This window comes from Blennius ocellaris, assembly GCF_963422515.1.
Source record: "Blennius ocellaris genome assembly, chromosome: 6".
NCBI lineage: Eukaryota > Metazoa > Chordata > Actinopteri > Blenniiformes > Blenniidae > Blennius > Blennius ocellaris.
In genome coordinates, this window is record NC_137655.1 from 6,460,767 (window position 1) to 6,604,945 (window position 144,179).

The 144,179-nt window shown below is 40.8% G+C and overlaps 1 protein-coding gene across 3 annotated transcripts; it reads right to left on the reverse strand.

Moving 5' to 3' along the window:
• Positions 1 to 6,314: 6,314 nt before the first annotated feature.
• Positions 6,315 to 99,033, reverse strand: gulp1a (GULP PTB domain containing engulfment adaptor 1a). Of its 3 annotated transcripts, none has more exons than XM_080497551.1 (12): positions 98,910 to 99,033; positions 57,721 to 57,806; positions 36,265 to 36,345; positions 24,452 to 24,513; positions 19,198 to 19,269; positions 15,607 to 15,705; positions 15,304 to 15,441; positions 15,029 to 15,145; positions 13,349 to 13,435; positions 11,024 to 11,162; positions 9,424 to 9,518; positions 6,315 to 6,974 (listed from the first exon to the last, which is right to left on the reverse strand). In XM_080497551.1, the coding sequence occupies exons 3-12, from the start codon at positions 36,290 to 36,292 to the stop codon at positions 6,903 to 6,905; spliced, it is 909 nt and encodes a 302-aa protein (XP_080353677.1). In that variant the 5' UTR covers positions 36,293 to 36,345; positions 57,721 to 57,806; positions 98,910 to 99,033; the 3' UTR covers positions 6,315 to 6,902. The 3 variants fall into 3 exon arrangements, with proteins under 3 accessions (XP_080353677.1, XP_080353679.1, XP_080353678.1); XM_080497553.1 differs by lacking the exons at positions 57,721 to 57,806; positions 98,910 to 99,033 and adding exons at positions 11,312 to 11,542; positions 43,726 to 43,749; XM_080497552.1 differs by lacking the exons at positions 57,721 to 57,806; positions 98,910 to 99,033 and adding an exon at positions 43,726 to 43,813.
• Between the last annotated feature and the right edge of the window lie 45,146 nt (positions 99,034 to 144,179).

The window sequence follows — 144,179 nt, forward strand, 5'->3', positions numbered from 1 at the left end:
TGTCCCTCGACATCTATTTTTACCGGCACGTGGCCGTGGGAGGTTGGGGGGGCATCACCCGCCCTCAACTCTGCTCCGCCGTCTACAGTGTTGGCGGTAAAGCTCTAACGCAGCAGTGCGTTTTGCAGCCCTGGACAAATTCATCATACTTTGGTTGCACTTAGTGACTGGTTGAATGGGCGTAGTGGTATGCAGAATTCACAGTTTGATATGAACATCGAGTTTGGAGTCACGTGATGATACGAATACTTTGAGGCCCTGTTTACACAACACTTTTTGTGTGGATTCACTGGATCCGTAAAGTTTTTATAACAGCTCCCAAGGTGAAAAGATTCTTTCAGGGTCGCTATTCCCTCACGCAGAGCATGCTGTAGCCTATGGAGCGGTGTTACCGCGCATGCGCATCTCTCTCCCCCTCTCTGCCCTTCCTTCTCCTCATGCATTTGTAAAGAAACATGGCGGACCATAGTGGTTGGACTTAAGGTCCGCATTTTAGTTTTATCATACATATCAGTAGTTTTATAGTTGAGACTCACCCCGCATGGCATCCGATGCGTCATCAGTCCGTATGGATGTCGGGTGCGCTCCGTTTTCTTCTCGTTTATAGCGTATTCTTCTCTGCACAGTGCACACCTGTGTGGTTTAATTACAAGTTCAAGCAACAGTGCCCCCCTGTGGCCCGGCATACTAACTACATCGCCGTCTCTTTCCGCTTCTGCAGACAGACTGACGCACCGATGCGCTCTTTTGGTTGTTGTTTATTGGGTTGTTTTTTTAACGGATTAGGTGTTGTCACGTGAAACGCTGTCGTGTAAACTGAGCCTGAAATAGTATACAAGCAGACAGGATGCAAACTTATTGTGACTCTCTTTCTGTTAACACTGAGGATGAAGCTCTCTCAGTGAGAATTCCATGTTCTGGCAGCTTTCTGATTGCTTGGCAGACATAACTCGTATACTCTAGGTATAGGGCGTAGAAACACGAATCCAAACTTTAACTGCACGGACCATGGGACGTCTTGTTACGTCTCGAGGGGCTATCCTTTCATTAAACTGCAACTGGACCAACAGAAGCAAGGGAGTGACCCCGAACCAGATGCTGTATATCGATGATCAGCTCGAAAACAAACAGTTCCGCCTCTGTGTTTCTGTCCCTGAATTAAGAACGAGGGGTGAAAAAAATCGTTTCAGAAGATCTCTGCAAAAGCTATTTTATTCATCATTCAATTTCTCTTAATTCTGTCGTTTATGGTACAAATATGATTTGTTGTCAAAAAATAAAGACATGAATAATTATTACATGTGTAACTTTTCCACTTTTTTTTTAATGAAACGCACACCTGCACAGAGAGAACAATACGATATCAAAAAGCAACACTGGTGAATACACAGACATGCATGGAGAGACGGTGGAGTTGCAATGATATTTCTTATAAAACTATGAAGTCCCAAGAGAATATGCAATGAGCATCATGGCACCCATGGAGGTTTCCATTGTGCACGTGTGCAGGTGCAGCGGGAAAAGTTGTGTTTCCCCCCCATTTCCATGGAGACAGAGTGTTTTCAAAAGGTTGTGTTTTCAGTGGTCCAAGCACCATTTTCATGTAAACGGAGCCTAAATTTGTTATCAATGTTATAATGAGTGACCCTCTGAAAAAAAAAAAAAAACCCAGCAGGTATTCTGATAAAAATTCGAGAGCGAACAAATCCTTCTTGATCACAAATGGGAATATAATCCAAAGAAAGTTTTAAAAATCAACCTAAAAAACACCTTGGATCAAAGCTTTGACCCTACATGGCTACAGTGTCACTAGTGTTTAGTGTGTGTGAAAGTAATTCACATTTGTTATTTATGGAGAGCAGACAGAAACATCAAGAGCCAGATTGAGTGAAGAAAAAAAAAAAATCTGGGCCAGTCATGTTGAGTTGCATTTTATAAAAACATCCTGTAAGATGTATTTTTAGTTAAAAGTCTTTGAGTCAGGGGATGCAAGGCTCGCAGTCCAGGAGGTCGCTCACTGCCCAGATGGTGACAGCACACGACGGTTTTGCCTTTGAGGCGCCAAGATGGAAACATTTGGAATAGGAGTGACTCACATACTGTGCATACACACACACACACACACACACACCGGTCACAGGACGGACAGTCGCTCTCGATTCCGGAAAAACACTTGTGCACGTATACAACTTGTGCACATGAACCGGACACATACTGTATTTGGATTACACGTCGCTCGGTCTTTTCCATAGACTGGGGAACTGTAGAGGCTGCAAACATGCAACATGCAAACGTCTGCCATATGTTTTTATCGTGCTTGCTTGTAGTTTTTTAAGAGTGAAAAACTAGGCAGTTACAGAACCATCCCCGCATTTCTTCTGATATTCTAAGTGTGTATATGTGAACAAATACATTTGAGTAAACTGTATACATTTGCTTTCTTCTGTTAAGGTTTACACTCCATCTGGCGGAGTGTAAGCCGACTTCTCTCTGCGTCCAGTCGGCGGCAGGAGGCCTGACACTCGTTCTCACTCCAAATGGCGACATGTTTCCATGTGTGACAGCGGGCAACAGACTTTAGCATGAAACTCGACACCTGTTGCTCCGGTCTGATTACTACGCTCTGCCAACAAGGCCTAATATTGATTCTCTAATCTCTTCCTCATTGTGAGCTTTTTTATCTTCCTTTTTTTTCTCAGAATACAAATAATATAAAGTGCTTGCGGACTGAAACAGAAGAAAATCACCTTTGTACAATTTCCCAGACTTTCTTAATCTTGGTGCCGGTGCCAGAGATCACACGGGGGTCCGAAGCTTTTGTCTTGCTCTGAGGTTGTGAAAATTCGATTTGCAGAATTAGATTATATTTCGAAGAGTCCTTTTGTATGTTTGCATTAGCATTTGGCATGACTGAAATGGTTTGGCAAACCTGAGCCTTTGTTCGTGGCAAACCGTGGGGAACTCCCGGGTAAAGAAAGTTTGGAACGCCTGTCAACCAAAACGTTTTTTTAAGAAATTTAGCAGAGAAAGTTTAGGGAACCGTCGTCATTTCTTTTTTGGCCTCAGTCATTCGCAGGAGGAGTTTTCTTGTGCTTTTTTTGTCTCACCTATCAAGAAAAGTGAGGCCTTTTTTTTTTTTTTATGGAACAAGTTCATTTTCCCAGAACTTTTGATCCAAAAAGATGAAATTTAAGGGAATCTTTTTCCCTATTTAATGCTATGACATATACAGTATAGCATGATACTTATAATGCAACTTAAAAGGAATGCTTGGATGTTGGATTTCGTATCATTGTTCTCCACCTTGTAAAATTCAAATTTCTTCGAGATGCAAGATCTGCAGGACAGGATTTGGCCTGTGTCTCTCTTTAATGCAGTTGTATAGTATCTCGCATTTGCATTCCAATCCAAGGAGGTAACAGTAACAAGAGAACTCTTGTCAAGTTCCTTCAGAAACTCTGAGGCAGGATGCAAAGACAAGACAAAACCCAAGGAGTGAGTCTTCTTGCTTAAACTTTTGTGCAACCCTTTGCCATGCCCCAAGGTTTGTGTGCACTTATGTTTGGGTGACTCAAACTTCTTGCTCACAGCTCCAGTTTGGGCAAGTAACGTCATTGTTTGCTCGGCATAATGATACCCATCCGACAAGGACGGAGTCAGGTGAGGCTGAGCTTCTGGCCGACGAACAACCAAACCAAAGGCGGGCCAATGGATAAGCGGGCGGCAAATGGCGATCGGCAAGGGGTCCGCAATTAGATCCTCCAACCTGCTGTTTGCTTTGGCAAGGCGGGTTGGAGAAAATTAGTCCATAATTGCACAGCAGTTGTTTATATAGAAAGCCAAGATTATAAGTCTTGATATTTGACAAAAAAAAAGTGACAAAAACTGAGCCACACAGTGAAGACACACACAGAGGCAAACAAATCAGAAGTGTTAACCCCCCCTCCCCACTTATATAGACCATCTAATCCCCCCCCCTCCCCATCTTGTCGACTGGACCCCCTGCCGAGAAACAAATTAGCATTTTCCAGAGTCACAACGCTATTCCATGGTATAAGGGAGATGAAAAGATTGTAATCCTCCTCTCAGGAAGCATTATGCAAGGCTTCCAGTGGCGTTGGTACATTTTCCCCATGAACTGAGGCTTGAACTTGATGTTGTAATAGGAGTCCATTAGGTGAGCACTGAGGTAATCTGTTTGAGCATTTGATGCAGGCATGACTGTGAAGGACTCATTTAGATCTGTGCGAGTTCGTTCCATCTATAATAATCAACCCACTTGCAAATCTTCCACAGTAAACAGAGTCGGTGATCCACACACAAACTCCACTCCATCAAGATGTGTACTTCTCTGAAACACTGTCTATAAACAGTAAGAGAAGCTCATCCATAATCTGAAAGTGTTTTCCCAGGGAAAAAGGATATTCTATTATATATGCTTTTTTTTTTTTTTTAATCTCTTTGTGTCATACCAGAGGTGAGACAAGAAACATGTTGAGCCTGCAAACGTGAAGTGTTTCTGAAAAGGGGAACACTGACATCATGTGGGAAGTTGAACAATTACAGTTTGCTGCAAAAACTACTGCGCACTCCCATCCACTCATCCAAGACCGTTTTTAGTATATTCTTTATTTTAAACAATGATCTCGGTCCCTCAGTCCTTTGATATTTAGAATTTCTAACCAACAACCACAGTAAATATACACTTCTTCTCCTAGACACTTGGAAAACCCACGATTCTATTCCATGCATTGGTTTAGTGACTGCAGACTTCTTCTGTAACCTCGTGACATCATTGAAATAACAGGAGTTTTCAAGTAAGTTTTTACAGCGTCACATTTCTATAGCCTGCTTTTTAAACGTCTGCATTTTTTTTTGTTTTTAACAAGAATTTTATTAAGCTTGCTAAGGGCCCAGAAAATTACAGCCCGTAAAGTTTTATTGAAACAATTTCAAACTTTTATGGTACAGAATGGTGATGTCATCACGAGAGCGACCGACCAGTGATCCCAGCAGGTGAAGGTAGACGGGCCTTATGTTTGGTTTTCTTTACCAGAAAAGGACTTTATGCAACTTTACTGTGGGTCGTGTGCATGTGCATGTGTTGATAATATCGCCAAGTCTTTTAAATCCAGACGATGTCAAGTCCTCCTGCACCGGCGTTACAGCGAGGTTACGGTTCAACACAAGACTGGACTAACTAAAACAGACATGACATACTAAAACAAATACTTTGCCCTCTTCTTAACCTCAACAACAGAATAAAACAATGCATACAACCAAAGTGCAACACTGTCCAAATGATCTAATCCTGGTATCTATGTGGTATTTCGTTGTGTACTCTTATAAGAAACTCTTCTTCGTTGCAAAACATGAGAAATTTAATTTGTATATAGTGAACAATTTACATGCATTTAAAGGTTGTATAACTTTTTTTTTGTTGCAACCTGAAATGTTTGTAGGTGTTAGTTTCTAACTTGTACCATACCATCTTTATTTACAACATGCTTTTACATGACCATAGTTGAAACAAGGTGCTGTACATGAGGAGTACAATTTAAAACCCCTGCACATCAAGTCGAGGCAGATTGATCCCACATGATGGATCCATGCAGAGCTGCAGAACATATTCCGATACACTGGGTGGCGCTATATGTAAAAGTCTGCTCCTTTCTCACAGTAAAACTCCAGACTTGTTCTTTTTCCACCTGACAGGTGTACAGTTTTAATTTCCTTATTTATGCACTTGAGGTCATCATACATACCTTAAAAGAGCTACTTTGATGTGGTCGGTGTCTTGAAGCAATGGCAAACGGTAACATAATGTGGCGTCTGTCACCAGTTTATCGCGATTTGCTTGATTTTATATGTAAATATATTTGAAGGCACTTGTAAACATTTTAGTTCAGAGGCCATCTACAATCCAATTTTATATTCAGAGGGCTGGAGCAGTAAAAAAGTGCTATGTTAATATCTAAAGTTAAAATTTAAACTTCCAAGTTCACAATTCCTATTGAAAATGACTAAATACAAAATACAGTGAAGTGTTGTTGTGTGGGGTCCACTACTCTTAAGAAATATGTTAAAAATGTAACGTTTTCTCTGAATTGATTAATGACAGAAGTCACAGAGGTTTGAAGTATTTTCTTTAATATTTTGCAACAGCAACATCATTGCAAACAAAAGTAAAATAAAAGGAAAAGTACTGAATGAACAGAAGAAGACAAGAAATGGGAAAGAAAATTAAACGATTCTAAACACAGACCCCTACACCCCCCCCCCCCCCCCCCCCAAAAAAAAAAGAAAATCACTGACTGCAAATATGACAAGTTTAAAAAAAACCAAACAAACAACAGGTAAATACTGAAATGGTGAATCAAAACATTTTTGAAATCAAAAAGTGTAAAAGGTCAGTAAAAAAGTCTCCGGCTGGATTAATGAATTAAAGTGAGTAACAGAGAGGATGCTACGGGCTGAACGGTGGCGGTAACGATATAGATCCCATTAGCTTTTCTAGCCATTGTTGATGTCGGGCGTACAAACAGGAATGTGTCACCGATACAGAGCGCACACACACACGCACACACGCACACACACGCACAGTGTGTACCATTGGACAGCTTCCATTATTTACAACTCTCACTGCCTGTGCAAGCAAACGTACTCAAAACTAATCCTTTCTTTTTTTCTTCTTTGTTTTCTTACAAAAATAACTCTTTTCTATAATGGATTGAGAATGAGTTTTTTTTTTTTTATACTTGAAATATTGGAAAAAAAAAAAAAAACACAAAACAAACCCAATTTAAATGCAAATGCGATATAAACCTCCGGATGAAAAGTGTGACATCTTGACTCGAGCGTGGAGTGGAATTTTGGCACTTCTTCATACAAACGGGTTCTCATCAGCAGCGGCTGTCCAGCGGGTCCAGAGAGAAGACGGTGCCCTCTACGGTTAGTCCCATTTTGAACCCCTCCTGGAAGACAAGCCACATGAGGTTCAGAGAGCGCCGCCGCCGCCGCCGCCATCGCCGCCGATGCGTCGCAACGCTCTGGCTGAGAGGAGGACCGAGCGAGGTTTTTAGACGTGTGTGAAGCTCGGCGGGTTAGGAGGGAATGAAATGCAGGAACAGCAGGGCTGTTCCCTCACGCTGGGCGGCGAGCTGCATTCACAAACAACAGAGCATGCAACGTGACGGGAGGGAATCGTCCAGAAGAGATGAGACGATGAGAAAGAACAGATGCACAGGCGGTAATTCGCAGATGCATGCCAGTATTGAAACGGTGCTTTGCAAATGAGTTTTTTCCCCCCAGCATTCATTGTTCACATTTGAGCACAAATCATGTCAAAAAGGGAGTAATTGGAGTTTTAAAAGTGATGTTTTTTTCAATTCAAACACACTTTAAAATACAAGAAGTCGCATGTGCAGTCAAAAATGAATAGATAAATGAAAGCCCCGTTTACACAACAAAGTTTTCAAAACAATTTGTTGCATGTTGGGCGTTTGTTGAACGCTAACCCTAAACATAATGCTTGGAGCTGTTGAAAGTTTTTTTTTTTTTTAATGGCTCACAAGGTGGAAGTTTTTGAAAACGTTTTGACTCTGTCTCTGTGGAAACGGGGGGAAAAAATGCTTGGGCTCCGACTTTGTATAGACGGCGGAAATACTGCTACTGCTCATGCTCACCGCGGCCATGGATATTTTTACAGTTGGCAGTCACCCGTGATAACAATCCAACTTTGTCGTCTGTGTATACGAATGCCCGTGTACTTGCCGTTAAAATGTATATAGTATTTTTCTCTGCACATGTATGTGGGTTTTTTTGTCACATTTTGTTGACGCTTCGAGCCCTGCAGCTTAAACAATGACTCAGCAAAATTATGGATTTTTACAGGTGAACGAGCTTCATGCCGCCAATATATAGGTGATGCTTCAGGTGCAGTAAAAAAAACACCTGGTTCACGAAAGTATTTCTGATGCCATTTGACAAAATTCTGCCTATTATAACATCTGCAATTTATTACTGATCCCAGTCAGTAATTGTGGCTCAATAACTTCAGATACATAAACATTTAGCACTGCATTATGTCCAAAATATACAATAAAAAAAAAAATGCAAAAAACATTTAGAGACGAGCAGAAGAAGCATGTGAGGAGTGTGCAGCAGCAGCATTTGGAGGATTCGTGCAGGATGAGGTGACAACGACATTCACGACACAGGAAGAGAGAGAGCAAAGAGTACCAACCATCTCTGACGCTACCAGTGGAAAAGCACAGGAGAACACACACACACACATTCAGCCGGTAATTAGAGCGCAATGGAGAAAAAAGCAGTTTAAAAGAGCAACAGCACCTCCTGCTGGTGACACCCTGCGACAGCACAAACAGGATTCCAAATGGAGCAGTGTGTGTGTGTGTGTGTGTGTGTGTGTGTGTGTGTGTGTGTGTGTGTGTGTGTGTGTGTGTGTGTGTGTGTGTGTGTGTGTGTGTGTGTGTGTGTGTGTGTGTGTGTGTGTCATGTGAATGTCTTTGCCTTGTCTGGTAGTTTCCTGCCCTCAAACTGTCCAACAGGTGATACAATATGGTTGAAGTTATGAAGATAAACTAAAAGGCTACACGGAGGCTGCGTAACAAAAGAGACCGAAAGAAAAATGTGCAAAAATAAATGTAAAAGCCTTCAAAAGTCAGCTGCAAGTTTCATCCATTTTTCAAGTTTTAGTTGCTTTTGTGCAGATGTCAAGTCTGATGACCTCAAACACTCGAGGCGGAATGGATTGAGTGAGTGCAGCTTTGCTGAGTGGGGCTCAACACTCAAGAGAGTTTAAAAGATCTACTCCAGCTGTGGCTGAGCTACAATGAGGAATTTAATTCACAATAATAGGAGTTTTCTACTACGAAAACGAGTATTGCCATGGAAGCGCAAAACCTTTTCTGACACGAAAACGCAGAAATGATGTATTTTCCACTTGAAACATTAGTCAAATGGCTCTGAAATTCAAGGAGTGATGGATGTATAATAAAGTCTCAGTAAGTTTTATCTGATCACTTATCGCGCCATTCTTTGTATCATGACACTCCGGGGGAATTGCTCCACAGCTCCATAAGTATCTGCTTTCTCTGTGATACATGGAAGCCAAATGCTTCTATTTTACATCTCTGATTATCATCTAATCCCCAATGTATGTTTGTTTTATTGCTCCATGACAAACCTAATTCATGTGGTGGAGGAATTGAGCCAGATCTCACTGAGACTGGTCAACGAGGACATTTTTCAAGCAGGGAACAGAGAGGATTTTATTCTGACTGTTGAGTAAAGTTCTAGTTAAAGACCCACAACGGAGTCGTCTGAAACAGGGGGGGAAGCTTTAACCTCCAGAAGCAGACATAATGGGTTCCGGTCTCTCCACACTTCCCCGCAACTCACCTGCATCTCGTCCAGTTTGGACTGGATGTCCGGGGGGAAGTCGGCCGAGCCGCAGGTGAACGGGTCGAACGGCTCGGCGCCGAACAGATCTTTCCCTGCAAACAACAGGCAGTGGATCAACGTCACACAGAGCCAGAAAAACTGTCTCTGTAAAAAAAAACATGCACAACGCAACAGCTATAGGAGAAGGTTTGTGGACATTTCACTGTATTTCAGAAGGTTTTGTTAAAAATTGGCTTCATGTTGAAATTGTAGCCATTTTCTGTAGGAGTTGTTTGGTTTATATTCTGTGTCACAAGAGAGAAAAACTGTAAAGTTTACATTTAAAGGTTATTACGGCACTATTTACCCAGTTCGCTTCACTCAAGATGAAACTGTGCTGTATCTGGCCCCTGAATTAATATGTGCTTGACATCCCTGCTATAAACTGCTCCCAGAATTGATATTCTCTGTGCAACTTTTCATATTAAAAGCATTCAACTTTTTAATATTTTTTTTTTAATTCTTTGAAATTTCTCAGTGCCCTCTTGATTTTTCCAGTTTTGTCATCTATTAGTTCATAACCTAGAACCGGAAGAATTAACATTTCATGTCAGACAGTGAGCTTCCAAAGTGAGTTGTTTCATTGCTTGATTAATAAACACATCACAAAGCTCGACACTTTCATTCATTTCATTTTCATCATTTAGAGTTTTATAACTTTTGGGGGGAAAACAAGTTTAATGTTCATGACAAGTCAAAATTTGAGAATATGAATTCTAGTAATCAAACGATGGCCAAGAACTCAGATAAAGTCGTTCACGGGTTCGAATCTCACTAGTGAAAAGTTACTATTGTGGGTCTACGACTCCCATGGATTTAATTTGATTAACGGTGTAAAGCACTTTGTGGGCTGTTCAATGGGGAAAAGTGCTATACTGCATAAGTGAAATCCTTTTACCATTAACCTGATGGATGCTCTAAAAATAGTAAATCAATACTATTGATATTACGAGCATTATTATTTCCGTGTGTTGACTTACATTAGCAATAGTGTTACTCAGAGTTTATCTGTGGAATGTCATCATGACTTCAGTTATGTTTATGCGCATTCTCAATTCTCTTGCTGCTTGGATAAAAAGTGAAATGTCTTTCAAGTCCAGCTGATCTGATTCCATTAATACAATATAAAAAAAAATATTTTGAGGTATAGTTTTGGTCATAGTTAGGAATACATTCTAAACACTTTGTTATACTTTCTATATGCCAGTGGTAGAATCCAGGGTATACGCTGGTATATAGCGTAGATTCACTTATTTTTCAGTCAGCATTGCATACACACACACACGCACACACACACTTCCAAATTCCCCTTGATCTATCCCCTCTGAGCAGTATTTTTTCCCCAAAGATGATGAAACCATGACCCGGCCTGCTCCTTCTAATTGGCTAGTATTCACTGCATTCACTGGTTAGTAGGTCATCTTGCAGGCCAGTTTCTTAAAAATAAAAAAAGGTGTTACTGGGCTGCTTTAGAAAAAAGTAAAGTAATCAAGACTACAACTACTGCACCACATCGCGAATGTATTCCATCTCACAATGGAAACAGCTCTCCACTCACTTATATCCGGGGGCAATGTGGTTGGAGGAGGCGGTGGGCAGCCATTGCTGGCCCGTGCCGGTACCAGCGGCGTCACCGGGGAGAAGGGAACCATGTCGAAGACGTCCGTCGACTGCGGCTTCGTGGAGATGCTTCCAACCTGCGTGCGGAGAGTTGGAAACGGATGAAATCGACGCGTACGCGGACGACACAGCTCTGTGGCGGCGCCGGAGGAGGAGGAGGAGCAGAATACAGAGAGCAAGAGGAGATAACATAGAAAAAGAAAAAAAGGAAGCAGAAGGTAGTTACGCGAGGCCGCGGGATGCTGCAGCCCTCGGCAGGTTTAGCAGGAAGGAGAGCGGGTTTGGCAGGCGGAGGAGTTAGTAGGCCGCTGGACAGGTTGGACTCCGGCGAGCTCATGGGGGTGAGCGTGACCGAGGAGATTTCCAGACAGGAGAGAGACGTGATGCCGTGACACCAGAAGAGAGAGGAGGGCCTCTGCAGCATGTACGCTTCATTATCGGCGTTTATGTGCAGCGGCTGAGGGAAAGACGGCAGAAAGAGAAAGAGAAAGAGAGAGAGAGAGAGAGAGAGCGGTACTGAGACGGGGCGGCGGCGCAGGTTAACTGCGTTTATAGGAGGCTGTGACAAAGCGCTGACATTTGGCCCATTCAGATGACGGAATGTTTCGCATCCCTCATCAGACCGATCAGGTGTGTAATTGTTTTACCGAGACCCTCGCATAGGAGGAATATCTGCACGCAGAGCTGTCACTAAAACACTCTTTAGAAGCTCGCCTGCTTCAACTCCGTGGAAGAAATGTATTCATTACAGGCATTTCTGTGGCATTATTAGACCATAAATATACGTTTGTAGTTGAAACACATCACAAGACTGTTGAGTTGCGTGTGCACAGCTGTTACAGCTCGACTCCGCACTGTTAGAAGGGAAGCCTTTGGTCTGGCTCCGAGGATCTAAAACCTATAATCATTAATGAGCTCATTGACTTTAAAGCTGTTTTCTGCTTGTAGTACTTATAGTCCATGTAGTAGCAGACAGGGCTGGAACAACTAACAATGGCTAATGATGTAATACCTGCCCCCCAAAACTCTCTACATTTTTAAATGCAATAAAGACCATGATAGATAGATCAGATGAAATATAATACCATTGTATTTGTCCCACAATAGGGACATTTGCATGGTTGCTGTAACAAGAGGACACTAATAATATATTGCAAAAAATACGACAAGCTATAACAACAGTAACAATAATAGAAAAACATCATAATAACTGTGATAATGCTTTACATTCTGGCATGATAATGTTGATATTGACAGGAAATATACCAGAGCTTAAAATATTACACAGAATAGATACATTAATCATGTATATTTCATACATGTACATTTTAATGTCTAGTGATTGACGTTGAAAAGCGCAGTGTGTCAAATTGTCCAGGTCGAATAACCTGAACATTAGTTTCAGATTAAAATTGTATCCATTATCATGATAACGCTTTGCCAGTAATGTAATAAGTTGTTATATGATTAATGTTTGCAGGTTTTGTGCAGTTTGCGGATCAAAAATAGCCTTATTGAATGGGAGAGTTCAACATATTCATTCATTGAGTCACATTTGTGAAAAATATTTTACTATTTTACTAGATTTTTGGCTTTATTACATTAAGAATGGCCAATATTTATATGTAATTGGTTGTTACTTGGTCTGCAGAAAATCAGGTGAATTTGCAAAAAACAAAAATATCACTGAGTATTGCAATGACGCAATGATTTACAGTAAAACACCTTTTGTAGATGATGTTAAAGCTTTTCAGATTGGTTCTATTTATTTTGGCAAATAAATACATTTGTCTCAAACCATATTTTATACCAGTTGTGACTGGGCTCAGTTTTTATTTGTTTGTTTGGTTTTTTTTAGACTCCCTCGAATTGTCAAATATGTTTCCATGCAGAGAGTAAATGCACATTGCATCGAACAACATTTGTATTCTTTTGTGATATGCATGAGTTGATATAGCAGTACTGTTGCATAATTGTAAGATTAGAATTGGGTGGGGTTATAAAAGCTGTTAAACGATTCAGAGATGAAATAAAAAATTGAGAATGCAATCAAATGAATCACTGTTTAAATGAGTGAGTGATTCAGGGTTTTTTTTTTTTTTAGCTCCAGCAATACCAACACACACCACAAGATGGTGTAGTGAGTCCATGTAGTGACAAGATGAAGCTCTACACAACTACTGTGTTTATACTTTACTTCAATATGATGTAATGCACTAGGATTTAAAAAAAAAAAATGTGTATAGATGCAGTTTGTACATACCGGGGATACATGAGAGATCGTCAGCTGTTCCTCCAGCTCTTGAAGCTGCTTCTTTAACTCAGAGTTTTCTGTTTCCAGCTCTTGAATCTGAAAAATTAAAAAAACACAGTACAAGACAAAATAAAATAAAATGTGAGCTTGGAGCAAATGAGAGATTGTATATTACGGTGACAAATTTCTACAAAATGTGCCATTGCTGTGGTTTTCCCAATAAAATGGCTTCGTGTCGCACAGTTCTATTGCTCAAAAAGCAGCTCCTCGACAACAGCCGACAGGTATTGGAACTGGATAACTCTGAAAATACGCAATATGTTCACACATCTCCTCTATAAAAGTCCCATAAAACTTAAGAACGATTCCACTGATGGCAACTAAATCCATAAAATTATTTCTAACTTTCTAACTCAGGGTGCGGGTCTCAGCCTGGAGTCCATTAGTTCAAACATGAGAAATACATCAAGGGGGGGAAATAAAACAAAAAGTTGACAAACTTGTAATTTACAGAGAAAAAGTCATTTTCTGACCCAGCTGGGCGAGTTTTGAACAAAGGTTACTCAGACTGGGGGGAGCAGCCACACATTCATGCCCCGTTGATGGTCTGGTGAGCATTAATAGCAGCAGGATGTTGAATGTGACCGTCGAAAATGAACTACTAGAGATTAATGTTTGCCTATTTTTCTTACCCTCAATTCATCAATGCTGAAACAACTTAAAGATTTGAGGTTTGTCACGTAAATCTTATTGCACTGCTGCATTTCAGAGTGGACTGTTTTAGATCATCATGACCTTTTTTTTTTTAATTCCCTTTCAGTACGTGTAAATGGAGCCTTACAAACCTCAAAACAAGTCAGAAACACGGCATCAATAGCCTTAATTTTTGGCTATTTAATCAAGATCCAAATGCCAGTGTTATCTGCACATCCACCTTCTATCCTGCTTCATCAAGTAAGGACAGTTTGAGTTGACTATGTGTGAAGGTGGGTTAGACGATGGACAGATCTGTCATCTATCTCCCTGGTTTGTTTTTTAAAAGTGTGTTGCTCCAACCAGCCAATCAGAAATCAAACCCTATCTCGTGTCATCGGGGGTTTCGCCAATCCTAATCAAGGTACGCCCTCCCTTTGACCCTCATAATTAGGCAGCTCTGCTCCGGCACCACAAGATGTCCTCTTCCCAAGATGGGCATGTGTGGGCGGAGCCAGTTCAGCCCACACAGACACAGCAGATTGTGAATGCAGCTCCTCTGATCCAATATTCAAATGGAGGAAAACCAAAGAAAAGCTGGATTTGGAGCAATAAACTTTAAATCCATTTTTTTGAGCCAACAAGACCCATGTGAAAGTGTTGAGAAGCTGCATAATATGACCCCTTTAAAGTCTTGACAATCTTGTTCAAAACGACTTTAAATAAATTTAAAGATGGGTGGTCATAAATTCGTATGAATGTCTTAATTAAGCAAAAATGGAGCCCTGGAGTGCACAATGATTCACTCCCAAAGTGGCTCTGCAAATTGACCATAAAAACAGAGGAAGATTTCTGGTATTTATGTTCATTACTGACATTGGATTTATGCTCCACAACTTAATTGTCCTCGGTCGATCATTTGAAACAACCAATAAAAACAATTTGCAGTTATAGAAGCCTAAATGAAAGGCGGAGTGAAGTGACGCTGTGACGTACTCTCTTCTGTAGGCTTCCGATCTGTTTCCTGGTTTCCACATCTTTGCCCCCAGACTCCAGGAACTTCTTGTAGGCCAAGTCGAAGGCCTGGCCAATGGTTAGAGTGATCTCCTCTGCCTGAAGCACCAAAGAAACAAAGACTTTCTTAAAGAGTTTTTTTTTTTTTTTTTTTTTTCATCTGAAGATCAATGCAGCTTTTGTTTATCATTGAAGCGAAACCACAAGACGTCAAAATGTCAACAACCGGCAGGATCAGCGCGATCAAACACACTTACACATTTCTCACTGTCGAACACGTAGCAGAGGTGTTTGTTGGACTCGGAGTCTTTGCAGATGAAAGTAAATATCCTTTTGTCGGTCTTGTCATCGGCACAGAAGGATATCCTGTGTAACTGGCAGTTATGCTGCACATCCTGGAAATCAAACAACAAACACACTGCATTCATTATTTATTCTCTTTAAGGCTGTTGAGTACAAATCAATCCCTTAATATATATATACAGTGTTTACTTCCAGTATACCGTCAGGTCTTATGATTATGTTTGCCAAATAAATAAAAGTCTAAATGTTGGGCTCACTTTCGTCTTGGGATCTAATATCTTCACGCCATAAATGGAGATTTGTAGTTCCACTTTGGGGATCTTCTGGCCCTCCGACTTCTTGATGTGCCTCTGGAACTGCCCATCAGAGAAAATAAAGGGTCATAAAAGGATGTGTTATTCATGCCAATATGCAAATGTTACAGAAAATGTACCCCAGTGAGACATGAGGACAGATAAAGAAAGTTTGACACGGAGGCTATTTAAACGACAATATTTTCAAGTGAAAGCGCGTTTTGGGTGTCTGTTTCCATGACAACGGTGCGTCACTGAAAACTCAACCTTTTGAGAATGCCTCTCAAGGTGGTACTTTTTGAAAATGCTTCAACTTCATCTCCACGGAAACGGTGGGAAAACTCAACTATCTAAAGCACTCGGACTCCGACTCCGTGGAGACGGTGGAAAGGCTGTGACTGCACATGTGCGAGTACATGGACAATAACAACAACGGTAACGTACATGCTGACTCCATCGTTTTTATAGTTTGCGCGTAAACGAATATCTTTCTCAAAACGGTGCCGTCAAAGCGCTAAACATTTCTGAAAGGAAAATGGCAAAACGATGCATTTACACCTAAATATTTAAAAACTAAACTGCACATGTATAGTTCAACATACCTTTTGTGGTGCTTTTCCATTTGAAACTCATTTACTTCATTGTTCAGTCAGAAACGAGTATTATTATAGCTCAGAAAACCGATTTGTGCAGTTTTAAACCCGGACAAAACTGATGGCAACAACATCTGAGGAGAGTGTTTAAAAAAAAAAAGCTCCCTCCTGTGTTGAAACGGAACTGGGAGTCTGTGCAGGGAGAAGAAACAGAGATGTAATCATTGAGGCGATGTGTTTTACAAGAGAAATTAAATGCGTGATCCATCGTGGGCCCCTTTTGAGCCCTGCCAAAAACTATTTAATTCTCCCACAAGTTTTGTTGCCAAGTGGTATAAATGCTGAAGGAAGTTGGCAATGAGTTTACGTAGGTCAATAACTACTGAAATTAAAAGAGGAGTGTATTTATTGAAGTAAAAGGACACTTGGAGGAGTGATATTCCCCTGGGATTACTTTTAATATACAGTAATAAGAAAAAGATATGGACACTTTAGGATTTTAGATCCCTACATCGGGGAGTTATGTGCGGTGAACTTAAATCATCCTGCCACGCGACAACGAGCCCAAGCGGAGCAGTAAGGGACATTCTGCAGCCTCGAGCAGAACCAGAAGTCCTCGAGCAGACGGTGTGACCCCGCAGAGCGCCGATCCAATCATCACAAGTGTTTACACCCGGGCACAGAGGACAGCGAGACAGACCCAGTCCAGAAATTAACTGCTGACAATCATCCTTTTTTGCGAATCCCAGCTTTTATTTTAGGGCCTCAAAGCTTCTATTGAGGAGTTTTATAACTTCAAACTGTGCAACATAAGTTCCATAAACATGGATGCAATGTTGAGGTTCACCGTGTAGTTAATCGGTCAGTTTGGCGTTTGTGACACTGTCAGATAGATATTGACGGCTGTTTGTGGTCGCACGACCTTGACCTCCACTATCTTGCATACCTGTGTCACTGTACCACACACCACCACACATCTTAAGCTGAGACGGGTGAACTTACAGTGTTCAGTTTTGGTGACTCAAATATTTGCATGCAAAGCAAATCTCAAAACAAATGCTGAAAAACTCTTTCTTCCCCGTTGCCATCAGACTTTTGAACAGCTTCTGACATGTTTACATTGCCCATCTCACTTTCTCACTAATATTTTTGCACTGCTCTGTTATTTAATTTAATTTGTATTCTTTGTGTATATACTATTTATGTAGGTTGGCTTCAGGGTAGATGGCAAAATGAGAATTTCATTCAATGTGAAACCTGGCTTTTACTGGTGATATGACAATAAAAACACCTTGAACCTTTTAAGAATTTCTATGAAGCAATGAAACACAGCCTAAAAGACTGAGGCAATAAATGAATGTTTTCTGTCAAGCGTTTGGAAGGCCTTGAGAAAACCTTGCATCATTTTACACGAACACTTCAGGGCCTGCAGACATGATCAAGTGTGAGTTACAAGGTTTATCTGACCTGAGAAAAATCCCATTTTTACACACTACCTGACAGAAAGATGCACAAAACCATGGATTTATCTTTTTAACTTTCACATGATCTCAAGGAGAATAGCTGAGTCTGCTCTTATTGCCAGTGTATCTGGGAGAGTAACTATGGAGCTTTGGTTCAAAAAGATCAAATGTAATGTAACAATGGAGTTTTTTGGGGGGGAACCGAGCCTCCCCCTTCGAGCGGCCTCCCAGTTTCAGCCAGCTCTTGGCAGGAGGAGACGGCGCAGAGGCCAGCGGAGGCAGCGAGTCGCAGCCCCCGTTACCAAGAAGCCGATTTGTGGCTGTTCCCATGCCTGAAAGCTCTGATCAAATGTCACTTGTGTGAAGGTGCATGTGTCCAGAAAGACACCCGGGTTAAGTGCTATTCATTGGTGAAGATTAAAACAGTATCCGAGCACCTTAAATAGTAGAAAGTAGCTGATTGTACGGCCTTTTCAGTTTGAAACAGTGAACATAAAACCCTGTATTGGATAAATATAGGAACCTATAACCCCAAAGCTCTAACGCTCACTTATGAAGATTATAAGTCAGATGAATATGTCACAATACCTATGCAAATCAACATTTCACTTTAAAGTACTTTTTGGAGATCGAACTGGATAAATGATAATGCTAAACCCAACAACAAAATTGCCCGCCTCAGCATTTTCTCCCAGTTCTATCAGCTTTCAGAGAGTTGCTTTGGGTGTGATTAGCATTACTGCCCTCGAAAAAAAAAAAGCTCGGAAATTACCCATTCAGTGAATGGTTTAGAGACTGAGCAGAGCACTTACACATTTACATTCAAGACTGTACTTCTGGCTACCTGACAGACTCAATCCAATATTCACTCTGTGTTGGTGCCCAAAAATTCCCCGAGGGAAATCTGTGACTCTTAAATGCTTCCCTACCCTTGCTAGCTAGCAGCTAGACGCTGGAGTTGGTAAATTGAAGTGGGTTCATCTGAAATTCACTGCAGGAAACTGCTTGATGAGAAGGAGATTTTGCACTTAAACCCGGAAGAAGGATAAAACCGAGAGGAAGCCGTTACTGATGTCGTTATGTTTGGGTCAAATTGTGTAAATGAGTGTTTGCATGGATTCCTCCATTCTGCCAAAGCACCTGCAGTTTACTGACTGATGGCGTCGAACGGGCTGTCACAATTTCATGTTCAAATTATATGGTTTCACAATTCCAGCGTAGGACCTGGAACAGAAGGCTCCGTGGCAGATAAATACTCCTTTACATTCAGTTTTCCATCCACCTGTCCCGGGTTGAGATGCGAAACTGCTGTGCTTATCCAGCAGTTCCAGACGTCTGTGCCCGGGAGGGAAAGAAAGAAAAAAAAAACACTCCAAGGGCACCTTGCTGGTAACGAATGAGGGAGGGGGGAGCGTTTGTCACTCAGTCCCAGCTCTCCTGGTGCCACAGCGCCTATCACATCCAAGAAATACTGTGTGATCCGTAAGACGGGATCTTACCTTCAGCTTTCGGACTGCATCCTTCACAACTTCAGTGCCTTTTGGGGCTTCAACCTCCGTGTTTCCAAGGAACTGGAGAGAAAAGATGAAGAAGAAAAAAATCTATGTTGTGGTGCAAACACAGCAAGAGAAGTCATTTAAAGGAAAGTTAATGGAAATGTAGTTCGAGACTCAGTTATTTTCTTGGAAAACGATGGCTAAATCAGCAGCTCTCAGTCTCAAACCCCTTTTCAAGACATGCAAGAAATCATGGATATATAGCCTATTTTTGAAGGTGCCTGTGTTTGTATGCAGATGACATTGTCATGTGCTGTAGTGTTTTTGGTTTCCCTGTATTGTTATTGCAAAACGGAGATCAAACCGGGGAAATCAAGCCTAATTTTCCTAAATCCAACCTGGGAGGGAATCATTGATTGGAGCAATTGTTCCACAAGCTGCATAATAATGTTTTGGGCCATGAACTAAAAGAAAGACATTTTGAATATTACAAATCTGGTCACAGAAAACCAGAACGTTTCCAAAAACCTGTAGTTGTTACATAAACCTGTTTGTCTTGAAAATTGCATGGTTTGTTTTCACACACTGGAGCAGCACTTCTGCTGTTCTCCAACAGATGGAGCCATTCACCTTTCTGCCTGGACAAGGAGCTGCAGGTCTGGATGAAGGAACAGTAATTGACACACACACACACACACACACACACACACACACACACACACACACACACACACACACACACACACACACACACACACACACACACACACACACACACACACACACACACACACACACACACACCTGCATTGCCTCCCCACCTCAACGTGTGAAGCCTGTTCCAATATCAGACTTCATAAACACTCGTGTCAGCCTCTCAAAGGTTGGGTAGGGGGGGAAAAAAATACCCCAAAAACAAAATAACAATGTGTCTTGCCGGAAACGTCTCAGACTGATGAGAATTGTCTCAAAAACACAATCAAATCTGTGTGAAGTCGAGCGTGACCGAGGTGTGCGGAACCCTTTTCTCAGTTTAGGGTGCCCCGTGCAGACTGTCGTTTCTATCATAGTGTGTCGGAGATTGTTTTGACTCACAAGGGGCGTTTTGCTCCATAAAATAAACACCCATGAGTTCAGAGTATTTAATTATCTCGACAATTACTCGTTATTACTGTAGCGCTTGTTTTGTATAAGCGGCACAAAAACAGGTTCTAGTGTCTGACAGTAGGCATAAAAAGTAATAAATCTGCATTATTTGTGTAACATGGAGCCTTCAATTTTTTTTTTTTTTAAATGACATAGGAGAAAAGAACCAATAGCCAATATGTGCTTATTAATGGAGCCAGAGAACAGAAAGGGAGGGGGGGGGGGGGGGGGGGGGGGGGGTTGTTATCCCAAATTGTCAGCGTTCCATACTGGTGTGACAAATGTACTCTACAATCTGGCGGTCATGTCTGGAAGAGCTGCTGACAGATGCCCAGAATAGAAATGGAGAAGTGCTTGTTCCTGACCAGCGCATCGACTCGGGGCTGCAACTGGAGAGGGAGGTTTCACAAGACAAAGCCAGCCCGGAGACTCATCCATCAACCGGTGCATGCAGCTGAAACCCCCCCCCCCCATCCACGCCTCTCCTCTCTACTACTCTTACTTTCGGGCAACTCGCACATTGGATTTCAACCCCGCGGCCGGTCTGATAAGTTCATCGGGATGACAAGTTGACGAGCCGAGACCCACCCTGCCGACTCGACAGTGCTCACTCTCCTTGAGGTTCCCCCGTTTTCAGCTGCAGAGGGCTTTAAAAGACTCATGCGAGAAACTGACTGCTGCCTCCGCTGTCACATAACGCTAATTAATCACCAAACATGAAAACATCAGCAGACCCGACGAGACCCAGCTGCTGTTCTGACTGTTCTGCGGCTAGAAATCTGCTTGTTTTCGTTTCCGAGCTCGGTGGTATCGGCAGGTTTTAGAACATGTGTGTTCACTCCACTGAAGGATTACCTTCATTGATCAGCCCCTGAATTAATTGTTTTGTCTATGAAGTGCCAGAAAACATTGATCGATCGCCTGATCGAGAGCCTCATCTCAAGGAAGCGGCTCTCATAGAATGATGCCTCACGGCATGGTACTGTCTTTCAAGTCACCAATTAACTTGAAATGTTTGGACAGTTTTTACACTGTGGGATGAAATGAGAGTAACACACAATCCCTGTTCCTTTCGGGGTGAGATGGAAAATGTCCAATGTTTCTTCATTTAACTTGGTTGATTCTGCTGCTACGATGGTTCTAAGATGATTCTCCTCGATGTAAGAGTCGGTTTTTGATTTGATTTTGTGGAGTTAGCGTTAGAATTAGAGGGGATATCTGCAATGTTCATATGTTTTGAAGTATTCATGGTAATGGAAATAGAGTACTTAAGCAGTCTTGTATGCTTCACATGATTAGTCACCTTCAGCTGCTCAAACTGGGCTCAATTTGAGGTTCTGTCTCTTCCAAGGACACTTTGACATGTTAAAATAGTGAAATGGGGGAAATACATTTGTAAATGTTTAAAATGACCCTATTTAACTTTAACTTTATTATTATTTAACCCTATTTAGCCTAAAGACTGGTTAGTTAGTTGGTTGGTTGGTCTTTACATTGGCCTTTGTCATTTTACATATTCATGTATAATCCTCGTATGACTTGATAACACTGGCACGGTGGTTTAACTGTACCCTGGTTCGAATTCTAGTTGTGCATCTAAAAGTCAAAAATCACTGTAGCGGCCAGAAAGACACCCGTTAGAACAGAAGTTCTCCACAAAAGACTATCAATAACTAATAAAACATAATGTGTCTGACCTTATCAAACACATTTCAAGAAAATTACTGACATTCATATGAGGGAAAGGGAATAAACCGAGTTGATGTGCAAAGTTCAAGCTACCTACAGGAAGGTGGATATATAGAAATGTTGAAGTCACTCAACATCGCCAGAACTCAGTTAAATACGTTATTAAGAGGTGGAAGGACCACAGCACAGATGACTTCATACTTAATTGAGTAGCTGTGCAAGAGAGTCATTACCTGACATTACTCTGCCGAAATCACTCTTCACTTTAACATTCAGGAGTTTGTAAAGAGCAAAAGTCACGGGGGAAATCATTCTGTCAATGTTTTAATTCAAAAAAGCAATAAACATAAGTAATCACCCTTTGATGGGTACAGCACAAGTTAAATTAGATTTTTATCACGTTTATTGAAAACAGCTTTTTAAGACATTTTCTGACAAATAGTTTTTGTTGTTGACTGGAACTAAAGTTCATTTGAATAATGAAAACTAATTTAAAACGAATTTAAATTAACTTTCCCCAAATAGTCATTAAGCATTGCAGCTTAAGGAGCTTTTTTTTTTTCTTCAGAGAAAATAAATCAGGAAAAAAACATTTTGAAATTGACTAATTATTTAAAAACATTTTAGTAGAGATCCTGATGTGATAAAGTCCGTATGTTGTATCACGGACTGATTATTTTGTGTTTTACTTCCAAATAGTATCACAAAGTATTGAATGAGGATGTCACCTTTAAATTATTATAATGAAACATTCTCATCTTTTTTGCAACACAACTCATCAATTAAATGAGAAAATTATGAACAGATTAGTCAGTAATGACTATAACAATGTTGTATAGACATTACGTTTGACACTTAATACAAGAATCAAAATGGTCTTTATGTGAATAAAAATGCAAGTGAAACGAAACAACAGCAGATGTCATTTGTTTATATGTATTGTGGCTAAGTTGGACACCTGTTTTCCATCTCAGTTGGCCATTTTTAAAAAAAAGTAAATGACAAACCCCTATTTTGTCTCCGCAATTCATGCAGTCCTTGACTCGGAGTCGCCGGCATAATCAAGGGAGAGCATGAACTAATCCAGCCACTTCAATCGTATTCCAAGGCATAAGACTAAGTCCAGTTGGCTTAATCTCTATCCATCCTTGTATTTCTTTCTTAACCATAATTTGAACCCATAAAATCAATCTGTAGTGTAACAATGAACTCAGGTTTGCACTCTAGCCTCACCCTATATCAGATGTAGGTAAACCATCCCGTCTTTCTTTGCCCCCCCCCCCCCCCCCCCCCCGTTTCCAAAACGTTTGTAAGTGAAACAGCAAAAAAAAGTGATTCATTTTCACAGCGTGTTAGTGACGAGCGGCTTCCTCAGATCCCAGCAAATGTAACTGGACAGGAAACCCTCATCCGTGAGAGAGCTCGATATCTGAAGATCCACGTTCTCCGTCAGTTCTCCAAGTTTTTTTGGGGCCAGAGTTAAGTGGTGTTGGAGTTCCACCTCCGCTCCAGCGCGGCTTTGCTGGAGCGGAGGATGCGGGATGACAGATGCGGCGCCTCACAGGAGAGAGATTCTTTGTCAAAATGAAGCAGAAAACCCAGACTGACAGAGACGTTCCCTCCTTCAAGAAGCGTCTGCTGGTATTTGAAAAGCAGACCTATTTTTGAGGGGGGAAAAAAAAAAAAATGAAAGGTAAAAAGAAGTGTTTTGTAGTGGACCATGAGTCCAGTCAAGACTGAGGGTGAGATTTCACTTCAAGTTACTCTCACATCAGGACCAGGAGTGCTTGCTCGCTTTGACAAAGTCACTTTACATAAACACATGCAGGCTCATTAAAAAATAAACAAATCAAGAAAGCGAAAACACACAGAGACTCAAATGAAAATTTGAAAAGGAAGGATCCACCCCCCCCCCCCCCCCCCCTCCAACCACAGCACCATGGGAGAACAGCTGCCGTGGAAGATAAATAAGGGAACATCCAATTTTTGACAGTTCACTTGAGTTTGAAAGAAAATGAAATCCAGCCCTCCTTGAAAGTTCAATTATCAACGTCAGTTACACAAGTTTGGAAAGGGAAATTAAATGAACGTTGGGGCTGATTTGATGTTTCCAAGACCGTTTTTGACACTTCGATCTGAGACGACGGGCCCAAGAGAGAGAGCGGGGGCTCTTTTGCTGGGCATTACCAAAAGAGCATGGGCTGTTGGCCTCCGTGAAAAGGCCCGGCTGTATCAGGAGACATGCATCAGAGAGCACATTGACCGAGAGGTTTGAGGAGAGGGAACACACACACACACACGCACACACACACAGATTCAGTATTTCACTCTTTAAGCCTCTGACCTCCCCCCCCCCATTTCGCAATCACACCGCTCTTTCCACACCCTCATTCCCATGCAGCTACAGGATGGGAACACCTACCTTGGCATTGTAGGGTATGTAATGCTTGGCCAGAGCCTCCGGGGTGTGCATCCAGGATTTATCTGAAACCACACAAACAGCTCACTCAGTACAGCAGCTCTAATCCGTGCACTCCTTCAATACGGTTAAAGCCGAAGGGGTGAAATCTCATATAGGCGAGCACGTGGGAGGCGAATATTGAACGACAGACGGGGTTCTAAAAAAAATTCTCAGGTCTGAAGCCAGGAATGAGTTGCCCGAATGCAACACGTTCATCTCCATAGGAAATAACCCGTCCAATTTACAGCAAAATGGCATAGCAGTGGGAGGTTAAAGGTTCTGATCCAGGGCAAAACATGTCAGCAATTAGTAGCCGGTTGTGATTTCCCAGCCCAATTTGTCCTGCAAGAGAGGTGAATGAATTTGAACCCGATAGTCACAAGCATGCACGGTGACTCGCTGCATTCAATGGGAAGGCAGAAATGTGGGTGGACGCAGATGTTAAAGTGCTCTGAGCGGGGCCAATTAAGGGGGAAATGTATCCTTGCAAGAGGAGAACGTCTCCACATTGAAAACTACGGTTACCTGTAACTGAGACTTCGTAGCGCCGCTTCAGAACGTATAAAGGTGACATTAGAAAGGCGAGCAGATGGGTAAATGCCAGGTTCAACAGACTGCAGATACAGTTGTGGAAAGCTCGCTACAGCTAAAGTGTGTACAGCTCAGAAGTTTTCAACCTTCACCATGAAAAGACCCGAGACTCGTCTTTAGTTGGATTAACTTAACTTAACAGTTAGATTAATTGCCCAAAAGCAGTGCGTTCATGTGAAACCTGTAATCCTGCAAATCGACCTGAAACACAAAGTTGACGGTTTGTAAAACTTTTCAGGAGATGAAAGAAACCTCTCCTGGCGTTTTAAACGTCTGTGTTGTTGTAATTACAAGATCTCGGATTGTGTGCGTGAAGCGTTTTAAAGACAACGCTGCAATACAGTGTTACGCCTCTGAAGTGCCTCTGTGTTGAGCTTTGCCATTTTCAACGGTATGTGGTAGATATTCTTTTTCACTTCAAGCCAAACTGGATTAAACCAAATTCTGAGCTTAATGCCACTTCTCCCAGAACAAACAACTCCTCTGAAGCGACTTCACAGACAACCAGAAGGGGGCAATCTTCCCTTTAATCGTCTGTGTTTCAGCAGCACAATGACTATTTTAAAGATTATCCCAGGTTGCATGCGGCTGATGACTTCTTGTGGCGTCGCCCTGGAGGAGGTCTTTCAAGATTACACAAAGGAGGCCAGAGATCATCACAGGCCACCGACGGCAATGCAAAGCCACCCATTATTCTTTTTTCTTCTTTCCTCCTTGCATTTCTTAATCATCTTCTGATTAGAGATTTCCTTCCTTCTTCATTTCCCATTCATAAATGGACTTGTTCCCCGGCTAATGAATCCTGTGACAAAAGATGCATGACTGTGACCTTGGGGGCACTCGACTCCTGGAGGTTGATTGCGTTAATCAAGACTTTGCAAGGTGCGACCGACGTGCATCAACTTTAGCGCAGCCTCGGCATAACTCCGTTAATGACTTTGTTTACATTGACGTTTCTGGCTAAGTGGCTTGATGAATGTAAAGTCTGTTCTAATTAATGTTAATTTGGTGGCCCACGTTTGCTTAATTGTGATTGCTTTGGTTACGCTGCTATACCATTCCCTCACAACGGAAGTCGTGCCTTTTTGGAGATGACAGGAAAACATCCAAACTCACTAATCCTTTTCAATTTTTCTCCTTTATCCGACATTGACCCAACACCGTACCAACTGGGCCACAGCCGCCTCCAAACAAAAGGGTTTATTTAAGTTTTTCCAACAAACTTGAATCCAACTTTTCGAATACGTGCTTCTAAGTTTGCCCAACCGCTGTACGCTGAGGTGAAACCTCGATTTTGGCTTTCTTTCAAAACAAGCCAGCAGGCATCGAAGAGAATCCATCCATAGCCGACTAGAGACAGAGTAGGGCAGGTCATGGCTTAGTCATACTAGGAAAAAAAAATAGACTACCTGGCTCGTAGATACTTCTGAGTGGTGCATCAGGGGTTTTGGAAGTGGGTGTAAACAACGCTGACTAAAAAAAACAAGTGGCTATACATCGTATACCCACGTATACCCGGGACTACTACACTACTGACCTGCAATCGTCTCCTGCTATCAATTATCTGTCTTGAATCAAAGTTGATCGAGGAACTATGCATCTTAATTTGTCTTCTCAAGCTTAAGTGGGCGAAGGAAGTGCAATTTTCCAAACAAGGTAAAGAGAAAATTATTATTTTTTTAAAAACCCCCAGAAGAGGAGCAGTGAGGTGCTGACACAGCAGGATGGCAGGTCGGCTGCCATTTGATTAAGGTGTCAGCACACAGTGTTCTGATTAAAGAAGGGGAGGTAGGAATGATGTGTGTGTGTGTGTGTTTCCTTCTTGCTCTTTGTCACATAAGCTACATGAACCCTGGGAGATTGGCAAAAGCAATGTCGTGGGTACCCAATGGGAGGATTGACTGTCGGAGCATGAGCAATGGAGGTAGAAACTGAAGGTCACTCAGTGTAGATGACCTGTCGAGCTCTTGATAAAGATGAAGGAATATTCAGCCTATGACGGCCTGAAAAAGTGCCTGTGAATCTCTGTCATGCTGTAACGTATTTCCTCCTGAGGCATGCTGTGTTTCGTGCAGAATCAGTATCGACATGTGGAAGCATAAAGGTCACAGGCATGTTGAAGCACTCCAGCTCCTTCCATTGATGAACTTAATCCTATTGTTTAATGTGATTTCTGAAATTGGCTATTTGGTGTGTAATGTTTGAAGAATACAACCCCATAAGGCAGAGATGTCAAACTCATTTCAGTTCAGGGGCCACATAGTGTCCAATTTCATCTTGAGTGGGCTGGACCGGTAAAATAGTCCTGTAATAACCTTTAAATTCAAACTTTAAGATTTTTCTGCGTTTGGGCACAGAAAATATGTGATAAAATCTCTATATATTTTCACAAAACATCCAAAAATACCTCCTCCTATAGCTGTTGCATTATGCATGTTTATACAAACTCTTTCATGGCAACATCACCAATATCTCAGTTTGGGTTGCGTTGTGTCCACTACTCTCAAGAAATTTGGTTAAAAAAAAAAAAAAATCACTGTTTTGGTTGAAATACATACAACTTGCGGTTGGTTTTAGTCCACGAGCCTGATGTTTGACTCCCCTGGTCTATTATGTGGCTGCATAACAATAAAAACAACAATGAGATACTGGGGTATGAAACAATAAAGGATTATTTGTGAAGAATGTTTTATCCTGATAATTCTGTAAATTTCACCCAAGTCAATCTGTCGTGCACAAACAAGAGTTTGGCCAATCCAAACGGAGTGGTTGTTCTTTTTAAACATACGCTTTCGTATTTACTCGGCTTCACCTTCCCTACATGGTACCGGGCGAGATCAGAGATTGATGACGGTTGTGTAAATATCAAGATGTGCGGTGGAACGACAGATCAAAAGGAGGACTTTGTAGAACGACTGCCAGGTGTTGGCACGCCAGTAAAGGACATTCTTGAATGAGAACGCTTCCAGTGAGTGTTGGCCTTTGAATGTTTTATGCACCGCTTTTTAAAATCCATCTCGCTGGCTGTGCAACGTCTGATGGTGACTCTTGCATTTCTATGTAGTTTGCCTTTTATTTGCAGTTTTTCCTGGATATTATAATTTACCTGGCAAAAAAAAGTAATTCCAAATGCAAATTTCTTTGCTCGTGTTCCATTTAGCACTCACATGTCTTGAATATAAAATCGACCTGTAAGCATCTGTGCAGCACTGTCAGTCTTAAGGTGATGATTGTACAGCATGAAAGCTGCTGCCTAACAACCAGGAAGTGCGTGATTAACACAAACTGGCGTTAACACGTTTACAGATGTATCAACAATGACGTTTGTATGAATATAGTATAATATTAGAGCGTAAATACATACATAATTTTAGTATAAATTAGACTCAATGCTGAAGAGGCACAAGATAATAAAAGTTGTCTTGAAAAAAGATTTGCAGAAGCACTCAATCATTGCAGAGTTTCTGACAATTCTACAGCAATAAAATCCAAACAAAGCTATTCAATCGCTTGAGGATGAATAAAAACACCCCTAAACCATGTGCTGCACTTCTCTACTAGAATATGAAAAAGCTGTAAGATTGATTGTAAAAAATGAAAAGTCACATTACTCTGGACAGTCCATAATGTTTCGAGTTTCGAGCACAATAAATCACTTCGCTTACAACCAAAAGTCACTCCTTAATGTCAAGAAAACTCTGAAAGCTGTTGCCTCATTTACACGACAACATTTCAAGTGAAAAAACATCGTCCTTGGGTTTTTGTTTCAGAAAAGTTTCCCATTTCCAGAGCGATGTTTTGAAAATTATGTCTGTTTAACATGCTAAGGACCGAAGTGCTAAAAATGAAGCAGTTGGCATGTTGGGCCACTAGTGGGAGTTCTTCATAATGAACCCCCACACAGACGCACGCACACAGAGAACAATGCGAAAATGCCGCCCCATTTCCAGTTTTGAGAAATTTGCGTTTTCAGTGGCTCCAAACATCGTAAATCGGACTTAATAGATTGCGTTTTGTTGAAAAGCCCCATCTGTTAAATTGGCAAGTCAGAGAAGTGTCGACAATACAGCACATAATTACCTCCTCTAATTAAACAAAGCAGACAGACATAAATGGTTAATTGTTTGGCTTTAGGAAAGGGAAAAAAAAAGAAAAAGGAAAATCCAAACTAAGGAGTGTAAAAAAAAGTGGCTTTGTAGAAGTGACAATTCCTAATCTACCCAACTATAAATCACACAAACAAGAGGATTCAATACAAAAGTCTAAATTCACTGAGCCTTGGTGCGAGTCCGGCTCTGGTGATGCTGCGTTTGGGACTTATTTCAGGAACCTGCCCGGAAGCCATGACAAATAATTCAAATTGGGATCCTTTTCCCTCGAGGCCACAACATCCTGATAATCTGTGGATTTATTGATGGTTTGCTCTATTACAAGGTTATCGCAACCGTGTCTCCTTATCTGCCGGCCAACAGCCGTATTTAGCTTAATCTCAGAAGTCGTTATCTCAGGTTCTGCTGTGGATCCGGGGCAATAATGAGTCTGTATGTCAATACCAACATACTATATATAAACAAGAGGCTTGAGGGGGGAAAAAAACGTGACTCTGAGTACGCCAACTACCAACAGCATTTTATATCTAAATATATATATTTTGTTTTTAATGTTTTGTGTACTACTACTGTATTATCAGACCCTTACCTTAGTCAAAGATTAGAGCAGGTAAACTGGGTTTATGGCGCACTGTGGTCACCTATAAGCTTCTGGATATTCTCTCAACCAGTCCTTGCCTTTCTCAGCCAGAGTGCTGTACTGTAAGTGCACAATTTTTCTACAGGAGCACGAGAAGTGGGCAGGCAATAGACTAATTCACTGCAGTGCTCAATCAATGACACACAATGAATTTGCTGGGTATGCACAGTTCTCCATCACGCAAGAAGACAACTTCAAATGGGCTTCAAGCGGAGCGGACCAACACCACCGCACTTCTGCAGAGAACTCAGAGGAAGGTGTCTCTTGGAGATAAAGAACTTGAAGGTTTAAACTGTGCAAGCCATGTGGGAATGGAAAATAATAATACAAAATAAATTCAGCTATATCAATGCTGCCAGTTTGAAAATGTAAAAAAAAAAAAAAAATGTGCTATGATGTGAACTGTTGCAATCATGCCGAAATATGGACAAGGAAGTCCTTCTAGAGGGAAATCACTAGAGGTTTTGAGGGAATGAACTGGTGAAAATGTCACAAGATCCCTGCAATTTAATGCAACCCAATACAACACCACCACAATCAGCTGCCTCACAAATTGAAACTCGCTGAAAGTTTGACAGGGGGGGGGGGGGGGTACATTACAAGGTTGACAAGGTTCATTATTGTCGAGTTGCTTGTACTTGAGTGAATTATTTTGCGGAAGCGTTCATAATTCAGAGTTCACGTTTCGGAGTATTTGTGCAATATTGGTTGTCCATTGAGGTTGAAAGATATTAAAAGGGTGCAGTCCATTGGAAGCAAAGAAAACAGAAGTAATTTAATGTGATTTATATCAAACAAAATGTGTGAGAGTTATTCACATGGCCATTAAAAAAAAAAAAAAGAAGAAAGAAATAAGAGTTACAGATGTGTTTCCAATGAACATCACTTTCCTCTATAGGTACTTTCTTCTGTCATCGATGTGGATGCAAGATGTGGCCTTGAAATAAATCTCTTTTAAAAAGAAGCAGAAGAATTGCTTGCTCATGTAATCTTGGGCCGGCCACTGTACATTGTCAGATCTGACTCCACTCATGTCTTCATTTGAAATGTGAGGAAGGGCAAGAGGGTGTGAGAGCAAGGTCAAGGAGGGTTCAAGCTGTGAGGGGGGAGGAGTCTATTAACTCTTACCCAATGCCTACTCCAACACGTGACAATGTTTTCAAGGGAAGATGTATAACTTTCGTCACGTTCCGGGTGTCTGTTTACACGACGACTGTGCTTGAAATTGAAAACCCAGCTTTTTGAATATAGTTCCCAATGTGGGACTTTTTTTTAAACAAATGCTCTGAAAGTAAATATAAATGGGGGAAGACGCAACTTTTCAGAAACGCTGCTACTGCACACGTGCGCCAGACGTTATCGAGAGATTGTTCCATTCGTCTGCATTAGTTGGAGTGCGGGACACCTAATCAGGTAGTGAATGGGATTGAATAATTGACTGTGGTCACATTCCCAGTTTTGAAACCAGTTTTTGAAAGTCCAGCGGAGGCTTACAACGATGGCCGCCAAGAACACTAAGCGAGTTCGTCCAAGCTCTCTATCACTGTCCACGCGCCCCAAACTCTTCAGTTCAAATCACGTCTCAGAGCACGGGGCAATAAACAGAGGAGATAAAAATGATCAAGATCCCTGCTGGCATTACCTGCGAGACGTGATCAAGCCCACAACACAGAGCCAGACAGAGATAAAGGGGAGGGTAAATCAGTCTGGAGGACCTGCTGTCAGTGCCAGCAGCCACTCGTCTCTCCCAGCCAAAGCAAATAAGAGGCAGGTTGCAGAGGACTGTACGGTGCATCCATGCACATGTTCTGGATTGAACGCGGTCAATTCATTTCAACTGGCATCAATTCACAACCGACATGAAAACAAGTTGTTCTATTCCAAAACGCCTTTTTTGCTCAAACTCTTCCGGCATGTAAATAAAGAAACACAACAGTGTACCAGAAAATAACCCAAAAAGATGATGAGGAAGTGAGCTACATTTTCAATGACACAAAGCAATTATCCTCTTTTAGTCATATTAACAGCGCTGCGGAGACCGAACAACTCATCCTGGGGTGAAACACCAGTCCGATAAAGCTTTTGTTTGACTTAAGCGTGGGAGGCCGCCAGCAGCAAATGAAATGTTGGATGATAATTTTGATGGATGCGAATCTCACATTTCCACAATGGCACTCAAATCGCTTGCAGGCTGCGGAGATGTCGTCTTTCACGAACTGTAAATTTCACTGGGAGGCATTCAAGCTAATCCAAGCATCTTTTTAAAGTGCATGCGAATGCCCTCATTCACGAGTTTGTGTTCGAGATGAGGATAAACGGTGACGCGGTTTGTCAACATTCAGTCTGTTTTGGCAACAGGAAACTCAAAAAAACTTCAAGGTCCATTGAGTTTAAATGCAGGCTGCAAAATATATACCGAGCACAGACACAACTGGCTCCCGAATATTTTATCTTTGGTATATTATGGTTTATAGTCACCCCCCCCCCCAAAAGTGTTTTATCTTCCTGGAGAGGAGAGAGCTTTTATTACGCTATCTGTCACGGACCTTTTGGCACCATTTGCTACAGTCTGACTGTAACAAGTGTGGCAGAAATTAAATCTGGAGAGGGAGCCTGAGGGGTCGGGCGTCTGTTGGTGTTCTGATATGGTGGAGCGTCGTTGGAGGTCAGGAAAGTGCCGCCTTTCTCTTAGTGAAAAGGCCGTTATAGGTCGTGTTCAAATGGATGTACTACCAACGGCTAAACTGAAATGCTAGATATCCGTTTGCCTGTCTGCGAGTACTTCGAGAGAGAGAGAGAGAGAGAGAGAGAGAGAGAGGGGGGGGGGGGGGGGGGGGGCTGCAGGAACTCTCATTAGCTACCACTGTCTCCATTTCCCTTCACTATGTCAACACAAGCGTGTTTAATAGTACATAATACTCTGATACTCCCCTGCAGGTTGTGATGAGTTATTGTTCCAGTATCGTATGTGTCCAGTTCGTGAGGTACAAGCAGTTGCCAAAACCTGCCGACATACAGCACGGAGTGCTTGTAATTTATCACCAGCTTCATTGTGTTGCTGCCTTGAGTTCAACTCTTGGCTGGATATAATCAGCATGGAGTGCTTGTTATTTGACACCAGCTTCGTGGATTTGCTTTGTCTGAAACACGCAACCCTTCACCTTCCAACATGCCAAACCAGGTGCTTGTAATTTGACACCAGCCTCATTGTCTTGCTCACATCTGATCTTCTGTCTGTCTGAAACAGGCGGCCCTCACCCTGCTAACAACGCCTAATCAGTGACTTGTAATTATACACCAGCCTCTTTTTGCAGACGGCTACAAAGAAGTGGCTGGTGTCCAGACGCCCGTCTGTGAGTGTTTCTTGAGAGAACTGCCTGCAGCACTTAAGTTTGCCGCTGCCTTCACTTCCCTTCACAGTAAACACAACCGCATGTGCAGGTGGGAATGTTCAGCATCTGCTGCTGCTCAGAAATCGAATTCATGGGGCTGCATCGGCATCTCGGTCAACATATTTCCCTGCAAAGTGAGGTGAGGGAGGATTACCTGCCCTCCTGCATTACTGTCTCACGCCCCTAAAAGAGGACGACTTAATGGGAGGGGAAAGTGAATTAAAAACTCCAAATACCATTAAGCCACAGTGCACCACCTGCTGCCTCAACTCCTCCAGCTCTGTCGCTTTGCACTAAAGGAAGTAGGATAGATGATGGTAAACACAGCAAGCCGATATCTTCCCCGTCCTCTACATTTGGGCAGGGTCACCTCCCCAACCGCACCCCACTGTCCAGGGCACAGCGTGTTGCTACGACCTGTCCGTTTGCTATTGTCCTCTGTGAATAATTTCATGATTGGGTCGTTTCAAGTGGGATCAGTTCTCTGAAGCTGCAACAGCTCGGCCAATTTTACCAAAAAAAAAAAAAAAAGAAGAATTTACTTTTTTGGGGAGCTTTCAAGAGCCTGGGATTTATAGGACTGCCAAATGAATAATTATTTCAGTACTGCAGCTGAAACAAAAAACAACAACAACAAAAACAAAAATCAATGTTTGGACATGACTCACTGAGTGAGTCTCTACATCGTGAAACAGAAATATAACAATGAGAGACTCATTCAGACAAAACTCTTCAACCTCTTATCTCTCGCCACGGCATGTCGAGAATGTCTCTTCATCTTTCTCAGACAAACAGCCGGAACTTGTGAGGAAGAAAATGTTTACTGTACTACACTTCAAGGTTAGAAAGAATCTGGTTTCCCCATGCCAAGTCGATCTGCTCGTACCCATAAACACCATCACAAAAGCTGTCCTAAAGCAGAGCTATTAGTATTCCAAAACAGTCTTTTTGTGAATCGATTACTTTTCTAGTATTTCAGATGTCTTTTCAGTTCACTTTCTGAATCTGGCCTGAATCTGCCAATATTCAACACCGATTGATTGTAATTCAACCCCGGCCTTACTGTCTTGAGACCTCTGGTACATCTTTGGCCTGAGATCTCTCACAAAAAGTCTCAAAATGAGCTTTTTTCAGCTCAAATCCTCAGCTTTAGTAGCATCCAGAGTTCATTATAATCCCCCTTCTGTCCCTACTGCCACTGTCCAGTCTCTTAACTGAGAACAAGCTGATGTCCTTGAAATAAAAATTCCAAGGCAACATTTTGGCAGAGCTGTATGTACGAGTCATTGACGGCATCAAAAAAAAAAGACCTCTTCAATCACAATTCTTAAAGCACTGAGAATCCGGAGGACAAATGGAACACATAATAAACCAGCCTCTTTCCAGAGGAGCCACCACTTATAACAGGACTGATGTGTCACCTCTGGAAAGACTTGTGATTGAGTCTGGATACAAAACATTGTCGTTCTTGTTATATTGAGGCAGTAACAACATTTAGATGTGCACTGGCATGAGTCGTGTAATAATTCCACAACCGCATGCTGCCAGTTTGTTTTATTTAACTGATCTGGTGACGTAGCTGAAGTGTGGCCTTGTTGTAGCCCGATTCTCTCTTTCTCAACAACTCATAACCGCTCTCTAATCAGAGCGCTTCTGTGGTAAATAGCCAACACTGTGGCCAATACCGGCCTGCACGGGGCTCCAGCCTGGTCCAACAGACAACCAAACAAATTATAAAAATGTCAGAGAAAACATTGATGTTTTTCATGCATAATGCAACATTTGTAGGATAATTTTCTTTTGGACATGTCACTACATTTTGTACTAGACAGTATCACCACATCTGTCTTTATGTAGGGATCATCAGACTTTTTGGGATTAATTATTTGGTTTTTGAAAATATGAACATGTACAAAATATATATTCAGTGCCAGGAAAAGGTTCAATTCAAAGGCTATAATGCACTATTTTACTATTTAATGCTCAATCTAAAGGTTGGCTCAGTGAGCTGGACAGAGAGAGTAATTGTGACTCAAACTCTTCATTTATGATATAAATAACCATGATTAACCTCACAGGGACTTAAATATTTCCTTATGACATTTTTTCATTCAAGTGAAGTGTAATGTGCTTTTACATCATTCATAAAGTACTTGTGACATGTCATTCACTTGAGAAGATGACTCAGCCACCAGGGTGAGATTACACTATTAAGGTTCCCAAGGTGAAACTATTGTTTATGTTTATGGTGTATTATTATTGGTACGCACGTGTGTGTCTGTGTGTGTGTGTGTGTGGTTTCATTACAAAAGCAAACAATAGCACCCACTAGTGGCCCCAAGAAGCTGACTATAACATTTTCAGAGTTTCTGACATTGATTTCTAAATGAAACTTTTCTGAAATGAAAACAACACTGATGCGTTTTTACTTAAAACCTTGTCTCCAATTCCATTTATCTCCAACAAGCCATGTTGTGGACATTAATGATGCATTAGTAATGTCAAGTGAGTCTAAGAGAGTCAATATCAATTGACAGCTGAACTGAACTGAAAAGCAATGAGTCCTGGTGCTGGTATAGAGTTTTTTAAAAGGACTATAAAATACGTCTAAAGTGGCTCTTTGAAGTGCACAGTAGCCATCAGTCCGAAAGAGCAACACAATCGTCTTCTCAAACTTCAGAGAGAAGACGCCAGTGACACCGCCATTGCTCCAAAAGCTCAAACGCAGTTTTGTAAGTTAAATGAGAACCAGTTATGTCACCTTTTATCTTCTTTTATGAAACAGACTTTTATATGTGGGCTTTTCTTCAGAGCTTGTGGTCTGAACGGTACTTTGATGTTTGCGCATCACAAACTTGAGAGCTACTTCACTTCGGTACTCTCTCTTAAACACATATTGATTCTGATGCTACCTTTTATCTTTGGGGCTTTTATTTGTTGTGATGTTTCTCGATGCTGTTATTTTATTTTTCTGAAGGTCTACCGTTCCGGATAAAACACTTTCTAGACGAAGTGCATCATTGCTTCATTTTGCCCACTCACCTTTTTTCCTGTTGAAGGCGCGGTTCATAGTGGAAAATGTGCGTCTCCAAGGTCCCTCCTGAGTATCTGCCAATATTCCACCTGGAAAAAGCAGCGGGGGGGGGGACTGGTTAAAAATGGTGTCAACCTCAAGCTTCCACAACAAGTGCAAGATCTCTAAACAAACTTTTCTTGGTCCCTCTTAAAATAAGCATATTGCCACCCTCTGTGACTGTTGCATGGTTCGGCTGTCAGACTGAGTTAAAGTCTGAGTGTTTCCGCATTAAACAGCCGACTGCTGAGCCCCATCATGCTCATCATCCGTGGTGAATGTCACTCCAACCTCGTCGAAGAATGATGATTTCTATCAAAGGGCAAGACAACAACAACAAAAGCAACAACGTAGTTGTAGTTGTAACACATAACTCGGTTTGCTATGATCCTCTTATTGTCGGACGCAATTATGTTCTAATCTTCCCAGCAGAACTGGGGCAAATGTTTTCTGTACAAATACTTGGAAGTGCACACACAAGTGTTCACAAAGCACACAGCCCATGAATGGATGTGTAAATCCGAACAACTGAGATAATAGATGTCACAACACAAATGTTACGATCCATTAGACTGTGTTATAATCAGATAATGTTATCAAGAAGATATGTGATGTTTTTTTATAATGGGAAGTGTTGTAATAAATGGAGAAAAGACCACCAGTGACATGCTTCTTGGTAATCTTCCTAATTTCATCTGATCGATCTCTTGTGAGACCTGTGGGCCAAAACCGGCCACAAGAGGCTCCAGTCCAGCCGGCCAAACCGCCGAGAAAATTGTCATACTTTCAAATAAAACATTGTTTTGTTTCTTCAGACATGAGTGGACACAACACAAAACTGAGATCTGAGCTGACAATCAGTGATGCCGCCATGAAAAATAGCTACGTCAGCGCTATCAAATAAGCGTGAAAGCCATTCTGTCAGGGTGAGTTTTTTTTTAAAAATGCGTAAAACAAGAGTTATTTCTTGTACATTTCACCAAATTTTGCACCAGAACATATTAAAATTGGCTTCATGTTGAGATTGTAGCAAATGTTTAGATTTATGGAAATACAGTCCGTTTCAACACGTACGCTCCGTGCGACAACGCAGAAAAACTTTAAAGTTAAAATTTTAAGTTTATTTTAAAATAGCTTATATCACAAAAGAAAAACACTGTGGACAGTCCTAATGGTCTAAATCACACCTACAAAATTAGCCCAGAATACCTCTCTTTTAAATGAGTAACACAGGTGCTACAATCACGGCTGATTGATGCTGAATCGTCATTGAACACCATCTAAATTCATCAAAATTAAATGCACCCTCTGAAAAGGCTTCTGAATGCCGCTCTAAAAATGACAGATTTCTAAACTGTTCCAAAAAGCTTCCTCAAAATTGCTAGATGACAGACTGATGATGATGATTTATGGATTTTAACAGGTTAATGAGCTCCATGCTGACACATGGGTGTTGCATTCAGGTGCATCATGTAACTCCCGACTTTTCTTTATTTTATTTAAATTTGATGGGTGCGTTCAATGGGTAAATAACAATAATACAGTAAGTCTTACAACAAACATACTACTATTTCCAAATTATTCATTGGGAATAACATTAAGGCCCAGTTTAAACGTTTTCACGTGAAAACGGAAACTTTCTTCCCGCATATGTGCCACCGTCAAAAATAAAGTAACAAACCACTGGTTGCTTTTCCAGGGAATCTCCTTGTGTGAATAAAGCATCTTATAAATACATATTGATTGTGGTTCTGCTTCTCTCCACAGTTGCAACAATGCAGGTTGAACACGCCAACTATGACAGTGAACTCAAAACTCTGAAACTTTTTCTTTGCAAATGCCAGTCCTCCTCTGCAGTGTCACTTAATACGCCAATGCTTTGACTGCTTTTAGGCCTTCACATCAATTCCCCAATGACTGCTCAGCAATCCAGAGAGACCACAAGGACAAACTGTCCAGGACTAGGTAGCTGTCAGCGGCGCTCCACAATCAATATTCTTCACTCCTTAGCTGTTGGAAAATATGCAAAGCCTGCTGCAGCATAGGAGCCATTTCAGGCCTTTTGCCTTTGAAAACACACCTACGTGTGGTCAGGTAATTTAAGAATCCCACCCCCCCCACCCGTCTCTGGCTTTTTCTATGCAATGTGAAGACTGTTATATATTCAGTGAATGGGAACAAACAAGTCAGGCTTAAACACAAGTGTGTGTTCCCGCTATGTTTTTTTTTTTTTTTTACATACAGTACTACGGTCTCCTACAATGCTGCTTTGGCTGATGTTAACTGTAGAATTCAGACAGATTGATGGACGGATGGACATATGGATTGATTAGAGGTCTTAAGAGGCAAAAATACTGGCGCCAACCCTAATATTTCATAGTTATAAATCCAATAAAAAAAACCCAGAAGCACATTCTGAAAGGGAGCCAAAGTCCCACTTGATTCTGGCACATAGAGATGATTGGACCAGACAAAATTTTTTAAAGTCACTTCTCCAAACAGAATTAACATAAAGCAGAGAGAGAAAAACTAATAATTGAAGTCTCCTGTTACGGCAAGCAGTCTACGTCACTTCCCTAAACACTGCCGTCGAATCCTGCCGCGAGCATGACAATAATATACAAGTCGATGCACAGACGGGGACTTTGCAAAACTTTTAATCCTTCCTGACGACACGTGATCCATATGACTTTGGAGCCAGCTCAGGCAGAACTCCATTCCAATATATTGTGTTTATACTGGAGCTTTTTCTCGTCATATTTGGTAAACAAATCAGGAAAGTTGATCATTACTGATATTTAGTATTGAAGTAAACTTGAATTTAAGTCCTGGACAAAAATACTAAAACGTTTGTTTTCTGGGTATATATCCGAGAATATCTTTTAAAATGTGAATAAAGGTAGTATGCTCAGAACTTCCAACACAATGTCCTACGTTATTAAAGCCTTAAGATAAAAATCTATTAAAATGACTGCCGAATAGAAAAATACATACAAACATATTATGATGATCAAATCAGGTTTTTAAAGGACATTACAAATGGTGCTTTAAGTTGATGATTAAGTTGCTTTAAATGAAACCTTATGATGACACAGCCATTTTGATGAGGATGATGTAATATGCAGAGTCAGATAATTGCTTTTGAGGTGAACCTCGTGGCTCTTCGTTTTGAAAGTTTTGAAGTCTGTCCTCCAGATCCAGCAGCATAATGGAAAAGATTAACTGTTTCAGAGACAAACAAACAATCTCAAACTCAATGCATGTGCACCTCGGGCTGACCTGATCATCTACAACTGCAAACAGAATTCAAAGGACTAAAAGCACTTGAAAGCTTCAGGCCCCATTTACAGTTTTCAAGTGAAAACAGAAAACAATTGCTGCGATTTGTGTGTTCGTCTACCTGACAACACTCGGAAATGCACGTTTGAGAATCGCTCCCAAGATGGAACTTTTTGAAAATGCTCTGAATGAAACAATATGTACATGAATATTGAAATGTATTAAATGTCACATGCCTGAAATGAAGTAAAAAAAAAAAAACACAAAACAAAACAAAAAACAACAACACCTATATACAAACTATGGCATTAAAGTGTTTCTACCCATTTCTTTTGCCGAAGCAGAATTTTTGCAACTCATACCAATCAAACTATAGCGACCTTCAAATTGTCAATGCTATGTGTCATTAATTGAAATGAAAAATAAATGCTCTTTGGATTGCCTGTACTGGTACAAGAAGTTAATCTGGCAGAGAGGTTTGAGGGCGTTGGGAATGTTCTTTGGCATCTCCACAATGGTAAGCATTAAGAAACAAACATGGACACTCAAGCTAAACCTGAGGGCATTCAGTATTAGAAGTTTAAAACAAACACACACACACACACATATATATATATATCATAAAAGTGCACCCACGGTTCCCTGTTCTATGGAGTGTAGTTATTTTGTTTTAAGGTTTTACTGAGTGTGTATTATAATTTATATGTTTATATTGTTTGGTTGTATTAGGGAGATTCAAAAGAAGTTCAAAAGAAATGATTAAATGTGATTTAGTTGCGTAAACATTTGTAAGTCTATGTAATGAGTTGTCTACTAAAACCAGACTATGTGGAAAAATGACTTCTTGTTTTGAGTTCTGAGAAATGTGATTCATTGTGATCGATTCATTATAAAGCCTCTCCACAATTAGATACATTTTTATTCTCATCCAATCACATTGCGAAGGACCGGCAATCCATCCAAGACGTCAGCTGGGATTGGCTCCAACCGACAAATCCATCCAGAAGATGGAAGAATGGATCAATATGATCATACAGAATTCTATCATTTGCACAAATTAGTAAAGGATAAACAACACATGTGGCATCAGTTTGCTGGACAAGTGTCATACGTTGGTTAATTGCATCACCTGCCGCTGCCACAAACACACAAACACCAATTATGACCTTGACAAAAATGATGCCATTCTTTTGTATAAATGACACAATCAAGAAATGGTCCTTGAAGCTGAGACAGAGACTGAAGCGCCAAAAAATAAAACAATCACTCTTCCGTCGGACCTTCGTGGATCATTAGCTTCGTCTGAACAGCAGTGAGGTGCCACCACGAAAATGATGGAGTCAAATATCTTTATTGCTGCTGGGAGGATCTGCTGACAAGTCATCCTTTAGAAAGAATACACACTCATGACAGGGGCGACGGTTGAGTTTGAACTCGCACTGCACAGGCGGAGAAAAATGAGCGCGTAATGACATATATGGCATATAATTGAGGGAAATACACATCCGTGTATGTGGGTTTCTAGTGTAAGGAGATATTTATGAGAGGCCCCTGGAAGGGCTGAAAACTTTTAAATGGAACAAGATTTTGGGTGGGGACTGGGACATTCCTCAGTCTGCCAAAAAGAGAATATCTTTACTGAAAGAAAGGAGAGAATGTGTGTTGCTTCAAGTCCAAACTGCTGCTCGAGAAGCTTTTCCACAGACAGATGACACTGTTGTTTGCGTTACACTAGAGATTGCAAGAGAGAGAGAGAGTTCAGCACATTTCTGCATTAAAGTATCCTGCACTATCTGTTGTGCCACATTAAGACTTTGGCAGCAGTGGCCTTGGTACTTAGCCGAAGCTTTTTGCATATAAGTGCACTACTGCCTTCATTCTCCAAGCAACGAAGGTTGATTTTCTTGAGCAAAATAACCCTGTGTTAAAATAAAGCTTCAGTTAATGGCTTCATCAATTTTAAAGCTGGACGCTGAAGGCATAAGCAGAGTATTAAAGTGTTTTTTTTTAACTAAAACAGGGCACCGGAGGTGCAGTATACACAAGAAATTAAGATAAAATAGGCCGTAAATGTAATGACGCTCCCTGTGCTGCAGTGGCCTACCTCATATTCACAGATTTGTTGCCCTAAACACTATTATTGTCCTTTCATACTAAAGTACCTTGACGTGAACACGTTTTCAATATAGCCTGTATGATTAGGACAGTTTGATTCCAGGACATCCCATACACGAATGAAGAAGTTTCAACCAACTACACAGAAGGTAATGATGACACTGATCACTGATGATTGTTATTGTCCATCTACTTGCACATGATGTAGATATATTTATGTGGTGCACCTGCGCAGTCGCAGCATTTCGAAAAAGCTGTGTTTTTTCCCCTTTTCGACGGAGACAACTTTTCAAAAAGTTCCACCTTTGCAAATTGTTTTCAAAATGTTGCTCTTTCATTGGCTCCAAGCACCATTGTCGTGTAAAGGGACACCAAAAACTTAACAAAACCTTTGCGTTTTCACTGGAAAACTGTTGTCCGAAACTTTTGGTGCCGTATGAACTGAAAATTAAGAGTTATAAAAAAAAAAAAAAAAAAAGGCATTCAGACTGCTTGATGTCGCTCAGTGATGTTCAACACAAAAACAAACAAAAAACAACAACTCGGAAATGATTATATCTATTATGACTGTGTGAAACGTTATATATTGGATAGACTCCCAATCACGTGGCGCAGCTTAGGACGGCCCTGAAAGTCAGCACTAAGAGCTTTAAGTTCTTAAAAAGCAGAGACCGCGTCCCTTTGGCACCCACAGCAGAAGGAACCTGGCAGCAGAGAAAGTCTGGCCAGGTTTTTCGTTTCGTTTGCGACACGGCTGGATGTAAGGCAATGCCTTGTGTGACACTTGTCACACAACTTGGCTGTGATGTCACTCACTGTGATTGACAGCCACGGTGCTGGGCCTTGTTTTAATAGCTTCCTGTCTGGTGATTCAACAGCACCCTCCTGAGAGAACTTCCGACCCCAGGATGCACACACACTCTCACAGTCTCTCTCTCTCTCTCACACTGAGCTGCAAACAGTGTGCCTTCCCTGTTTACCAGCTGTGATGGAGGCTAGATGTGATGAACTTCCCACCAGGAGTCAGCAGTTCACATGAAGAGCCGTGCACGACCAGTCAGATCGAAATTACCACAAAATTCCCGGTGAACCCCCTCCGGCATTATTAGGTGCAATAAAAGCAAACGGGTGCAAAATCCAGGATTAAAACATCTATTTATGTCGGAGGCTGCAGAAAGCCACTCTGACAGAAACACACATGCGGTCTGACTTGTGTTTGCTAACTTGCAAAAACAGTGGAAAATATGACTCTCTGAGAATATCATCCTCCCAAGCACACAGTCCCGGGACTGATGGTTCACCTTCCGTGACTCAGACATTTGGAATTTGAGCTTGGGAAAGGGGGGGGAAAAAAGAAAAAAAAAACATCTTTCTGGAAATGAGCACAACCCACTCTGACCCTGTGCAGTCGGCTCCCTCAAACCACAAACAACAACCCAGGGGGTGGGGGGAGAGAAACTGATAAAAGCTCCCAAACGCAGGGATTTATCAGACGTTAATATTTAAAAAGGTTCCGAAAAGAAAGCAAAGTTAATGTCCCATTTATAAATGCCTCACAGCTACTCGCTAATGTGACCCATATGCACTCTAAAGGCAGCGGGCTTTTAGCAGGGGACCCAAGGAGAGTGTGCACTGTGGGTCTCTCAAACATAATGCCTCAGAAAAGAAAATCAACAAAGATCCTTTGTTTTCCCCTCACTTCACTCTTACCAGCTCGGCTCTGGAGCCGCTCCGGCTAAATAACAACAAAAAGAAAATCACAAGTACAATCTGTTTATGAATTTAGTCGCTGGATTCCTCGGCTGAATCAACCGCGGGGTCCCGGTGTTTAATCTAAAAGCCAGGGCTTGCTCCATCACAGCCCGGCACTTTAACTTCGCTCTGAAACGCTTCAAGGAGAAGAAGAAGAAGAAAAAAAAAAAAGCCCCTCGGCACCTTGAAGGCTTACAAGATGTGAAAAAAGTAGGAAAGAACAAGAAAAAAGCGAGGGGAAGATGCAGGCAAACAACAACAGAGCTGAGATAAAAGCTACTTACTTGCCTTCAAACCGGGGTGGAATAGTGAAGAGGAAGTTCCAGCCGGTCTTAATAGTTTTCAGCTGTGGACCAGATGGTGGTACACTAACAGGACGGCTTGAAGGAGAAATGATGGGGGGATTGCAAACTCAACAAGAAGCCCTGACAAGACGTTCAAACCCGACTTCCTCCGCCCACAGTTTGTCCAAAAGCAGTGCTGGACGAGTGAGAGAGCGCGCGAGAGAGAGAGAGAGAGAGAGAAAAAAGACCCCTTCTTCCATGGGGTCCGCCTTCATGGTGATGTTCTGTGGCATACCACACATGACCTGTAAAGAGGTTGCAGAGTGACCCTTTTCTTTTTGCTACAGTATACGATTCATCATCACGCCCTCGGGTCTACGTCTTGGCGTCAGTCACAACAAAACATCATCAAGCAGGAGTCACAACATTCCTCTAGCTTCCCTTAAGTTCCCAACATCCTTCCTCCTTCCCGCTGTCTTGTGCACTCGTATGTGCTTTCAAATCTGACACTGGAGTGTGGTTTTTATCACGTACGGATGAACTGTCTGGGAAGCCGTGGAGGTGAAAGATCAGCGGGCGGCGGTGGCGGGGCAAAGAGCGCGACACCGGAAGTGATAAAACACCTGAGAGTTCAGCCCAGACCCTCGGCTGCTGCTCTCTTTAGTTTAAACACGCGCAAAAGAAAAGGCCACTCATTCACAGATTTCACATGCACCTGAAGAAAGTGCAAATGTTAAAAAAGTATATTTACTCTTTTCAAGCACAAGACTTCATAAACGTGTTGTTCACATCTTAACTATTGGGTACGTACTCGTTTATAAAATTGACGCCGAGATGGAATTGGCACTGGATCGAACTGGACTGAACTTCAGAAGTAATTTGAGTGAAGCGTCCCACTGTTGTGACTGATAAAAGAGCTCCAGCAAAGAAAACATGGCCTGCTGAGCTCAAAAGACTCTTTATAAACACTAATCATTTTTGTGCAAACAATTAAGTGATGTTGTGTTTTAATTACAAGTTCATAATATTTGGGAGCCAAAGATAATAAAAAAACTATAGCAAATGACAAATTAATTCCAAAGAATTTTAACGAATGTTTCTTGGTGATTATTGACATCCTACATTTCAGGCAGAATGTGATTGCTTTGAAGTTAAAGAAACGTGTTCTCAGTCAGTTTGAATGTAAAACTGGCTGATTAGGTATGAAACAAATGTTTTAATTAACTTAAAAATGCATATTTGAAAGGTTTCATGATATAAACTAGCAACCTCTCTCATCAGCTTTGAATGGGAAATGTTTTCACAGGTTTTCGGGGATTTATTCGGAACCCGTTCGCCGGTAACTTCCCAAATTCTAATCGGCCGGTCCTTGGATGATGGAAAACCATCCCTGAAAATTTCATGCAATTCGGATGAGTAGTTTTTTGCGAAAAGTTGGTCGAATACATACAAACCAATAAAGAAATAAATAATTAAAGCTGCAGGGGACTGAAGGGGTCCTCGCACACCTTACGCATGCTGGAATGCAGTGCATGCCGAGGTTTGGCGCACGATGGAAATGTGTTTCTGTAAATGACCCTGTGCCAGATTGCTGCAAGACTCGTGTGTCTGTCTGACCTGACACGTCAAAGGTTCAGAGGGACGCCACGGACATGCCCCGTCACTTTCAGTGTGAGTTGTGGTCAACATAAATTAAACTCACAACACAATAGTTAAGATCAATATGGTCAAGTAGTTAATAATAGCACATCAGTATCGAAAACATGACCTTTTCCTGTTGCCAGGCGGTTAGTCAGCCAGTCTTCAGTGTTCAGTGAGACTCGGATTGCACCGGACAGAAAATGCTACCGTCAAGAAAAGAAAAAAAGAATAATAATATATATTACAAAAAATTGGGGTCATTGCCTCATGGTCTTCTGGGCTCGGTCCCTAAATAAATGTATGCAGGCGGACACATAGCCTTCTCTGCCAACTTTGTCGGTTTCCCAATCTTCGTTGATGAATCTAATGAAAATCAAGAAATATATTTTTTGAAGAATTCACATTTTCGGCATTATAAGTGATATTAAAATCCCAGATTTTATTAATAAATATTTCTGTGTACATTCATTTATCCATTGAAAGATTTTTATCTACTATATTAAATATGTGCTTAAAAAAACACGTATTCGAGGACTCATTGATGAGATAAATGGGAACTTTAATCCTCTCAAGATAGAAATCACATGAATATAATCTTTACGAAGATATCCAATCATATTCCATCTTGTACAGCTGGAGGAGGTCAAGGACTGAAGTGGAGTGATAAATAAGGTTATTTGACTGCTTTCCTGACAAAAGAGACATTCATCCAAACATAATGAGGAGTTGTCCGATGGTGATGAATTCCTGTTGATGAATTCACGTCGTCGTCGCCCACTGATGAGAATAAATAAGTGCGTTGTGCATTTTGCCCACGAACATCAATGAGCTGCTGCAATAAGGGGAGAATTAGTTCTGGATCTCTGTTCGGGAAATATTCCAGATTCTTGAGGAGAAAAAAAAAAGAAAACAAAAAAAAAAAAACGAGCATGCAGAGTACTGCTCGCCTGCCAGAGAGGACATTCCTTACTCTTTCAGTCTGCGCAGTATCGTAGAGATTCAACCGGGTCGTGGCCTCGGGTGGCGGCGTGTTTTTGCTGGCCGGCAGAATTCGGAATTCTGCACGAGAGAGCGTTTATACACGGAGGGTTGCGGGCAAATTTCTAGGAGTGCCCCCCCCCCTTCTGCTCGGCTCTGGATCATTTCATGTTTTGCGTCTTGTATGAACAGCTGTGGTGGAGTAAAGGGAAATGGATGGTTGAGACAATTTCCAGGAAAGCGAGGCCCTTTACACGACACAGACTCATGAGAAAAAAAAAACCACCACGTATTTCTGGGGATTTTTCTTCTTCTTTTTTTTGTCCATTTATCTGCAAACATTGACTTGAAATGCATGTTTGCCTCTGCTGACTTGGTTTAGCATCAGGAATCTGTATGACGGCCAAATTCCACATCATTAAGTAGATAATTCACCGTTTCTTCATGTTCAAAACAGCAACACAACAGACTCATCTAGGTCAGCAGTCAAGAACAATGCGAGTGACTCATCTTTTCAGACTTTGTTGTGTAAGTCGGCAACAAAAAAACATTAATTTTATTTTCCTTGTTGCATGTGTTGGCAGAAAAACATACAAGGGGAGGGCGGAGAAAAAAAAAAACCCAATTTGGACGAGAAAACATATGATAAGCAAGTAAATACAAAAGTTTAAAGCATCTCTGTGTTCGCACTTATTTATACAAGTTCAGACTCCAATTATTTCAGTCGTCGTCTGGGACCGAGTGCGTGTTTGTGGTAGTGGGCTGAAAAAGCAAGAACGTGCATCTCAATGAGGAACATCTCGGTGGAATTCAGGCTTCCTCGTGATCCGAGTCGTAATGTAAAAGGAGAACAGGCGCGTTTTCAATCATCGCGGCTCGTCGATGTCCCCTTCCCTCAGAAATGTCACGACGACAACGGGCAAGAAGCAAAAAAAAAAGCAATCAACGTCCACATATTAGCTACATGAGCGTCAGAAAACGTGGAGATGAAATGATTAATATACAAGCCACCCTTGGGAGTTTGAGGCTGAGGCAGCAGGAAGAAAATTAGTCTGTACTCCAAAGAAATAAAAAATAAAAAAGCCACGATGATTAGCATGAGCGCAGCATTTTGATTGTGAACTGTAAAAAGCGAAGCCAGGAGCCTCGGAGGCACCATCCTCACCACGGCGTCGGGAAAAGCAGGGTAATCTAGTCGCAAGAACGAGTCGAAAACAAGCTTCCCAATTCCCAGGAAAGGTGGAAAGTTTGTTTCAGAACCTCTCAAAAACCAGACCTTTCGCATTAAAGCTTGAAAGGAGTGATTCGCTAACTAACGGAATGAAGGTGTGAGAAAACTGAATAAGTGGAACGGCGGTTCGGCTCGTATTCGTGCAGTTCCTTGACCAAATAGAGGCTCGTGCTAACAAGCTCACGATAAATCAGACATGCTTGTGATTAGCAGCTTGCTTTACTTCACTCAAATTTAGTTTTAAATCACGACAACATTGTCGGAAAACGGAAAACCTTCATTGCCTATTGAGTGTCTGTCATGATAACGGTGCTCAGAGCAACTTTTTTTTTGACATGGCTCCTAAGGTGTGCATGTGCACCACGGCCGTTGTAAATAGTTTTTCTGCACATGCGCGAGTAGATGGACAACAACAAGTCTGAGCCTTTTCAAAAGGTTCCACCTTGGAGCCAATCTTCAAAAAGTTGTCACTACTTAAACACAACCTCAGTTCAGCTTGTTAGCATTTGCTAATTAGCCATAACTGACGTGTTGATGCCCATGGTGAGAGGAGAGCCATCGTTGGACTCAAATACTTAATATTCCATGAAAACCTATTTGATCTTTTTGTAAAAACATAAAGCAGCAACCAGCAAAAATAGAAGTGACTTATGCAAGCTTATAATTTAATATATTCCAATATAATTGGAATAGAAACATGGTAAAGAATCTAAAGTGGTCATTTCTAAAAGCTCTCTTCACAAAGATGGGAAACTGTAGAGTGAAACTTTTTGAAGTACAAAAGAGATCCAGTTCATGCACCGACCTGACAGTCACTCGTGTGTCGACTGCTTCCAGCAATAAGCCTGGAAATAAAGACGAGTTCACTAACTGGAACTCCGACACAAGGAAACAACTTTGAAATTAAGTGAGACATGTAATTATTAAAGTCTTTAGTCATTCACTTCCCTCGTCATTTCAGCACTCATTTATTTCACATTCTACTCATGGATCTTTCGGAGTGTTTATCCATTTCACAGCGACTAAACAGGAATTCTGCCAAACACTTTTTTTTAAATAAACAGTCAATAAGAAGTTGCTGCAGTACGTCAAGCTGAGAGTGGATACTTCAGTGACTCCAATCAATATTAGAAGATTCAATTAATATGAACTATTCGGAATTACTACACTTAACAGGAACTGCACTGTGGAATGAAATATTACAATGCAAATAAAGTATAAAGGCAACCGTTTTCAAACTGTAGGGGTGAGGGGAATGCCTTTTCCGAGCGCGAGACTTTCCATTTTCAGGAGGAGTGTGAAGTGGAGTGTGTTCTCACCTCCAAACAATTTCAAAAATCTTTGGACTATTTGCTCAAGAGCAAAACATAAACCGTCTTCAGCCGACATTTGGTGGTGGGAAATGAACAAGTGCACTGACAGGAAAACAAATACATCACACTGAAATCAATTTTGTCTCTAAAGTTTACAAGAGAAAAAGCTCAATAGGTCATGAACTGCCCTTTTTTTTTTTTTTTTGGTATTTTTCTTTTTAAATCCTGATTCCACATGGAAAAGTAATTAAAAGAGACAAGCTGTGCAATATCCGGGGGTACAAGGTGGAAGCAGGGAAACTCGTTTTAAAAGCTTGAAAGGTCAGACTGCGTGAAGTTCTGCTTCAGTATCGATATGAATTTGTTTTTCTTTTTTATTATTATTATAGCAACATAGGTCAGTAAACATGAGGCACATTATTACAGGAACTACTTTTTTGATCTATTAACACCCCCCCCCCCCCGATCCCCAAATTGCACTTGTACCTTGAAGGAAGCAAGTGACCCGCCCACTAAAAAACAGACTCCAAAAAAATTTAAATAAATAAAAAACATAAATAATATCAATAATAATAGATCAATAATAGAAAAGTAGATAATTAATAAAAGTATAAAAACACTTAATCGAAATTAATGAATAGATAGGAGAGGAAAGGGTGATTAGTCGTGGGTCAGAGTATTCAAGGAAGCAAAATAAGAGAACGGGCCATTTTTCCCAAAACCTGTCAGAACTGCCTCTGATACAATGTGTGATCTTTTCTAACTTGGACATGACGTCGGTGAGCCACTGACTGCAAGATGGAGCATTCCTCGATGAACCACAAGAGCAACATACGATAGAAATGTACTTTTGTCGGCCAGGTTCTTTCTCACTTTAGGTTTCCTGGAATCGGAAGGAAATCAAGTGAATTTAGACAGTATAAAGCGGTTTTAGATTTCAGTCTTAAGTGACAACGTTTCACATGAAAATGCATCATTTTCATGTATTCGCTTCAGAAATGTTTCACATTTACGTAGCGACGTTTCAAAAAACGATGTTCATTGAAATAAAAATCCTGAAAATAATGTAGTTGGCATGTTGGGCCACGAGTTGGCACTGCTGGTTGGCGTGCATGCGCAGTCGCAGTGTTTTCATAAAGGTGAGTTTTCCTCTGTTTTGACGGAGACAGAGTCGCAGCATTTTCCAAACTTTCCACCTTGGGCGCCGTTTTCAAAAATGTATGTTTTCAGAGGCTTCGATCATCGTTGTCATGTAAACGGTTTCCCAAAATGCAATGTCTTCAGTTTTCACATGAAAACGTCATGTAAATTGGGCCTCGGGCTGATAGAAACCTTTCTACCAACCAACAGCACTGGTATGAATTTGAAAGGTTTGTTCAAATGGATTCTATGAAATGTGTTTTTAGCCACTGGAACTTTCTCCGGTGATCAGGAACATTATGAACATTTTAAGCTACTGAGTGATTTTCTTTGACAGTAAAATGCATTTTGCATGGCTGTCAGGACTCTTGAGTCGAAATAATCTGAAGTCAAAGTTAAGCTCTGCCAATATCAACTTAAAGAGAATCTTTTTTTTTTTATTTCAGGAATTTTTGTCATCTCCATTTCTTTCGGAACATTTTTGTTGCAGCCTATGTTTTTAAACTTCATTCCGCTTCAATGGTGTCCTGTTCTAAAATGCCGCTTTGCTTCAGAGGGATCACCTTTCACCACCTCTGCTTTCTTGCCGAACCTCAAACAATCCAAACTGTTTCTTACTGTCAACTTCACCACAACGTTGGGAAACATTTGTCGAGGTTTTTCTTGGCATCAGTTGGTGGAAAAAAAATCCCCTCCAAAGGCTGAACAAAAACATTTTTTTTTTTTTTGCGGTCAGAAAGCCTCAGCGTCATAGTGCTGTTCTTGAAATTTTAGCGTGTCACATTTATCAAGACGATCTTTTTCTCCGACTTGAATCAGCAGATGTGAAACCGGAAGGTAAATCAGATCTTTCTTGGACCCTTTGGGTGGATTTATAAAGCAAAAAAAAAAAAAAACCTGCGCGTACGCAGCATGCTATTATGCTGTCAGAACAGAGAGCTGCAGTTAAACGCTGAAATTATCCGGGAGGTGAACACAGTGTCTTAGAATGAAAAACGAGTGGTTTGAAATGCCTTGTGATGACACATGTTCAAGCGTTTCATTTTGTTATGCAGCAAACTCGCAAAATTAACAATCATTTTCAACAATTGAAATGGTCTGCAGGCAAGACATGTCATCTTGGTGACAGAAATTCCCTACGGCAAGGTCATAATCCAAATGTCACTCCACTAAAACATGGTGTTGAGCTCTAAAGAATATAAGTGACAACATTTTAAATGCCAACATGTGGTGTGAGACACACATTTTCGACATTTTCTCAAGCCGATTAGTTTTATTTTAAATAGCAACGGGGCTCAAAGATCCTCTTTCAGGATTTCTTCAAAATACCAGCAGGATTGATCCACACTTTTCCATCATTCTCATGAAAGCTTCTGACCCCCCCCCCCCCCCCCCCCCCCCCCCCCCATATTCTATTATTAGAAGCATCTTTATTTCATCCTCTTAGCGAGTTGCACATGGGACGTTTACACAAACAGAAAACCTTTGTTGCCTCTTTGGGTGTCTGTTTTACGCTGCTCGAAGCCACGGAGAACACAAGGTGGGACTTTCCAAAAACGCTCCGACTCCATCTCCATGGAAACAGATGCACAGTTTTCTGTGTGTGTGTGTGGTTTCATTACATAAAAGCAACGGCACCAACTCATGGCCTGGCCTGCCAACTACATCGTTTTCACCGTTTCTGTCATTTCTGTGGAAACTGACATTTTTTTCCAGGACATTGTCACGCAATTGTGCAAAAACGCTGTATTTTCACTTGAAACGTTGCATCAATGGGGCCTTGCACTGACTGCGGGAAGAAAAAACGCTTTTGTGTTTGGATCTACAAATTCGAAATTGCATATCAAAGGAAAATGACAGTATTACAGGAAGCAGTGGAAACTTTGCATTTGTACAAGACAATTATGGTAACTGGGGGACAGTTCACCCATTTATCCAAAGAAAGAAGCGACAAGGGTCATGACCTTGACAGCATCACAGACCATTCGTCTGAGATTCATCCACAAAAAAACTGAAAAAAGCTTAATGAAGGAACTTCGACATCGAGAGCTCCATCGATGACTCTTCTTTCAGTATGATACGATGTGAGCAAGTAGAATGTGGACTTTATTTCAAACTACCTCTTACGTTTCATTACGCCGATTATAGTGAGATGACGGAACAGAAGTGAGTTCAAGAAAAAGTTGTTGAAGTGGATGAAATTGGGTGCAGAAAATCAGATGCGCTGAAGAATTAAAGCAGCGTGACTATCAAATTATCATCATGCAGAAACACAATTACCAAAGATTCTCTACTCACACTAATGAGTCCGATGGAATGGTTTTGGCAGGGAGGGGGAAGAATCAACTCTGCTGGCGTGTTTGTGAGAAAGGAGGAAATGCACGGTAAACAATTTCAGAGACTCTAAATTGGCTGTTAGTGGAGGTTCAGTTGGGGTGACGGGACGCTCCAGTGAGCACAGGTGAAGGACTTTTTACACCTTCATGCAGCTTTAACAAGACATTTGACACAATCGGCTGCCCTGGAGATTAGTGTTTCAAAACTCAAAACACGATGCTTTTGAGAAAAGCCTCTGGTGAGCACAAGTTTCACTATTTCTCTCCCGTCGGAGCGTGACAGACGGGCATCCTGGACATGTGGGTGGGTGGGTCGATCGAGTAAGCTCAAGTGCGGGCTGGTCGTCGTGTCACAAGCTGGACTTAAATATTTGCGACTACATCCCTTTGTATACTCGAATAAATGATGGATAACCCCACGATATGCGACGCGCGTCGGCAAAACCTCAAAGAGCAGCCCTTGGAGCTGCGAGATGATTCGCTGAGATCTGAGGCAGCTGGGGAGAGGGGGGGGTCCGGGGGTCTTTGATCGGTGCTTGTGTATAAATATATATATATGAAATATGTCTCTGCCTGATCTGCCTCTGACATGTTTATTCCTTTGGGTTGTCTGTGTAAGTGCAGATGGCTGACTCACTTCTTTTCCAGTGTTTAGTCATTACTCACTTTCACAGACTTTAGTATGAACCTTCTTTGACTGAGTGAGTGTGTGTGTGTGGTCAAGCAAAGCGCAGCACTTAGATCCGGTCGCTGCCCTTTTTGGGCGGTTATGGGTCCCATCAGACCCTGATGGTAAACCCTCCCGTGAAAATACGAACGCAGTGCAGTGAGTGTTGTGTATGCTCTGCGTGAGGCTCTGTTATTGTCCATCTACTGATGGACAATTTACTATACTATACTATATTTACTATAGCTGTGATGCGCATGCACAGTAGCAGCGTTCCACAAAAGTTGCGTTTCAAAGTGCGTTATTAAAACGTTGCACCAGGTCTGGGTGTACATGAAAAGAAGAAATATTTGACACTTTGAATAAATTCATTGAAGGCAATCGTATTTTCGGGGACGGTGTCACATTCCAAAAACAAATAGAGACAAAGTCTCTGTTATAGAACATTATCCAAAAAATAAAAACAGTGCCACAGTCGATAGAATAATGAGAAAATCCGTACGCTCAGCATAACGCTCTGCTAATCAGCTATGTTTCACCCAACAGTTCTTCCAATACACAGATACAGCCTGGATTGTGTGCAGACTAAAGTTGTTTTTTTTTCCGTTTCATTGTTTATGAAGAGCTGTCACACGAGTGCCGGGGGGGACTGATGAACAAAGGACTCAAATATCAGACCAGACAGCGTGCTTTTACGTCCCGGGTTTAAACTATGTTAAGAGCCAGGCAGCGTCCTGTAAGTACTCTGATTCATGATGAGAATAAAAGTAAGGTTTTACTGGCCCTTTGTTTTAATGGCACTGCAGAGGAAATATTGCACTATTTATTTAGGTTTTATCTAACAAATATGCAAATCAAATCAGTTGATTCAAACAAAGCCTCAGAATTCAAAAGTAATATCAATCGGACCTATAAAAACTAAATTGTGATAAGTTCATCACTGTAACATTTACAACCCAAGGAGCAACAAATGGAAAAATTATAATTTAAAGCATAACATGAGCTTATTGGAAGAAGGAAAAATATTCTGCAGACTTCAGAAAAGCCCAGTTAAGATTGGGCACTAAGTAAAGATGAAAAAAAGAGGAGAAGTAGGAGGAAACCTTGAAGATATCTCATTACTTCATCAATGCAATGCAGTGGTGAGGAAGTCTCAGGCTAACGAGGGCGATCGCAGCGGTGATGCCAAACCTTGTTGTGGCTTGGACTTTCACTGAACTCTGTGAAAACTATTTCCTCACAGTTTCAATTATTCATCCATGTGGAATTGGCAAAATATATTGTTTTTCCATGTTTGCTTTTTTAAACCATTGACCCAAAAGTTCAATTGTTGACACCACTTATTTAAATCAGTGCTTTCCTGGTGAAATACACATGTAACATTTGCATATTGTACAAGATTGAAAAAGTACATTTTCATTCATTTTATTCTTAATTTTATTTATGCAAAGAAGTGTCATTAATGCACAAATTTCACAGGCAAATAAACAGTGTTGTTATTTGCAAGAAGAATCCTCAAGGCGTGTGTGTGTGTGTGTGTGTGTGTGTGTGTGTGTGTGTGTGTGTGTGTGTGTGTGTGTGTGTGTGTGTGTGTGTGTGTGTGTGTATGTGCGTGCATGCAGTCTTAATTATTACTATCACATCACTGTTAAAAACCTCATTTTGCAGTGAAAATGCTTTTTAAACATTTATTTGACCACAACCTTTTCCCTCTATTTCTAAGAACTCAGTTTATAATCATTTTCTGAGGGCTTTGCCTAAAGCAGTTGGTTTACATGTCTCTTAAGCCACGCTCTGTGTAAATTAGTCAGCTTTAGAAGCACTAGCGGATATGTTTTCTTTACTTTTTTCTTTTTTTTTTCTTCTTTTAGAGCTTCAAAAGCGACATGTTTACTATATGTCAGCGTCACCGATCTGGTTGTGAGGCTCATCATTACCATCGGAGCGGGTTTTCAAGTCGGGCGCTTGGCGAAGGCGCCTGGCTCACAACTGGAGCGTGGAGGTGAATTCCAGGGGAAAGGAAACAGCTGACCAAGCACAACTTAATCCGAAGGGGCTGCGGCCGCTTCAGCGAAGTGTTTGGATAAAGATTGTACAGAACTGTCAAGTAGGGGGCCGCCATCTGAAGCGAATTAATGCTTATGCAGCAACCCGGTCAGCAACAAGTATCCCCCCCTGACTTCTCAGTTTCAGCTGCTTTTCAGTGGATTCCACCTCTCTCAGACTCTCCGTGACTCTGTGGGTTTCATATTGTCAACAAGGTCATTTTGGAGGGAAAGAAATGGATTAAACTCGATACTGTGCATGTACACAGTAGCAGATCCTCATTGTGTTTTGAAATGCCTCGGAAAAAAAAGCAGACGTGGAATTCAAATGCGTCTGTAACCGCGGCGACACAGTCGTAAATCTTAAAGAAGGACTTCAGCAGTGCGTTTAGGTTCCAAATTCACCTTAATAATTTACTCCTAATCTACACCTCTGTTTCTGCACGATAACACATCTCCCCCCCCTCCCCCGGCTCCGACTGAAAAATGTGGCCACCGTCATTTACACAAGGCCATATTTTACTGTCAGCGGTTGTTTTAAACACGCCGACCGCATTAGACTTTGAGCAGCTCCATTTCAACATCGAAGGACTTTTCACGAAACGTTCACTCTCGCAGGAGAACACGGGGCACTCGACACGAGCCGAAAGGACCCAAGAAAAGGCCCCAAATTCAATCTACAGGATTAAAGGCCTGTTAAAAGGACACATTTTTGCCTCTTTTAAATCGTTTACAAGGCAATGTGACTGAGAAAGAAATATCAGCAAAAGTGATGACATTTTCTACACTGCCAATCTCAGTCAAGAAAAACATCAAAGGTGTGACTTTACAGACGACTTTATGGCCCACCGTCTCTGCCTTTTTATCACTCCGCCGCGACAGCGCTGCTTAAATAACACTCCTATATTGAAGAAGGAAAGCCTGCTTTGGATCGGACAAACAGCACTGTGAACACAGCCACAAAAGCTAATGAAGCCTGGCTGTAAAATGCTCTGTGATAAGTGATTCTTTTTCTACTTTTCAGCTCTCATTTAACGATTTATTGATCTTTTCGAGTATTGTCGGAATAGCAAATGTAAACACCGTTGCAGGGAATGAGTAATTCCTATAATAAACCTGATACGACACTTACCTGCATCCTGTGTGCACACATCTCTGCATATCCCCCCCCCCATTAAAACTGCAACACGCACACCCGGTGATCAGATGGGACACAATGAGCGACGACAGCTCGTCGTTGTGACGAGGGAGGCAAACAGCCTCAGACAGTGACCGGCAGAGCGAGCGATGGGAGGATTTGTCAATTTAAGTGGAGCTCAAACAAATGCTTAATACGGCCTAAGCTAACCAAACCAAACAGCCGATTGGCTTCCTGTGGACAGGGAGTAGCCATCTGCTTTTTTCCCCCCTGTTAAAACACGTCCTTTCTTTCTCCATATCGTTTGAAGACAATTGAAAGACCTTTGCACGCCACAGCAAATAGCCGTTTTTCTCAAGATGATCGTCCACTCATGATACAGAAGCAGCTGCAAAGAAGACGAGCCTGGAGTCAAATTACAAGTATCACGTGCAATCTCAGTTATCATGCTGCTGCACAAACTGACATAATCTCTCCAAGGATCTCCATGTATGGTAAATCCATCTAGAAGTCTGATGACACTGGAGTCAAATTACATGAAATTGATGCAAAGCTCAGGTTTCAGACTAAAGACATCAGAGTTGACGTTGTGACGTCACAGAAATCCATATATGGTCATCAACTCAACATCAGAAGCCCCTGCTGGTAAGAAGATGAGGCCGGGGTCAAATTACAAGTAGTATATGTTGAGCCCAGGATTCATATTCAGGCATCATCCCATCACAGTTTTGGATTCTTTGGTGGTTATCTGCTTCAGACTGCAGGTTAATGGTGTTAGAAAGTATAGGCTTTTTAGAGTGCTCCACCTTGAAGAAACAAGTGATAAACGAATGTATAGACAATGAAATTAGTTGATTTTTTTTCATACGCAGTTGCTCGAGTGGAGCTGTAAAATTCACAAATAAAAAATATGTGAAAATAAACCAAATAGGCCGTCTTTATTTCTCACATCGACATTGTCCGTGCCACATTTGGCATGCCTTGTAAATGCGGGGGCGAGCATTAGGATGCACTGAAGACCTTGTTTGTAACAAGAAATAAAAAACCCCACACGCGCGCGCGCGCACGCACAGAACTGATTTACAGGAACAACATCATGAAAGCCGATTTGACTGTGATATCTACCAGCACTGTACGGATTTGAAAGATGTGTTCAAGAAGAGGAGGGGAAAGCAGAAATGTCAGCGCTGGGCAGAAAATACATTTTCTAAGAAGATAAACAGCGCGGCATCATAATGTCACCTCAGTTCCTGTCGACTTTGATCACAAAGGACAGAAGCCCCGACGAGAGCGGCAGAATAACGTGTCAGAGCAGCGTTTGTGATTGCCACCATATGCTGTCTTTCTCCTCCCACAGCCACTGGTGGGAAGAATGAAAGTGTGCATTATCGCGATGGAAGAGGAGGAAGAAAGGGAGGGGAATGTGCTTGTTTGAGTATATAATGATAATGATGTATAATTAGGAGTTCGCTGACAGCTCTGGAGATAGCTGATGAGGAGTCTCACCGTCACTGTGGATTGTTGATGTTCAGCCGGCGTTGTTGTGCCTCACTCATCTAAAGGCTGAGGGGGGCTCATTAGTGCTGCATCTTCTGTGGGAAGAAGGAGACGAGAAACACACTCAGGAACTGGGCTTTCAAAGATGAGCAACAGATTCCATTAAGCAATACAAAACAGTTTGAAAAGGTTTTTTTTCCTGTTTGTCTCAACCAAGAGTGTCAAACATATTCACACTAAGTTTAGGACTTTAAAGCAATGAGTTTGTTTTGTAGGCACAGTGCCGCAGAGTACACCGTAACATAGATTTGTCAAAAAGCTGCACAAACATCCGTCTGAAGAGAAACGCTGCTCCAGATGGGATTTCATATCTTTCAGCAGTGTTGCCGTGTTAAACTCAAAATCAACTCTTTTTTTGGATGAAGTGAAATTCAAAAGCAATAAATAATGGACGCTTTTCTTCTTCTTTTTTTTTTTTTTTTTTTTTAGGGGGGGGACCAGGTAGAATTGTTGTTTATGACAATGATAAAATTGTCCATTTTTCCAATTCAGGATTTTCAAAAGCTATTCCAATTACTCAATATTCACAAATCAACTTTTTCCGAATTTGTGGTGTTGCTTATTTTTGTAATGAAGCCACAAACGCAGACACGCACAAAACAATATGCTATAAACATGATCAATGGCAATTATGCGGATATTTGTATGGACAGGCGACCAAGTTGAATTGCTATTACAGGTGACTCTCAACTATGAGCTGAAGAACACCCCCCCCCCAACCCCCCCAACACACACTTCCATGGAGACGGAGTGCTTTTGAAAAGTCTCACCTTGAAAGCCATTTTCCAACAGAAACCAAAAACCCAGCAAATGTTTACCATTTTCACCTGAATACATTGTCATGTAAAACAGAGCCTGTATTCAGAATGTATTATTGTGCTGTAATCTTGTTTGGTTGTGCCGATTTGGTTGGACCCCGGCTGTGAGTCACGACTGCCATCTAACACATAAAGCAATTACTTCAATTATCTGACAGTGTAAATGCAAGAAGCACGAACAGACACGCAAAAAAATGGGCGTATAAAATGAGCAACTACCTATTTGACCACAGCGTGTGACTCGGCTCCTTTCTGCATGTGAAAAAAAGGCTCACTTCCAAGCACCGTGAGCTTCATCTTATGTCCAATAGCATCAAGTATTTTTATTCACAGAAGCGATTCGGTTTATAGCACAGTGTCAGCTGGGAGGTTTGTGAGCTGTCAGTGTTTATTAATGGTTTAAAGAAAGCAAGCAAACACATTGATCAATCATTCCCCCCCCCAAAAAAAATGCGGTGTCAAAAAATAATAAAATCAATGACATGCTACTTTAGCAAATCTGGAATCAAAAAGCATGAGACATCGAAAGCCATTCACCGCAGCACTCTTTTGTCTTTATTAGACCTCCAGCCTGGCCTGTTTCTTTCCCAGACGAATAGATCCTGCCTCACTGGTGCTATACTTTTGAGTCTTTTCCCAGCACATTATCCGAGTTCAAATTAGTACTTTGGGAAAAAAAGGACACACTTAAAGATTAAAGTGTGCTGTCTGCACACTTGATAAATGGGGGCCAAAGTTTTCCATTATGTGCTACCAGGTGCTGTTGCGCCACTATCACGAAAAAAGCGCCTGAGGAATTTGTGGGCAAATGACATTCGGAGACAGATGTAAAGGGCAAAGAGTAGAAGGTGTAGCATTCATTGGAGCTGGGTGACTTCTGTTGAAATACAGCACATCCGGCCACAGCTTTCCTCAGAGGAGCTCTGCATTCATTCTGCGGAAGCTCTCAGAAAAGAAAGTCAAAACTAAAAAGGAAGTGCATGATTTTTCTTAAAGTCAAACCTAAGATGCTGAACCATTTCATTAATAATGTCTCCAAATGAAGTCCTTCCTGTCTATATATTGACAATTCTGTCTCAGTGAAAAAAATAAACAAACAAAAAAAAAAAAAAAATCAGGTGAAATAATCAAATTTTCTCCGTCTCCAGCTGAGGGGTAATGTGAAATGGATTTTCTTTGGAGTTTCTCTCACCGTGCGAAGTGGCTGCCTTTTGGCATCCCACGGCTTATATTAGTCTGAATAATGGAGGTAAATCGGAAAGTAAACAACTGCCCCTCCCGTATGCCCTCCCGCAGTCAGTTCACGCTGCAGAAATGTGTTTTCGCCAGCCAGTGAGCCGAGGCTTCTGATGGAAGCAGGTGGGAATGGATATGGTGAAACATATCGGCAGTTAATTATAAGACTGTTAACTACTCTGGCCCGAGTGGGTCATCACATTGTAAAACCCACAACAAAATCCATAGTTGAGAACTGCAGTGGCCAACAGGTTCAATGTTCTAAAAACGAACATCAAAAAAGAAATACCAAAGCAGCAGGACTATTAAATGAGCCAAAACAAAATGATAAAAGTCACAGTGCAAGTAAAAAAAGTTAAGAACTACTTTGCAAAAGCCACTACAGGAAGACAATCATCCCCAACAGAAGTATAAAAGCTAGAAAAATATCGAGAAATCCACAGGAGAAGTACGCAAGTCAGCAAATGTAAAGAAAAGTCGACAATAATACAAAAGCCAAATTGAAAAGCCACTAAAGCAAATGTGAAAATCACAAAACATGTGAAACATATACAAAAGCCAACGGACAAATATAAAAGACACAAAGCAAATACAAAAGCTGTCAACAATTACAGAAGCTAAAAACAATAAAGAAAAGCAAAGGCACATGAATTCCCTCTGGAATGAATAATTATTTCTATTCTATTCTATTACAATTACAAAATCCCAAAAACAAAAGCCACAAGACAAATACAATAGCTAATAACACGTACAAAAATAGAAAAATTACAAAACGAACACCAAAGTCATAATATAAATTCTGAAACGACTAAACAAATGAAAAAAAATGAGAAGAATGTATGTTTTGATGGGAATGTTTGTTTTCCATTGTGGCAGCATTTGCGTTACGGTTTATTGCTTTGTGGCGACCCTTCAAGACCCAGTTCTTACTTCCATCTTTTGAAACTGACTGTTGAATCAAACATGAATGTGAATATCGATCGAGCCTGCACAGCGACAACAGGCTGGAGTCTCACCTTCAACCTGCGTCTAAGTGATGCAGCACCCGGTTCCTCCACACTGGCTGAGGGCCAATCATCCCCCCCCCCCAAAAAAAAAATTATTAATTTAGACGCGTTGACGAGGAGAGGCTTGAAGTTCCGAAGAGGGGGGAGGGCTACTTGTTATGAACGAGGGAGGTCTACTGGATTAATCCTCTTAGGCGAGTTTTGACAGCTCGGCAGAAAGTTGACTCCAAAACAAACTTGAAGAAACAAGCCTTGATCTCAGATTCCCAGTCAAGTCGAGTTTATTTGAATGAGCCCATATTAAATATGACTCAAAAGGAATCGCAGGCCCCAAAATATGAACTAAGCAAGATGTTTCAAAGCAACAAAAAGTTCCCCGGAGAGGAAAAAAAACAACAACAAAAAAAAAAAGAAATCCACAGTGAAAACTCTCCACGCACTGCCATGGCTGAGGTCTTTGTAATCACAGTTACAATGAAAGCATAATTGTTCCAGATAATTGGATTATATTCCACCACGGGGACTAAAATAAGTCTCATGCTAATGCAGCAAAGACATCGGAGTAGATTACATTTTATAAGGGCCATAGAATCCATCGTTCACAACACCCCAGGGCCTGGTAGCAGTAATTTCTGTGATATGGAAGTAGAAAATCAACTTGTAGAGGATGTGTGTTTCAGTAGTTGAGGTCAGGCTCAGCAGCACCTTACCGCTCATAGTAATTGTTTTCAAGAAGGCAGGGTGGGCCTCCTCTAAGGACATTTAAGAACTTTGAGAGAATATAGCAGCAGGAGAAGAAAAAAAAAAACAATGGGGTCTCCCTATATGACCTGTTTTACCCTTTTCATTGTTGAAAAATACATCTTGATGGAAAGAAAGGTATTTCTTTTTTAAAATACCAAGTAATCCCGCTGCGCCAGAAGTGACTGCGTGAATCGCAGATTGGAAATGTTCAAAATTGGAAGTGATCGCTGAGGAACCATGCGTCCTCTGTGTGTCTAGTATCCAGTGTTGGAAACCAGAGGTTGTTGAAACTGTCGTGAGCTGAGCTGAGAAAGGTGAACTCGATCGCTCAATGCTGCTTGTCAAAACTTCCATAGCTGGTTTTAAATTAGCCTTGTGGCTCGGCTCGTCGTGTCACATTTTCTGTGTGGCTTGGGAAGAGTAGAGTTTGCATGTTCTCCCTAACCCGTCATGAAAAAACAGAACGCCAAGGCTTCTATTTGATTGAATCGTGGGCTGATTTCAGTTTTTATGCCAAAAATATGCAGTTGGGAGGTTGAGGGCTTTGCTACAGGACCCATACATTTTTTTTTTTTTTTTAAACGGTAAATATCTTTAAGGAATAAAAGTTTTCCAAGGATCCTGAGCGCTTTCCTTTCCTCTGAGCTCAACAGAATGAGCCTCCAGATAGGAAAAGCTCCACGACGCACGCAGCAGCACAGATCCAGTTCATAACATGCTGGAAGTGGCAGATAAGAGAGCGGGGACACACAGATAGCACCAGACTGGCTCTGACCCATCCTGCATCCCGAGGGAGGCAGGAGGAGGAGTGGAGGGGCAGACTCTGCATAAACTGGCCAAATGTCAGGCTTTATGTGTGTGTAAGAAAAAAAAAAACACTGAGACTTTGCGACTCGTTCTTGAACAACTCATTGGTCGTGGTTACGTTTGAGCCCTGTCAGCATTAAATCACAATGGAGGAAGCTTGGATGTGTGTCCACTTTAAATAGCACTGCCGTCAAATATCAACTATGCCATGTGCGAAGATGGCAGGCTCAGAATAAAGGGATCAGAGATCGTCTTTGCAATGTACTTTTTCTCCCCAAACAACATATGTTCCTTTGACATTTGTTTGAATATTTTGGCTATAATAATATTTTATTAGCCAGCTTCCATGCATGAACGTGAGATACTCCACCAGCAGCAGTACATTTCAGACCGAGCAAACAGATAATATAATATCTCCAGTTCGTGGGAGAAACTGTCAGCAACTACTTACAAAAATGTATGAAAGGTCCAACTTTGTGAATTTAAACAGATGCGGAGCAGAGTGTGGGATAACATGTGACTACCACTATTTCTGGTGGCAATGAGTAATTTATTTGATGACTTTCAGAAAATGAATGGCTCTTGGACAGCTGCAGGAGCACTCTCCAAGTGAGTGCTGGTCACTGAGCATTAGCATCAGCAGACGAAGTTGCTCTCTGGTCCAAGTTCTCAAAATGGTGGTGTCCTTCGCCCTGATGTTTCACACCGCAGTCAGGATTGTAAAGTCGAACAACATGTAAAGATGTGGACTGCAACACTGTCCAAACACGCAAAAAAAGTTTGAATCTCGGGACACCTGCTCAAACAGTTGCACAATGATCACATTTGAACTCTCACAACATTTGTGCAAAAAACACACCACATTTGCATACCGGATCGATATTTACATGATACTGCACCAAGACTCAAGATATTTGCATGATGATTTTGATGTTTGCACAATTCTCACATGTTACCGACATCTGAATTCCACACTTTTCATTTGCATGACACGACGTTCGCACAAAATATGCAAGATGAAATTAAGAATTCTGGGCATGTTACACGATTTGCGAGGCCCTGCAACTCCTGCGAGGGAAGAAAAAAAAACAAACAAAACAGACCCCTGTGAACGTTTGCAAAATAGTCTGGAGCATCTTTTAGGAAGCCTATTCTCTCTTGTTTTCCCCAGACGCGTGAGACAGACGCTTTATACACTTCAGCATTACCGACCACAGCACCTGTGTTGCATCATCAGTGTTAGATTCACCTTTATATGATACAGATACGGTTTGTCTCAAGATCTGAGAACAGGGAATACACTGCAGCCCTTCACTCCAAAGTTAAACTTCATGATCTGATGTGATAGACAGAGATAGATCTTGATAGATAGATAGACATAGATCACCACAGTGAGTCAGCATGAGAGGCCCTGAATATACGTGCACAGAAGCACAAGCGGGACGCTGACGTTATGCAAAGTTCCAAAAGGTTGCTTGCCCATGTACCTACCTACAACAATTTAATTCCAGTAACAAGTTCTGATGCATGCCGCTAGATTTTTTTTTAATGACATGCCAAGCTGATCGGTAACTATTTGTTTCCACTGGGAGGGGAGGAGACATCAAATATCTCTATTGTACTCGCGTATCACTGTGATTCTCATAGCAATGAGCAAAATACAACACAATGTTCATCTTTTTAAACTCTGGTCATGGAATTATGTTCCAAACACAAACATTCAGAATCATTGCCAATATATAAAAATGATATATCAAAGAGTTTGATATATCAAAATAATAAGGGTGATAAAAGTGAGACAGACTGCCTAAAATTAACTGTTATTTTTGTTTTATTGACGTCCTTCTATGTCTGTTTTGCTGTTATTTGGTCGTGTCTTTTTGTATTGACATCAACCTTGTCCAGTTCTATTTTAATCGGCTTTTCTAGTAAATCAAACATGAGAATATAAACAATATGGACAACTTGTAACTCAAAGGGACACTGTACTGACAAATTACCCCCAAAATGTGTTTGCCAAAATAATCTCGATTGAACCATGGCACAGTAATTATCTAACAACTGTACCGACTTTATCTACTGATGAGCTCATGTGATACGGGGCTGGCTGCTGGATGAGAGTCACAGCCCTGCACGGATAAAGACTGTGTCACTCATCGGCGGCCATGCGAGCGCTTCATCGTAGCGTGTAATTGTGTGCATAAACATGTGCTACTATAAACTAGAACGCTGTTGGCACACGGGGTAATTGTACATCTAAGAACCCAGATGGTCATGGGTGTATACACACAGTTTATGGGTGACGGGGACCCGTGTCCCATATGCGGTTTTGCCAGAAACAAAGAAACGGTTGTCGGCTGGCTGCCATTCGTTTCTCACATATGGTCCACAGTGGCTTCTCTTTAGATTACGCTTTGGACGATGAAGTTGGGTTTAATGATGAGAACACAATGAACATAGTCAGAATGAATTTTTGTGACCATCAGAGAGGTTTTGATGCAAGTTTATCTTCTGTACTTTTTTAATGTTTATCAAGAGGTGATCATGATATTTTCCTCTTCACCGCCACTATTATCTTTATAAAGGAAGGATTTATGTCTAAGCTGTTGCATATTCGATTGTTCAAGTGCAATTATTGAAAAATGTATGAGAAGTTAGGGGGGGAAAAAAGAAGAATGCAAGGTTCTTTTAATACTACAATGTTTTCAAGTGAAAATGCAGAACTTTGGCTGTGTTGTAGGTGCCCGTTTACACTACAACAATACTGACTTACTGAAAGGCAACTTTTGAAATGGAACTTTTAGAAAAGCTCAGACTCCGTCTCCATGGAAACGAGGGGGGATAACACAATTTTTGAACACACTCCTTCTCCCTATAAATGGTGGAAAACTCCAAGTTTCTGAAACACTGCTACTGCGCATTTAAAGGTCGATGGACAATAACAACAATGTTTACCTCCAGAGTCATGATCCTCAGTCCATATTCTCCTGTAGCTTAATGGTTGAGAATCAATGATAATAGCAATCCAATTGCATTGTCTGTCCATACATACATCAGTGAACTCGCCGTTGTTACAGTTTATAGCATATTGTTCTCTGCCTGCGTGCGTGTGTGGTTTTAATACAAAAACAATCAACAGCACCCACTTGTGGCCAAACATAAAAACTATGCCATTTTCAGTGTTTCTGTCATTTCAGTGGAAATGGACGTCGTTTTCAAATCAATGCCATGGAATCCTTTACGAAACAAAATCACAAAAACGATGCACGTTGACTTGAAATTTGTAAATGGGGTCTCAATAAAATCAATATTATATATGTGCCACTAAGACAAGGGAAATTCATTTATACTATTTTCTTCTCTGGACTGTTTTTCTTTTTGTTTTGTTTTTTTACCGTTAAGCGGACAATTGTGTACTTTAAAAAGTTTCAAACTTATTCAGCTATCATTCTAGTTTGAGAGCCATAACTAGCTACTTTAATTATTTTTGCAAGCATAAAAAAAGCCCTTATGTCCAAATAAAACAAATCAAGCTAGATTACAAATCTGAAGCAATTGATGCAGCTTTTTTGCTAACTGAATTGTAGTGTGTTCATTACCTCAGAAACATTCCATCAGGACCCTTTATTGAGCCACGAGTAAAAAAAAAGAATAAAAAAAAAGCATTTTATTAATTAAACAAATGCTATTTGTGCTTCCTGAACAGCATTTTTGGTTAATTCAAACAAATTAGAGCAGATATATCATTCCAAATTGTTGCAAAATACAATTTCAGGGAAATAGGCCATAATACTGCAGTTTGTTGACAACAATAATCACAAAAAATGGTGGTCGGATCCTGACAGGACTAATATAAAATACAGTTTGTTATAATAAACATGAAGTAATAAAAAAAAAAAAGCAGGAATAGACTGTAGTGTATTCTGTATTGTGTATCTCAGAGGACAACAAAACTTGCCAGCGCAACACTCCAGAGCAAACATCGCAGCAGCAACATCCAACTGCATCTTTTTGTTGCTGTGCTGGAGTAGAAACAAAACCTACTGCAGCTTTTGATGCACAACCTGACCCAGTTAAAACACCAACTGATATTCCATGTCGGGGCCCAGTCAAGCTACATTGAACTGCATTTCCATGGAGGAATAAATCAGCCTCTTCCCTCCACCCACCCACCCACCCAGCAAGCACGCAGCCAGACCGTGAGCTGACAAGCTCATGCGGCATGGGGATTTGTATTATTGATAAAACATTAGCGGTCCACCTCCTCGATTTGGTTTAAATATAGAAGCACTCCACATGCTTCGCCAGGCTAAACAAGCACGACACACATTTATGTTTTCCTCTGATTTCAGTCCTTTGAACTGACATCGAGTAGATAGACCATGAAGTGTAACTTTACTCGTGTTAAAACGGGTTTAACAGACACTACTTTCAGAAGAAATTGGTGTAAAACAGAGTTAAAAAATGACCAAACATCAGTAGATGAGTGTATGAGTGAAGATACTTCAGCCAACTGTTAAATTCACCAAATTCATGCTGCTGCTGAGGTGAATCGGCCTCCAAAACCACCAACATCACCATTTAAATGACAGCACCTGATTATATAGAATGTTGTTGCAAATATTGAGAACACAATGAATCATGCCCGAGCCGTTCCAAATGAAACATTGGCAATGTCAGAACCTATCCGAATGGCAATCCGACGACTGGAAACACATGGATTATTGAAACATCAACACAGTCGTCACTCCTCATATCGGGTTTTTTTTGTCTTTCCCCAAAGACATTTAAGCTGAAGGGACACAATTCTGATACAGGAAGAGATATCCATTTTCGTGCTTGACATGCTCCCCTTAAAAAAACACTTCCGGGATGTGTTGCAAGTATGGCAGGTGCACTGGAAGTAATTCATTACTGAACTTTAATAAAGTATTTCTATTCTTTGAAGGAGACATGATCCAACAATTCATCAAACTGTAAGTTTAATTCAAGTTTTCCCCGTGACAATGAAGTGCTTATACATTATATACAGAGAAAATAATGAGAAACAACAATAACAGCAATAAGGAGTAGAAGAAAGAATCTTTACCCTAATACAGAAGGCTTCAGATAGACGGGAAATAAACAAGGCTCTGAAATACATCACCGCCTACACCTGGGGCGTCAAAAACATTTTAGTTGACGGGCTGCATACAGCGCAATTTCATCTCGAGTGAGACGGATCGGTAAAAAAGTGGCATAATAACCTTTACATTTACATTCAAAAGTTATACTTTGTTGTGCTGCAGAGTATATGTTTTGAAAAACACTACATGGACTTGGAAAAGTCTATAATTTTCCAAATTGAAGTAATGACTACAACAAAACTCACTGTAATCTCCACAAGAAGGCAATTTTATTTATATATTTTGGTGCCAAATACAGTGAAATGTCATAAATAAAACTTAAATAACTGTTGCATTTTGCATCCTTTTGTGGTCATGTTCAGTGTTCTGTACGCTACTTTTACGAAGACTGTCTTAAAAAAGTTGATGGTTTTGTAGGTGATTGGAGCTTCTACAGCCAACCGTTAGGAACAGGTTCCATTCAGTAAAGGATTTTTAAGTCCATTGTGACATTCCGCTTGAGTGAAGCCAGCGATACAGTCAGCTTGACATTTTATCAACTTTTGCCTGGGCACTTTTCATCAATCAACACAAGAGACGCTGATTTCTCAGTGGTGCGATTATCATGAAGGAGGTTCTATCAACGGAAAATTACACTCGCTGATTGGTTAGGCCATTGACGACGATGCCAAACCATGTAAAAGTCGCCAACCTGAACACAAAGTCCAACCGAGAAGACAAAGTGCAGCCAGCTTCCTTGTCAGGGAAGAGACATTCGTTCCGCTACCTGGAACGGACCAGACAGGACGTCAACAAACATAGTCAAAATAGCCATGACATTTCTACGGCGAGACAAATTCCTCATCAAGCTGCAAGAATATGCATTCATCTCAAGTGCCTTTGATTACTGCAATTAACTCAGAATACCATTAATTTCAATTCCTCTGAAAACACCGACGAGGGTAGTTGCACCGACATCCAGGAGTTGTAGAATCGATTGGCAAATTTGATGCATTGTCCAAAAAGGCCTTGATGGCCTTGCTTCAGAGTCGTGGGGTCTTTGGAAAGGATTCCACTATCCCATACTTTCTTTGGGCTAACGAGAAAAGCCTATGATATTGACATGACATGATTTCAGTTGTCTGTGTCCTCTACAGAGTCAATATGTACCGCCCTCACTGTGTGCTTCAAAAAGACACTTCAAGCAAAGCAACACCGTGAGCTACTTTCTTTTACCTACTTCCCATTTCATTTTGTTTTGCTTTCAACTTCTTTTTTATTTTTTTTTTATTGAATTTGGGTGATTGAATTAACACATAAAAGCACCGTCTATGTTTGTCTTTCCTCTTCTGCGAGGCTGTATTCCCTGGAGAGACACAGTCGTGTGCATGAGTAAAGTTTTCCACACAAACTCCTACCTCTGAGTTATCGCATTCTTCTCTTCTAAATGGACAAAAAAAAAAAAAGATAAACTATTTTTTTTCCCTGTTAGTCTAAGTCTATTCTCTCACGTGTCTCTCGAGACCAAGTTGCCAATTGAGCACCGCGGGGGTTCCATTGTGGACGTTCGTGCATCCTGACTGTGCAAGTAGTACCTTAAAAATACTCTCAGCTCAGCTCAGGAGGATTCCTGTGACGCTCCTCTGCTTGCCTTCAGTCACATGTGTCTTTTATGTGTTTCTCTTAGTGAATTATTGCTTCTAATAGGGAAAAGTAATATAAAAACTTTATATGGACTAGAAAGTCGGTGAGAAGCAAGCTGACATCTCCATACAGTACAAAGTTTTCCGACGCAAGTTTGTCATACTTTATGCTTCCGAATATGAAAAATGCTCATTTTTGAAGTCAATCTAAAGAAATGGGGCCAAATGGGTGTATTTGTGGACATCGGGATGAGGCGACAGCTTCCACACAAAATCCATCGATGCACAACTCCACATGAATCCACTGAAATTTCTTGATGTGAGGCAACAGGTATAGTTGACATACACCGGAGTAACTCTACGTGGTAAAGTAGTGATGCACCGATATAAGTATCTGGTATCAGGTCCAATACTGCACGGAATACTCTGAAAACTTCTTCTATACAACCCAGCAAGCACTACAAGTAGACAAACACTACTTGGGCTGTGAGGCTGTGTGGAGATGGTTTGTAGCAACGCACAGCCTTCGCATATGGTGTGTGAATTAAGCTTTATGGCAATTAATAACTACTCACATTGGTGCTCGGAATCTGCAAGTAGCTGAAGGTTAGTACTCGTACTTGAACTCGTACTTTAAAGAAGTATTATCAGTTACTCAATTTTAAAGTTTTGTTGAATTGTCACATAAAATCTTCACCGTTACCGGTTTCACCCAGGCTCCAGCCCTCAAGGTTAGTGTCTGTAATACGAGGACAATCAAGGATAATAAGATAATCAAGGATAATACTTCAATGGAACAGAACAGTACTGTCCACCCTGAACATGTCAACTATCTGCACAGAGTCTGACAGACCTAAGTGTACCACATAATCTAATGAAGTAATCAAAAGTGCATAACTGCCTCTATATCTCTCCAGCAGAATGAGTTTAAGGAGTTTAATAGACTACCCGTCGTTGCAGACAACCACCCCTCCCCCCCCCCCCCCCCCCCCCCATTAAGGTAGTCTCAGCAATCAGGCATGATGAGACGCATAGATGGATAATAAAGCATGGAATTGACAATATGAAGGCAATCCACAGTTATCACTATGATCACAAATGCAGGTCACAAGCTTTTGCCAAATAGATCAACCTCATCCCTAAATCATAGGACACAAAATCATGTGGTCTAAAAAAACAAAGATTTAACTGTGGACATAAATGAAAAGACAGCCAAGCTGGATTGATACTACGGTTACTCTCCATTATCTCCATTAACCAACGACTAGCAGTTAGTAGAAACTAAGCTGAAACTAACTTCTAGACTAAGCTGTGATAAAGGTTAATGAAGATTACTCTGTGCTCAAGGTACATTTTTTCTTTTTTTTGTTTACTTTATAAAACAAATTTTAAAAAATTTGAACAAAACAAATAAATAAATAAAACAATTAAATAAATAAATAAATAAGTAAGTAAATAAGTAAGTAAATAAATAAGTAAATGAACTAAGCCTGGAGGAAAGAACTAATGGTGATAGAAAAAAGTATCACGAACAGTATTTTTTTAAATTTTGCTTCATGAACCGAAATATAGGTAAGGTATTGGAATTATTGGAAGGTTAAATTTTCAACGAGGCAACAATGTCAAATGCACCAACAAGAAAGCACAGGAGTGACTTAAAACAGGAAGTGAATTCCTCAGCCAAAGTCCAGACCTCAACCCAACAGAGCGTCCTTGGAGGTATGTGAAAGTGTGGCCATGAACCCAAAATCCTCGTCCCAACTTAGTTTGACTTGAGTGAATCTGAAAAGTCGACACGAAACTTCCGGAAGAACAGAGTTTGTAGAACTGTTGAGTTTTCCTGCCTGACATACCCAGCAAGTCTGAATACATAGGCAAATTGATACACCATGCTCTTGCTTATAATACATTTTTAACACTCCAAGAAATCTGATTCTGCTTTGTCCCTGGATGCTATGGGTAGACTGATGAGAAGAACATGGACCGTGTCTGAAACATAAGAAAATGTGGAAAACTTGAAAAAAGGTCCTGAAAACTTTCCATATGCACTGTAATCTTATTATTTTGCAAAGAAAAAGGAAAAGACTTGAAGTGTTCCCAAATAAGGGAAACTCAAAGAAACGCTCAGCTGGTGATCCACTTATAAAAACTCTCACATGCCATTTAAGGTCAGCTGGCTGCATCAGTCAGTGGCCTATTAGGAATAAACCAGTTAAAAACGTCTATTATGTTACCTTCAACAATTCTAAAAGATGAGCTCTTTCAACTCTGCTCTGGGACGCTTGTCAAGGAAGTGGAAAATATCCTTCGGTGACTTGAATCAGCAGTGTCACAGAGAGGGTAAGCTGCAGTTTTAACACCCTTGCATTACTCACTCAGAAAAAAGTTTATAGTTATTGCTTGAGCTTAAAGTAGAAGTAAAAACTGTTTTGTTTTTAAATTCTAGGGAATGTGACCTTTACAATCCGTTGACCTTTGTAGACAAAGGACTTTTTGAACATGTTCCCCGACAGGTTGAAGCTTCGTTCACCGATTGGGAACATATTTGAGTAGCTTTGCCATTTTCTACAACAAAGTCTCTTTCTGAAGAGAGTTATTCTAAAAATAAAACAACAAAGGTGCAAACCAAACTCACACGACATGTTCTAAAAGCATTCACGCACACGGCAGGATTTAACACTAAATTTTGTAGGAAGTTTGGAACAACCAAACATAACCCTTTGTTTTACTTGATACCCATTAAAGTAACTATCAGTTTCCCAAAGGTTTATTTTTAAGTGGTCGTCTGCATCGTGAATCTTGAAATCTTAGTAATTACACTTCTGCTTGAAAACTGATCGTAAGCTAAGTCATTACCAAGTGTCTGAAGATTTAAACAGCACTTTTATGAGTGGCAGTATCTCATTCCACCTGGAGGCCATTGTGTCTTTGTTTAAAATGGGCAGTTTTTTATGTCTATTATTTATTTTGTGACAACACATTTGTCATATTTTATGACTTGTTTGTGACTGATAAGGAAACCAATGACTGGTTTACTTTTAGAACGACGGTTATTTATAGACAATGACAAAACATGATACGTCTTCTGCACCTCCAGCTGCAGTTTCTCGAACATGGTGCAGTGTTTTTTGGGTTGTTGTTTTTTTTTAAATCCAGGTTTGACAGAAAACTTCTGTGATGGCTAAATATACACTCCACTGTTGGGTGAAATCATAGCTGTGTTGTATTAAACTAAGAATGAGGAGACTTTTACTTTACTGGTGTACTTTGTTGTGGGGGAGAGTATAAATGATTAAAATATTGATATTGCTGCAAACCCAAACAATCAATACCCCAAATGACAATAATCTCAACATAAAGCCAATGTTCATGAAAATTCCTGGAGCAAAATACAGTGAAATATCCTGAAAATATCTATATTCATTATGTTTAAAAACAATGTTTTCTTTGAAATTTTTAAAAATTGCTTGGTGATTCGGTCTGATTGGAGCCTCTTGCACATTTGCAAAGACTTACCCACGGGCTTAAATCTGAAAAGATTTCAAAGAGAAGAACTGGCAACATCAGCACCCAATATAATACGATTTATCAAAGGTGTAGATTCACGAGTTGTAACTCCTGAGCCCAAGTGTGGCCACTTTGGAAACAGAGTTTCTGAATCAGGGGTACCTTCATAAGGTTTTCGTCTTGTCAGCCACTAACAAAGCAGTGACCGTTGTTTACCACGTGTCCATTTACACTGAGCACCTATAAAGAGGTCCTATATGATACCCTTAAAATAATTGAAAGCTAGATTCCTGCACATTCGAGGAAAATTAGGAAAGGTGCAACAGCATTTCGGACAAATTATCTTGACCCAATCAGATTTGAACATGATCCATGTACAGTTGCATTTTGTTTCAAAATGTAAAGGGTGGGATTGTGTTTGTGGCTTGGATAAATGGTAACTAGATTACATCTATAAAATGCTTTTTGGGAGCAGTTTGGTGTTCAGTGTCTTGCTCAAGGACACTGACATATGGAGAGAGAGAGAGAGAGATGGGGAATGAAACTTGCAACCTTCTGATTGTAAGACGACCGCCGAGCTACATCTGCCTTCGATATACTCGAAGATTATGTTTTTGTGCCGCCGTTTTTTGCTCTACTCTCTCATGAAGACATCACACTTATCACAAACCTGTGAGCAATAGCATTTGGATGAAAAAGGATGGGGAAAAAAATAGAATACACTGACTCAGGCTGTGAGTAACAAGTTCCTCTCTGCTTTATGCCCCTGTGCAATAAAGGGGCTGGCTACGGATGACAACCTTTCTGAGGGAATTAGCTTCATGTGTTAACATGATTCATGCTGCATGGGTCCAAGAGTCACATGATTGGTTCCTGTAAATATTTGCATGCAGTCTGTTTGGTGGACTCATGGAGAGTACTCCACTGGAGTACAATCCACTCACAGAGAGCAAGACCAATCTCATGGAAGCTTCGAAGTCCAATTCATGTATGGGCCACTGGCCAAAACAATCTGCCGTGGGGCCATCCTTCTCCGTCAGTGTACGGAGTAGCTGTGACAGGAAATGGCCTTGAGGGGGAACTAAGCAAGCAAAACACATCTTCAGAATTCTTCCAGCTCATCTTGATTTAGCAGTTCAAATCTGAGGTCAGGATGCCTCAGTTCTCACACTGAGCTCAACCTCCCCACTGGGTTGGATAAAGACCCTCAGGAGCATCCAGGCTCAAGTGGGGTTTCTTTTTACCCCCCCAATATTGAACAAGTTACTCAACTGCAATACTTGTTTGGACTTCAATGTATATTGTAACTTGAGCAAACTTTAGCAGGACTCAACTAACCACATGGACTCATGAGGATATATGGTGTTTTATCACCCGCTAGACAACCTTGTGACAGTTTGTCAAAAAGCAAATATCTGACATCGTAGATGCATGAAACAAAACACAGAAACGCATTCTGTGCCCTTGTGTAAAACACAACCTCCCGGCTGGGCTTTTCATGCGAGCAGCTGTTTGAACATGCCTATCAGTCGGTGTCGTCGCACTACAAGCACCAACAATAGTGACAGTGTGTTGCTGCTGTTTGAACAATGTTGCAGAAAGAATCCAGAATAAATAGATCTCAAAAAAAGGGAAAGACTTAAGGCAGCAATTCTGAAAGTGTGATGCAGCCATCAACTTGGGGGGGGGGGGGGGGGGGGGGGGACTTCAAGCTTTTACGCCCCATTTACATGACAACATTTCAAGTCAGAGTACATCTTTTGTGTGTTTTCATTTCAGGAAGGTTTTGCATTTACTTGGCAACATTTTAACACCAATGTTCATTTACATTCATACCAGGCCAGTAGCTGGCGCTGTTGGGTTGGGGGGGGGGGGGGGTTCACATTAAATCACACACACACGTGCACATAGTATACACATTAAACATTAACAATAGTATAATATAGTATAATACACGTATAATATAAATTATTTGTGATCAATAAGCCATGTATGTGCTTTATTGTTTTCTACTGAAATGATTCCACAACAGATTCCCTGCTGGCTGCTCTGCTCGCGGACTGCAAACGGTTGAGTGGATATCTTGAATGCAGGCATGTCTCAACACGATGCGGAGTAATGAGACACGCCTCCAATCAGGGAAATCCAGTCCACAGTTTGCAGCCAGCAAGCAGGCAACCATAGCGGGACAGTGGCTGACTAACATCGTATCAGGAATCATTGCAAACAAACAAGGTAAACTTCCACCAGACAAAGTGAAGGATAAAGGGATTACCAAGAAGTTGCTCGACTTTGTAGCCCGATTGAAAGCTTGCAGCCAAGACATAGTTTGCCATCCGGGAGATATTTATCAGACTGTGCTGCCTGAACTTCACAACCGGGTATCAACCAAGTTATCTGAAGAGTTAAGTGTTCCAGCCCTGAGCTTTAATACAGATATTTGGACTTCAGATATCGGCCCAATGTCAGTGCTGAAGCGTCACTGTGCACTCGGTTGACTTCAATCAAGCATCCATTACAGAGATGTTAAATCATCTCTGGAAAAAGTGCCAGTCATTCTAAGGCACAATTGAAAGTAACGTGAAGGTTCTGATGGAAGGCTTGTCGGTTCCTGGTTCTTGGCCTGTTTTGTTCACGCGCTGCGGCTCATTGTGCACGAGGGGCGAATGTCACAACGCGGTGTTAGTGACGCATTAAGAAACCGCTGGAAGATCACACTTTCACAAAGCACGCAGTCTCGCTTGGAGGACCTGCCGAATGAAATGCAACATGCGTGAACCGTGACTCGTCATGTTCAAATAAGGTGGGATAGCTTCTTCGACATTAAGAGTCTTCTGAAAGTCCATCGACCTCTTGGTGCGTCTGCTGCTGACCACACCGCTGTCAGCCAACCAGCGGGATTGGCTGGAGAAAAAAAACCCAGTGATGGTGCTGAAACCCTTTCAGCTCAGTGACCTCCTCTGCAGCCGACGTAATCCGAGCCGTCACTGTTTTAAAACGCCTGCTGGCCGAGGAGAACAGTAGTGACAGCAGCATCAAAACAATGAAAAGCACACTCCTCCAAGCTGTCAGCAGACGACTCAGCAGTATCGAAGGTGAACCCGTCTGTGCCGTTGCCACTCTGCGTCAGCTTAAATAGCAAATCTTCAACTGTTCTTGATTTGTGCTGCTGAGATACATACTGTTTTATAGATAGTGTGAATGTTTACAGTTACTGCACTTTTCTATTATTTCAAATATTTGATATTCAAAAACCTCGATTTGTTGCTGCGACAAGAGCCTGTATATTTAATTTGTGCTGATCAGCTGAAGCAGCTCTTTGTATTGTATTTTGAGAGGCTTGCTTCTATCTGTCTTCAATATAATAAATATTGATAGCCGATCTGAGACCCTTACAGTTGCATATTTATTTTCAGCATATTTTTCCTGTTAACAGGAGTTGTTTTTCTAGCGTACTCAAGTTGCATTTTGGGACGTAAATGTATCCATTGTTACGTTTCATAATGATATTAAAAATATTAAAGCAAACAGAGCTCTAGTATCGACATACTATTTGTATCAGAACAATTTCCCTGAGGTCCCCTACCAGGGATCAATAAACTTCCATCCATCCATCCATCTGCAAAAATCGGGATCAAATCAGAAGTGAATCAGTATGGATCGGTGCATACTTCCTTAAATGTTCAAATGCTCCTTGCTTTCGTTTTAAACACAAGAGCTCTTGATATCATGCTTGAGGGCTTTGGTAATGTTTTGGTGAATGACATTTTTGAATTTGCTATTAACAAACTCAAAAAATGTCAACTCATAAAATAGACTGACAACTGAGTTTTCAGCAAAGCTCCGACATCCAAGCATTTATTTACTCAGTCAAAGGTTAAATTGGAAAATTTAAGGAGTGTAAATTGAACTGTCACCATGAAAGCAAAAACGTGAGTAATGCAGAGGGGACACTGACATGTTGGTTTTGCTTACGAAGCTGCAATGTTGACAAGAACAGTTTTTGGGTTTTTTTTAATCAAACTCCATCTATGCATGGCTTGAGCTTGAGATATCCCACAAAATAGTTTGTCTTTCTCTGGTGGAAACAGTGTTTGGTGCATTCAGCAGCTAGTACAACTACAGAAAAAGGACATTTTAAGGATGTGTCCTGTCTCCACGAGAGTCTCGATTAAAAAAACACATTTCAGGGAGGGAAAAAAAAAACTATTTTACATGTTTCAAGTGAAAACGCATCGTTTTTGTGTTTTCATTTCGGAAAAGTTTGGGGTTTGCGCAGCAATATTTTTTAAATGATGTCTGTTTACACAGTTGCAGTGTGCATGCATTGCTAGACCACAGATGCCCCAACAAAATGTTTCCGCTTTCACTTGCAAACCGAACCTGAACTCATGGGTTAATAAAAAAAAAAATCCAGATTATGAAGAAGATAGAATAGTTTACAGAAACGAACAGGATGCATTTAGAAAGACACTTGTTTTAGAAAGGTAAACATATTATTTAGCAAGGGCGATAAACTCGCTGATGTTGCAAGAAATTCACCATTGATTACAAACACAAGAGCGCGGCATACTTTTTTTGTATGAGGCTAACTTAATACTGGTGTTTTTGGACACAATGCACTTCAGTGCGATATCAATAACAAATACAACCCTTTGCACATAAATTAGAAAAGTTTCACTGCAGAATAAGTATCAGGTCAATACGCTTCACTGGCCAGTTTGGTTGGTTACCATCTAATTTACCGAGGTCCTGATCGATCAGCTGAATGGAGTATGGAGTATTTTATAGATCACCATTCATCCCAAAAAAGAAAGAGCAAAAAATTAAAAAGAAAAAACTCTCACTTGAAGCTTCTGGGAAAAGCAAAGCAATCACTCATCTTTCTAAAAAAGGCCCAATGTTTTGCTTCAAATTCTGCCATCAAAATTTAACTGCTTGAGATGCTTTCTGACAAAAGAGTTTGACAGCTCATAATGAAAATGGATTTGTAAAGTTTGAATCGGGTCTCGTGGAGGAAGGTTCATCAAAGATGAATGTTCAGGGCTATGGAACAAGCTTACTTCCTCTCTTTGACATCTTCTACCCAATTGAAATCAAATCACAACTCTATTGTTTGGATACTCGGCCAGAAAACATGCTTCAATCAATGAAAGTACACACTGGAATAGAAACTTATTTCCAGAATTTTATGGAACTGATGTTGGGATGGAGCCAAGAACAACATTCGTGTGACGTGAATCTAAATAAGATGTACTTCAAGCCATTATGCGAAGAAACAAATCAGAGTAACAAATATGACAAGGCCATCTGTGCAAACAAACACAATAATCTGGCCAAGATCAAAGTCATTATTTTGAGGTGGATCCATCGGGAGACTTCTCCGACAGCAACTCATCATTTGATTAGTAAATAAAAGGTTTGGGACCACATTAAAATCAATATCGCATATTTCAGGCTGTCTCGGCGTCTGTGAAGTATATCAGAGTTTCATTTCCTGAAACTATTGAATTGGTGAGGAGATTAAAGACAAGCGCGGCAGCACTTTGAATGACACCAGGGAATACAAGCAGCAGAAAAAGAAGTGTTGCGGTGGAGTTGTGCAACGTTGCCCTTAACTAGATTGTGTATTGAGTATGAAGCACCTCAGAGGTGCAGAGGTTTGAAGCACTTGTGACTTGGATGGTTTTCATAATTTCTTTCCAACTTTATTTGTTGTGGGAACTAATTTGGTAATATCCCCAAGAAGGAACAAAAAAAAAAAAAAGAAACAATCTAACAATCAATTCAGTGCCAATAAACTATTGGATCACCAGTGAGCACAATCATAGTTCCTGGCTGGAATTCTTCATTTTGATGGTATAATTCAGGCCTTGCTTACGCGACAACTTTTGAAAGTGAAAACTGAAAAATCTTCATTGAAACGCTCCAACTCCATATCTGTGCAGACGGTGGAAGTGCAGCAACTACCCTAGCACCCTCTGGCCAAAGTAAAGACTTCTTGAATAGCAAGTAGATGGACAATAACAACAATGTTTGCCTCCAGAGTGTCATGACTCCCAGTCCATATTCGCGTAGGACCTAGTAGTTTTATAGTTCAGAGTCACTCGTAATAGAAATACAACTCCATTGTCTGTCCACATGAAATTTCCATGTATGGACGATGTGTTTTTTTTTTTTTTTACTTGAAACGCCATATTAACGGAATCTTAGTCAGGTGGAGTGCTTTCCAGGGGGCAGATACCATAGACAGAGGGTTCACTCAACACCAAGTACAATAAGCCTCAAACTACAAACAGTGAGTTTATCTCACACTGTTGATTTCTAGCATTACCACGTAGTTAAAGTTCTCTGTGGAGTTTTCCAATCTTTTTAAACTTTGACAACGTCAGATTTGCTTAATTTTACAAGACCTAATGCGTGCATCATTCTTGCTCCCCAACCTGGGACCAGTAGGATTTGTCTGGAGTCAGCGACAACGAGTGAAGGTACAATGTGAGCGGTAACAAAGCAGAAATGAAGAGAAGGTGCATTTCATTTATTCAAAAGGCTTCGCAGAGGCCAGGCTGAGATGAGCTCGTAGATGAGGCGGCAGGTCAGACGGGTACACAGGCAAAGTGATTAGCATCCATCACTGTCTGTCTCTCCGTGACAGCGACAAGGGCTGTGACAGATGAAGGGTGGAACAATCTAGAGGTGGAACAGCGAGACACAGGAGGAGAGAGAGAGACGCCCAGGAGGGTCGGGAGGTGACCCCTGGTTGTCCAATGGAATGACAACTTTGGGATATTGGCCTGTAAAGGTTGAGATAAGGAAAATAAAAAGAAACTGTGCTTTGTGAAGATGTCAGCGTAGGTTGGAATAGCTGTCGTCGTTGCACTGGTAAGACCTGCAGTGGAGACTCCACAGGTGGAAAATCAATACAGGGTCGTGATGAGAAGTTGTCACTGTAGGGGATACGCAAGTCTCAGCACAGCCAAGCATGCACACAGTTATCAACTGGCTTCTGTGCAAAAATACTGCATGGCAAAATTACAAGTGGAGCTGGGAACAAGACCAGTCCCCGATATTTTTGTCACACCGGTGTTACTAAAGACCTTGGCTAAGTGTCTGAAACATCTGACTTCTCTTTTTTTTCCACGGGCGACAAGTTTCAAAGCATTTTCAAATATGATTAAAGAACAGGCTTCCTCTGGTAAACCAAACCAAGACAGCTCCATTTGTTCCTGTGTATTTTGCGTGATCAAGTAGAGTTCAGGGCCTGTTAGTAAATAGAAGCTGAGGGGAAATATAAAAGCTTCACATGCTCAACAACACCTTGATGTGGAAGACGCTGGTGATTAATCCAAAATTCTAAATTAATTGATCAAGTCTTACATTAAATGTGTTTCATGGTATTTTTAATTTGTTTTGTTTCAACTAAAATTGCAGCATCAAAACTACAAAAGCCAGAAAACAGTTACTGTGTGCATCAGTTTGAACGTAGCTTCTAACACAGTTTGCTCAAACATCTTTGAATGGGAGTAGCTTCTATTTGAGAAGCATCATTAGCCAACACTGCCCTATTATCTCAGAGTCAGCAGTACACACCGCCAATTACAGTGGAATCGCGTAGATGCCTGCATTCCGAGTATCATTGCTCACCACATTTGGTAATTCATTTTCACAAAATAATTGGTATGCGCTGCCTTTTTCAACTCGTTTTGATATTGGACTGTAGTAAGACACAGAAAGCTACAACATGTGAGGTTTAAAAACAAATCCTACATATTTTCTAATATCATTTCAGTCCAATTTCACTGAATATGAAAAGAAACACAAAAGATCTGAGGTGGTATTTATAGCCAGAATGTCCTCCAAAGGCTTTTTATTTGCCTTTATCATTTTTGAAAACTTCTCAGCATGCATTTTATTTTTCTTTGAGAAAGTTCAGTCAATACTTATTCAAATCTTACAAATATGTGGTCCTCTACTTGAGTGAAGAATGGGAAAATAGTTTCCCACCTCTGGAGCGAAGACCGTTTTTACACATTTTATCATGATGAGCTTGACCAAAGGCCATCCTGGGGTTTACCGTCTGTCTCTTTCATGTTTTGGGCTCTCTCCTGAACTTGTCTCCATGTTTTATGTCTGACTGATGTACTTATGTTCAAGCTCCTACCGTATGTATGGACTTCTCAAAGTCTGGAACCCGGACCACATCTGGACCCCACGGCAAGTCGGTTCGTATCTTGTGTGATCAATGTAAAACATGTGGTTTCTTAAAATCATTGTTTTGTTAACTATTGGTTATATTGAATGCACTTGTAACTGAGGAATCATACATGACAATCTTGTACTCGGCTTTTTGCCTCTCGTCATCAGCGTTTCAGCTGTGGGAAGCGCTGATGAGACACAGAAGACAAGAAAACAAAGTGATGCCATGATTGACAGCAACTAGTAGCAGAGCGGTACAGGCTAATGCAGTTCTATCAGCCTGAGAAGTAATTATAGGCAGAGTCAGGTAGGATGAATGTGAAAAATTACTTGGCGGAAAGAAAAAAAGCTTGTGAGTGAAGTGAATTGTTAAAACTTATCTTTCCAGACTTCTAACATTCAATCGATCACAGAATATGGACCTTTGAGAAATACGTCTGTGCATTGGCCTCCAGCTCTGCTTATGAAGTATTGTTGATCACAAGGTACTCAGCGATCTTCTAATCCTTTATGGGCTGTCAGGTTATGTGTTTATCCTGTTGCTCTTAGGTACAGACACCATCAGTCCAAATTCATATTTTCCTCCTTTTAAATGTATTTTTCTTTTTCAAAGAAAGGATGGGTTCTATTCAGACTCTAAAGCCTTCAGAGACTAACTTGTGATTTGTGGCACTCCGCGGTACAAAAACAAACCTGACTTGCCCTCCGGTCATCATTTGTGATGTCAAAACATCAAGTTTCCAAACCGCCAACTGCAACCTTTGGTCAGTCATCCAAGCGTGACTTTAGAGGTTTGTGTTGGTTGTTTGTCTTTAAAAGCCAAACACTTTTTTCACACAATACGCTCGAAGGAATCATCATGTTTTGAAATAACCTCCACAGAAGTCTGGCCCGTGTGGTTGATAAATGCACTTGTTCGCTGGAGAGTCAATGGCACCAAATCTGGCCTTACACACCAGTGAACCGAAATGAGTCACTCATGACAGTTAATGTTGAAGTTGGAGATTATTGATGAATCGAGAACAACTGCTTGAATCAGAGGTTCCCATGAGGGCCTCAGGGAGATCACAGATCACACATCTGAGGATTAGATTTACACATGCCGTATCATCTCTAAGTTGCCCAAAGTTCCCAGCTCAAATTTTGAAACACATTTGAACAGCATTGAGGTCAAGAACAGCATCTATGTGATAAAAAAAAAAAAAAAAAGTTCTTTAATTCGGTGTAATCATTCATTTCTTTGAGAGTAAAGAAACACAATTACCCCACGAAAACCATTGTGAAACAACAAAGACTCACTGAAAAATAGATACTGATGCAATGATCAGAAACACATTTACATTTTGAAAATGTTCAAAGAAAACCACATTAGGCCACTTTCTAGAATCCAGATCAGATGTGGGAAACTCCCCATTGTTTTTACTTTTAAGGCTTTTACTGTTGCCTGATGGTGAAGGTAAGTCTGGCACTAGTTGCCCTAAGGGTTTTGGTAAGTTAGAAAAAGAACTCCACAACCGTTTTCAGAGGGAATCTCAAAGGACAAACGCAAAACTGAGAAACAATATCTTAAAATAAACAAAATCAACGCAAACTAAATGGCTTTGAGTAACCATTTCTGGTAAGTAGTATATACAGCATTAACAAGGATATTGTCTGTCGCCTCCCCACCTACCTCTTTCTTCAATATTCCCTCTTTGAGCATCCCCACCCTTGTCGTGAACGAAAATAAATAAATAAAACAAGTTAACCTACATGGGACAATGGCTACAGCTGCTGGCGGTGCCAGTTGGCCACACTATGACGTCACTTGACCCCCACCGTATATCTGGAAACAGTGATTCAGCCATGTCTGACAACATGGCAACGATGACCTTGTAAGCGCTGCTTCCACGTAACTTTGTAGAAGTAAAGGCTTCAGTAATTCGAGGGAATATGCTGAGGCTGAAAATCTGAACCTCCAGAGTGCTGCATTCGGCAAAGAGCCTCGTACCTCAGCAGCATTCAAAATTTGATGTCAGTGAAGCTTTTTTCCCCTAAAACAATGTATATTTTTAGGATAATGTTCCAATTAACTAAAATATGTGCTGATTTGGACCATTTCTAAGTGCTTATTAATTTTTGGCTGGTCTAAAATACAATTTCTGTTTGCTGACGAGGAAATTATTCCCCAGAAACATCCACAAGTTTGATACCGGATGCATGTGAATAACTATATAATAAATGTATTTAACAAACAAAGCTGTGCAGATTAGCCTACTACTCACAGTGATCTGCATAGTTTCATGAGACAAATACAAGTGAGTACAACATAAGAGCTGGATGTGCCTCTTATCTTTTCAAAGTCCTTCTGTCTAACAAAGAACAAGGTAATGAGTTGAACTGTGGGAATACTGCAGGAAACAAGTATATATATATATATACGGAACTTTTCTTGTGTAAGGTTAATGCTGATAGGATTTTGCTGAAAATGCAGTTGTCAGAAAACGCAGCCAGCTTCGATATAGTCCCAGTTTTAGTTTCCAACCTGTACTTGTGAACTCTTCAGCTGCAGTACAGTGGGACAATTTCACACAACTCTACAGAGCACAGCGTGGGGGGGCTGATCTGACAGGGTTCGATGTCAGGGAGACGACTCTGGCAGGCACACAGTATGAAGCACTCTATTCTTGCTCCAAAATAAAATAAAGAAAACTTTAAAATGACGGCAGTGCGAGTTCAGTGAACAAAAAGATGAAGACCAAGGTAATGACTCCGACAAAGGACACGAAGTAATTATATCTTGAGTCAATTACCTCACAAGACTTATTGGCATTCCAGAGTAACCATCAACTACACTGACTAGCTGGTTAAAAGCAGACGATCAATCTATTTGAGATCGAAAGATTAAAAATCTGATGGGAGCGGTTGTTTTGAAAGCGTATTAAAGACTGGCGAGTTGGCGTGTGCCAAAAACAAGACTGAAATAGATTGCAATGCGAGTGCTACAGTCGTCTCAAATTTAGGTTCCTTGAATATTTGAAAAGACACGAGTTCACATAATTTTATGGCAATGGTGAAGTTCTATAAAGGGCAACCCTTTGTCGTCAGTGTATTTCATGACTGCGGGGGGGTTTTCTTTTTGGCATTTGCAGCTGAAATGTGAGAAGCCACTAAAAGTAGGGAGTGCTGTACTTTAACAGTGTTGAGCATACAGCGTCAAGAGGCTTATTTGTTAAAAAAAATTATAATAATCTGCTGGGCATCCAGTGATTCTATGATGAAATATGAAAACATGCCAGATAAGCAAGCTGTCCAAGAGCCAGGATTTCAGGTTGATCTAATCAGATGTTCTTTTTCTTGTTGTGTCTCTGAAAAAAAAAAAAAAAAAAAAAAAAAAATGAAAGAACAGGGAGAAGGAAAAGTTGCTCACTCCAAAACAAAAACAGGGAGTTTTCGGCGTGGGGCGTGTCGGCACACTTAGCAATTCCAAACAAAGATAAACAACATTGTGACATCATTAAATTGAGACAACAAACGTGTTGTTGTCAACAGCATCAGCAACAACAAGTAAACAGCACTGAAGTCATGCTTGTGTCTGCAATCGGAAAGCCACATTGTAACGAGCCCAAATAAATCTAATTAGTTTTAATGTGAATGATCTTTGTGGCGGAAGCTTCCAGGCTGATAGTGTGGGAGAGAATAAATAATGGACTTGAGAAGTATTTACTCCAGACTGCAGCCTTGGCAAAAAAAAAAAAAAAAAACCCTGCTCCGACACATAAATAGGCATCAGGGGTCTGGGAGGATGAGATACGCCGTCTACTCAGAGGATGAACAAAGAAATCATCCTCCTAACTAAAGTGCTAAACAATACCAATAAAATGCACACAACGCCTGCCAGCTCATTTCCGGAAGGTGGATAATGCAGTCATGTTGTCTTGAGTGGATAAAAAAAAAAAAAATAGCTAACTGCAAAGAGTCGGGCCGGCTCTGTGAAATTAAGGGCACTCATCGGGAAATAAAAGAACCATTAAAAGTTGTCTGTTTTTCCAGCCACAACAAAATGACTTCTTGAATTAAAGCGAGGACACATTAGGCAGATTTGTCTGGGGGTGCAAGACTGAGAAAAACATGTTTAAAAAGCCTGAGCCAACTTGGATCAGCCTTGGCGACATTTCTCACCATCAGCTTTGAGTTCTGTAGCAAACCCCGGATTTGCGGTTATTCGAAGGATCCGAGTACCAAATCTATTTTCAAGAATGCCACCAACTTCCGGATGTGATGCGGACCATGGAGGCCTTTCGAAATTTCTGTAATTACTGTGATACCAAGGCTTAGCGCACGAGCCCTCGTGAATATAACAAATGTTACTGTGCCATGTTTGCGTGAGATGACTTTTAAGCTGGAGCTCCTCATCTTATCAGCCGACCTTGTCGGCATCTTTGTTTACAATCCTGTTATTTAATCATCAAGATGGGTGCACAAAGAGGAAAAAGAGAAGGAGTGGAGTGGAGCGCTTCTCATTATATTATAGAGTTTTAAACAATTATGTCATTACATGGCAATGTTTTGAAAACGATGTTGGTTTAAATGGTAAAGGGCTGAACTGTTGAGAACAGTGTAGTTTTCATGTTGGTCCACTTGTGGGTGCTGTTGGTTTTTTTTCTCTAATTAAAGCACACATATGGAGCAGAGAACAATACCTTATAAACATTGGCGAGTACACGGACATTCATGTGCACAGACGATGAAGTTGAATAGCTATTACGGGTAACTCAACGATAAAACTGCAAAGTCCAATGAGAGTTTTATTCTCCGTCTACATATAGATCGTTTTAAAAAGTTGCATGTGTGCATCCCCCCTCCATCCTGTTACCATGGAGATGGAGTCAGAGTGTTGGGAGGCGTTTTCAAAAAAAAGTTGTGTTTTCAGCAGCTCCGTCATTGTGTTAACCAAACCCCAAAACTCAAAGAGAGTTTTGCATTTTTACATGTCATGTGAACAAGGCCCGAGTCTCTCAGATGGTGGGACTTTAAATAAAATGTGGCTAGGAGCTACGAAATAACGAGTCATTAATGTTCATGCAAGAACATCTTTGGAGGGAATAAGTAGCGAGTGGATTTTTCAGATGAAAATGAAAGAAAAATCACAGTTCGCATTCAATCTTAATCTTACTGTATATAAATCAATGCAGCAAGGACAGGTTTCAAGTAATGTGCCTTCTTTACTTGGAAAATAAATAGGTTCATGATTATCAACTGCAGGAATGTGTGAGTCCACTTTAAATGAGTGATATTGTGCAAAATTCACTTTCTAAGAGTTGTCCAACAGCAATATGCATCCCCATACCTTGGAACGATGTCACGGAAGCAAAGAAAGTCTATCATCCCTCTCTCTGGCTTGTTTAAATTTTTTTTTTTTTAATGTGTTGTCCAGTGTTAATATTTAATGTATGATCAAAGTAAAAGAAGAGAGAGTCCCTCATGGCTGGGTAGTTTATTTTGCACTGCGGGATGTATTAGGCATGAGTCTACCAAGTCGCCACATGGTCTTTATCATACACGGCAAGCGGTAGGAATACAAATGCAGACCAAAGAGAGAGATTTCCCCCGTCGGATGTAGACCTCTAACAGGCAAGGACAGAAGGAGTGCTCCTTCCCCAGATTTCCACAGAAAATGAAAGAGTGCATGCGGTGAATATGTCAGTAGAAACCCCACTGAGGTGACAGCGAGGCGTTGATAGACAACGCGCATGAAGGCAAAAACCTTGGCTGTAATTCGCCTTCGGTCTATTTTTAGACGCGGTCACTATCAAATTTTGATAGCTAATTGTGAGACGCTGCGTTCCTCATCCCATTAGCTTATCTCGTACAAAGATGGGAGCCCGCTCATCAGGAAATTACAATTGCGGGAAGATTTTCATTAATGGAAACGTATGAAAAAAAAAAAAAAAAAACGTTTTTAAGCAGCCATCGATGTCATTCTGCAGACTGCACACTCGATGCCAGAGGTCAGCAGTGGCATCCGTTGAAAGAAGGAAACCAAATAAGTGGCTAAGCATGTGAGGCGGCATGACTCATTTCAGAGCAGTTAACAAGGCCCGTATGACGGATAGGAAGAGGGCGCCGCGTGTGGAGCCACACGCAGAGTGAATCACGTCGGCCGCATTAAATCAAATCAGTAGATGTGATTCGCCTCGAATAAGACGGCTGAAGATTGAAGCACAAATGTAAAAAGGCAGACGGGAGCTCGCCTGCTCACTCCCCCCCCCCCCCCCCCCCAACCAACTGGGTTGTTTGTTTCCTTTGTCTCCCATGTGATTGATTTGTAAAATCAATCTGATGCGCGGCAGAGTCCGAACTTTTCCTCCAAATGTCAATAGCCGAGCCGTCGTACTCGCCTTTACCTGTCTGCAACCACAGACACCCACTCTCCAAATTAATAACTCAAACAATCCTCCAAATTACTTTGCGGTGTGACAGGTTTGAAATAGCTCATTGAAATGCATATCATGGCCGGAGCTTCAAAGGTTTGATCTGAAGCACTGAACGAAGGAAGGTAGTGTCAGAAAATGTATCTGCGACAATAATCGACTGATTATCAAAGGGAAGGCACAAAGAGACTTTAATGAGTTTCTTGAATGAACAGGGCCCGTTCATCTTTTTTTTTGTGGGGTTTTTTTTTGGGGTTTTTTCCACCGGTTATTCAGGTCTGGGACTCACCAGGCGAAGCGGCCGCAAGACTTCAGGCAGAGCAGCCTTGATGTTGCACCCTTACAGTGTCGTACATGAAATGATTTATCGGCTCATTAGTCAGCCACCTGGTCGGTTGTGTTGGCTTTTAACAGTTCTTGTTGTTTGTTTCAAAAACTTCGTCACCGAAAAAGAATGTGCGCCAATAACAAAAAAGACAAATTCATCCGATCGTCTCACAGCTTCAACAGCAGGAAGTTGTTCCAATTCCAAATGTTAATGCCTATGCCAATGGAGTTATTTTGCAGAACAGATGCATATCCTATCATCTTTGGAAGAAACTGCCATGCGTTCCAGACATATGATGGGGATTTATGATGACACTGATAACCGGTATCAGATCCTGATATCATGCGATGACAAAAGTATGACAGACTGTAAATTAAGTTCTGCAAAAACGAATTCGTAAAACACCAGAGACATTTGGACCAGCAGAGTTACCCCGATGTTGCTCATTAGTTTAACTGCTCAGTGGCTAGAGTAAGAACAAGTAGCTAAAGGCTTGCTTGTTACATGTATTTGTCATTTTGAAAAGTGTTATCGGCTCATCCCTACTTTAAATGTGGGTTAAAATCTCTCGTGCACTCAGAGGCGTGAGGTGGAAGACTATTGTAATGATCCTGTGACCAAAGCCTTACAACACTTTCAGGACCCTCGCCTAACTTCCTACTGCTGTTATGAGCTACAGTTGCTAACAACCAATAGAAATGCAGTAGGAAATAAAGAGATGATCAAAGCAACACAAGCACAGCACCAAAACAATAGTTTTAGATCCACAAACAAGAAAAAAAAGAGGAATAATGCTCGTCTAGTAAAGTACATTGTAGAACTTGTCCCTGCTAATTCAACTTTACTCAAATATATTAAATCTACATTGCGAAGTGGAGTGTAATACAATTATCAGCATGTAAAAACCACATCAGATTTCAATGTGTTGTATCAGAGGGAATGTCAATGAGCAGCATATATCAAAAAGCAGTTAAGGATATTGAACTTCAAGATGAAGTTATAAACTTAAACATAGCATTAAAAAAAGAAAAGGAGAATTTCTTTATTCCCCTTTCAAATTGTGTCACATTTAAAAAAATAAATAAATAAAACATTTGTGGGATGGGCAGCATAGATGGGTGTGTGAACGACAGCTTATTCTGCATTTTGTATTGTTGTGGGGAAAAGCAGATTAGTATGTGTGGCGTCAATACTTTCATCCACGCATGAGCTTTTGTGGGTAATAACAATGCTTGTCATTTACATGCAGGTGGCTCATGGGATTGACTTGCTGGTTGTTTGTTATTGTCATGCAGATGCTCTCGAATGGTAATCATCCGAGCGTCTGCATATGTTGAATGAATACAATGATGTTCTTAAATTACCAATATGCTTCTCCAATCAAATCAAATCCATCAAACAAGAACCGACGACACAAAAAAATCTGTTTGGCATTAGCAGAGAAGACTCGTTTTTCAAGGTTGCGACCCACATTTACTCATGCTACAAATGCATGTCCTTTACATGCATCTAAATGGATGCACTGCATAGGAACATAAATTCCCCGACTTCCCCAGCTGTCTAATTTAGGGACTCTGCCCATTTTACCACATAATGTGTTAGCTCCTCTCTGTTGACAGCTCTGCCTTCATAAAAACCAAGTCACATTTCCCCAGCGGGACAAAAAATATCTACTTAATCTCATCTAATGCAATCTTTTCATATTTCTTTTGCTCTATTTAATAGCCCACTGAGCAATAACATCAGCTGTCTGCTATGAATCCTATTAGCATACATAGCATGAGCACGAGTTTATATTTTATTGTAAACACAGAGGAGTAGTATTCGCATTTATGGCAAATACTCAGGGAGAAATGACGGCTGTAAAAGGTGTCAGCCTGTACGTTTACTCCGAGCTGTGACTGATGTGTATTCATTTCTGTTCAACTCGCAGAGAAACGCAAGGAAAATCTACAAAAACTCAATTACATCGTGGGGAATTATGGTCAAAACACCCACGGGCTTGGCAACAAATCAAACTCCGGCCGTGTCTGAGGACCTTATTAAAGAAATTACCTCAGATCTATATGTCCACAAGGTTAAACCCATCAGTCCAGCAAGATTGCAAGATGCAGCGTGTTATGTAAGCATTAATAAGTTGCCTTTTCAAAAATAAATGAGCTAAGCTGTGTGCACGAGCGCGCTCGACGGAGACGGGTGATCACCGACTCAGAGAGACTCTGATGATCCCGGTTTTGGCCATAAATGCAACCCTTGACCCCCGTCACAGCTCTGCCGGTACGACCACAGCCTCCCACAGCTGCGTCGTCCTGCATCGTTTTTATCATCCTCCTCATATTTTAGTGCCAAAAGCAAATCCGGCACGGACAAATCCTGAGCAGACGCTAAATGCTGATCGTGTGCGGACAAGCGTGGGAAATATTTCACAGAAAAAGCAATTTCCATCTTGGTTAGGTGATGTGGGATCCCAGGAGCGAGGCCAATAAGAGGCTTCGTTTATCATGCTGAAAGTTTTCATTACCACCAGCACCTTGTTCCATTCACTTATTTGGCAGACTTATTTACCCTTGACTCATTTGGCTTTTTATTTTCCGAGGAGGGGGGGGAATGTACGACTGCTGTAGACAGTCGATACAGGCTAGAAAATGTACCATGAGCCGGGCTCGTTTAATTTTAGTTTCGGGCATTTTATATAGTCCCACTTTCTCTTATTGGACGACATTCCATTCCATTAGTCTTGACAAGACTTCCAGTGAGTTACTAGGCGTTGGTTTGGATGCAGGAGAAGCCAAACGTGTGTTTAAGCCGAAGGGTTGCATGTAAAAAAAAGAATATATGCAGGAATTTTAAAAAAGTTTGCTTACTTATTGTGATTGTGGAGCCAAATGACCTTCAGGAGCAGCAAACTAATGGCTGAGATTTGGTGAGTCTAATTTGTTCTGGCACGCCAAAATGGTGATGCATTTTTAAAACTTTCAGAAACGCTGACTCAATTGTGATTATGCCTAAAAATATTTGGGGTTTTTTTTACCCACAGTGAGGGCTTTTAAAAGTTTCTAATAATATTGTTACGTGTACTTGTTTGGCCTGGATCAAAAACCCGCAAATATTTAATCTTCATACTGGCGCCTCATGCATATATGACCAATTTACTGCAAGTTTAAAATTTGAACATCGTAGTATGTAACATTTAAGTGTTTCTTCCATAAACCCAATGTGAATATAAATAGTTCCACACTGAATGCAGTTCAAATGGAGGAAACCAGCAGTAAAAAAAACGGTATTCCCTGCTGCTTTAAAGGCTATGGTTGGTTTAATGCAAGGTGCAAGGGAATGCATTATGTTAATGACTTTGCAAAGCAAACAATAATGTGTGCAATCACAGACTTACACGAGTACAATCTTTATGCAATGTTCTCTGTTAACTCATAACAAATGATGGCAGGGAGTTCCAAAGCATACGGTATTAAAAATTATATTTATACAAGGTCAAAGCAACAATCACCACACTCAGTTTTTCTTTATGTCAGGGTGAGCAACGCATCATGCAAGAACAAAAATAAACATGAAATATAGAGCACAACTGAAGAGAGACATGCCAAGATTAAAAGCAGCTACAACACACTAAGCTGAGATAACATAAGGGTGCGAACACTGTTCATCGAAAACTTTCACCCTTTTTTTTTTTATTTGGTCCACTTTCCCACTGCATTTGTGAATGTGGACCAAACCACTGCGACAAGGTCACACAGTTACATCACCTTCTCTTTTGAGGCCCTCCAGCCCCAAATAAACACAGCTTAGGAATTAGAAAGCCACACGGTAATGTAAAGTAAAAGAATGGATATTCATCCCATTAAGCCCACTTCACACAAGAGCAATTTAAAAACATCATTCTTCCTGTGGGCGACCACAAGCAACTACGATATACCGTCACCTGTCCATATATGGAGAAGTGCCTGGAGCTCATCATTAGTCTACATCAGAGTAATGATGTCCTGCAGGACATTTTATAAGCTTCTTTTTTAATTTTTTGTTTTCCTCAGCTTCTTCTAGCTCACGCTGTCGTTTGCTGTTTTGTGTTTTCTAATTAAAATGCACCTCAATCACAAGAATTAAATATATTATATATGCAGTTAAGTAAAATAAGCAAAGCTCAACTAAGCTTAAACTAAAACAGATGTGGCAAGAAAAGAGACATTTCAAGAGAAAACGTATTGTATTGTTTTTGAGTTTTCGTTTCGTGGCGACATGGCAATGGCAGAAATAGTGTAAATGATGTGGGTTTTCATGTTGGGCCACCACTCGCTTGACTAAAGTTCCACCTTGTGAGCAGTTTTCGAAAAGTTACGTGTTCAGTGGATGCAAGCAGCACTGTCGCATAAACACGCACCCGAAACTCAACAGAGGTTCTGCGTTTTCACTTGGAAACATTTCTGTGTAAACGGCGCCGGCGGTTCAGAGTTCAGACTGGTTCCTACAACTGATCCTTGTAAAAGTTCAAGCACAAAACCCAATGGTTGGTTTCATACAATTTCCCCAACAAGGTGCATTGTTAACAAATGTTGGAGCGCTGGCCTCCACAAACCTCTCCACCAGGACCGACGATGCACATGGTGATGAGCTCTGTGGGCTTTAAGCAGCAGAAAGTAGCACACAGTGTTATTTTCAAACATCAAAGCTCTGAATGTAAAATATACTTTTTTAAGTGCCTGGATTTTGAGCTGTATTTAATTTTTTTTTTACTCTTTGTAGGTCTTAATATGCTCCTGGAGTAACACATCATGCGGGCAAGAATGGGACTCCATTAGCGCCGGAATGAAGCCTTTTATCTAATGAAACAATGCCGGGCTCATCTAAGAAAGAGTGAGACAAAGGAAACACGAGGCAAATTTGGAAACAGGCAGCGACTCAAAGCCCTGTCGGCTGTCTCATCCGTCAAAGCTCCTGATTAATCGAGTTGTATCGGAAGTGCACATTCCATCACAGCGATGATGAGACAACACCTGAGCCCAGCGACACAAAAAACGATCAATTACTTCCAACGCAAAAAGGCCCAGATATTCCCGCACGAGACACGAAGGTATTTCCTTCCCACGCAGATGAGGATAAACAAGCTGATCCCATAAAAAAAAAAGAGACCTTATAATCCCACCCCCGCTCAGTTTTTGACTCCACAGGTTAACAGCTGCAATCGTCACGGCAGATGAGGAGTCGTTTGATGCTTCCCACGAAGGCTGAAGTCGCATCGGGGGTCTTTTTTTTGTTTTTTTGCAGCGATCTGACAGAAAACAACTCCGGGTGGGAAGATGAACCCGTTGAAAACAGAGTTTCTGGTGACATAGAGCAATCGGGAGCATGGGCGGGGTGTGATCGTGTCATCAGTCACGGTGCGATCACCAACTGATGGATGAAGTGCCTGTTGAACACTCGGAAGCATGCAAAGAGTACCGAAGCCTCCAATAAAGTAGCAATTTATGGTCTGAAAATGAAAATGAATGAAAATTGGTAAATAACCTCAGATTCATTTTACAGTTTTTAGTCCCCATTATTGCTTGTCTGATGAAACCTTGCAGGAAAAGAACGATCAAAATGAACAGAGGACCTTCGTGTGCTTAAAGCTGCCCAGTCTGTACACCAACAACCGCACATGTCAGGGTTGTTCGAAATTGACTCAGCAGGTAACAGATTGTGCTCGCCACCCACGCTGCCCTGCTAGCGATGAGAAATCCTGCTACAACTAACCTAAAGTCACATTTTCTTTGACTGCGTGGCCAAACATCCAAACCCCACAGCATCTCAAGCAATAAAATGATACCAATGAAATAAAGCTTTATCAATGTTGATAATTGGGACAAGAGTAAAAAGAAACAATTAGCAAATCGGACTTTCATATTACCGTATAATCTGGACTATAACAGTCTGTGAATTTGTTCCTCAGCTCTTAACCTTGTGCTTTAAGCCCACCATTAGCCCTTTTTTCAGTCAAATTAAAAAAAATATTCTTGTTTTTGGCAGTTACTCACAGGTTTTAATTTTAAGTTTGAATCATGCTGTGTAGCTTTCTCTTCTTAGCGACATTTTGCTTGCACTGTTGATCCACTATGGTAGAACCACAGCTTTTTTCAGAAGTACAGTAGCAGCATTGCATAGCAGTCTATTTTAATTTGTAAGTTACATTACCAGGCAAAAAAAGAAAAAAAGTTTAGCTATTATTCAGATGATTTTATTATAAACATAGCATCAATAGTTATATGTCCATTTTTGACTGTCGAAAGAATGCAATTATGTGATAAAGTCCCACAAAACGTGCATATTTTGCTATTTGATGCCAATTTCTAAACTTTATATTTACCCTATGTTTCACCCTAAAGACAAATATTTTGTAAAGTAGAACAGAACAATACAACTAATCATCAACAACAAAAGTCTGCATTAAGCATTTACTTATCATGTGATGTAATAAACACATGTCACAGAACATTGTGAAAAAAACGTAGATAAACGATAAACGATGCATCACCCGAGACCAAGTCAAGATCAAAACTTTAAATAGCTAAAATTGAGTCAAAACCAATATCTTGAAAATGTACACCAACACCAGGGTAAAGTAAAAATAAATAAATAAATAAATAAAAATGTTCTGCTGCCTCTTGAGTCCAAATCCATTGATGATCCCAACCTCTGAATTACTACTTGGTCAATCTCTAAAGACTATCATTTTAATTAATTATGTTTTGCATAAAAACTGTATATGTTGAACCAAATCAGTTACAGTCAATGTGCGAGATTAATGGGTTAAACTAACACATTAGAGCACAGTTCCACTCTATACAACAAAACCACATTAACCGTTTCCACTTTAACGGCTCCAAGTGTTGAGAAGAAACTCCACTTTAGCCTGGACACCAACTTGAAACACATCTATTCTATTTTCGCAATCCTGCAAAGTCATAATCATTAAATAATCATGCAGCATCTATTTCATCTGCCTGCAATTCCTTAACATATTCATTCAGGTCAAATCCCTTCCGGTGTACTAAACCAGAAAATTAACAGAAATGTGACATTTCCCTCACTTCTTCTATGTTTTCATCCACGGTTTGAAGTTTGACTGCGGCTCCGGGAGCATCTTTTTATGTAACATCTTAGAATTTTGTCCAGAAAAACAAGATTTAAAAAGAAAATTGGAGGCAAAATGATGAATGGATTTCACTTATATAGCACTTTTCAACTGCTTGAGCCAAAGAAAAATTACAGATAAAGCTAAATTATTTCAACGGCAGTTCCGAATAACTATAATAAAACTATAAAAAGACCTTAAAAGCCAACGGAACAACTTGTGTCGAGCCAATTTAACACAATGTAACTCGACTGAAACATTAAGTTCATGACAGCACTGTGGGATAATGTATTGCCATTAGCAAGATGATATACAACAGCACTAGGGTTATTCCAATAAAAAAAAAAAAAGATGACTGTATTTCAGGGAAAACAGAAGTACATCTGTTTTAAGCCATAAGGTGGCAGTGTTAAATCTACCCTCAGCAATTTCCTTTAGAGAAAAAGGACGTGACAGGAAGTCAAACTAATGTTGCACTTCCATCCATCCATCCAGACACCCAATAATGATGTTACTTTCTTGGAGAAAAAATAATTTAAAAAAGCCATTGAACGAACTGAAAATTGCCATTTATTTCACTTTTTATCACACATATGGTTGTGATGAAATATCCAACCAAATGTTCAAAAGTTGCAGCATTTTTGAGGGAAGCGATAGAATTTCTCCAAATGTATTCAGGTCTTTGTCAAATCCCCACAACAGTGGCGATTCTGCGTGTTCCATCCAGAAGGTCATTTAGTCTGTAACTAACATGCATTTGTGAAGCGTCTACTGAAACGATTTAAAGAAAACGACTCGGTTTGATACGTTTCCCAAATCATCTAGTAATCAGTCCATCCCTCCCGATCCGTATTCACACTCCATCCAGACGAGGATCTGGATCAGATCGAGGCCGGGCAGGTTCACACCGGACAACTCACTGGTCACATGGAGAAAAACAAATAGTTGGAAGCAACAGATTAACCACGATATGTGCCAAAACACTGGACGTAAAGGGCCGACGGAGTGAAGAAAGCAAGCCAAGTATGCAAAGGTTTAACAAGTGGACCAACAGCAGGAGGAGAGGTGGCAGCTTTATCATAATACTGTATCCTAAACGCCAGCCATTCCAGCTTGGAGAGTCGTTTGCAGAGATAGTATCTGACCCCCTGATTGGCTCCACATTAACTGAAGCGGTGCCTGATGCTTTAAGTGCACCTGCACCCATTATAATTTAGCCCCCCAGAGACAGCAGACACATTTCCAAAAGACAATAGCGCGACGCTATAAATATTTCACCCAGAGCTGTTAGCTGTTCCGACACAGTAAATCCCAAGGCGGTGACCACAAAGCGAGCCAGGGAGGAAGGAGAAGTTGCTGAAGCACAGTATGTGGACCGCCGTGAAATTTACACGATCTTTGTTTAAGGCTCTCTGAAATCAGCTGTCCGTGACCACTTTGTTCAGGCTCTGGCTGACTGCTGCGAGAGCCTGGGAGACGGGGAGGGAAGAAAAAAATATGCAATCTGCAAAAAGAGCCTCAAGGCTAATTCACCCTGATTTCACATGAGATGAGAGGAGCTATTCAATTACTGGTGCCAGGGCTCATTCGTGTGAATGTGTTGCGCCATCAACCTGTCCTGGGGATTTGTGAAACTGCGTTTAATCGCTGACCTCAACAAGTCTTCCCATGAACCTCCCCTCTCTACCCTCTTGATTTCACAACTGGAGAATACAATGGCTCCGTGACATGGGAAGGGTGGAAAAGCAGAAGTGCCCAGGCCCGCCTTATCCAACGGGCTAGCAGGGGCTGGAGCCCAGGGGCCTACTATTGTCAAGGGCCTATCAGAATTAAGGAAAAAAGGAAAAAGAAAAGATGATTGGTCGATTTACATGTCAATCACTTCACTTTGCTGCATGACGAACCGGATGATAGTGATGCGCTCCCACGTGTGTACCTGGAGTAGGCCCGCCCTACCTGGCCCAGAGGGCCAAATCAGATATAATCGAATTCCATATTATATTGTAATTTGTTTGTTTTAACTGTCAATCACATACAACTGACCAATTAGCTAGAATTTGTCATACATTGATGCTGTGACAAATTCTAACCAATCCAAGCGCATAGAAAGACGTAACTTATGTACGTAACGCATCTATTCACTTATAACACTTCTTGATAGCGACTCGTAGCGAGAGACAGAAATGTCGGGGAAGAAAAAGTTTGAGAGCGGTGCACAGAAAAGAAAGACGCAAAAGGAGAAGGAGCGTCGTGATAAAGAACTTATGAGCCATATGCCGAAGCTAATGGGCTTTTTTAAATCAAAAACCAGAGGTGGAACCAGCGCCGCGGACGCAGGCACCTCCACAAGCCTCGGCGAACTGGCACCCGCAGCCGCTGCAGCCAGTGACCCTGACACGGGAGGCGCAGGCCGCGCAGCTGACAGCGAGAGCGGAGAGGAGATTGTTGGCTCTCATTCCGGTGAGGAGGAGCTGCTAGAGGAGGTGCCACGGCCCTCCCCGTATAGCCAACCCCAGCCTTCAACCACTAGCTATGCAGCTGCCATTTCACCGCTACGCCCAGACGAGTCGGGGGAGGAGAGCGCGGACCAGGTAGGAGCAGAGACGGAAGGCGCCGCTGAAGCAGACACTCCTCCCGCAGCAGGAGGAGGAGTGGAAGAGGACTCGAACATTGTGGACCCCTTTCACTCAGACCCTGTTCGATGGGGGGAGCCTGCCAGTGTGGCAGAAAACGTACGTGGCTATTGGGCCAAAATGGGACCAGAACGCTGCCAGAATAAGGACGCTGATGTGTCTGCTTCAGAACGCCAGTTCAAAAGCCAGAAACGTTTTTTTTCCAAAAGCTATTTCATGCGCAAACTCATCAATGGGGAAAATGTACATAGAGAGTGGCTCTGCTATTCTCCACAAAGTGGGAATGTGTTTTGCTCGCCTGAGGTCAGGGATGCACCAAGAGAGACTTAGCCATCTTTCACTGATGTCACTTGAAAATGACATACTTCGTGACTTGGACTTTACGGACATAATTAAAGACTTCTCAACCAGAAAGTCAAGAAAAAGACCCTTTTAAGATGTATAGCTTTGCTCATATTTATTATTTCTGCCATATTTTTGAAGCATGTTTTCTGTTGTTTGCAAGAGACAGTCTGTTTTAGTTGAGTTGTAGTTGTTGTTTTTTTTAATTAAAGATTGAGATTTTGATACACATTGCAAGATGTCATTTAACATTTATTTTTGACACATGTAGGAGTTGCAGGGTTGGGTTTTTTTATGCGATTCGGGGTTAGGGTTTGCGCTCAGGGGGGGGGGCCTACAATTCTGTTCAAGCCCCGGGGCCTATGGGTACATTAAGGCGGGCCTGGAAGTGCCACATGCACCATCCACCAAGAGAGACGATTATTCTGCATTATTTTCTTTACTTGGATCTTTGGCGCTTCAGAGCATTTTCCAAAGTTATTATCTTGCGGAATCTCCTGCAGGGGAACCGTTATGGATGCGGGATGCGATGCCATTTAATCGCCGCCTCTTTTGATAGTGATGTGCAGCATGCCCCACATGAAGTCACACAAAGCAAAGTGATGAATAGCAGCGTGATCCAACGGGCTCGTATGCGAGCAACACGCGGAAAACGTGCGAAAAGAAAAAAGCGTCTTCGCAACATAAAGCAAAACAAATCAACTTGGTCGGTTAATATGCGTAAAACGTGCGTAAAAAGTAATGTTGCTTCGCTACAACACGTGAGCGCTGGTTTCTCCTTTACTGGTTTTCTCGGGGTTCTAAACACGCAAACACTTGTTTTAACTCGATAGAGGACGACGTCGAAGCGAGCGGAAAAAGAGGAAAAAGCAGAACTCGTTCGCTTCGCGTCCACCTTGCACGGACTTGCGCAACAAACTTTCCCCCGTTAGATTCAAGGAGCGGAATTAATTCCCTAAACTAAACAAACAAAAAAACAAAATAATAATTAACACCAAAAAAAAAACCACACACACATAAAAAACCACAGGCTTACTAAAAGTTTCCAGAAGCTGCGGTAAGTTGCCCGTGAGGGAGAGCAAATTGAGCAACAATAACACCGGCCGATAAAGTGGAGCAGCGAAGTCCGGGGAGCGGTGCGTGAATCTCGGCTTGGAGAGGCAGGCAGAGACTGGGGGGGTGAGGGGTGGCGGAAGGGAAAGAAAGAAAGAAAGCGAGAGGAAGGCGGGTACTCACACAGGAAAGAGCCAGAAACAAGTCCGAGTTGCCCCGCAGGAAATAATACAAGCCCACCGGGTCTGGAGCGGTGCGCACAGTCCGAGCTCCACATCCAGCAGCTCCTCCGCTCCTCCTCCTCTCCTCTCTCCTCTCCTCTCATCTCCTCCTCCTCCTCCTCCTCCTCGGCTTGCCTCCACAGCTGCTCGGTAAGTTTGTTGACGTCAGCGTGCATCGGGGCTCCGCCGGAGGAGCCGCGCGGTTCAAACGCGGGGAAAAAGAGGAGGGAGGAAGTCCGGGAGGAAGCTGCGCTCCACTGGGTGCAGAGCGACTCCACCGGGCGCAGCCCACTCAGCAGACAATGCGCCAGTGGAAACAATGGCTTGAGCTCGTCCCCAGCTGCGAAAATCCACGCAAAGCCACTTTATTCAGCACTCCTGCAGTATTATAGCTGCTTTGTTTTAAAGGTATTATATTAAATGGATAATACAGTGCTTATTCGCCATTGCATTTGTGAAACTATACTAAAATCAGGAAGAGAAAGTGATGAGTGGGGTCTTATTCATATTCCACATTAATAGCCTTTTTACATTTACAGCTCATTCTGAGGCCACACCATATTATATATTGCACCTTTTGGGGGTATATTCGACGTTTCAGAGATATATTCCACATTTCAGCAACATATTGCACATTTTTGCCCATTAGATTGTTTTACATGTTGCATATTATGGGGTTACTTTTTATTGTATCTTGCACATTTCAGGGCATATTATATTGTATATTGCATTATTCAGGGGTATATCATCCATCCATCCATCCATCCATCCATCCATCCATCCATCCATCCATCCATCCATCCTCTATACTGCTTCATCATGTGCAGGGTCACGGGGTGCTGGAGCCAATCCCAGGTAATTCTGGCCAAGGACTGGCTACATCTCAGACAGCTCACTGTGACTGGCTACAGTCCATCACAAGACAAACACACAGAGACACACAGGAGCAGTTTCGGGTCACCAATTAACCTTGTATGCATGTTTTAGGACTGTAGGAGGAAACCGCAGTGCCTGGAAGAAATCCACTCACACAAGGGAGAAAATGTAAAGTCAGAATCCACAGTAACATCTTCAAGCCTGACTCCCAGGAAAAGGATGTCATGTCTTCTTCGCATTGGGAGTAGAGCAGCTTCCCCCAGTGAAGAAGTTCATCTTTATCTTGAGGTCTTATTCAAGAGATATGTGTGTGTGTGTGTGTGTGTGTGTGTGTGTGTGTGTGTGTGTGGGGGGGGGGGGGGGGGGGGGGGGGGGGGGGATGTGCAATTGGCCAGAGATTCAGACAGGTGGCTGGAGCAATGCAGTCACTGTACCGGACTATTGTGGTGAAGAGGGAGCTGAACTGTAAAGCAAGGCTCTCTGTTTAGCAGTCAGTGTCTGTCCCCACCCTCACCTACAGTCATGAACTTTGGGTCATGACCGAAAGATTGAGATCAGGATAGAAGCGGCTGAAATGAGTTTTCTAAGCAAGGTGGTGGGCTCCATTCCTTATGATAGAGGAGTTCAGCCATCAGGGAGACACTCAAACTCGAGCCGCGACTCCTTTGCACTGAGGGGAGCCAGTTGAGGTGGCTTGCGGTTGATTTCTCTTTTTTTTTATACTCACTTCTGAAAAAGATGTTTTAATAAAACATTATTTGTGCACTCCACATATTTTCGGAACTTTTTTTTCCAAGCTTTTTTTTTCAGACAATGTATTCCAAGTACTACATCTGAGTTTGCTGTGGTATAGTAAAAAGTTCTGCCTGTCCATTCACCTAACATTGCAGTCATTTGGCTCTGGTTGCATATAGATTTCTAAGACAGGAGTGTGAGTGTCAGTGAGAGATTTGCATTTATGAGCATTTCTTTACACTTTAAAATAGTTAATTTAACTTTTTCTTCCTACTTTCTCACTATTACTGTTCATCAGAAGTAGATAACACAGCTAATACGCTTTGATAAGGTATCAACAAAAAGTCTGTGACATGCAGCATTAAGATGAATCATCTGAACTCAAGTACTTGTATTGGTACTCAGCACCAGCAAGTAGCCAAAGGTTAGTACCGGTACTTGAACTCGTCCTTTAAAAAAGTGGTGTTGGTGCATCCCTAATGGTTGGTGGTATTAGTGGACTGATACGTCAGTGAGTTTATAGAACTTTGGGTTTTCGATGTATAAATGTATGAAGACCAAAATCAAAGTCAGGAGGTTGTCGTGAAGCGTCTAATTTTTATGTCTGATTGTAAAACATTCGCAAGATGTATTAAACCTGCATACACTGAGTCCCTATAGGACCAGGACTGGAAAACACTCATCAAGTAATGCAGAAACTGAGCATGACAGTGCTTGGTAGTTTTATAGGCGACTCACCCGTAATAACAATCCAACTTGGTCGTCTATCCATAAAAATATCCGTTTACTCACCATTGTTAATGTTTGTGGTGCATTGTGAGAATGGGGCCTTAGTTGAACAGACACTTAGTGCCACATGAAGCTAAAAAAAACAACAACTCACAGATGACTGCGTGAAGAGCATGTATACACACTTACTACTACCACTAATTCAAAGTCCCTAATTAACCATCAAAAGTCAGTCTTTGGAACGTGGGTAAAAGTACAAAGTTGGCACACAAAGGCTCATGACATGGCTGTTTGTAAAGGCTCCATCAACTGGTTTTGTGCAATTTATATCACTTCTTTGGCATTTCCTTGCTCTGGATCCATCATATAAAATGCACAGGGTTCCACAAAATGATAAGTAGTCTTTTTTTCCCAACATCTTACAAAGTTGTCCATAGTAAGACTTTTTTTCAGCATTTCAACATAATTCCAACCTATTTTATTTTATTTTATTTTATTTTATTTTATTTTATTTTATTTTATTTTATTTTATTTTATTTTGAGCACAGAAATGATTGAAATTAGATGAAACAAATGGAAAAGGAAAAAAAAGCTTATTTGGTTTTGGATTTGCATTGGAATTCACTGTGCAGTTTACTGCTACTGAATCTGTTGCAGTAGCAGCAAACGGCTATAATATGATGGATTATAATATGTGAACTCAATCAGGGAGCATTGAGAGATGTGCTGCAAAGGTCTCTTGAATGTGGTCTCAGTTCTATCAATAAATGCCAACGTGCCAGTAGGAGCACATTCAGCAGAAAACAGCAGTGTATTTACTGCAGCTGTATATCAAGAAGTAAGTGGTATGAATGGGTGATTAATGTTAAAATTTGATCTAAAATATGTGGGGAACTGCCTGGTTGCAGGGGTCCTCGAGGAAAGCAAAACTGAAAGCTTTCTATACAGATGAGTGACTCATCACAATGAATATATTAATCCCTTTCTTAAAGATTAAAAAAAAAAAAAGAATCCTTTTCAAACCCAAATAGGTCACTCGCTCATTGCACACACAATGATGGAGAGAAGAGCTTTTCGCATTCAGATGCGAGCTCTTGTTTAAAGTATTTTACAAGAAAATTAAGTTCATTTCATGGCAGCCAAAGTCTGGCTTAGATATTTCACAGAGGATTAAAGAGCCGGGTCTGCAGAGAGCTGGCAGACGCTCAGCTTCAGATGACTCCCACCCCCCACCCACCCCCATCTACAGTTGGCTAAAAATGAATCTGAGGGGAATCGGTGCAGGTTCTGTCATTGTATTTATAGTCTGTCCCTCTCGGACCGACTTCACACTCTCCCGATGACATTGCAGATATACGGCGTGTGCCTGTGCGCCTCCAGCTCCTACAATGATGGATTAAAGTGTCCAAGACAATAGGAAATATGAATATATGGATAAGCGGCTTATGTGGATAACCTTCTTCTTTATCTTGTGTAGTTTTTTTTCCTATGGTTAATATTTTGGCCTCCAACCAGCTTTAATCTGGGTTTTATTCCTCAGTGATGACTCAAATTAGTTGCCTGGAAATTCTTATGCGCGCAGTTTGCCTCCAGTGGAGACATTTTTATTGAGAGGTTAGTTTTGCAGAAATTAATGTTGTACATTTGCAGGTATCTTTAGAGGAGAAATACTCCAAATTTGGAGAAATACTGCTTTTTTTTCTCTCTCCCAAACATTTTATTTTGTGAAAAGAAAAATGTCTCATCCAATGTCTCTCATCTCAACTTACCCGAACACGAGTCCATTTCCAGCATTAAACTGTAATCTTGGTTTGAGAAAAGTTATATTTTAATGAAGGAACTAGGACACGTGTATAATAATTATCAGAAACAGCCTCTTTCTCACACACTGAATGCTGAAAGAAGTGGCAGTTGTGTTCACGGAAACATTTCCTGGTGCTGTAATTACACCGTGTTATGAAGTTCAGGCTGCCTTATACTTTTATCTCTGCATTGATGTATTAAATTGGTACGTCTAGGTCATTTCTGAGGGATTGGATTGAAAAACAAGCCTTCTTCCTCTTTTAAGTGCCTTTGATCAACACACAGGGTTTTTTGTGCTCATCTGTAGTTCTTTTTATACCGAGCGAGGAGAAAACAATCTGTTTCTCTTCATTACCAAGTTAAATATATCTGCGTCCGATTGTGAAACTGGTTAATGATGTCATGCTGCAGATATATCTAAAAGAAAAAAGCTCCTTATGTTGCTGACAATAATATATTCCTGGAGCCAAACTCCCCCAGAGCTGGGCAAACAAACTCCCCCACAAAATTCATAAAATAAATGCAAGCTTTATTTGCTATGTAAATTTAAAGCCCTGTTTATGTGTTAAAGGCTGCTTGCTCTTGCGGCCATATAATTTAGTGCTGCAGAGATCCTGATGTAGAGGAAACCTCTGCTGCTGATTCATGGGGCAGAGGTACAAACAGCATAATCCATTTTCTCTCAATATGCTGTTTTCTTTCCCCCCGTCAGCCTGCTCTTCAGCTTCACAGAACAAAAAAAGGTTTCCACTGTGTGATGTCAAAGTCTGATGATTTTAACAACGAGCCCATCCGTTGATTGTCTTTGTTACCTCTAAGAATACAATCTGCAATGCAACTGCCCGGCCAACATGCTTCTATCGGCAACACGTGGTTTATGGCTGGGATACCTGGGTGCCAGTGGTTGTGGCTTGGTTGGAAGAGTGGACGACTCTCAGTTGGACGGTTTCGAGTTTTGACACCCTGATTCCCCCTCTCCGCAAGAGCAAGATACAGAACCGCAAACTACACCCAGTGGATGGATGCAGCATTGGTGTGTGAATGGGTGAATGTGATTAAAAGTGTAAAGCGCTTTGGGACGGCTCAAGTGGTGGAAAAGTGCTGTATAAGTGAAATCCATATACCACTTTATCATTTATCGAGCGGGCAATTATCTAAAAATGAATAGCCCAAATGGGCAAGCCGCATATAGCTTCACACATGAGGGCTTCCTTTATTGGTTCTCATGAGGTCAATAATGAGGGAACTGGGCTCAGAATGGGCAATCAATAACAATACCCCATGCATTTACGAAATGAGTTAAATATGATAAAGGACAAACATGTGGGCTGCTTGTGTTCAAAGTAGTACACAAAAAGGTTTTCTATGTCTGGGCTAAATGTGGGTTACTAGTCCACAATGGGTCCACTTGGTCAGACCATGTGGGTAAGACTTTGGAAAACACCATCATTAGCATGTAGGCTGGTATATGAGTAGAACATAAATAACCTAATGTAGTACCCATATAAAATTTTAAGAGGTAGCCCAAGTGGGGCCCATCAAGCGTGCAATACTGTATTAAGCCCACATGGGTGTTTGACATGGAGTCATTATAGAACCTGAGAACTAACCCATACAGGATGCTCACTGCATAGGCCGCGGATACAAATGGTGGCAGAGTACTGTACTTCCATGTAAATCCAAGAACTTCACTTCGTCTCTGCCCTGTGCATTACATCTCATACAGAAACCGAAGGAGGATGTATTTTCCTTTAGCTCCAATCATGTTTTCAGCCAGGAGACTTCCCCCACATATTTAGTTGTGAGTGCAGTTTTTATTCGCAGTTCATAACATGGGACTCTTTTAAAGAAAAAAGAAAAAAAAGAATCATCACCGACAACCCAAATCTATCCATTTTCATCCGCAGAGATGGGGCCGCACATTAAGAGCAGAGCGAAAGACAGAGCTGTGTATCCGTCATCATTACAGCTCATCAGAACAGCCGTCACAGAAGATCACCATTGAAAGGATAAATGGAAAAAGGTGCGCGAGCAGAAGGCGGCTGCGTGGTTCCTTCAGCAGTACTTAAGCCCAAGATGATAAGAAAAGGATGGACTGTTTCTTCGGAAGCAGATTTGGAAGGTGAGAGTAGTAATTGGCAATATCCACATCATCAGCGACAGCGAGTTTATGGGTTATGAGTTGGACTCGCACGTGGCTTCTACTTCTCCCTCTCGTTACGTGTTGCTTGCACGCTTTGTTTACCCTGAGTCACTATAGCTTTGATCCAGAAGCTAATATATTGTTCAATGACTTTCTGCCAAGGCTTCAAAACACATCTTAGATTGCTTCAGTGTATTCCTGTAAATCCATTAAGTGATAACAACATTCAGATGGTGAATTTTTCAAACTGAAGATGTGCACCAGGGTCCACGACACAAACAGAAAAGCTGCAACAGAAATGCATAGACAGAACCCCAAAATATAAATGCCACAAATACAAAAGCCACAACATCAATTTAAAAGAAAATCAAATGCAAAAGCGGCAACAGAAACACAAAATCCACAACTGAAACATAAAAAAAAACAATGCATGAACATAAAAATCAACAGAAATTATGAGAACCACTTTTAGACTGTGGCTTTTGTGTTTATATTGTTGACTTTTGCATTCAAATTGTAGCTCGTGTGTGTTTTGAGACTGTGTCCATCCCTGAAAATGGCTTCATATCATGTTAACTAACCCTAACCTAAACATGCTGCACTGACACCACTGACCTAAATCTAACAGGAAGTCCACAAATTGTCTTTGTGGCCACAGCACAAACTTTAATATTCCCTATCAAACAGGACGTTTACGGTAAATACCCTCAGCATTGTTCACTCAGGCTTAACCTTTACCCATTGCATTAGAGTTCAGATCTGATCAGAGCCATATGACAATAATGACCATTGGCCCTAGCGCCACTTGCTGTAAACAGGAAATTGGGTTGACATGCTCAGATCTGTCTGAAACGTTACACGTCCAATGAATTCCACATCTGATGACAACCATAAGGTGGTTACAAGTGCCACCTGCCCAGAACAGGGCCATGATTGGGCCGGCATACAACAGGCCAGATTATGAGATCCAGACCAAGGCTACTTGCAGCTTAAATTTTTTAAACTTTTTGTTCGTCCACAAAACAGATCAGTTCCCGTCATCAGATCAAAAAAAATTAAGAGTCAGTTTGAATAGATTCACGCTTCTGCATAAGAAAAACAAGCCTGAATATCAAATTTATCTTCTTTAAGAGTATTTACTGACACAAAAACAAAGTCTGAAAAGCTAATGCATCTCTGGAGCCGCCCTTCCATTCTCTTGACTCAACAACAAAGGCATCGGTCCTTCGTCAACAACATCGCGGCTTATCTGCACTCCAGCGTAACCGCTCTGTCAGCGATTAATCCTCGTTAAACCATTAAACTGGAACACTGCGGGCTGCAGTGCACGCAGAGTTTCCCCGTCAGGCTCCCTGTCTCTCCAAATACACATATGTAGCAGGACAGTTGTCTGACTCTTTGCCACCTCGTCATGGATCTCGTTTCCCGACCTTGGGAAACGCCATCTGCCCACCCAACTAGCCAACCCTGGGGTTTTATACAAATTACATAAACCATGATTCATCTGAATCGATGTGGGTTGGGCCGCTCTGAGCACACCAGAGAGCTTCAGGGGAAGCACAGCAGGAGGGGAGTTCTGGGTTCAAAAGGATGAGCGTTTTTCCCAGAATCTTTCCTCTTAATTCCTGAGAAGAAGAAAATGACTGAAGGATAAAACTAAGATGTTTTATTGATACAGACTTTTAGAAGAAAAGACTCCATTTATGTGCAATTATCAGCAATGTGACCAAAGTTTGTGAAATGTCTTGATATGAAGTGATCAATGTAGAGGGATAACTCTCAACACCACTTTCCATCTAATAATCAACCTCTTCATATTTTTATAGATCTAAAAAGTTAATGACCATTTCATTTTCTACAATCACAGCCTCATGAACACGTTCATCTCCTTTTTCAGACTATGGCAATGGGGCAAAATGTCAAGTATCAGTGCTATATAGAACACAGTTTTTTAATTCCGGGCCTTGAGGTCCGGTGTCCTGCAGGTTTTCATTCTCTCCCAGCTTCAGCACACCTCGATCTGATGTCGACGTCCTCATCAAGCTTGTAAACAAGCCAAGTAACGAGGCCCTTATTGCATTCAGGTGTGTTGCAATTGGGGGAAACTTGAAACATGCAGGAAACCTCACTGCATCCCACAAACTTTAAAACCAGTTCAACTGCATTCATTTTATATTTTATTTTGTGTTATAATAGCCTGTTAAAGTCAATTGCACTCTTGAGAGTATCAACAAAACTGTCTGCAACCTTACACAGCATATGTGTATCCGTACTAAAAAGTAGTCTGCCTTCCTTCAGAAAGTACTTTCTTTGTGTTGGGAGGTCATGCTCCAAACCAGGGCTGCCCAATGCCATGTGAACACACAAGGATGTAGTGGAATATTGCAATAACAGTGTGATTGGGAACAAATATAGACACTTTAATGGACGATGTTATTGCTTTGAGGTTGATTCTTGTAGGCTTCGTTTGCATAGTTATGAAATCAAAACGCAAACATTCTGTCGTGCTTTTTAGGGTGAGTTTACACTACAACAGTGCTTGGAGCCACTGGAAACTTTTCAAAAATGGCTTTGAAGGCGGAACTTTTTGAAAACACTTCAACTCCGTCGACAGCTTTTCTTGAACCCTCCAAAATGCAACTTTTCTGAAATGCTACTACTGCTAATTTGCACTACGGCCGTAATAAATCATTTTGATCCTGCAACATGTGTGAGGAGATGGACTTTAACGAGGCAAAAGTATTAGTGTTATACTAACGTGTTACTTCAAAAGAAGTTCTTCCTCATAGTGATTATGAACAATGTCAAAGTGTGAGGTATTAATCCTTTATCATGATTAAAATATTTAAAGAGTTCAAACAAATTCAAATTATTTTGCAATGTTCTGTGAAGCTGAGCACATATTGTATCCACAGGGCATTTTCGGCTCCAGCTGCCCTGTGATCTCTTGCTGAAGTAACTGGATGTGATATCCATGCAGCAGCAGCAATGAGAGTCTGGGGTTTGCTTTAAAAGTAGAGTGTTCTGTCCTGTGTATGCCATTTTCAGAGGAGAAGAGAGTATTGATGTCACATAAAGCAGTCATTAGAGAGCTGTGCTTCAGCAGTCTCTACTCGCTTTGTGTGATATTATTGCCCACAAAAACGGAAGAAGAAAAAAATCCACCATGATTGCATGTATTGTCATGCCTCTCTCACGTCATCATTATTTCCTCCCCATTATTCTCCTTCCTCACTCAAGACCCAGACTGAAGAGTGAACCTGACATCCCCACGGGAGCCAGCCTTACCCAGCCTCTGCAGGCTAAACAGATGAACACTTTTCTCAAAGTAAATTACACCTCTGCAGAAATATAATATCCTCTCTAATTGGAATTTACACCAAGGTGTCTTCTCAAGGCACCACTGTTATCTGGAGCGGGCCGCAGGTTAGGCTTCACCCCGAGTTTTCAAACCACTGATCGGAGTTATTAAAAGGGGAGCCTGTGATATTATTCTCTTTATAAAGAACAAGACGAGCATGCAGCTCTATGCCAAGCCTTGTGGCGAGATCCTAATCGCTTCGCAAAGTGGAAAAACGGCCCATCAGGAATCATTGAGGAATGGGGAGTTATAACACAGTGGCAGCTAAATAAATAGGATGTTGTGGAAATGCGGTGAAAAGAAGAGACAAGAATGTCTATTACTTTCCCACAGTCAGGATGTCGTGTCGGCCAAAAGTACTATCACAAACAAGATGAAAAATGACTTGGACAGATAGGCTCCCTTGACACTTGATTTGTTTAACTGAATAGAAATTAGAAAGATAATTGTTATTCCTCTTTCAGTCCATGTCAGTGAAAATACCAGCTAAACAGTTCAATGAGTGGAATCGGGTCATCTCCAGGTTTACGTATATGGCAGGACAAGAAACCAAGGGTACGCTATAAAATCTTACACTTATGTAAAGATGATGAAGGTATGTCACTCATGTGTGTGTAGAGCTACTCCAAAGCAACACAACGTCTGTACGATGCCCACTGGTGGGATGATGGTGACGAAGCAAATTGGAAAGAACTGAACCTCTTTGCTCGGTGATAAAAGTCTGAAAACTCTACACTCCAAAGTAGTTTAAGTGACTTTACAAAAGCTTGCCCCAACATCTGGTTCTGAGAGGTCTGCAATTTAAACTTAGAAAGGAATGCGCAATTATTGAGGTGGGTTGAAAGTGACAGGGAATTTAGACCAGCACAGCTTGATTTGAGATTTGAAGAAATAAATCGAAAAGCCATTACTTCATACGATGTAATTTCACCCGATACTGGGTTGGATAGTTGTAGCACCTGCAGGAAAAACACGATTTAGACAAACAGGATTTTTACGGATACTTACAGCTCAGGCACCATTTTCACAGAGACATTAAAACACTTGAGAATTGCAAAAGGGATCTCATAAACATTATTATTGATGCATATAAAGGCAAACACTATGACTGTGGTTTCTAGATTATACTTATGCCTGCAATTTTACTAAATATAGTCAACATTTTTATTAAATGTAATTGAGCGAAGGAGACAAATATAACACTGGAAGAAGATGAGTGGCAAAACATATGTCAAATTAATTCCTCCACTACCAGTTCAGGTCAGGTCATGGAATTCACATGGAGGAATATTATCAGGTTTTTCACAACCCTGAAAAGAAAACATCAACAGAGTGGAAGGTCTGAATTTGGACATTGCTGGAGACAATGTGATGGCTGACCATTCTGATATCTTCTGGGGTTGCCCTGAAATCAAAGTAGTCAAAGAAATAAAAGCAATTCCTATTGACATTGAATATAACTTTCAATCAGTATTTTGAGGTAACCTACCGTCTGATCCCAACTCTCAGGATGAGTGCCTTTTCAAAATACTGCTGATAGCCAGCAGGAAATCTATAACAAGGAGCCACTAAGGATGAGAGAACAGCCACAGTAAAGAAGTTTTCGAAATAGGAAGTTTGACAAACTCACTAAGACTCTGTGGTAACAAAGCTGAGAACTATTGGTTGAAATGGCTATTGTATGTAAGAGAGACATTGATATACGATAATGAACCTCTCTACCCTTGATTTGTTTACTATACTGAGAAAGATGGATAGACATACACTGGGGACACTTCCACCCAGGGTTGGTTGACCTTTGCCAACACCTTTCTGCCCCTCACTTTCTTCATCTCTCCCACAGCTACTGTAAACCCAGAGAAATATTAGTTTGCTTTTATTCTTTTTTTTTCTTCTGACACACCACAATGTATCTCAGCCACTGACCTCATTGTTCTGTTCTGCATTGTTCTGTTATGTTAATATAGGATTTATGTTTTGTGGATTTGTTTTCTCTTTATAAAACTTTGGGGGGAAAAAAAGTCAATGTTAGTTGGAGAAGTCCAACAAGAAGCTCAGAAATGGTCTAAAAATCTTTGAAATAAAAGAGTAGAATACAAATAGATACAAAAGCTTCAAAATGAGATGGAAGACAAAACAAGAAACATCAGTCATTCAGTCTCCAGATCGCTGGAATCTGTCACAATCAGTCTTCTCTTTCTGTCACAGAGTGTGGTTGAGTCATCATGGTAATCAGCTGCTTTCAGTTCAGGTTTTTTGTTGGGGTGTAAGCATCTGACAAAAACCGTTATTAATTTGAGGAACACAAAGCTGTTGATTTGGAAAGCTGATGATGCAATAAAAAAAAGAAAGAAAGAAAAAAAATCCTTATAAAATACCGTTTGTCTCTAACGTGGCCATGTCGTCCTGTACACTTCACCAAGGCTGCTATATATTTGATTAATTATGCTTTGAGGCTGCTAATTCTCAATTTGCCTCACTGGCTTTTACCAGAAAATAAAAATAGATTTTGCTATTTCTGTGAGTGAAAAATTGCATCATTTTTGTAATTATATTTACTGAGCTGGTCAAATTGCACCCTAACAGCACCCCCCCCCCCCAAAAAAAAACAAGACTCACTGTAAAGAGTATGATTCTGTCATCGAATGCCTATTAGAGTGTAAATACATCAAGAAAGTGGTTCATTGAGCTTTACATGTGAATCTGGAGGTTTACATATGCTTGCATGAATTTCACAAGCATGAATGAATTTGTCCTTTTGTCTTTCACCCGCACAGAAAGAGAGGACAGATCTCTTGGTTAAGGGAAGCCGCGGCGAACTTTAAATATAGTTCAACATACCTTGAGATTGGATTAACACAGTAATTTATTATAAAAGACAGAAATACTGGCCTAACAAAGATTAGTCTTATACTTAGCCGATAAACGCGAAGGAAAACAGCCAAGGATGAAACAGGTCAGCACAGCACAAGGAGGAAATGGACAGAGAGCGTGAGGCAGCCGGAGCTTCCGCTCTATATAAAACACGCGCTGCTGTAAATCCCCTCTTCCCATTGGCCACCGCTGGAAGGAGGCGTAAGCAACGTGCTCTCCTATTGGCGGACCTTCACACAGACAGAACAAACTACGGTACCCATGATGCAATTCGGTATTTGTCCATCATCTACAGCTCAATAACAAAACAGTCCGCCGCCATTTTAACAGTTTGAATAAGTCCATGCAGGAAGCGTCACAGTTCGGAGGTCAAAGAAAACGTCATAACTCTAACAAATTTCATCCCATTATAGAATCTGTCACTGGTTAACAGACAACTTCCAGATGCTTCACCGCCCTGTTTGCTCTATTTATCAATTTTAGGAGTTTTCAAGTGTAAATGAAAAAAATTAGATGCATTTATTGTGTCAGTTTATACGACAATGGTGTTCGTAGTCACTGAAAACACAACTTTCTGAAAATGGTTCCCATTTTTTGAAAACACTGACTGTGTCGTCATGGAAACGGGGGGGGGGGGGGGGGGGACAAATCTACATTTTGGAAACCCTTCAAAGGAGAAGGCAACATTTCTGAAGCGCTGCTACTATGCATGTGCACCATGTGGTCAGTAAATCGTTTTTTTCAGCATTGTTGTTATTGTCCATCTCCTCGCACATTGACACTAACAACTATTTACTATGGCCTTTGTGTGCAGGCACAGTAGCAGCGTCATCAAAAACATTTACTAACAGTTACATATTGGGAATCTTTTGATAAAAAGTTGTTTGTCAGTAGCTTTCAGCACTTTTGTTGTAAGCTCACCCCACAAAATACTAAGTTTTTCACTCGAAAAATAAATGGGGCCTCAGTTTTTTTTCTTGCTTGTAAATTGTAATCTGTGTTTTATTAAAGATGATCTTTTATAACATTATATTGTTATAGTTTGGTTAAGTTTTATAGGGATACGGAAATGTAAGTTTGGGAAATGGCCGTGAAGGAAGCCCCTAATTACTACACTTTATGGCCTTGTCACTGCGGCTGAAACATATATTTTTAGGGTATTATTGAGTAGTCCTGTGCTGCAACAGCTTCTGCTAACAGCCAAGCGAGGGCACATCATATATTTTGATGAAATAGTAAAGCCAATTGCTCTGCGTTCTTTCCATTTTCAAAGTGACAGCCTTAGCTCTGAGGAAATTTTTGTTCATGCACCAACTTTCTGTGTCCTGGAGGTGTTTTTTAGTGAGTCATAGTAATTGGACATAATTAGTGTCTATTTTACACAGTTATTTTCTGTCTGCTATCATTGTCAGCCAGACTCTTCACAAGGAGAGCCAGGTGAGATACTGTAGAGAATGCTCTAAAGTTGAAAGGGTTGTTTTTTCATTGCTCTGCATTTTTTTTTTTTTTTACAAACCACAACAAAATTATAATTGGCCCCGCTCTGTCTCTGCGTCTCCCTCTTTCTCATTGTATATTTCACTCCTGAGTGGTGTTCTGAATAATTGCTGTGGCTGCACTGAAAACTTCTGTTTTTTATTTGTCAACTTCTATTGCACACTGGTAAATGTAACATGATGTCTTCTCTTAGTCTTCTCAAGGCAGGAAATGAGATTTGATGGATTAAAAGTGATTCAAATCTAAAAAGACAAAAAGAAAACTCCAGCAGCAATCAGATTTATGGATGGCACAACAGTTCTCTGGCAGACTTTTCCCACAGGGCAAACAAAAACTTCAATTAGCCCAACACATTTGTGCTCACTCTGGTGAGGAGTGTTGCTTCCCGAAGGAGCTCATAGTCCAGATGGCTTGCATGAAGAGGATGCCATAAGTCCTGCCGCAAGCCACAAACACACTGCAAACTCTTGACACGCCACTCAGTCCTTCACAGTCTCAAAACATATTGTGTGTTCAGCAAATGTTCAAATGTTTGAGTGTGACAGCCATCTTTGTCTTTTACGCGAGCTTGCTCCATTCTTTGGCCACTTTGGAATCCTTCGCAAGCTTTTCAAAGCTGAAAGAGTGTACTTCACTTGTTTGGTGAACAATTTGAAATTACATGGACAACACTGTAGGGTAGTGTAGGAGAGGGGAGAGGAGGGGGGGTAGAGTAAGGTAGGATAAGGTATTGGCTGATCGGGTTTGGTGTATGTTGCCTGGTATGGCATGGCATGATAAGGTGTGGATGGTAGGAATGGGATAGTATCATTTGGCAAGTTATGGTGGGGTAGAGTATGGTAGTGTATGCTCGGGGAGCATGGTATGGTTTGGTATGGTATGGTATGGTATGGTATGGTATGGTATGGTAGTGATGATTATATATAAACGCTGCTGTTGTTAGTCAACTAATGCTACCTTCATGGCATTTCATATTTAACAACTTGTATATGGTAAATCTTTCCTATTTTGATTTCGTGGGTAGAGCAGGCCGCGTCCTTGAGCAAGGCACTGAACCCTGAATTGCTTTCAATAGTAGGTTGAGTGAGTTGCATGCCAACCATCAACATTTGTGCTGGTAAATAGGTGACTACAATGTAAAGGGTTTTGGCCCTGCTGAAGCAGTGAATAAAGTGCTATACAAGTATGTACGTGTATTCACTACGTTTTATTAGCACATTGACGTCACTGCTATTTGCACACATTCACAAGTGTTGACAGAACCAATGGGAGCGAGTTGGACTTGAGTGTATGGCCGAGGGACACTTGGCCATGTGGGTATTCAGAGTGGCCAATGAACCTCTCATCAGGAAGTTGGAGGACAATCCACTTCAACACATGAGCCACAAGCTGCACAGGCCTTCTCTTTTTCATTCCTTTCCACCATATTCTGCTACAGAAGGTTTGCTGGGGTCGAATAGCTACAGAAGAAAAATTAAACACAGGTCAGACATGTTTACATGCTTGATGCTTGACATGACTAAAATGGTGACCATGATATGTTAGTTCCATATCAGTATTGTCCTGTGATGGATTTTTCAGCCTGTTTTATACACCTGGGATTGGATACAGCATCCTGTGTCCCTGAACAGGACAAAGATAAATGGATGAAATATTTATCATTATGTATTATGTGTTCTGTATTATCATTATGTATTGTTTTGCTAGTGCTGTCAGTTTGAAGGCCACTCTGACTCCAGCCTGAAAAAACTGAATGATTGAAAACTGAACTTGAATTTGACATCTGTTTTATATCCAACATCTTCTAAATTATTTGGGAAAAAACAAAAATCAAACCCATCATTTATCTAACAAACTTAAATAGATGTTTATTTTCATTTAAAAGGCAACAGCATGAGGAGATTGTATCATTATGTGTTTTTTTTAAGTTAATCTGACATGCACAGTAAACTTTGAATATGTAACGCCGCAGTACCATTTTCATTGTAGTCAGAGTCGATTAACTTTGGCGTTGGATATTTTATGGACTTGTGATTACTATAATAACTTTAATAACACCACATACATAAATGAAGCACCTTTGAAAGTCATTTGAAAATAGACAATAAATACATTAAGGAGGGTTCAGATGCTGAATAACTTGTGGGCATTCACTCATTTCCACTGACACAGGCTTACACAGCCCAACAGTATTTTTGATTTTCTTTACAGTTTACATAGACATACTGTAACAGGTTTTTTTGTGTGTGTTTTTGTTTTGTTGTACCAGAAACAGACAAACATTAACATTAAACATTAACATCCAAACATAAACAATGAGATGTATCCAATAAACAACGTCATTCTTGTGGATGTATGCATACACCTACACAGAATTTTCTTACATATCAGGAAATAGACAATTATATAGCATGTCCTCAAATATTTACTGCTTGTTCTTCAGTTGGTGATTAAAAAAAAAAAAAAACATCTGTCATAGCGTCTGCATGCTGTACATTTTCTGGCACACGCCACGCTGACGTGCACAGATGTCCGAGGTCTGTCACTTCTACTGTATTGGTGCATGTCATGAACCCACTACACCACTGTGTGGCCCTGCACTAAATTCTGTCATTTTAAATCAGCATTTTACTCTCTGGCAAAAGTTGGTTGGATTAGCAATCAGTTACCTGGACTCAAACATTCACAAGCAGAATATGGAGCACAGTGCCTCACCAGGAAAGCCATTGTCTCCTACTATCAATGATGCATTGCATAGATTAAATGTATATAGGTATTTCATGTATTATGTATATGAAGTAATTGAAATTTACAATGAAAATCCATTTCGAAGTGATCTAAAAGTTCAGGGCTTGACTGCAGCCTCAGGCAACTGAGACCAAGAGGGAAGATACGAGTAAATCACATCTCCTTTAAAGAGCCGAAGAGTCTACGTGTTGCAAATTTTATTGCCCTCATTATCGTGCACCTTGGTCCAACAAAGAATGAGTGAGTCATGTAATCAGGCCGAGGAACAGTATGAACCGCAGAGAGATGGATGAATCCCTCCACAAGGAGGAGTGGAAATTGAAAAGACAAAGGCAAAGGATTCCGAAGACTTTCATTCAGGATCCAGAGCAGATGTCCCTCCTACACCATTCTAATTATACCTCGTCTCGTAAGCTTTTGTTTCACAGTGTATCAGACAGACAGGTTTATGCTATTTTACCCTTGTATCCACAGGATTTCCTGTCAGTCCCCAACAAAAGACACGTCTCAATCACACTTGGATCCATCATACGGTTACACTTTGTTACTCTTCCGATGACTACTGAAATGTAGCATTCGATGTTCCACAAAAGCCATCAATCAAACTACCAGCCGTGTCTCTAAGAGTGCGACTCGGAACACCCACACCCCCATTTCATTTTAATTGACTGTCTTTAAAGACATTGCCAATTCCTGCTCCTGTTATCAGAGGCCTGCAGGCCCCCGACAATTCCCTACGCAATGCTCAAGCCTTTTACTGTCAGTTGGTACCATAATCCTGAAAATACAAGGCTGCATAAGTAAATAAGTGAATCGAAGATTGCCCAAGACATGCAATACATTCATGGCACACATTATGTTGCTGTATATGTAAAAAAAGATTATCTCTCTCTTGTCACATTCAAAATAATGTCGAGCTCGAAATAAAGAAGAGAGAAAGAGGGGGGAAACAGGAACTTTTAACGCTGGTTTTATTACGATGTTCATGATACTTTATATGCTTGCTCCAACTCATAAACACTTTAAACGACTCTGTTGACCTTTATGTTATCACATAAAAAGTGACGGTAAACATTTGCTCCTGTCATATTACAACACAACAGACAGAATCCCATACTAAATATTGCACATTGTGTACTTACACCTTTTCACAAATGCTGAATGCAGCACGTCTGCACATTCCTGGGGCCACTTTCTCTCTTTTATTATCGCATTATAATAATAGGATGTTCTTCCCATTGTATGCTGTGGATTTCAGCCATTTGGCCGCCACGCCTGCTGAATCAGGTGTTTTGGCGAGCAGTTGTACCTCCGCTCAAAGCGGGCCAGTTGCCTTCAGTAGAGGTGGATTAGAGCGGAGGATTAGAGGAGCTCGTTGTCATTTTGCTTCTCGGAGTGCACCAGGCTCTGCTTTCAAGCTCGACAGAAGCATGCCTTTTCCCACTCCCTCCACGTCGAGGCGTCAAGCTGTGAGCCCAACCTTTGAGGGTCAGCAGAAGCTTTATTTCCACTCATAAACTATCCTCCAGAGCAACTAAACAAGCAGCCTGAATAAATGGATATTAGGAGAACACAGAGGAAACTTAAAGGCCAACACATTGGAGACGCTAATATATCAGTCAGTCATTATGTGCCACGACTATTGCTGAATTAATGTGAATAATGCATGCAAATGGCCCTGCGTGTGAAGAAACATTTTGCATATTTTAAAAGATTGATTCAACTGCGATGAATTAAATTTCCATGCGCCGTACATTCATGGCCAAACAGATGAGGACCAGGTAGATGGATAATCCTAAGCCCCTGTTTACGCAACATTTTTATAATAACTTTTTTGGTGTGTTTTGGCTGTTTGTCCAAAGAACAACAGCGCTTTCAGTTCCTCAAGCAGCACTGTTGAAAACAGCTTCCAGAAATTGAAACAGAAAGAATTGTTACAGGTAAGACTGGACACAGACACAGACCTGACAGTTGTGCATTTTTGGAGTTTCCAGCATCTCTTAGTTGTCTGGTATTATCTAGCGAACCTTGATCTTTGGTCATTTGTTTTGTTTTTGGGTTTGCTGTGATAAAATTAACTCTTGCTCCATCAACCATGGTGTCTGGCATCTTGAGTCCTCTAAGCCAAACATAACATAAAAGTGGAAATGACCAAAATGTTGGTCTCCTAAACTCTCAAAATGCCTCGAGGAAGTATTCTTTACTTTGCTTTTGTTTGTTTTGTTGTGCATAAATGTGAAAAGATAGTACAGTTGCAAAGGCCTGAACTGAGTTCTACTGCTCGACCACTTCCTCACACTTCACTACACAATATATACCGCCCATGCTAAAAAAAGACAAAGCTCCTCCATGGGACCACCAGCGAGAGCCCGATGGTTCGCTGCACTACGTCCGCCTATGAGCTATCCGAGCGCCGCTTGCTCTTTCAGCCACCGCTAAATGTTGTCCACAACTCACTTTGTAAAGCACACAGATATTTCAACCCTGCACTGACCATGACTTTCTTGGTAAACCGAATCATATCAGGCGTAAGGCAGAAAATGTGTTTACGCATGGCTTGGTCCTGCCTAACAAGGTCCTATATGGAGCTTGGCCGTGACTTTGAAGCTGATTTATTCAGCGCGGTCGCACATCCGTTGGTCAAAGCTCACACTTATTTTAGCTCAGCTGCTGCAGCTTAGTGCCTTCGTGATGAATCAGGGGTTGTGCCTTGAAACATTGGTATTAATTCTACACAGACGAACCATGCAGAGCTTCACTCATTGGTCTACTGTAACCTCGGTGAACCGGAGAAAGTTCCTTTCAGTTCCATATATTTCAATCAGAACCACACAGACATATAACTCAATGACTCCTGCAGTACATTCAGCCCTATTGATGAATGGGTCCTCATCCAATATGGATTCCATTCAGGAGCAAAGATGATTACTATAATCATGTCTCTGTGAAATGTGAACCAATTTTCAGGTAGTTTCATGAGGTCGAATTAGTCTGAAAAGCCACATTTATAATGTACAAAAGCCACCAGCATCACAGCAACATGTGCTGTTTGGCACAAATAAAACTGCACCGTGAGCACTGGTTATGATTACTTTAATTGGATAAAAGATAGCATGTGATGATAGCATGTAAAATGTGATAAAGACAAGATAAGAAGCTTTATGGGAAATATGTAACAAACAATTAACGTATCACTGTGAAATTTGATACCTTTGGTTTCTCCTCAATGCTGAACATGTTGAACATGCTGAACCCTATTGATCAGCAACAATGTGTTAGAAAAGTGTTTAAAATGGGATTAATCTGGATCTTCTCTTGATTAAGCGACAGTGCTGAGGGTATTTAAAAACACACAATATGAAACCTTTTTCACAGAATATGGGCTGTACATTGATAATAGAAAACAATGTCAAAGGGGGAACTCGTGCAGTGACAAGATTACAAATGTCACTATACAAAAATATGAACCATAACAATATGAACCATTCTCCACTGTGGTCCGTGGTTGTGTTTGAATGACAAAACAGTGCAACACCAACAAGCTCGAGGGCAAGGCCTGTAATATTTCATCACTTTATATCTTTTCAATGCAAAATAAATATGTAAATAAAATGCATAATACACAGGGAGCTACCATCATTCCCACAGAGTTAATACTTAGTTTCCCTGCACGAAGCTCCCCAGCCTAGGTTGACTGTGTTGCCTGTTACAAAGAAATAACTGGATTTGCGGTTATGATAAAGAAATAATCAAATATATATTGTGGGGCTTATACATTCAACAGATTTGTGAGTGGGATGTTTAAATTATATGTGTGGTGGTAAATATGCAAATCCTGTGTCCATAATTATGTGTGTGCGGTTCATTGGTGTGTATTAAATGCATATTAAATCTGTAAATGTGTGTGAGTGGATGTTTGTGAGCTCCAACTCGTTCTGTCTAAGTGAGCGATGACCAAATGTGCTCACCACACACAATCGCACACGGACACATGCATGGAATGGGAAATCCCATTAAAAATGGCTCCGCTGATAAGAGGGACGGAGGACACAGCGCTCCGAGTGCTTCCCAATTTCACACCTTGACTTTTTTCCCCCTCCACTTTAAGAGGGTTCACTTGAGTGTGAGTGTGGTTGAAGAGTGAGGACATGAGCTCGGAACAACAAATCCATTGGGTTTAAAATGAGCGAAATTCTGAGACGACCCTTAAAAAAAAAAAAACCCTGTATACAAGACTTCTTAGAAAGACACAACCTGCTGCTATCCTGTAGCTGCTTCTCAGGTCTGAAATGTGCAAATTGGGAACAGATTGCAGATGGTGTTTTTATTTATTTATTTGTTTTAGTCTATCATTGTTGTCCTCAACAAAATGTTCCAACTGCTCCATCACGACCAAGAGACTGCACTCCAGCCATAAATCACTCCTCGCTAGGCTGTTTGGCTGGTGTCCCGTGGACGGGCTGTGAGTTAGATGATCCATGCCTTGAAATGAGGGGATATTTTGGGTGTGTTTTATTTCTCTGTGCTGCAGCTGTCGCGATCGAGCACCATTGACAAACACATATACAAGATAAATGTTTAGTTTGTGCATTATGTTTCACAACGCAAGATGGAAATTGTTAATAATGACACACAGCAACAGCTGAATGGAGAAAGGATTTGTCATTTATAACTTAAAGAAAGGTAAATTTGTCAAATGTGTTGTTTCATTTACTCCTGTCAGATTGTACTTCTTTGTTCTTGTCACCACTGGGTGACTTAATATTTGTAAATGGGCTTGAATGCATGTATTATGTGATTTATAATCCTTTTTTTTTTTTTTTTTTTTAAATGGGGAAAAAAGACTGGAACAGGAAGATGCAAACTCGTCACAGAAAGACTTGATTTTTACAACAACATTTCCCACGTTTACCATCTGACATATTATAATTTTCCCTCCCAAATGACAAGAAAAACAAGTACTTTGTTGTGCAATTCATTTTACGCTGACTCCTGAGGGAACTCTATGGCGAAATGACCCACTCTGTTCACAACAAGCTTGTCACAAACTGTGTCCCTTTATCTTTTGGCACAGTCCCCTACAAAAAGAACAAAAAAAAAAAAAAAAAAAATGGTGGCCCGATCTTGCCGCTGGAAATCACAGCTGATCACCTCCGTGAGACAGGACAGAGATGAGTGGTCTGAAACCACAGCGCTGAACAAAAGGACACTGAAGCATTCGATGTGAAAAGACACGTTCACGTAAAATATAAATGAGAACAGCTTGCACATGATTAATGTTTTTCTCTCTTAAGCGAGAAAGGTGGAATGGAGTGAGGGCAGAGCACCTGCTCAAGGAGCAGTCCTGCATCACCAAAGAAGGGATGAGGCATGACAGGGACGTGCTCACGTTTTGAAAAACGGTGTCTGATTACACGTAAACGGCAGAAACGAAGAAGACGATGTGGCATGCTCCAAACAATCCATCTCACAGAGAGAATATGTGTGGTTGAATGAATACAGTAAACCAACTATAAAAAAAAACCAAAAAAAAACAAGCCAACAGTTCACAGAAAAGAAAATTGACGAGTTTAGAATCTGCAGAACGTTATTCTTGGCAGCCAGGCCTGAAAATGTGTGACAGTTTGAAGTGTGTTTCTCGTGAGGCTGTCCTATCATTTCATCTGATCATGGAGGTAATCAGACACTGGGAGAGACATGGTCTGATACAGAGGAGGAAGTGAGGAAGTGCTTCATTGAAAAATTGCAGATAGACTAAAAGACTTCAAGTTGGAAGGCCTCACCACTGACAGGGCCCAACCAAACGTTATGAAGTTCTGAAGGACATAGGAGAAATACTCTGACAGACCAGTCAAAGGGAGTAACATCTAAATATTTTCATACTTTATCAAAGTTGTGAGAAATGAAACCAGAGCTATGAGGAGCCAGACAAAGAGGATATCACCTATTAATTATATGACAAAGTCATCATCCACCCTGTAGCACCACATTATGTAATAATGGTGCAATATGTAAAAATGCAATACATTTTCAACTCATTATGTAAAAAAGACACATTTAGTAATATATATAATTAATTTTTGATTAAACTTTGCCACATTTTGTAATAGCTTATTACATATTGCAACAGTTATTACAAAATGTGGGTGTTCCAGTTGCTTTTAAAAAAAAGTTTTAATTAGAATTATGTGAAAATGTAGCCCTTTATCCATACACATGGTTTTATGTTTAATAATGAAAAATGAAATGAATGAAAAAATTCAGATTCAATTGGACTAGAATTAGATATTCTATTTTTTCTACGATGTTTGTCTGACAGTCTGAGCTAAATGACACCAGAAAGAAACTCCACACATATCCGTTAATTAAAAATAATCAAATATGCTGCACAAAACAGAACTGGAGCAATACATTTAGACTTTTTTCATATTTTACAACCAATATATTTAAAATTTTCTGTAAGTCGCTAGGGAAGTTATTCAGGGTTGTTCCTGGTGACTAACATGTCCCACAGCAAGAAAGATTTTTTGGAAAACTGAACATAGGATCTCCCAATATCCTCCAAGTTTAAACCTAATTATTCTTTATGTCCTGCACCACAGAAAACCTTTGATTTGGGGCAACTAAAGCTCAGCATGAAACAAGACTTAGCTTTGAAAAGGTAGTGTTGCTCCCGTCAGTTCGAAAACTTTTCCCTCCCAGCTGCAGGGCGAATGATGAATTGTGCTGTAAGAAAAATTAATGTGTCCAGAGCTAAAACAGGAGATGGTAGCCAGGTGGATGGTGGAGGTGCAGGAAGAAGAGTTGTATTGATAACGACGTCATGGTGAGAGAGACTGGTCTCTAACCCGTGAATTATGACGCATCCTTGGGAAGTGAAACTGTTTCCCAGCACAATTATTTGGAATCTGTTCGGAGAGCCTCGCCGCCCAAAATGCACAGCTGGCACCGCCATTGTGCTCTCTGCTGCAGGCCAATGGGAAGCCATTGATTTTTGTCCTGCTTAGAAAGATGCGCCAGACAAAATGTGAACAGCTTTCAAGATAGACTGCCAGCAATGGGAGAGGGGGATTGAAGGACGTTTCAGCGCAATACTTTGTGTTCAGGCTCAAAAGCAGCTGCCTCTTTTCTGTTTCCAAACATGGCTGGCCTTAATATGCTGCACTTTTAGTCTGGGCTTATTTCAAAACAACTGAGAGCAACTGTTGGTTTTGGGTGGTATTTTTCTCAAATGTATGCAACATATATCTTTGTTTTTTTCCCCCTAACAGTCACAATGCTTTCTCAATGAAAAGTGGGAGTGTGCACTCATTGGAGGAACTATATCTTATCAGGGCTCCATCAGTGATGTTATTTAACTCGGTGAGCGGCAGCCTGGTCCACATTTGCACGCGTTAGCAACCATCATGAGCATGATTTTACAGCAGGGTGCCACCAGATTGGCTCATTAAGAGTAATCACGCCAGATAAGACTTCATCAAAAAGAAATTTGCTCTCACGCCATTAAGATTCCCCAGTGGGGAGGAGGTGGAGGGATGGTTCAAAGCACAAAGCAGATTTTCAATGAGCTCTGTTTTCAGTCGAAGCTGCTGACAGCGCCTGGTGGAAAGTGAAATCAACATAATAAAATCCCGTCGTATTTCCCACCTGTCAGCCGCATTATGAAGTGTGATGAAGCGGCCAAAATGTTTATTCGATATGGATTAATTCAGGTCAATGAGCATGTGACGTGTGTGCGCCATGAGATTGCGAGCAGTTAATTACCCGGGCACGTTTCAAGCTCTGAGCGGTTTGGGGGAGGACCACACCGGAAGAATAATAGGTGTTTTAAAAGACGGGGAAACATCTGCGAATTACAAAGTTACCTCAAGAGCCAGAAACTTGTGTCATCCAGTAAAACTGATCCCGCACTCGGTGCATTACAACTCATGCTATTCACAAGAACTACATAACTTTATACATGCAGGCAAGAAAGTGTTAAAGATATATGTACAAGTTACTGAAATTATGTAAAATCATTAAAACATTTTTTTAATTAAAAACCACAACAAGAAAACTTTTTTTTTTTTTTTTTTACCAACCTCTAAATGGAATTTGGGTTCATTATTGCTGCATCAGTGCTCTCTGTAACATCTAGAGGTCCAAGTAATACACCCTCAAAACTAAGATCAGGCTTTACAACAGCAATGCCAGGGCTCTTCTTTTGTGTGGCTCCCAGTGCAGGAGAGTAAGAAAACGAAAGCTGAGAAAAGGGGATGTCTTTCATAACAGCTGCCGCTGTAATATATGCAATATCTACCAGCCCAGCAGAATCACAAATGAAGAACTATGTGAGAAGACAGGACATATGAATGTGCTTCTTAAAATGAAGAATCGCAGGCTGCGATGGCTTGGTCATGTCTTAAGGATTCCCAAAGTTTCTATGACATAGACTCCAATTGGAAGGAGGAATAGAGGCCAAACACTATCTGCTAAAGACTGTGATGAAAGAACTGGAAGATATAAGTCTATCGTGGGGTGAAGGGCAAGCCAAAGCTCAGAACAGCGTTTGGGTGGCAAAGTATTATTATGGTCGTATATCCCCTACGGGATGAAGAGGTTCAGTGAGTGAGTGAAAGTCTCGCCAAGTATATCTTCAGGACACTGACCTTGAAGGTCTTTATTCATTTCTCCAGGGACTTTGGAAGGTCAGACTAACAAAGTTTGAGGCAACTGGAATGCAGAATTGGTCCAAACCGCCATTGCTTGACAAACATCACACAACCCACGTCTCAGAGACCAGATTATGTAAAAGCTGTTTCATTTTCTTTCAATTACAGAAACGATGCACTGTGGATAAGACTGGCGCAAATGCTTTGGGTTTTCTTTTGTTGTTGTTTTTCAAGAATCATATTTTCTTCGAAAAATATATAGAAACAACTATAGACAAGTCAATGGGTGAACAAGCAGGTTGATGGTAATTATTTTCACGTTGTGTCTGCTCTTGACTTGTATTGATATTCGCCTGACATGTGACTGCTCATTCCCTCTGTGTGGCTGAATAAGTGGTAAACATATGTATAGATTTTCTTTGTTCTTGTTCATGTTCTATTACTGTCTCCATGCAAGGACCAAATACTAGCCACCAAGCCACCATGCAATCCTACTTTCTGCCCTGTGTGCTGGAGGGAGCTGCAGCAAAGCTCATAAAAAAGTCAGCTTTTGGCAGGTGAAGAATGGACCTTCAAGTATTTTCCAATGTAATTTCGAAATGTGTTTGTTCTGAACACTGGTTGAAAATAGGAAAAGTGGTGAACAAATGAATTTAGAAGCCACAAATCACAGCTGTCAGTCATTCGTTCATTCCAAGTCCGGCTGCATTTTTGCTCCACATGCCCTCAGTCTGCATGCAATTGAATTTTTTTTGATTTTTTATTAGTAGTATCAAGGCGAAAAGGCTGGGTGAGTGAGGTGTCTACATGGGGGAACAGCTGAAACCCGTCCAGTATGGTCGGAGCAGAAGGTATATCACCATGGCTATCTAATTTCCCGGTCTCACTTAGGGGACCGACATGAACAATTTTCTGCTACATCAACACTTCTTTGACCGCCTCCTTTTGGCAGAGTGTTTTAGCTGCAACCAGATATACGTAGGGAATAGCCAAAAGAAGATTAAAGAGAACAGGTAAAAAAACAAACAAACAAACAAAAAAAACCCCAATGTTGTTAATGTCCAAACTTTGTGGAGTGGGGCTTTAATTAATCTTGGCAATCCACCAGCAGAGCATGTCTCAGAAGTATCGACCCACAAACAAAACAAAGGAGCGGCGATTTGTCCGTTGTCCTTTCTCTCAATCCCTCATTTTGAGGCCACCGTGGTAGGATTGAATGAAGCATTCAGGGGTTTCTTTTCGCAGGGGGAAGGCGAGCGACCTCTTTCCACGCCTCAAGTGAGAAGCACAGTGCTTATTATCAGTGTGCACGGCTGGAAATGATACACAGAGCGACCATTCTCTCTGCAGGGTCGCAGTGGCGAGATACTCATTAGGAGTTTATACGTAGAGAGGAGAGCGATCACTTTGCTTTGGAAGACATGAATAATGATTGCGTTTTGTAATACTTTCATTATCATGTTGAACATCAACCACTAAACTGAAGATAGTTTAAATGTGATCTGAAAACGTGATGTTCTCTTGACTTTTCATTATTTGTAAATCCCTCACAAAGGTCGAGGACTTATTATTTCAATAAAGCATTGGATTTTTATTTGTCTGTGCTATTTTGAGATTAAGCAAATTATTATAAATTGATTAAATTAGAAATAACTTGGATGTTGAAATTTTTAAATGACAAGATGTCGGACATTCTTGACAAAGATCCATGAATAGTTGACAGTATAATGACTTTAGATTGACACCAGTGACCAATAACTCACAACAGGACACTGCACTTAAGATAGATGAATTGTTGAATGAAAACTGAACACATGAATAGATTGAGAGGATGAAATCTAAGTAAAAGGTAAAGAAACACTGACCACTGTCACTCTTCCAAAGAGATCCCATTCTACCTGATCTGACCTCTGCTCTCCACTTTCTTTGAGTTAATCACAGCAAAAACAGACGCTTTGTGACGTTACTTTTTTCTGGTCTATTTGCGGGTCTGGTGAGACCTTTGTGACCTCTCCTACCTGTGTTTTCAAAACACATTCTTATCGGAATTCAGCCTATTTGGTTGGTTTGACATCTTCTCAGAAATTCCCTGAGGTTAGATAGTTAGATATATCTCAACTTCATCTGTCATGAACTCTATGCATCATCCTCCAGTCCAGTGAATTCTTTTCACCTTCTTCAACAGTGAAGACATTTCATGTATTTGACTGTGGATATCTACCATCTTGTAATTCCACTTCTACCACCAGATGGTGTCATAAGTCAGTAGAGTCAGGTTTTATCTTCGTCCAACCACAGAGGAAGAAGCAGTTTGCACCAACTGTTATTTAATGCCCCCAATACCATTGAAAATCAAAATTTGAAAGCTCTGAGAATAGAAGAGGAACAATAAGGAGAGAAATAATTAATTCAAGCAGAAAATTCATTAAAATGGTGGTCCACATTTAAAAGCACTCTAGATTTATTTCTAGAGTTTAGAGGCTTCGTCTTGGTCTTGAGGACACATTTTCAAGATCTTGTACTTTTAAATGGAAAAAGAAAAATCTATATTTCTATAATAATTTTATATCTGATATGTTTTGGTTATATTTGTAGTATAAATTATAAAAGAGATATTAATAAAGCATGTTGAGTAACCTCTGAGAAAATTTAAATTGTGTCTCCAGTTTAAGAGTAAAATCATGTTCCTAATTTTCTCCTCTGAAGGAGGCCTATTTTTTTTACATATTAAAGCTATATTGCATTTTTGAATAAACTTGATTAAGTAAAAAAAAAATCATCTTTTTGATTAAATTAAATATATCTATTGCAACTTTATTGATTGCATTGTGGTGTAAGCTAAATAGTATATAATATATAAATAAGCATGTATTTCCAATCCATTTTTTCATCCATACTGTAAAATTTCTCAAGTACCTGAATAAAAGATGCCAACAACTTGGAAAATGGAGTGAAACTTATTGTTTAGCGGTTATCATTTAAATCAAAGCTTCACACTGTATTCATTATTAATTTTCACCAATGCACAAGCACATACGGTATGCTAATGCTACGCTCCAGGCGTATTTGAGCAGTAATATATGGCGTGCAGAGGCTCGTTATGCAGCTTCTGCTGCTTCCCCTCGGAGCAAATCTCATCTCTGTCCTGGGTTATTTTAGAGGAGCGGAGTGATGATTTGTGCTGCATTTCGTTGGTTGACCCTGACGACTGCGCGAGCAGTTGCCGAGCCAAGAAAAAAGAAGCCGAGCAAGCAGAGCGCCGAGTGACCGACCCGCTCTCTCCCGTAATTACTGGCCTCGGGGTAGCTGATACCCAAATTATATTTGGAAGTGCGATGAAATGAAGATGACCATCAATTACTGTATCATTGCCCACGCTAAGGGGAACCAGCATGGGTTGTGTAGCGGTCCGCCTACGTCTCCCGTCCTTCTCATGAACTCCAGAGGAAGCAGGATGACAGACTCTAACTGACTGAACTTTGTGCAGCACCCCCCCCCCCCCCCCCCCAAAAAAAATTGTTCAGTTTTTATTTGACCTTTTAACATTTTCAACTAAGACGTATTGTGCTAATCCGCAGCATTTCATGATCCATCTTAACTTCTTTTTTTTTATATAATGTTCTCAGTCTATTTATACTTCCTTCAATTATTCAAGATACCATATTGTAAAGAAGGTTGCCATTTCTTTTTCATAAAGCATTTCTATTTTAGATGTAAACATTGAGAAAGCATCAGAGCACACTCATACTCCAGTACATCCTGTACTCAGGATTTTGAATTAACATGATGATAGCAGAAAAATACATTCAAGTCCAACAAGGCTTGGTGGGCCCAAAAGCAGAAAAACAAATGTTGCATTCAATTATATCTAATAAGTAGTTTTTAGTCTGTATACTGTCGATTTGTCCTCTTTGTAATTCCTTAGTAATTTTTTTCAGATAAAAATTCAGATTAAATTAAAATTTCAGCTTCTTAAAAAGATTTATTTTTGAGAGAAAGTATGACATATGAGATCTTAGAAATCAAATTACCCTTCCCAAAAAATGTCAATAAGCAGAGATGGGACATTTGAAAAAAGTGATTCATTAATATAATGGGACTTTTAAAAAGATAATATAAAACTACTCTCAGGGAACTTTCCCTTAAAACATAAAAAACAGAGTTAAAAACATAGCCTTTGAAAACTGTAATCGATAGAATATGTTTTAAAACAGAAAAAAATTTGTTAAATATATTGTGATAGTACAAGACATTTTACATTGGTCCAGTTTGAAGAAAAATAAGACCATCTCTTGTAAAATGCATGAATTGTATGCATTTTGTCACATCCAGATGGTCCATATGTATGAATCCTGTATATCAAAATCCAGACCATATCTACAATATGTGCTGTATCCTGGAATGAGTTTAGGCTACTCCAGAATCCCCCATGGGAAATACTTTAAAACTACACTGCAGTCTAGTGCACCTGATATGCTTCCACATACATAAATGTATCGAACAATACCGCCATGCACGCACACGCACGCACACACTGGAAAGGTTTCCCTGCCAGGTCTCCTCCCGCCTCCCTGGCCTTGTGCAGCAGGTTCGCTGGCGTGCTGAACCAAACACGGGGAGTGTGACATCTTCTATTGTTCATCTGTGTGAGCACAGCGCTTTGTACAGCGAGCCAGCAGCCACAGTGTTCAGAGGGAGCCACATGGGGGGCACTCCAGCTCCAAACCGAAGCTTTATTGGGAGAAAAGTCTGCTTTGTTATTACCGAGACACCACAGGCAGGAAAGATGACCGGTAGTATATCACACATTTATCATCTGATGATAAATGTGATAATTGCAATGATGCAGTGATGATCATTGCATATTATATGCTTTGCAAAGGACTGATTGAACTGAGATCATCAGAAGTCTTTGAACACGCTGTATTCTAACCATACATACTGATCTCACTAGCTTTTTTTGAAACTCCTTTGCTGATGTCCAGATGGTCGTGTGGGGAGTTTTTGAAGTATATCCTGCCTTGCACCTTCCAGGAGATGATTGGCTAACATCTTCGGTCACCATTGCTGTGCTCGGACTGCAGCCAGAACTGAAGCTGACCAGGGGCATTTGCACGTGTGCATCCTCTTCTCCTCCACCATTCTGTATTTCTTTGCCCTCCTCAGTAACAGTTGCCGCTTCTTGTTCACTGTTATTTCCAGAACGTAGACCTTTTTTGCAAAAAGAGCTCCATGTTTTATTACTAACTTATGCAGTCACTAAGAAAAATGCACTTTCATCAAAAGGAGGTGGTACGTTTAAAAGTTAATGTGCTGCACATATTGGCTATGGAGTCTGCCATTGTTGGCATGTTCAGAAGAACTATTTATCATGTTTCATGGCCCACTTGGACAGTAGAAGCATTTCATAAATGTTGCGTTTTCCCACATTTCCATGCAGACAGACTTGTATCGTTTTCAGAAAGTTGCATTTTCATGTAAACAGGCCCCTAAAACCTATAAATATTTTTTTTGTTTTCACTTGCAAACGTTGTGTATAAACCATTCCTTAATGCCAATTTATCTCCACTTTATTCCAAACTTAACCCTCGTCATCGGGCTAAAGTTGTGTGATCCGTCTTCATTTCTATCATTACCGCCACAAAGGTTGGAGCGGCTGACTGCAATGTGACTGTGTGGAGAGATTTCTTTTCCCAAAGCATGAATAACATAACATAGGCAACGCGCGCACACACACATGCACACAATGATGTTCACTGCTGAAGTGAAAGCCCCCGAGGAATCTGCCCCGGGGCTGCCTGGAATAGCCCCGGGTTCTCTGCTGCTCTACAGTGAGAATGGAGGGCTGGAAACCTGACGGGGTTTCACTTTAGAAACAAGAGGTGCTGCTTCATTTAAAGTTGGTCCTCCCACAACCCGCCATGTGCTGCATACAGGATAGAAAATCTGAATTTAATGCTATGAAAGAAATGAAAAGTCTCTCATAGCCCCTCCATGTGGTCCTATCAGAAAAAAACAGAACCATGCCTACTGTGATGTTTTCAGAACTCTTTTTGGGGAAAAGTTACCTTATTTGGTAACTTTGGTAACTTTTACCTTATTTGGTAACTTTTGCATTTATTCCAATCTAAATTTATAACAGTGACGAAATTCCTGATTTAAACATTGTGTGACAATTCTTTGAGAAAATTACATTGAAAAAAAAATGTCACCACAATTGTAATGCATTCAATATACTGTCCATCTAGGGCCCATCTAGGGCGTTTGTTACACTAATATCATATTAGAATAAAGAAAATGAGAACCCAGAAACTATATAAAAGTGTAGAAAGAGGAGTACACAACATTTTCTTCATAAAGTCAATGAGAAATTTTGCCAATTCAAATGGCTAAAAATTGTGGAATTGTTTTTGTCAGTAAACTGATATGAACAGATATTTTACAAATTACATAAAATTGTGTTTATTACTATTCTCTTTAAAACATAAAGTAAAAAGTCATGAAAACTCCTTCAACTACATCCTTTCTGATAAAAAAAAGTCATTTTCCAAGTTTTCCAATAAGCCCTCTTTAAAGGGTTTAGAAAAAAAAGGAATGTGTTCGTGTTATACAATATAGATCGATCAAAGTTTAAGAAATCCAACAGAGAATCTAAACAGGATGACCCAGTCTTAACAAATATAGCAGATTATTGAAGAGGTGTCCGATCCATCCATCCATCTTCTGTAGCGCTTACGTACACAGAGACAGGCAACCATACACACTCACATTCACACCTATAAGGGTCACCAATTAACTTGACTCCTTCTCTTTCCACATTTATTGGATGTTCCCTCGGAGTGTTTTATTCGATGCTTTGATTGTGCTGTTTGAAAATGAACCAGATCAGTGAATTTTAATGTTCGCGACTGTGAGAATAGTGGATTTGTGTTGTGGATTGTCCTGATGGCTTTTTTTTTGCATTATCAACAGTGAATGTAGTGAACAAGTATTGCCCCAAATCTCTCTACAGTATTTTAAATTTGATGATTTGAGTGAACAGTCCAGAATGCCAATGTTTGTTTGTTAGTTTTCCCATCGAGTATAACACGGACAAATTTGATTTCATGAGTTATCAGCATGTTAATCCCATCAATCTGTATTATTATCTTAATGTTCATTTTAGAATTCCAAAATAGTTTTGTTTAGATTCAGTGATAATTTATTCTTGTCAAACCAATTCTTTCACACAATTTACAGATTTCTGCCCAGAATCAAGTTAGTGAGAAACAAAAACAGAAAGCATGTGATCATTTGCCCTCCAGGAGTCAGCATTTGTCAAACAATGGTGAGATTATAGACTAAGTTTATATCTATTTGGAGCTGGCCTGAATGATACAGCAACTCGGATCAATTAACAAATTGCCCCAACATTTTCAATTTGTTATTGCAGAACAAGATTATGTTTATTTTTCCTCCTCTCTCGACATGTAGGCCGACCCAAGGAGAAACATTAGAGCGGAGGATTCCTTTGGTCTTTTTGGTGGAGTAGCATAATTCTCAACAATATACTGTACCTCTTACCAGGCACAGTTTCCTTCAAACAGATTCTTTGAACGATAAAACTATCCAGGAAGACACTGAATAATCAGTTGAGAACATAAGTAGCATACATTTTTATACAGAATCAAAAAACAATTATACACACAAGCAGCTTCAGAGACTATTTGGCGTCAATTAGAAAAGAAAGGCAGAAGCAAGGATGGAATGCAGATACAGATGCCCTTCAGAGATGTGTGCTTTAAAGAGATTACACATTTAAATAACATTGATTCTCCTGAATATCAAAAACAACTCAACACAGACAGAAACACTTGTGTAATTATCCCTTGAATTCAGCTTGTTGTCTTGATGTCTTTAATCACCATGAAGTTCTTTAGGACCCAGCTTATCTCCTTGAGCAGTTGTGCAGGTTCAGTGCAAAGACAGATAAAAACATTTTTTCTTTTCCATTAAATGCTATTGACAAAGTGCCGAGATCTTGATCATTCTTGAAGACTTCAGGTAATAGCAGAGCTGCAAAGATTGCTGGTTGCTGCTCCAGGAAATGGTCCAGCCTCTCCAGAGCACTGTGTCAGCACATCAGTCACCAGTTCATGTTGCAGGGAGTTTGAGTAGATTTTGCTGTTCTTTGGATTTGTGGCTTACTGTGGTGCTGCAAATAAAAATATTAAGAGATGTGCCTGAACCCACCCTGAAGCAGGCGTGCAATTTCTGAGACTCTGAGAGCAGCTTACAGAGCTAAATTGAGAATGTGCTTTGAGCAGCCATTGTGCAACAGGTCAAAGTAGGACAACATTTGCAGAGTTGCTTATTTAAATAAGCAGATCCTGGTCTGTCAGCTTCAATCTCTTCTTAAGCTTCAGACAAGATTTGTCACAGATTAATGTGGCTTGTTTCAGTTACTCTTGTTAGTACAACATGAGGTTAGTAAGATTCCATGAAAGGACGAGATCAGGGGTGTCCAACTCCAGCCCTCCAGGGCTGCTGTCTTGGAGGGTTTAGCTCCTCCCTGTTGCAACACACCTGATTGCAATGAAGGGCTCGTTATTGGGCTTTTTCATGTGGTCCCTGAATTATGTGGTTGTGCAATGTGGTCCCTGTATTGAAATTACTTTGACTACCCAACTTTAAAGTCTCATCGAGGCTTCAGAAACCGTTGAAACCGTTGAAACAACATTGTTTTGTGACGTTCCCTTGCAGATAAAAGTCACTACAGCCTTAATTTCTGAACACGGAAAGAGTTTGATGGTAAATAACAAGCAAAATTGTCGTCCAGATGGTTTGGTTTTGACTCCGACATCTTTGCAAAGTTTGTTTCCTTGTGATGTCTTACTAGATAGTTGTAGAATTTAGGGGGTTTCCAGAGTCCTTCACCTAGCTGTTGTACTTTTCTTTGCTCTTGTCTTGTTTTGATATATTTGGATATTGCATGTGATATACAGCTTGAAAAGACAGAATGATAAGTGTGTGAGGTTTTTTTTTTGTGTGTGTGGTGGCAGTGGAAGTCGGAGCTACAGAGTACAGCTTCAAGCTTTAAACCCACCTCGTCACCTCTTGAGAATGAGATGTTATATTTCAAAGGGGATGGTATTTCAATAAATTGATGCTCATATTGCCCTGTAGTCTCCTATTCAAGGTGGACTCTGCAGGGTTTTCAGCTATGCAAAATGAAATTCAAAGCAACATGTGCATCATGTAGGGAATAAGTGAACATCAGTACAACACTTAACAGGAAGCAGCTGGGAAAAAATCCCAAAGGACTTTATAGATGTCTGGAATAATGGTAATTCAGTATGTCGAGTAAAAATGACTGAATAAGGTTTGTGTGTGTGTGTGTGTGTGTGTGTGTGTGTGTGTGTGTGTGTGTGTGTGTGTGTGTGTGTGTGTGTGTGTGTGTGTGTGTGTGTGTGTGTGTGTGTGTGTGAATAGAGTATTGACAGATCCTTGGTGTAACTATCATATTATCATTGTTATAATAGTAGTAAGCTGACTGAAATAATTTAAGAAGCAATTGTATCAGAGAAGATAGAAAGCATTGAGAAGTTTTCATTACATGGGTTCATCATTAATAGGCTTACTGAATTTTTGTGGGGGTTTTTTAGAATAGCATTTTAAACTATGTAATAACACCTTAGATGATGAGTAATTCACCTATCTTTTCTTTTGTATCCATTCTATGCTGGCACAGCCTCTCAACGATCTCTTTTCCATTGGTTTATTCAACACCTGAAAAAGCAGCGCAATGTGCAACGATGGAGGTGGCAGCAACTATTTTATGGGTTGAATAAAAGGACTGAATGAGTCAGAATGGTAAATAACCATTTCTAACTTATTGAGCCACTGTAACTAAACATCTTTGGGCTGTGACCTTGAAGTGAATGACGACCAGGATAAAATCAGTGATGATGAAACCACTACTAAAGAATCTGAAGTTGTTATCCGTTATCGTTCAATGATACAAAAGTTGTCTCATTGTAAATGGCTTAAACATTAGCCTTTGCTCGCAGAGGCTGGGATGAATTAGAACCCTCAAATAAATGCTTATATTAATGTGAAGCTTCCTCATCTGCTGATGTTCAATCAAATTTGAAGTTAATCTCAAATGTTCTGTTACTGCTATTTCTTCTTGTTTCTTTCAAGAAGTGCTGAGATCCATAAAGCACAATAAAGCACCTTACTAAAATGAAATCATTGCATTGACCTATTCACAGCAACAATCAAATGACTCAGTTACAAGAAATACGCTTCACATTTCTCGTACCTGAATAATGCGATCACTCTTAATTTTCTGCTGTTTGATAAATATGATCTCATAATGTCCTAATTTCATATTCACCTACCCTCCAACAGTTACACTGGGTCTGATTGTTTTCAAAAAGTTGTGTTATTGTTATTGTTCATCTTGAATGTGTTAAGTGTTTTCAGGTGAAGATAGCATTGTAAGGGCTTTAGAAAGTCAATGGGATTTCTTGAGATTTAACAAAGTGTGCTGGGATGCTAAATGTTAACCCACAGAATGCTGCACAGTTGTCTCGTACTTCAACAGAATTTATAATCTGATATAGTTGTTAAAAACCGTGTTTGAAAACTCCAAAAGGTTCTTAATATATACAATATACAAGGCATCCAAAATCCATAATGTGTCAGAAATTTGACTACGGTATATGTTTTGCTGTTGAGACTGTTTTGTAAGGATTTTCTTCTCTTCCATCAGTCAACAGTAACAGTAAGGATACAGGATACTATATGTGGATAAGAATATAGATTATTCAATTTATACACTCATCATTCATGCATATCGAAGAGAATTATCCCGGATCAGTGGTTCAATCTCTGCACAGTGCATTGTTCATTGTTAAAACTACTGTCATATGTATTTCTTTGTCTCTGGACTATTTTATTATTGGAATTTCTTTCAAAGTCTTCCAGCTCTTCTCCTCATGTAAGAGTCTCGTTCTGTCTGATGTTCGATTTTTGTCTGGTAATATCTGTAAACTCCATTCTTGGCTTTTGCTTTGTGCTGTTGGACTCCTTTACTTGAAATAATTTAGTGCAGTGTTTCTGCTCCGAGAGGGAACCCCCTGACCTTCAAGTTTCTAAGATATCTCCTTTTTCCAACTCACCTGATGTAGGTGAGGGGGTTCTTATCGGGCTTCTGCACAACCTGATAAAGACAACAATTTGCATCAGGTACGGTGGAACGGAGAGAAATCTATAACATGCAAGACAGAGGTCCCCCAGGACATGGATGGGTAGACGCTGAGTTAATGTAAAAAAGATGTTTCACTGTGAGGCAAGGGAAACTTTGTTGTTAACGAAGTTAAATAAGAAAAAGCTTTGACTCAAAACTAAATAACTTCAGTTCCAGTTCAGACCAAAAAGCCCCTGCATTGTGAAATAGACTTAGATTACTACTGCAGTAACAATAAATCCCTTTACAATATTGCATCTTTAAAGACATCCCCACACTGGCTGAAAACCTGTTGCACCTGAAAAGACAGATATTACATTGACGGTTGCAATACCCCCCTTTTTTATTCATAGCATCTGAATGGGCTTATATTTTTACTTTGGCCACTTAAATGAAATGCAACAGTGCACAGCCTCCATAACGACGTTAATGATCTGTGTCTTGCTCCATCACTGCATCATTTGCTGCATTTGTTGCGTTTATAGCCGATGAGAGCCTGTTGCCAGGATAGTTATTGATGAGCCAGTGCCTGGCAAGACATCCAGCAGCAGGTCTGAGGACGAGACAGCATCAGCTCATCACCCTGACATAGACAAGCATGCAGAGAAAGACACACGGGAAGTTATATATTTAACAGGTAAATGCTTTCAATGTGCAGAGAAAACAGTTGCCGTTGCAGTAAAATGTCAATTCACTTCGAAAATTACATCAATTACTAAATTATAAGGTATCACTCAACAGTATTTTCATTATGCATTTTCATTAACAGCAGCAGCTACCAGCAGTTCAGAAGGAAACAGTAGAGGTGGGACTACGCTGTGCTGATAAGGGGTTTGTCCTTCATTTCAGGAGAACAAAACCACTGGGCCGCATAGAACTAATTCATTTATGTATAATAACCAATAATGGCAGGTTGCATGGGTCGTCACGCTACCTCGTCTCAGCTGAACATAGACGATTGCTAGAGGAACTTGGTGGTGGTGGTGGTGGTGGTGGGGGGGGGATGTGGGGGGGGGGGGGGGGGGGGGGCACAAGTTTATCCAAGAGTTATCAAATGATTTTCAACAACTTATTTTCCAGAAAAACCGTGATGAAGCAAGTCTGTGAGACTCTTCAGACCACTCAGCACGATGGGATAAAGACACTAAATGTAACCCATTCTGCTGGCCTTTCAAAGGTCATTTAACTCAATCGTATAAGCTGAACTGAAAGTCAACGTTACTTTAACTACGTCAGGTCAGGAGCACAGTAAACAGACACCAGCTCACCCATTGGGAGGCTGTTCAGCTTGAACACAAATTCTGAACTCTGAAGCATTTATCCTACTCATTAGCCAGTTCCTCCTGACCCAGATAGTTGCTCCTTTTCTTTAGCAGCTGCGTCCTTTGATGTGCAAATAGACAAATGGTGTGTTTCTGTTCCCTATGTGTTTCACCTGAGTCTGTTACTGACTGTACAACCAGCCACTACTGCACGAGAGCCAGGGACTAAAAGTATATATTTTTTGATCCTGATTGTTAAACTACATGGAGATTATCTAAATGTGTGGCGACATAGAAGACTTATTGAAACCCTGTGACAGGCCGGGCTGATGAAACAAAACAATTAACTGGCTAAACCCTCAAGACTTCACCTGACATTAGATTATTCAAAACAGTTGAAAATATATTTGTTTTGTTATACAGTTGTTTCATCAGTTTGAATGTGCCTTAGATTGTCTGTCACTTTTACCCACTCACAATCTCCCTTACTCACATAAAGGGATCAATGACATTGCATGTGCTCTGCAAGATGTTTGTATGTCATTAAGTGCAGTGTCTTGCCCAGGTAAACGTTGGCATAACTGTAGGAGGGGAAAAGGGCGATCGAACGACCTTGGAGTTGGGAAAACATCCTGCTCTCTCAACTGAGACACAACCAAACCATTAAATAGCCAAATTCATTATAAATGTATCTCATTGCTTGCTTTAATTTTCCAAGCAGAGAACAATGCAATAGTTCTGTCCACTGGTTTGCTTCAAAATACAACAGGGGTGAGATGGATGTTATTTGCCTTCATTCTTGATGAATCATAAGTATTCCACTAGTACTTGTCATCTAACCGTCTTTTGCAAATCTTTTTTTTTTGCCTCAAGCCATGAAATCCCTCTCTCCTCTAACTCTGTGACATGTTTGTGCATCTCCAGGTGTCGGGGTCTTGCTCTCTTGCACTTCCCCTGTGGATTCCACTCAAGAAACCTCCTTAGCGTGTGGCCAATCTAGCCCCACGCTTGTTTTATCGTCTCCTCCAGCGGTCGCTGCCCTGTTTGTTTCCAGAGCTCCTCATTACAGATTCCTCTTGGCCACCAAATCTGCAGTACTCATCATCATCATCATAATAGGAGGAATGAAAAGATTTAATGTCCCCCAATGTTTCAAAACTCCCCTGCAGGTCACTTTCTGAAGTACTGAATCGGAGGGATCTGAGCGCTGTTTCTTATTTTCTTTCGGATAATAGCCGGATTTGATTCCTCTGAACCAGCTGTTGTTGCTCCACCTTGGCTGAGCAAAACAAACGTGGACACTGCATGAGTTAATTATTCACAATCTCTCCACTTAGTGGCAGGATGATTGGTTCAAATCAAAGATTGAATATTTCATTGTGCACCCTCCCCCCCAACATGCCCATATCAGTTTCAACCATCCGTCTGCATTGCTCCTTCAGGAAAACTGATGCTAATGTGATTTTTTTCTTCTTTTATGTGAAGGCCAATTAAGCAAATAGACATTTCATGTCCTTGAATTCAACCTTAAGCTGTTTTTGAATGAATCATTGTTGAAGGTCACATTTAGAAGAAAAAAAAGGAGAGAAAATAGCTGCTTTGGCAATTGAGGATGCCGTCATGAACATAAAAGTGAATAAAACTCACCCAAGTAAATCATAGAATGCAAATTTCAATGAAACAGGTGCATACATGCATAGCGGGCTGTCTCACTTGTGTTTCATGTCTGCAAACACTGAGTGAAGCAGACATACACCCAATCTTGCTTTCATTTCCATTCAATGTCAATATGTTCCGCCTTATGCATTTCTTATATCAACAGGCTTGAGAGCATGCAGTGATTTTTACCATTTTCCATAAGTCTTCATCAAGAGCTGCGTAATACCTGAAAATGAGTCCCCGTTCTACTCTACTGAAGTGTGTAGCTGACGATGTTTAATAATTTGGCATTTTCTTTCTCAATATATATTTTCCTATAAAATGAGCCAAAGTCTAAATGACACACAAATATGCCAGAGGAAGCCTGTTGGTTTTGTGAAAATAGTCCATAAATACTCATCTACTCCAGTTTGACTGTTATTTGCTCAAAGCTGCAGTGCCCAGTACTGTGGAGTAATGATTTATGGGCTGGGGGGCAGGAATTGGGTTTGGTGAGATATGAAAAAACTTGTCAAAAATGGATGCCTTGGTTTTATTGAAAAAAAGAAAGTCGTGAAGGCTACACATGCACGCACGCACACACACACACACAAACACAGAGCGAATACAAAACAATCCAATGACTTGCATGTCTTTTCTGCATTTGCACATATGTGCGTTGCCGCAACCAAACACTTACCCCAATCTTCGGCTCACACAACAACATTTTCAAGTGAAAATGGAAAACTTTTGTTGCATTTTGAGTGTCTGTTTATATGATGGAGCCACTTAAAATCCAACTTTTTTGAAAACGGCTCCCACGGTGGAACCTTTCTAAAATATTCTCACCTTTCTGTGTTGACTGTTGAAAATGCAACTTTTTAAAAATGCTGCTACTGCGCATGCGTGCCATGGCCCCAGTAAATAGTTCTTTTGCACATGGAGAACATTTAGCATACATCTGTTTTCCTACAACCAACTGTAACCCATCTTTAACCCTTAACTGTATTTAAACATGTTTCTCCACAATCACAAAGGTTTGTGCAGCATTAAGAACGAGCCTTGTTATGAACATAATGCCACACCTTGACAGGGAGAGCAACCATCATAGCAGATTCCTCAACGTTCACCCGAAAATGTCTTAGTTTATTATCTGATGTATTTGTCGTGTTGAGCCAAATATGGTTTTATGAGCTTTTTAAATCATTGCACAATGTTTTGCTTCCCATTTGTGTAACTGTGGTTATTCGTAATACCAACTGAACAAATGCATTAGAGCTTGTTTCATTCAAACCAAACTTGACAGGTGTGAACATAAACTTCATATTCTCTCAAACCAAACATGGCAGTTGGGCACTAACTGCAACTGACAGATACAAAAGTTTGCCTCCTCATCCACTTCTCACAAAAAACCATAAAGTATTGTTTCATGACTTCTCTGTAAAAGAATCAAACGAAAATAAATTTCCATCAGCGTGACCAGTTTTTCTTATTCACATCCTCACATTCCTTTTATCTTATAAAGATTCAGGGACGGCAGATATATTTGAGAAGTCTTGGAGGTTTCGCACTTTTATAACGCAGCATTATTGTACTCACAGTGTACTACACGTCAGCTTGCTTGACAGTGAGAATGCCCTCATGCACTCAAAATCACAAGTGGCACAGCATGTGTTTAAATGAAGTTTCCAAGTATGGGTTTGAGTGATTTCTTTTTTTTTTATAAGTTAAAGCAGTGGAGTATAAATTGGGTCTTTCAGTCAGTTCCAAAAGAATAATATATCCAGTTTAGTGTGAAAAGAAATGGAATACAAAATGTGTCGGGTGCATTTGAAACGCCACTAGAGGCATCAACATTGTCAGACTGTTAGCGCACAGCAACAGCCACAGCTCTCTTGTTGCACTTAATAAAACATGTAAGAAAATATAGCTTTCAAACATATTATATTGAAGGAGGAGAAAAATTCCCAGCGTGAGAGATGCATGCAATAAACATTGAAGGACTTTTCCTTGAAATTCCTCTGAGCTAATATCATATGATGTGCGACACGGCCCCCCAGCCACTCAACCAGCAACCATGAGAAACGTCACATTTCTTCTTCATGTAGTCGCCATCAACGTTTTGACAAATTACTCCTGGGCGGCAAGTGAATGCATCCCAAGGTTCAGAACGGTTGACAGCGTACATTCACATTGTGAAGGAGCCGCCGAGAAGCAATTTAGATTTAAGCGGACAGCTATCAGTTGTCTGACACCCTCCAAATTACCTTTGTACTTGAAGTAGCATGAAGTACAGCAGAAAGTGAGATGCAGGTTTGAGCATGGTGGCGGTGGTGGTGGTGGTGGTGGCGGTGGGGTTATGTACAACGGCAGGTGCAGGGCAGCGAGTTTGGGTCTCATGAGAGATTGTTAGTGAGCGGTGTACAGTAAGACTGGACCTGGGATTCAACACCTAGCAGACCCTGCGGAGCTCACTGTAGCATAGCATGTAGAGAACATAATTGGAAAAAAGCTTCGACGAGGTGAACTAGCGGCTCGGGCCGATCGGGGAGGCAGGAAATTGCCGCCCGCGTTGTCGGGAGTTCAGTTGATGGGAATTCATGTTTGCCCTTTTTCAACGACAGCAAAGACACTCACATCATTATCCTCGAATGAGTACTACTGTAAAAACAACAGCTTCAGTCGTCTGTTTCTCGGTACAAGATCTGAATGTTGCTTATTTAGTGCAATTTTCATATACTTATCAGTATCAATAAATGAAAGAAAGATGTGCTAGAAATTCCTGTAAGACAGCTCACTTAACACTCTGTGAAGACGTTAATACACTCACCGAGCAATACGGCGGTAACCTTTTCAGCTGAACTGATCGTTGCCAGGGGAACTAAATGTCTAATGTTGGTTTTTATCAGCGCCTGGATACAGTGAGGAGCCGCCATAACTCACTGGAGCCGGAGGGTAAGATTGATAGCAAACGCGTCTGATAGCAATTATGACAAAGTGATGTAGAGAGTAAGAAGACAAAGCATGAAGAAGGAGAGTCTATGTCTGGGATCAAGTTGGGCTGGAGGGTGGTTCAAAGAGGACAATAACCCATATACCTCTGGCAAGATGTGGTTCTTCTCACATATACTGCTCTGTAATTCGACATCCAGGTGTTTGATCTTGGCGCTGTCCTTCCAATAATGTTCCCTTTGATGAGGTAGGCGTACCTTTGTAACCGCTCCATGAGGTCGTGTGACAGGGCAAATTAGATTGAAGGAATAAAGTGCCCCCAGAGAGCTGACTTTAAAAGATATACAAGTTAAATCTATTCATCATCCCCGTGATCGAGGTCAGGTGACTCTATGAAAAGGTAATGACATCCCGGGTCGTCTTTAGTTTGCAAGTAGTTTATCAAAACCTTGAGGTGTGTTCAGGCTCATTACACTGCTGCACGATTAATCGTTACCCTGGAAGATGAATACCAGAGGATATCTCTGGAATGGAGTACGACTTCGCCTTGGTCTGGGTGGAGCTGATTTAGTGAAGGTGTCCAAATCCATCCGTCCTCTTACAAGCTGAGTTTGAGAGACGGTCTGGTCATCTGAATCTTATTCCAGGTTGTCCCGGGAACCACAACTTCTTCCAAGGCCATCGAGGAAATTCCATGTGTCTCCGGTGATTCTGGTGCTGTTAGCCATGTCTGGTCTTTTGCTGAGAGGACAACATCTAGATACCTCATTAGTATACATATCCTCACTGTCCATTGGGAGTAGACCAGAGTCCCGAGCTGTCCTTTCAGAAAAGGACTAATGCCTCGAGTCCTCACTCAAGCCCATCAGCTTGGAGAAACTCAAACATATTTCAACGTATTTACTCTGTACTTAAACTCAGAGTTGTACCCTCTAAAGCAGTGGTCCCCAACCTTTTTATCACCGCGGACCGGTCAATGCTTGACAATTGTACTGTGGACCAAGGGGGGGAGGGGGGGTTCGTAGATTGTTTATATTATTGAAGGCTTCATTGCCTCGTTAGAGAGCCGTTCGCCGCATATTATGCAGAGCAGGCTTGGTCTGTGGGAATCACCTGTCGCGATAAATCCATACTTCAAGTAGAACTCCTGGTACTGTCTGTTAAAAACTTTCTTTTTCTTGGAAGTTGTTGGCTCTTCTTCTGTCTCTTCACCGGCCCTTTTCCTCTTCGAAAAGAAACTTTCCAAAGACGTCTGTTTTTTGCTCATTTTGCTAGCTTGTGGGTTAAATGTTTGGCGCTCAAGTGTCCGAGATGTAACCGAGAGAATCCGGTCATTTTTCAAAATAAAAGATTGTTCAGACTCAGATAATAAATACAACAGAAATAATTTATTATTTCTTGGGTGGCCTGGGCGTTGGGGACCACTGCTCTAAAGCACCATTGTCCTTCCTCTTTTTATCTTTACCTATATATCTTTTATTACAACCAGAAGTGCTGCATCTTGAACACGTACTTTCCTCTTCCATCGTCAATAAAATGCTTTTACTTCTTCACCCACTCCAGCAATACAGATATTTTTAGTCCTAAAAAGTGGAAATGGGAGATTATTCTTATTTTTCTTGCATTTTTCATTTGGCAAATTCTGCACCTGTGATGAAATGACCCTTCTATTTCTATGTGTGTTCAGTTTCGATTGGTTTGTGCGTGACTTGGATTTAACCACTCCAGTTCGGGGCTTTGAACTGCCTTCTCAGAAACCTTCAATCAATCCTTGATTGGATGCTGAGAGGCTCTATTTTATATTAGATTGCAAATTTGAGATCTGAGACTTTCACTTCCACTGTCTGTTGGAGACTTCAGACAAAGGTTCCAAGTTGATTTGCTTGAGCACGCCTCTGACGAGGAGAGCGAACATACGGCTACATACTGCGATTTTCGCCCATCCCAGACGAAGGATGACAATCGTGGTGATATAGTTGGTCTTGGCTCTAAATCGGTGGTTGTACGTCACACTGTGTGATCGGTTCAGGGATGGCCGTTGTCATGGTGACCAAAGACAACCTGATGGTGTCGTATTTTTGGGATTGTCATCTGACAGTGTGACTGCCACTGTCAACTAGCTCACCAATAGAGATGCAGTTGGAAATGAGGTACTGACCAGCACAACGCTGCCACTGAACCCAAATATGCTTTGTGGCTACAATGGCAAAACGTGTCAAAAGACAACAAAAGTATGTGCGATGTAAACAAACAAAGCCTGGTAGAGTTGTGGCAGCAGAAGCTTTGCATTGTTTGGTTATTTTTCTTCAAACACATAAATGCCACAAGCGGCTAGGTTTTTTTTGTTTCAAAACTAATGGTGATGACTGAGGCCCAGTTTACGTGACATTTTCAGGAAAAAAATGAAAAATTTGTTGTGTTTTAGATGTCCATTTACATGAGATTGGTAGTTAGAGCCCCTGAAAATGCTACTTTTTGTAAATGAAGGAAAGCCCCAACTTCACCATTTCTTCCAAAAAGCGACATCATGTTCAAAATGTTACTGTTTAAACGTGACATTTTTCTGAAACATACTGTAAATAATGTCTTCATTTCAAGAGATAACATAAACTCATCTTATTTAGATATGAGAGTATTCCATTGTTGGATGAGTGATTTTGTTGTCAAAATAAAATGAAAATAACACTTGATAGTCACCAAATGACAACACCCCTTTCTTAAATACTTTTC

Bases quoted from the DNA above. Each gene is read 5' to 3' on its own strand.
- gulp1a (XM_080497553.1), bottom strand. From the start codon at position 36,292: ATGAACCGCGCCTTCAACAGGAAAAAAG. The intron at 19,270-24,451 runs GTAGGTGTTCCC...TTTTCTCTCCAG, and splicing joins ACATACCCTACAATGCCAAG to TTCCTTGGAAACACGGAGGT. The intron at 13,436-15,028 runs GTACGTCACAGC...TTAATTTTTCAG, and splicing joins TCGGAAGCCTACAGAAGAGA to ATTCAAGAGCTGGAAACAGA.